General features: G+C 43.1%; 2 protein-coding genes across 2 annotated transcripts; one reads left to right on the top strand and one right to left on the bottom strand.

The window, feature by feature from the left end:
• Positions 1–67,333: 67,333 nt before the first annotated feature.
• LOC125352295 (gamma-aminobutyric acid receptor-associated protein-like 2) lies at positions 67,334–67,724 on the bottom strand. The gene has a single exon (XM_048347400.1). The coding sequence runs from the start codon at positions 67,701–67,703 to the stop codon at positions 67,353–67,355; it is 351 nt and encodes a 116-aa protein (XP_048203357.1). The 5' UTR covers positions 67,704–67,724; the 3' UTR covers positions 67,334–67,352.
• An 8,544-nt stretch (positions 67,725–76,268) lies between these two features.
• Dync1li1 (dynein cytoplasmic 1 light intermediate chain 1) lies at positions 76,269–138,098 on the top strand. The gene is made up of 13 exons (XM_048348617.1): positions 76,269–76,469; positions 76,639–76,712; positions 103,931–104,047; positions 104,715–104,945; positions 110,081–110,250; positions 116,746–116,839; positions 118,216–118,351; positions 119,453–119,564; positions 129,538–129,597; positions 129,849–129,893; positions 130,481–130,601; positions 134,479–134,628; positions 137,200–138,098. The coding sequence occupies exons 1-13, from the start codon at positions 76,324–76,326 to the stop codon at positions 137,310–137,312; spliced, it is 1,569 nt and encodes a 522-aa protein (XP_048204574.1). The 5' UTR covers positions 76,269–76,323; the 3' UTR covers positions 137,313–138,098.
• Positions 138,099–138,442: the final 344 nt, after the last annotated feature.

Genomic DNA, 138,442 nt, shown 5'->3' with positions numbered 1-138,442 from the left:
GTGTCTGGGCATGAAGTTAGAGATTTGTGAAGGCCTTTGGTGGGTTGGAAAGAAGCATGGAGGGGTCTGCAGTGAGGGCTCAGTGGGCAGAGGAGGCATCTGCGAGGTCTGTGTGTTGTCCAGCTGATCATTTCAATAGCAGACCTGACAAATGTTTGAGTCAAAACCCTACCGTGTTTGAAACAAAGTAACCTTACCATGTTAATAAAGTATTCACTTGCTTGAAAAGACAAGAAAAAAAAAGTTTCACAGACTTTCCTGCCCAGGCTGGCTTTTGTTGGGCACCGCCTATAGCTTTAAGAGGCCGTCCTAGGCCTGCCTCTTCTCCTGGCCTGGGGCCCGCATGGCTGCTAGCCCCACCTCCTGCCACGGACCCCATGCGTGCCAAGATGGGGGTGGAGGAACCCAGGGGGAGGTCCTGTGGTACATGACAACCGCCCATAGAGGAAGTCCTATGACATCACTCTTGGATGGACAGCTCATATCAGCCTATCACCGTGTCTAGTTAGCCACTCCAAATCCCTCCCCTCCCAGCTGGTCATCACTGCTATATAAACCCCACCCTGAGATTAAAGGTTGGTATCCTGAGTCCTTATTTAAACGTAAGGGGGCTGGGTGGGCGTTATTCGTGACTTACACACGTCCCCGCTTCTCACACTAGGGCATGCTCCAGCCTTTCCCCCGAGGGTCAGGAGAGAGCGGGAAGGCCGAGGGCCCTACAGCTTTGAACCAATATCCTCAGATCTCAGCCTCCTTAGCAGCTAGGATTACAGGCCTGAGCTACCAGCGCCTGGCTCAAAAAAAATTTTTTTTTATAATTTATTTGTTAATTAAACAATTTTTTTTTTTTTTTTTTGCCAGTCCTGGGGCTTGGACTCCGGGCCTGAGCACTGTCCCTGGCTTCTTCCCGCTCAAGGCTAGCACTCCGCCACTTGAGCCACAGCGCCGCTTCTGGCCGTTTTCTGTATATGTGGTGCTGGGGAATCGAACCTAGGGCCTCGTGTATCCGAGGCAGGCACTCTTGCCACTAGGCTATATCCCCAGCCCCAATTAAACAATTTTTTGACAAGGTGTTGTGCACAATGGGTACAGTTACATAGTAGGGCAGTGTGTACATTTCTTGTGATATCTTACACCCTGTTTTTCTTTCCCTTCCCTAGGTCAGGTAGACATATATGCAATACACAGTGTACTAAAAACATATACAGCAGCCACATCGCCTACGCCAAAGGAAATTCGCCTTAGGGCTTTAAATGTAATGTCGACAATAGAGTTTGCTTATGCTTGTCTTATATGAACATACATACATAGCTTTTGAGCTATTGTAATCCACTGAGAGGTCTATTTTTGACCTTTATATGTTGAGTAGTTGTTTGGTTTTAGTTACATAATGTAGGGTCGCTGACCAGCCTGTCTGAGATCAGGATGGCTACTCCTGCCGTTTTGGTAGGTGCGTTTGCTTGGAAGATCTTGCTCCATCCTTTCATACGGAGCCTGTTTTTATCCTTTGCTGTAAGATGGGTCTCTTGAAGACAACAGATGGCAACTTTTTGTTTACGGATCCACTCTGTCAGTCTGCTCCTCTTCATCGGAGAGTTTATACCATTTATATTCAAATTTATATTCCTGTTAGGCTGTTTTTCCTCTCCTTTTTTTTCTTTTCTTTAGTGAGCTGCTCTTTCTGTTGGCCTCTGGCTATTGTAGTTTCTTTCTGTTTCTGTCTGTGTGTCCTGTACAATTTCTGTTGGGTGGGGTTCCCCTCTTAGAACTCGCTGTAAGGCTGGTTTTTTATTCACATACTTCTTTAGATCCTCTTTGCTATGGAAAGATCTGGTTTTTCCCTTGAATGTGAATTCTAGTTTCACTGGATATCTAATTCTGGGTTGGCAATTGTTGACCTATAGGACTTGGATAGTGTTCTTCCACGCTCTTCGTTCATGGTAGGTTTGTGTGGAGAGGTCTGCTGTTATTCGAATCCTTTTCCCATTGTAATAAAGCTCTTTCTTCTCTTTGGCTGCATTCAAAATTTGCCCTTTATTCTTTTTTTTTTTTTTTGGCCAGCCCTAGGCCATGAACTCAGGGCCTGAGCACTGTCCCTGGCTTCTTTTTGCTCAAGGCTAGCACTCTGCCACTTGAGCCACAGCGCCACTTCTGGCCATTTTCTGCATATGTGGTGCTGAGGAATCGAACCCAGGGCTTCATGTATACAAGGCAAGCACTCTTGCCACTAGGCCATATTCCCAGCCCCATGCTCTTTATTCTTGAGATCTGAAGTCTTGAATATTATGTGCCTGGGCGAGGACTTTCTAGGGTCTGGTCTACCAGGTGTCCTATAGGCTTCGGTTAGTTGGGTGAGGTTCCTTGTGAGATTGGGGACGTTTTCTGCAATAACTCTATTGAAAATATGTTGTAGCCCTCTGCTCTGGTATTCGGCTCCTTCTTCTATTCCAATTATGCCCAGATTATATCTCTTGTCTTTGTCCACTAGCTCCTGGATTAGTCTGCCCTGGAGTTTTACCGTTTCTTGGAGTGTGGTAATTTTCTCGTCCTCATCGGCTGCATTGTCATTCAAAAGAGAGATTCGCGATTCAATATGATCAATTCTTTGTGATGTGGCTTCAAGTGTGGAGTTTATGGATGTCAGGGAGCTATTTATGGTTGCCAGATCAGCTCTGATCGTGGAAATTTCTTCCTTTAAAATCCTTTTAAATCTATTTTTTCATGCATTTCACTTCTCAGGATGTTAAGGTCTTCTTTAACGGAGGTTTGCATTGTATCCATTTTTGCTTCCATTTCTTTCTTGAGCTCCTGAAGGTCCTTCGAGAGTTCCATTCTAAACTCCTGGAATTGTTTGCTGAATTCGTTCCTGAGGTTTTCCATCATGTCTGCTATCATAGCCTCAGTTGTTTTTTATTCTCCACCTTCTCTTCAATCGTACTACTTTTTGGAGCTGGCAAGTTGGCTTGCCCTTTCATGAAATTTGTAATATTTCTTTGTGATTTGCACAACTGGAGATCTGTAGGTGGTGCCCTTGGCTTGGCTTTGTGCTGGTTCCCGCTGGTCCGTCAGTGCAGACTTGTTTGCATCCTGGCTCTAGCTATTGAACCTTACTGCCCAATGGGTGAACGTGACTGTCTTGGTTGTTGCCGGAGTGGTCATCCTCACTGCACTTGGGGGTGGGTAGGTTCTTTGTCTTTCTCTGCAGGACTGTGTCCTGCTGCTGTGTTGTGCTGACTCTAGTGTGCCCCTGATGGGGGTTTGAGGGTCGCTGATTCAGCATGGTGTGGAGACTTTTCTCTTCTTTGATTCTTTCTTCCACTGGGTACCATGGTCAGAGGAGCTCACCTCTCAGTTTGAGAATTGCTGCTGAGAGGCGGCTCACCCACCTGTGTGGATTGCTCCTGTCGGAGCAGGTGTTGCTGTTGAGGGGTGCCCTGCCCATCTGTGCCGAGTGCACCTATCAGCGTGGGCACTGCCGCTGGGGGGCCCTGCCCACCTGTGCGGAGTGCGCCTATCAGAGGGGGTGTTGCAGCCCGCTTGTGTGCTCCTGCGGGGGATTGGGCAGGAGATCCTCCTGCTGGAGGGCTAGCATACTGGCCATCGGGAGGGGGAGGGGGCATGTGCATGTGCACTCTAGTGCTTCCTTTGGGGACGTGCTGCCCCGAGTTGTTGGAGGGTGCTTGTGCCCTGTTGCGAGTCTGCTGTCGGGGGCGGGATGCATGGACCCCAGCAGGTTCAAGTGTCTGGGCATGGGTTGGTGCCCACAGACTCTGTGCCTCTGCTGTGAGGGGGGCGTGTGTTCGGGCCCAGGTGTCCCTGCTGGGCTGGTATTGCACACCAGCAAGCCTGTGACTGTTCAAAAAGTCCGCACAGACCAGGGAGCCTCAGGTGGCACTCCAATGCCTACCAGTCTCCAGGCCACTGCTGGGGAGGGGGTGGGGCTGGTGTGGCCAGGTTCGGGCTCCTCAGCTGGGGCTTTGGGGGACGCCTGTCTACAGTCTTTCCCGGTCACTTTGTTGGGCGCTGCTCCGCCTCTGCTAGCTCTTGTGTCCTCCCAGAGGCTGTAGGGTCCTAGAGCCGCCAGATATGGGGCTCCTTTGTTCCCTTGGGGTGGGGGGGGGAGGGCTGGAGCTCTCGCTTCTTTGTAGGGTTTGGGTCTCTGCTAGAGCTGGTCTCCTGTTTGGGGGGGGCAATGGGGAACTCACTGGTCCTGGATTGTGTGTGTGTCCTGTGCTGCTGTGGGCTTTCCGGGGCTGGTGTGCTGGGTGTGGCGATCGGTTGTTTGGTGGTGGCGGTCTCAGCTCTCCCTGTCCAGTTCTCCCAGTCTGTGCCACCCAGTTCCCCTGCTGTTTTCTGTTCCCGGCCATTTGGTCCCGCACCTCCAGTCCCTCGCCGCTATCTGTCTCGGTCAGTCTTCACTCCCTCTGGGGTCCGTGGAGCTCCTGCTGTCTGGACTTGCTCTCTTGGCGTGACTTTTCAGCTGTTGCTTCTCTGGTCGCTGATGGTCTGCGGTCCCGTTTACCAGCGCTGCGTCCCTTTTCCCAGCCTGGCCCTATTCAGACCGGGGTCGGCGGGGGGGGGGGGGGGGGGAGGTGCCTTGGAGATTTTCCGGCTCCATGTAGATTATAGGCTCTTCTTGTTTTGTTCTTTTTCATTTCCTGTGTTTCTCTGTTGCTTCTGGTTGTTGGGTTTGCTGGATTCTTGATGGGGTGTTGGGTGCTGGAGTTCCCAGCTCACTATTCGGTTGGAGCAAGTTGGGGTGCCTCCCTATTGTGAAGGCGCCATCTTCCCTGACTGCAATAATTTTTTTTAGCTAATTTTTTTAATATTGGGAAAGAAAAGCAAATAACATCCATTATCCAGTCTTTTCTTTTTTTCCATTGGTTGTGCGGCTTCAGTTTGGGGCCTGGGGCCTGTCCTTGAGCTCTTTTGCTCAAGGCTAATGCTTTACCACTTTAAGCCACAGCTCCACTTCTGGTTTTTGACTGGTTAGTTGGAGATAAAAGTCTCACAGGGACTTTTCCACCCAGGCTGGCTTTGAACTGTGATCCTCAGACCTCAGCCTCTAGAGTAGTGAGGATCGCGGCGTGAGCCACCAGCAAGTCAAGCCGTTTCAGTGTGCTGGATGGAATGCAGATATGAGGACTGAGCTCTCATATTCCCACTTATGTGAAATTTGAACCATATTCTGAGAAAGTGATAGCCAATCAATATAGTACACATAAAGGGAGATAGCCAATTAGCAAAATCCCCACTAACCCCACAAAAGCCTGTCTCAACCCCATGACTGTGCAGTAAAGCAATGCTTTGCTCCTCCAGCTAGCTGCACACTGTGTCTGCCTTGTGCCAGCAGCCTACAAAGCAAAATCTTTATCTTGTTCTCTTGGGTTGGTAAATTTGTTTTAAACCAGACTACAGCTCAAAAGTAAGCAAAAGAATCCACAACAATGTTCATATCCATTCAAGATTTTCTAAATCTTGTATGGTTTAAGTGTTTTGTTTCTATTAAGATTAGATATTTTAAATATATTATCTGGCTCCTAAGTATACACTGATCCCTTTATCCCCTTCTCCCCCCCAAAAGTTTCTTTTAAAAACAAAAGTCAGCCCAGGTGTCAGCTCCTCATGCTTGTAATCCTAACTACTCAGGAGGCTGAGATATGAGGATCTAGGTTCAGAGCCAGTCCTGGCAGCAAAGTCTATGAGATTCTTATCTCCAATTTGACCAAAAAGCCAGAAATGGAGCCTAGTCTTGAATGAGAAAAGTAAGGAACAGTTCCCAAGCCCTTAGTTCCAGCACTAACACAGTAACTAAATGTCTTTGTGGTCTGAATGTGTATCTTCTCATTGGAGAGGCTGGTAGGCTAAGAAAAAGCTGAACAGAAAGGAAAGCAGTAGGGCATGTCCTCCTTTCTGTTCTGTCTTCAATCCAATTATTGTCTAGACACAGAAACAAATACTCAGTGGTTCTGAGTAATTATTGCTATTGTTTATGCCACTGACTCAGTCTGGAGGGGAGGATTGGCTAATGAAGAGGCTGATGGTGTTCCTTCCTTCCCACTCAGCACAGATTGGGACAAGTACAGCTTTAGAAATATAAACAGTGATTTCAGTGTCTTCTTTAACCCAGCCCTTCATTTCTTGTCCATCCATCTGTCTGTCTTATCTATATATACCAGTACTGGGGCTTGAACTCAGGGTCCAGGCACAGTCTTTCAGCTTTTTCTTGGGGCTAGGACAGGTGCTCTACCACTTTAGCCACAGTTCCACTTCTGGCTTCTTAGTGGTTCATTGGAGATAAATGTCTCACAGACTTGTCTATCCAGGAGCCAAGATCTTTGGATCTCAGCCTCCTGAGTAGTTAGGATGATAGGTGCACTGGCCCCAGATTTGTTTTGCTTTTAATGTGTCCTGGGTGTGGGTTTCTGGTGAAGTTCATGGCTCAGGAGAGCTGGTGGAAAGGACAGTGATTGCACTGCTTTAATATCAGAGCAGCCCTCCTTCCTGATTACTTGCAACCCCAGCTTCATCTTTCTGAACCTCAATGTCCTCCACTGAAGAATAGGGGGATAATGGATTCAATTTTGTTGAGCAGACTGAAGAGCTATGTGAAGCACCTGGTCTGCGTTTAGCATCCTGTGACACAGGCAGTAATCGCCAACATCACTGAAACTAACTGAGTTGTCTTTGCTGGAGTGAGGTTACTGCAGTGGTGCTGATTTCAGGACAGAGATAATGACATTGCTATGCCCGCCTGAGTGAACATGAACCCCTGGTCTGGCTCTGAGCTCAAGTCCCAATGCCAGTGAGAGAGAGAGAGAGAGAGAGAGAGAGAGAGAGAGAGAGAGAGAGAGAGAGAGAGAGAGAGATAAGACTGGAGATACATGGTTCTAGCAAGTGAGCACCTGTCTAGCAGTAAAGTCCATGACTCTTTTTTGTTTTGTTTTGTTTTTTTTTGCCAGTCCTGGGGTTGAACTCTGGGCCTGAGCACTGTCCCTGGCTTCTTTTTTTTTTTTTGGCCAGTCCTGAGACCTGGGCTCAGGGACCGAGCACTGTCCCTGGCTTCTTTTTGCTCAAGGCTAACACTCTGCCACTTGAGCCACAGTGCCCCTTCTGGCCATTTTCTGTATGTGTGGTGCTGGGGAATTGAACCCAGGACCTCATGTATACGAGGCAAGTACTCTTGCCATTAGGCCATATCCCCAGCCCTGTCCCTGGCTTCTTTTTGCTCAAGGCTAGCACTCTATCACTTGAGCCACAGCGCCACTTCTGGCTTTTTTTCTATATATGTGGTGCTGAGGAATCGAACCCAGGGCTTTATGTATATTTGGTGAGCACTTTACCACTAGGCCATATTCCCAGCCCCATAAGACTCTTATCTCCAATTAATCACCTGAAAACTGGAAGTGGTACTGTGGCTCAAAGTGGTAGAGCACTAGCCTTGAGTGAAAAAAACCAAACAATCCTCAGGGACTATGCCCAGGCCCTGAGTTCAAGCGTACAACCACCACCACCACCACCAATAAAAAGAGTTCAAGACCTTAAGAGATACCTACCAAGAAGATACACAGATGAAAAGACGTTCCCATCTGATGTCATCAGGGAAATGCAAACAAGGCAGTAAGTGTTTCTATTGGGAACAGTGATAGCAGCGAATGCTGCCAAGGCTGCCAAGAACTCTCATTTCTTACTGGCAGGAATGCAAATTAGTACATATACATTGGAAGACAGTTTGAGAAATTTTTACAAAATAAAATATGCTATCTCTCTTTATTTGTTTATTTATTTATTTTTGTTATGGGATAGGGTCTCAATATGTAGCCCAGGTGGCCTCAGACTTGAGATCCTTCTGTCTTGGCTTCCTGAGTGCAGACATGACAGGCGTGTGCTAACCTGCTTGACTAATATGTTCTCATTAGATGATCAAGCATCTACAGTTCCTCATATTTATACAGATGAGTTGAAAACTTATGACAACACAAAAATCTATATACAAATGTTTTTAGTAGATTTATTCATCATTGCCAAAACTTGGAAGCAATCAGAGTGTCCTTCAGCAGATGAATAGATGAATAAACCATGCTAGCACAAGACATTAAAACAGTAGTTGGTGCTAAGACACAGGAGCCATGAAGCCACGGAAGAAGCCTAATGCCTGTGTATGCATGTGTGTGTGTGTCTGTGTGTGTGTGTGTCTGTGTGTGTGTGCTTGTATTGGGCCTAGTGCTGTACCATAGCCTTTTATTTTTCACTGAAGACTGGCATTCTACCCCTTGAACTATATAGCTCTACTTCTGGCTTTTTGTTGTTTAATTGGGGAAATTAGTCTCCAGGATTTGTCTGCCTAGGACTGGCTTCAAACCTCTCCAATCTTGTCTTCCTGAGGGGTTAGGATTAAAGGCCTGAGCTACTAACACTGGTCCTAATGACTTAATATTCAATAAAGGAAAGCAGTATGAAAACTTTCTTTACTGTATTATGCCAATTATATGACAATCTGGAAAAAGGAAATAGATATAGTCAAAATATCTTGGGGCCGGGGCTGGGAATATGGCCTAGTGGCAAGAGCGCTTGCCTTGTATACATGAAGCCCTGGGTTCGATTCCCCAGCACCACATATATAGAAAATGGCCAGAAGTGGCGCTGTGGCTCAAGTGGCAGAGTGCTAGCCTTGAGCAAAAAGAAGCCAGGGACAATGCTCAGGCCCTGAGTCCAAGGCCCAGGACTGGCAATAAATAAATAAATAAATAAATATGTATATATATCTTGGGGCTAGGATCAGGGTCAGGGAGGCAGAACTAGGCAGGGCAAAGAGGTTTGTTACTGGGTAAGGAGCAGTGAACTGAACTGAAATGAACTGGGTCAGAAGCTGAAGGTAGGAGAGTCCTTGAGAAGGGTATGTCTTTTTTTTTTTTTTTTTTGGCCAGTCCTGGGGCTTGAACTCAGGCCTAGGCAACGTCCCTGAGCTTTTGTGTGGTTAACCAGAGATTAGAGTTTCACTGACTTTTCTCTCCAGACTGGTTTCAAACCATAATCCACTGATCTCAGCCTCCTGCATAGCTGGGATTACAGGCGTGAGCCAGGGGCACTGGGCAGGATTTATCTTTCAAATGGGGGAAAAAGAGTATTGTCTACCGGCATGACCTTCTCTGGCATTACAGTCTCATTAGTGAAGTGCCACAGCTTACACGGTTCTGATATCCTAGGGAAAGAATTTAGGATCTAGAATTTTATTTAACTTTTTAAAATTCTATTTTTGTGTGTGGAAACTTGACCTCAGGGGCTTGCACCCCTCACTTGGTTTCTTTGCTTATAGCTAGCACTCTACAACTTGAACTACACTTCCACATCTGGCTGTGTGTGTGTGTATGTGTGTGTGTGTGTGTGAGATCAATTGGAGGTAAGAGCCTCACAGACTTTTCTGTCCTGGCTGACTTTGAACTGAGATTTTTCAGAGCTCAGCCTCTTTAGTAGCTAGGAAAAGGTGTGAGTCACAGATTCCTGGCCATAATCTTACTTATTTCAAATTTCAGTTGTAGTAAAATAGTGACACTGGGTTTGTTTTTCTTTTGGTAATAAAGCCAAATCCTGTAAAACTCTTGCCATGAATTTTTCTAGTACCACAGTTTGAACTCAGCACCATATGCTTGCTCTGCTGGCACTCTACAACTTGAGCCATGCCCCCACCTTGATTGTTACTAGTTAGTTGAGTCAGACTCTGTTTTTCTGCCTGGTCAGGTTTTGAGCTGTGATTGTCTTGATTTTAGCCTCTTGAGTAGCCAGGATTACAGATATGAGCCACTGATATCCAGCTCACCATGAATTCTTACTTCAGAACAGAATCCAAATCCAACTGTCAGTTTATAGTGTTATGCCCCAAGTCACGAGATGACCTCCAAGAACACCACCGAGAGCCAGACATTCCGAAATGCAAAAGCAAGGCTTTATTCAGGCAAGCTGCAGCTTGGGTCTCGTCCCATTCACCGAGGCAGTGGAGATAGAGAGGAGGACCCCAAGCTGAAATCTTACAGGGTTTATAAAGGCAAAAACCACAAAGCTACAGCAACCAGGTGTTTGAGCAAGATTAGGGTACGGGCATAAGTCTGATTGGCTCGGGGCTAGGGACATTCCAGGGCCGTCAGAGAGTTTCCCGGCTGTCTGGGTTATGACGAACTGCTCTGCTAGCCAAAATATTTGGTGGTCTGGGTCTGCTCACAGTGCCCGTTTATCTTGGGCTTGCATGGTTATTTCCCCGAGTTTGTGCAGGCCCAAGGTCAGTTAGCACAAAGTGGAGCCTGACTTCAAGATAGCTTTGTTCAAGAAATTTACAGTTTAGCAGTCTCAGCAGAAACAAGTCAGTTCCTGCAATTTGGGTGGGCTCCCGGTTACTCATAGTTTAAACAATCAACAAAATGGCTACTGCCTGAAAATGGAGTCATTTTGGCTTTTCAATAGTAGTTATTTTAAGTGTACATTCTTTTGATCAAGACTGCCAGGGTAGGAATCCCAGCTCCTCCAGGATTGGGTATATGAATTTTTATACTAGCTCTTTATTCTCCCTAGGTTCCAGTATCCTCATCTGATAAAACAGAGGCAGCAATGGTGATGGGTTTATAGGATTCTACTGAGGAATAAGTGTAATACTACATTAACACATCAGGGACAGTGCCTGGGATGAGGTAAGCAATCAACATGCCTCATTCGGCATGGTTTTCTCTGTCCTGTGTTGAAGTCATACTTTCGCGAATGCAGTTAAGTTTTAATTGCACAGAGAAGCCATTTAGTAAGTGTTTTGTGGGGGAAGTTTTTGACATACAGCGCGGGTGTTTTGTTTTTTTTTCCCCACAGTGCCTTCTTGGGAACTCCTCCAACCCACCACTAGGTAGCGCCTGGGTGGCTCCAGAAGAAGCCATTCCGGTGTCCCTCGCTGCCGGATGGATATACTCATGTGGTTTAATGTGCCCTAACAGGAACTTAAACTGTTTTAAAGCTCTTCTTGCTGATGTTGTGAAATCATGAGATCTCACAGAAAATCTTGATTTCCAGACTGGGCGTAAAGCGCGAGATCCGGCCAGCCGGCCAACCAGCGCGCTGCAGGCCCTGCAGCTCGGCGTCGCCCTCTGCCGGCCGCCGTCGCGCAGTGCCTGCGGCTGGGCAGCCCGTTCAGACCTGTCCCCGTTGGTGTGGATTCCGCTCTCTCTTGCAGAGAAGGTGAGATCCGAAACGTGTCCTCATGCTCAGTCAGGACCCTGATACAACTCTTGTTTCACATTCGGCTGTTTTTGGCGGATTATAGCTTAAAAGACAAATGGTAACACAGAGGGAAGGTTTCTGGGGATTTGGGGCCCCATTTAGTGACAAAATAAGGGGGGAGGGGATAGGGCGGTCACCAGGACTCCTTCGTGGAAAGTAGTCTTATTATTTGGTGAGGCTAGTTGTACACAAAAGAAGCAGGTAGAGAGTCTCCCAAGCTCAACTCTTCATTTTATAACCTGTTAGGAAAGATGAAGCAGGTGAAAGTAAAGAAAGCCAGCAGCGACTTCAGCAGATGGGGTCCCATTTTATTCATCAGTGAGGAGAAGTAGCGCCTAGCAGAGTTGGAGAAACAAGAAGTGCAGAGGCCCGGAGTGGAGTCAAACACAGAAGTCAGCCCAGGCAGCTGGCAAAAGGTTCTGCCAGGGCAAGGCATACTTCCAGATAGGTGAGAAGTTATTTTCTTTTTTAACTTCTCCAAGGCAGGTGCTTCAAGGTGGGGACTTGCAAAAGTGGTCCTGGGTGTGGAGGGTCAGGTGGACTATGAAGGCAGGGTTGGGTTGTGAGAACAATGCAGATTCTCATCCCAACCTCTGTTCATATTTTGGCATGTATTCTCTCAGCCTCTTTCTGCATACTTAGAGATGGACTTAATTCAGCACTGTTTGAGCCAAAGAACACCAGGGAGTATGGGGTGTTGGGGTCCCTGCAGTCATAAACAGCTTCCTGTACCTAATGTATAGGGACTTTAAAACAAAAAGAACAAACAAATATCATTAAGAACACCCTGAGCCGGCACACGCCTAGTTGTTCAGGAGACTGAGATCTGAGGAACACAGTTCAAAGCCAGCCTGGGCAAGAAAGTCGGTGAGACTCTGATCTCCAATGAACCACAAGAAAACTGGAAGTGGCACTGGCTCAAGTGGTAGAACACTAGCCTTGAGCTGAAGAGCTTAAGGGCAGGGCCCCAGGCCCAGAGTTCAAGTCCTACAACCTACAAACAAAACAAAACAAAAAAAACCACCCTGAGCATCTTTAAGACAAGATACTCAAAGCCAAGCACCAGTGGCTTACACCTTGTAATAGTAGTTACTCAGGAAGCTGAGGATCTTATTTCAAAGCCAGCTCAGGCAGAAAAATCCTGGAGCCTTTTTTTTTGTTTTGTTGCCAGTTTTGGGGCTTGAGCTCAGGGCTTGAGGCCTGTCCTTGAGCTTCTTTTGCTTAAGACTAGTGCTCCACCACTTGAGCCACAACACCACTTCTGGCCTTTTCTGCATAGTTTATTGGAGATAAGAGTCTCACAGATGAATGGAGACCCTCAGATCTCAGCTTCCTGAGTAACTATGTCATAGGAGTGAGCCATCAGCAGTTGGCTCCTGGAGACTTTTATCTTCCAATTAACCAGAAAAAAAGGCCAGAAGTAGAGTTTTGTCTTAAGTGATAGAGTGCCAGACTGGAGTTAGAAAGCTAAGCGATAGCTCACCAGTACAAGCACTAAATAAATAAGACACATGGTCTCTTAAACAGTGCTCAATCTGACTAATGATTGGAAAGATGGGACCAGCTCCTTGCAGCTCACTGTGCTTAGTTTTAATCTTCTGCTAGGTACTGGGACTCATACTTGTAATCCTAGCTACCTGGGAGGCTGGAATTGGGAGGATTATGGTTTGAGGTCAGCCTAAGCAGAAAAGTCCACAGGATCTCTTCTCAATGGGGAACTAGACCTGGCCTGTAAGTAAGACAAGGCCAACACCTGTTAGCCTAGCTATTAGAGGAAGCCTGAAGTAAGTAGTTAAGGCTCTAGGTGCTTGCCTGGGCCTGAAATAAGACTTCTAAATTGCAATACCCCCACCTAAATAAATAAGTAAACAGAGTATGTATGATTATTTGTGATGGGAATTGCTGGGAAAAATGTATTTCCCAGTGATTGCTGCCATGATGTTACATAATAGACAACTTCCAAATCTCCATAGTTCATAACAATAAATACTGACTTTTCCTTCACTGGCCTGTGCATCGCCTGTAGCTTAACCAAGGCTGGCCTGGGTTTCTCATTTTAGAAGCTAAGCTGAGGGGCAATGGTTGTCTGGGCCATTCTTTTTTCTTGGTAAGTGCTAGAAACCTTTGTAGGTCATGTCAACTTTCACAAATCATACAAAGCCTTTGGTCAGACCTAGCATCTCCCACCCTTGCCCACAGTCTTCAGCTCTGGCCCAGCAGTATCTGAGGAGAGCCCCTGTAGCCAGCATGCATGGGGCCAGGGAAGCAATGGAAGGAAGAATGTAATTTACAGCAAGGCCAGGGAGGACCGCCCGAAGCACAGAGGCTGGTGCTTAGTCTTAAGAACGCAATGAGAAGCCTCTTCCAATCTAACAGCGTCACCCTGCGTGTCCCAAAGCCTCTTTATGAACGTCTGTTTTCCCTCACTCTGCCATTGTATTTTATACATTTTAGAGTCTTTAAACTTTTTAATTGTTATAAAGATGATGTACAGAGGGGGTTACAGTTATGTAAATCAGATAGAGTTCATTTCTTTTTGAACAATGTCATCCCTTCCCTCACTGTCTCCCAGTTTTTCCCTCCCATTTCCACCGACAAGTTGTATAGTTCATTTTCCACATAGTGTCCAGTGAGTACCACTACTGCATTTGTTCACCCTTTGTCCCTCCATTTCTGTGCCTCCCCTTACCCTCCCAAAGACATAAACACAAGACAAAAGGAAAAGAAGGGCTGGGAATATGGCCTAGTGGTAAAGTGCTCACTTCGTATACATGAAGCCCTGAGTTCAATTCCTCAGCACCACATATATTGAAAACGGCCAAAAGTGGCACTGTGGCTCAAGTGGCAGAGTGCTAGCCTTGAGCCAAAAGAAGCCAGGGACCGTGCACAGGCCCTGAGTTCAAGGCCCAGGACTGGCCAAAAAACCCCACAACAAATAAATAAATAAATAAAGGAAAAGAAAACAATGAAAAAGAAAACTTTTCATTTTCTGGAGTTCATTTTGATAAACATTATTTTATATGATCATGCTGCATTAGACAATGCACTTTACAGTGATGAATACCCTTCACCATCTGAGACTTTACAAATGAAAACATTAAATTGCCCTGTTGGAACAATGCCTGATACACTCCCCCACCCCCGAATTGCCCAATCAACTTTATTTTATTTTGCCAGTCCTGGGGCTTGAATTCAAGGCCTGGGCACTGTCCCTGAGTCACTTTGTGCTCAAGACTAGCACTCTACCACTTGAGCCGCAGCTCTGGCCTTTTCTAAGTAGTTTATTGAAGATAAAAGTCTCACAGACTTTCTTGCGCAGGTTGGCTTCAAACTGGGATCTTCAGATCTCAGCCTCCTGAGTAGCTAGGATTACAGGCATGAGCCATTAGTGCCTGGCCAATTTTATTTATTTGTGTGTGTGTTGTGTTGGTCTGGGGACTTGAACTCAGGGCCTAGGAGCTGTCTCTAAGCTTGCTTTCTCTCTTTCTCTCTCTCTCTCTCTTTTGGTTGTGGGGCTTGAATTCAGGGCTTGGGCATTGTCCCTATGCCCTTTGTACTCCAGGCTAGCACTCTACGACTTGAGCCACAGTGCCACTTCTGGATTTTGAGTGGTTAATTAGAGATAAGAGTCTCAGGGGGGACTTTTCTCCCTGGGCAGGCTTCAAACTGTGATCCTCAGATCTCAGCCTTTGGAGTAGCTAGGATTACAGGTGTGAGCCACCAGTACCTGGCTATCCCTAAGCTTTTTTGCTAAAGGATAGTGCCCTTCTACTTGAGCCACAGCTCCACTTTCAACTTTCTTGTGGTTAGTTCTATGAGTCTCATAGAATTTCCTGCCTTGGCTGGTTTCAAAACATGATCCTCAAATCCCAGTCTCCTGAGAATAGCTAGGATTACAGGCATGAGCCAGCAGCGCCCTTTTCCTTCTCTGTTACCTTGGCCCAGGCAGGTTGATGAGTCAGAATTAGAACGAGGGAAGTGAAAGGGAATATCAAAATCGAGAGAGAAAGGATAAAAAGACAAACGACTCCAAAAGCAATACTTGCAAAACCATTTGGTGTAAACAAACTGAACAACTCATGGGGGGAGAAGGAAAGGGGGAAGGGGGAGGAGGAATGAGGGAGGAGGTAACAAATAGTACAAGAAATGTACCCATGGCCTAATGTATGAAACTGTAACCCCTCTGTACATCACTTTGACAATAAGTAATTATTTTTTAAAAAGAAAAAGTAGCAAGCAAAAGCAGAATCGAGAACAGGCACAGACAGACACGACCATGCACAGAACGAGGAACAAGATCAACATACACATCCTCCACTATGAGGACCTTCAGAAGGGGTCAAGGCGTTCCTTGACCACCTTGGCCTTAGAGAGCTCCGCTGTGTCCAGCGTCTGTCTCAGGCCAACAGACAGTGCACTTTCAGATTCAGACTGACCCACACAGATGGGCCCACAGACATACAGACGGACCCACGGAACCAGATTGGTCAACCAAGCTCAGACACTTACACCTCCGGAGGTTTCTTTTCTTTACCCTGGTGTCTTCCCCCCAAAAAGAAGGTGGTTAAGGACTCTTCCCAGCCAATGCACCGGAAATGTTTCGGGGTTTGAGGGAGGAGATTCCACATCCCTCCAAGAGCCCACCACTCAGAGACAGTCTCAAGCAAGAAGATGGATTTATTGGGAAAGCAAAAAGCGAACTGACCAGCCAGGGAGAGCCAGACTCGGGAGCTGAAACTGCGACAGTGAAAAGCAGGCTGACTAGTCAGGGACACAGTGCAGATTCGGGAGCTAACACCGTGACCCTGAGCAAATTGGGGTTTATAAAGGTAAATGCATAGCACAGATTAGGGTGTTGACGCAGGGGGTTAGGGCAAGCAACAAACAAGTTAAGCAAGCAGGGCACAGATGTAGGAGCTTGACTTAGGGGGTAGAGCAAGCAACAAACAAGCAGGCCATTTACAGAAGCAGAATTTTGGGGTCAGGTTGATCCAATCTATTCCCCCCAGCATTTCCTACCATGACTCCCTAGTCAAGATGGAGTCAGCTACAGTAGTCTCCCTACTACAATAAGAGTCTCTTGGACTTTTCTGCTCAAGCTGTCTTTGAACTGCAATCCTCAGATCTCAGCCTCATGAATAGCTAGGATTATGTGTGAGCCACCAGTGCCTGGCCCAATCAATTTTGAATGTTGAAAGAACTGAATTTTCTTTTCTTTCTCTGTGAATTACACTGATTAGTAAATATCTTGAAGTTTCCATGACTAAAAACAAAAAGTATTGTTGCCAGGCAACAATAAAAGGCAAGCATGTTTTTATGCTTTTTGGAAGGGGTAACTCTCCCTCCATGGTTTCCATGGAAAAACACCAAATATCAGGCTTAATCAAATGCTGTAAAATTGAAATTTATGCAAAGAGTCTCTTTAGTAAGCAATTACTGCTGCTAGAGGACAAGTAGGAGAAATTTTTAGATGTCGCTTGTACCACAAAGCAAGCATTAGGCCATGACATTAAATGACACAGTTAAACCTTCCTTCTGTTACTGGCTTCCTTTTGCTCAAGGCTGGTGCTCTACCACTTGAGCCACAGCACCACTTCTGGGTTTTTGTTCTCTTTTGTCAGTCATGGGGCTTGAACTCTGAGCTGGGGTGCTTTCTCTGAGTTCTTCAGCTTAAGGCTAGCACTGTGCTTGAGCCACAGTGCCACTTCCATTTATTTTTTATTTTTTTATTTTTTGGCCAGTCCTGGGCCTTGGACTCAAGGCCTGAGCACTGTCCCTGGCTTCTTTTTTTTTTTTTTTTTTGCTCAAGGCTAGCACTCTGCCACTTGAGCCACGGCGCCACTTCTGGCCGTTTTCTGTATACGTGGTGCTGGGGAATTGAACCCAGGGCCTCATGTATACAAGGCGAGCACTCTTGCCACTAGGCCATATCCCTAGCCCCACTTCCATTTTTTGTTTGTTTTTTAAGTGGTTAATTGGAGATAAAAGTCTCACAGCAATCCTCAGATCTCAGCCTCCTGAGTAGCTGGTATTACAGGCACAAGCCACTGGCACAGGCACAAGCTTGTCTGAGTCCAGCGGCGCCTGGCTTGTCTGAGTCTTTTTGTCCCTCCCTCCCTCCTTCCCTCCTTCCCTCCGTCTGTCCCTCCCTCCCTCCCCCTCCTCCTCTTCCTCCCCTTCCCCCTCCCCCTCCCCTCCCCTCCCCTCCCCCTCCCCCTCCCCCTCCTCCTCCTCTTCCACACTGGAGATTTAACTCAGCTATGCAAGAGGTCTACCACTTGAACCATTCACCCAGTTCTTTTTTTTTTTTTTTTTTTTTTTGGTTCTTCAGATAGACTCTCCCACTGTTTCCCAAGCTCTACTCTGACTAAATTCCTCCCATTTCTATCTTCTGAGTAGCTGGAACTGCAGGTATGTGCTACATGCCTGGCTTTTACCTCTTAAATTCTAAAGCCTTAGTTTCAGTCTATTTTCAAGTTGTTTGGTGCCCCCGAATCTTCCAGTAAATTTCCTTTTGAATAGGTTCTTCAAGTGCTCTTGCTTACAATGAAAAAGAATCATAAATGATAAAGCTAACTAAGCACAGAGTGTAAAACTATGTGGAACTGTGCAGGGTGCTGGTGGCTCATGCCTGTAATCCTAGCTATTCAGAAGGCTGAGACCTGAGGATTGAGATTCAAAGCCAGCCTGAGCAGAAAAGTCTGTGAGACTCTTACCTCCAATTAAGCACCAAGAAAGCTGAAAGTAGAGTTGAAAGCGCTAGCCTTGTGAGAGAAAAATAAAAGCTCAGAAACAGAATCCAGGCCCTGAGTTCAAGCCCCATGATTGGCACCAAAAAAAAAAAAAAAAAAAAAAGAGAGGATGGGGGGGCAGAGGGGAAGTGGGAGAAAAATGAGGGAGAGGTGAGAGAAAAATGAGGGAGGGGTAACAAATTTTACAAGAAATGTATTCACTACCTTATGTATGTAACTGTAACCCCTCTGGTACATCACCTTGACAATACAATAAAAAAAATTTTAAAGTTAGAACTGGTCCACTAATTTAAAAGAGGGCAGACAGCTTTTCTTGCTTCACTGAGGAATTTACAAAGCTTTTCTGGCCTGTGAAAACTATACTTTGAACTATACAGTTTCTTTTCTTGGAAAACCAGTGTCTGGCTTTCAGCCTCAAAATATTCATCTAAAAAAATCATCTCCATCTGAAATCTCCTCTCAATTGCCTTTCCCTCACTTTCTTTTATATGTTGTTGCATGAGCCCTGAAAATAGTGTGATTCAACTGAATGAAGACAGCTGTATTTCCTAATTAAAAACCTCATGAAAGAAAAATCTTTCTTCTGAGTAACATTTTTCTACAAAAATTGTTCAGTTTTTGAGTTGGGCACTGGTGGCTCACACTTGTAATTCTAGCAACTCAGGAGGCTAAAGTCTGAAGACTGAGGTTCAAAGACAGCCTGAAAAGGAAAATCCATGAGACTCTTATCTCCACTTAACCACTAGAAAACTCGAAGTGGCACTGTGGCACAAAGTGGTAGAGCACTAGCTTTGAGCAAAAGAGCTTGGGGGCAGTGCCCAGCCCTTGAGTTCAAACCTCACAACCAACAACAACAAAAGTTCAGTTTTTGGATTGTAGGGAAGGAAATGATCGCAACAAAAACCAAAATAGGCACCAAAGATTTCAGAGGATATAAAGACAACTTTCTGTCTGAGTTACCAGGCAACTGTCTCTTCAAGGATGCTGTCATTTTGATTTTACAGAATAATCAGACACCTGAATTTCTGTCCCAAGAGGTCCTAGGATAATAATGGCTTTATCTTTCTTGATTATAACACAGTATAAGCCAAAACTTCTCTCTTGCTGGAAACCCGCCTTCCTTCCTTCCTTCCTTCCTTCCTTCCTTCCTTCCTTCCTTCCTTCCTTCCTTCCTTCCTTCCTTCCTTCCCTTCTTTCCCTTCTTTTGTTCGTCCTTTCAGTCATTTTTGTTTCAAGTCTTTGAAGTAAACAGGTTTTCATTTCTTTGAGCTGTTTTTGTTAGATCCTGCTTAGAGTAGGAATGGCTGGAAGGTTGCTTTATCCATCTCTAAGCTGCTTCAGATTTTGATCTTGTGCTTATTTAGATGCTTTAGGAGCAAAAGTAAAAATTCTATATAAGCATCATCTAAAATAGCAGCAATGGAAAACTCAGCCTTCTGAAAAAAATGGTTAGTACATATAATGAAAAAAATACTAGCAGATAAAGAGCTGGGCAAAGAAAATCCATATCAAAGAATATTTTGCTCAATAGTTGGGGAAAAATTTTCGTGGTAACATAGTTGTCTGTATAGGTACTTGTGTATACAATCTCAGAATAGAATTTACTGTGGTTTGGAACTGAAATGTCCCTCAGAGGCTTAATAGTGAATGCTTGGTTGCTAGTAACTGTGTTCAGAAGTAGGAACAACTGAGAGGTGGTTGGATTGAGGACACTAACCTCACCAACATATTTATCTACTGAGGGGTTTATGGCTTCATAGGCTATTTAGAAATGGGGCCTAATGCTGGTTGCTGGTGGCTCACACCTGTAATTCTGGCTACTTAGGAGATTGAAATTTGAGGATCTGGTTCAAAGCCAGAAAGTCTGTGAGACCCTTACCTCTAGATCATAATCACCAGAAAACCTGGAAGTGAGCTGTGGCTCAAAGTAGTAGAGCACTAGCCTTGAGCAAAATGAGTTGAGGGACAGTGCCAGCCCCCCAGTTCAAGCCCCATGACCACCACCACCACCACCAACTACAAAAAGCAGGCCTAGGTGGTTAAAGTAGATTACTAGGGCCTGTATCTCTCTCTCTCTCTCTCTCTCTCTCTCTCTCTCTCTCTCTCTCTCTCTCTCTCTCTCTCTCCTTCCTTGCTGCCATAAGAAATCCTATCTCAAAACAATAGCAAAGACAGCAACGAAAAGCAAAAAAAAAAAAAAAAAGCCTTATAAATACAGCAATCCCTCACCTATCATAGGAGTTTTGTTCCATTGACCCCTGCGATAAGGTGAAAATCCGTGAAGTAGCAGCATTATATTGTTGTCCCTCGCTATAGTATGGTTCACTTCATGGTGGGTCATACGTGGAATCCTAGGTACTAAGGAGGCTGAGATCTAAGGATCGTAGAGGCTGTGGCTCAAGTGGTAAAGTGCTAGCCCTGAGCACTAAGAGGCTCAGGGACAGTACCCAGGCCCTGACTTCAAGCCTCAGGACCTGCAAAAAAAAAAAAAAATTCATTTGTTTTTGTACAGTGTCACCACTTCCCTTGCTCTCTCACAGCTTTTCCCTCCTATCCCCACCCACAAATTGAAATTTTATACTTCATTTTCAACATAGTGTTTAGTGAATACCCCTGCTGCATTCATTCACCCTTTGTATAATAGAGTTCCTGACTGTACACTGTGATAGTTACCTATAGAAAGGATGCAGAAGGGGCTAGGAATATGACCTAGTGGTAAAGTGCTTGCCTTGTATACATGAAGCCCTGGGTTCAATTCCTCAGCACAACATATATAGAAAAAGCCAGAAGCGGTGCTGTGGTTCAAGTGGTAGAATGCTAGCCTTGAGCAAAAGGAAGCCAGTGCTCAGGCCCTGAGTTCAAGCCCCAGGACTGGCAAAAAACAAAACAAAACAAGAAAGGATGCCGAAGAATGTTGGGGAACCAGGTCTATATGGTCAAGTATGGAAAAGACACAACTTAAGGAGTTGAGGGTCAAGCTTAGGCATGGGACTCCTAGTAGGGGCTCCACCCCAGAACAGTGTAACCAGCAAGCCAGGGCTGCCTGTGAGGAGTAGCCTCCAAATAACATCCACCACCAGATGTCACTAACCCAATTTTCAAACTCTAGCACATACAACCCAGTTGGCTGAGAGCGTTCAGAAACTCACCTTGGCCTTCAGAAAGCCACTGTTGTGCCAAGTCGCGAGACGACCACCAAGAAGGCCACCGAGACTCAGACATTCCGAAATGCAAAAGCAAGGCAAGGCTTTATTTAAGTGAGCTGCAACTTGGGCCTCGTCCTACCCACCGACACAGCGGAGGTTAGGAGGAAGCCCCGAGCTACGATTACACAGGGCTTATAAAGGCAAAAAACAAAGTTACAGCAATCAGGTGTTCAAGCAAGCAGATTAGGACACAGGTACAAATCTGCTTGGCTCAGGGCTCGAGGCATTCTGGGGGCAGTCAGAGTTAAGCATTCCCAGTGGTTAGAGTTCTAGACCGACTGGGCCCTAATGGGCTTGTCCTGGGTCTTCTCACAGGGCCTGCTTATCTCAGGTTCACATTGTAAAGGGGGGTTCGCATGGTAAAGTGGGACCTGACTTCAAAGTCTGGCACTTCATTTCCCCCTTTTTCTCTTTGGTACCTTGGGAGCCAGTCATGGCTCCATTCTGTCCATTTCAATGGCTTGCATGTCTAGGGGATGATACAGAGGTAAGGCATGGGCCAGTAGGGCCCAAAGTAGTAACCAAAAACAACTCTGGTCCCTTGGTTTTAAGGGGGGGCTGATGGGTGAAGATCATCCATCTTCTGTAGCTTCTTCAGGCTGACTGAGGGGCATTGATCTTACCTAGCCAGGAACCTAAAGCCTTAGTCTACTTCACCAAGAGACTGCAGGATTACTGCAAACTGAAAATTAACTTTCAGCTATACAGACTTACCATTGGCTGTATAGTGTTTAGTATCCAAATGTAAGCAACAAAATAATACATAAACTTCTCAGCTGTGCTCTAAGGGTCGGGTGGCTATACCCATATTCCTGAACAAGCCCAAAACTACCTAAAATAAGGGGGTCACCTCACTTTGGAGTGAGCTGCCAAAGTAACACCAACACTAGCCAGGGTAGAAGGCAAAAAGAAAATTATAACAATGTTCAGTTTAACTTTCTTTTCTTGAGGTGAAGGGAAAGTGGCTGAGTCGGGTGCTTGGAGACTTCCCATGTTCCACCACGGTAGTTGTCGTCCAGGGTAAAGGGGTCAGCTGGCCTGGCGTGGGAGCAATGGACCCAAGTGGCGATGCTGTCTACCTTGAGGGTGGTGGGAGTAGTCAGTAGCACCACATAGGGTCCCTTCCACCGTGGTTCTAAGGATTTGGGGTTATGCCTCCGGATGAACACGCAATCCCCTGGTCTGAATAAATGGGGGGTAGGGACAGAAGCAGAATCATATAATGCCTTAAGTTGGGGCCACATATTCTTGTGCACAAGCTGCAAATAATCAAGTTTACACAAAAATTCAGCATCATCCAAATCAGCAAGCAATTCAGTTTGAAAGCTAGGGATAATGGGCAGAGGGGTACCCGTACATTATTTCAAAAGGAGTAAAGCCAAGCTGATAGGGAGAATTTCTTACTCTAAGCAGAGCAAAAGGAAGGAGTGACACCCAGTCTGCGCCAGTCTCTAAGGCCAATTTAGTCAAGGTCTCTCTTAGAGTCTGAGTCATTCTCTCTACCTGTCCTGAACTCTGGGGTCTATAAGCACAATGCAATTTCCAATCCGTCCCCAGTGCAGCGGCTATTCCCTGACTTACTTTTGAGGCGAAGGCCGGTCCGTTGTCTGACCCAATGGTGGATGGGAAGCCATACCTGGGTAGGATTTCTTCCAGGATCTTCTTAGCCACTACATTCGCAGTCTCATGCTTTGTTGGATAGGCTTCAACCCATCCTGAAAAGGTGTCTACAAAAACTAGCAAATATTTGTATCCAAATTTTCCAGGTTTAATTTCTCTGAAATCTACTTCCCAATACACGCCTGGCCTATCCCCACGGAGGCGAGCTCCTTTAGCTCCTTTAGTAACTTGTTGATTGAGGGCATTGGTGAGCTGACAGGCCTTGCAATTTTAAACAATATCTTCAATTAGTCGATCTCCATGTCTAATTTTTACTTTGGAGTGTCGGGGCAAGTCCTGCATTCTTCGGGTTCCCATGTGAGAAGCTCGGTGGATTCTTTTAAGGATCCCTGGGGGCTGGGGATATGGCCTAGTGGCAAGAGTGCTTGCCTCGTATACATGAGGCCCTGGGTTCAATTCCTCAGCACCACGTATACAGAAAATGGGCAGAAGTGGCGCTGTGGCTCAAGTGGCAGAGTGCTAGCCTTGAGCATAAAAGAAGCCAGGGACAGTGCTCAGGCCCTGAGTTCACGGTCTAGGACTGGCAAAAAAAAAAGAAAAAAAGGATCCCTTTACCCAGCCCTTGTGGCAAGATAAGGTTCCATTCACAAGTTTTCCACCAGTCATTGTTTCCTTCTCTGTCCGAGGTTTTAGGGGCGGTGGGAATCCTCCCCATTCACTCCAAGTCTTCTTGGGAATACTGGGGTACAGGAGGCAAACCTCGTGGCCCTGGGTCTACTAGAGTCAATACTTCTGCTCTGGGCTGAAGGGCTGCTTCCTTAGCTGCCTGGTCGGCCAGATTATTCCCTCTAGTCACTGAATCAAATCCCTTCTGGTGACCCGGACAGTGCATAATGGCAATCTTTGCTGGTTCCCATAGGGCCCGGATGAGGCTTAAAATCTCCTGCTTGTTTCTAATGGTCTTTCCTTCGGCTGTCAGTAGCCCTCTCTCTTGGTAGATGGCTCCATGGATGTGTACGGTGGCAAAAGCATACCGGCTGTCTGTATAGATGTTTAGTCTCTTTCTTTTGTTAGTGCCATTAGTTCTGCTCTTTGTGCAGAAATTCCCTGGGGGAGTGCCTCCGCCCACACTATATCAGTGTCCCTAGTAACTGCTGCACCCGCATACCTTTTTCCATCCTGAATGAAGCTGCTGCCATAGGTGAACCAGGTGTGCTCGCCATGTGATAGCGGAAAATCCAGCAAGTCTGGCCGGAGGCTATGTGCTTGGGCCAGGATCTGCTCACAATCATGTAGAGGCACTTCCAGATCCAGATCCGGCAGCAGAGTTGCTGGGTTTAATGCTATGGCTACATGGAAACTGATATGTGTGGGGTTAAGTAGCAAGGTCTGGTAATGGACCATGTGGGCTTTGCTCATCCACCGGTCAGGTGGTTGTTTCAGCATCCCCTCTAGAGCATGTGGAGTGGCCACAGTCAGGTTCTGTCCCAGAGTCAACTTATCTGCATCTTTTACCAAGAGGGCTACTGTAGCTATTATTCTTAAGCACGGAGGCCACCCAGCGGCGACAGGATCCAATTTCTTTGACAAGTAGGCAACTGGTCGTTTCCAGGGCCCAATTGACTGGGTGAGCACCCCTTTTGCTATTCCTTTATTTTCAGCCACAAAAAATGTGAATGGTTTATTCACGTCAGGTAGGCCTAAGGCAGGGGCTTCCAGAAGGCTTTTCTTGATTGTCTCAAAAGCTTTTTGCATCTGCTCAGTCCAATGAAATTCTGGGAGGTTTTTGGTGGCTTCATATAGAGGCTTGGCCATCTCAGTGAACCCAGGTATCCACAGCCAGCAAAAGCCCGCTGTTCCCAGGAACTCTCTGACTTGTCTGGCTGACTTAGGCACAGGGATTTTCAGCACAGTCTCTTTATGTGCATCTGACAGCCAATGCTTGCCCTCTTTCAATATGAAGCCCAGATAGGTGACTTCAGGTTTACAAATTTGTGCCTTTTTAATGGAGGCCCTATAGCCCAAATTGCCAAGAGTCTTTAAGAGCCTAGTTTTTCCCTTTAGACAGCTATTTTTATGTGGAGCGGCTATTAATAAGTCATCAACATATTGCAATAGACTTATTCCAGTTTTTTTGGAGACTCATGTCTTCATGTAACACCTCATTAAAGATGGTAGGCGAATTCTTGAATACTTGAGGCAACCTGGTCCAGGTCAATTGACCGCTCATCCCAATTTCAGGGTCGTGCCAAGTAAATGCAAAGTAGCTTTGGATCTGTGGGGCTAAAGGCAGGCTAAAGAAAGCATCCTTTAGATCCAACACAGTATACCACACATGGCTCGGTGACAGGGAGCTCAGCAGGGTATACGGGTTTGGGACTGTTGGATGAATGTCCATTATTCTCTTGTTAACTTCTCTCAAGTCTTGCACTGGTCTGTAATCATTGCAATTAGGCTTTTTGACAGGCAACAGTGGAGTATTCCAGGCGGACTGGAGGGGCTTCAGAACTCCTAAATCTAGGAATTTTCTGATGTGAGGAGTGATCCCCATCTTTGCTTCTAGTGACATAGGGTACTGGCAAACTTTTACTGGGTCGGCCCCGGCTTTGAGTTCCACAAAGATTGGAGGACGATGTTTTGCCAGTCCCAATCCCCCAGTTTCTGCCCATGCTTGGGGAAACACTTGTAGCTACTCATTTTCTGGAGATTCAAGCATGGGATGCTTGTATAGGCTATACTCTTTTTCAAACTTGCTAGTCATTAGTACACTAACAGGCTTTTCTCTTGAGTTTGTCACAGAAGCCCCACTGCATGTGAACTGTATCTGAGCTTTCATTTTTGTTAAGAGGTCATGTCCAAGCAATGGATAGGGGCAGTCAGGGATGACTAAAAATGAGTGGGTTACCTGGCCCATTCCCAAGTCCACTGTTCTTCGAGTAGTCCATTGATAGGGTTTAGTGCCTGTCGCACCTTGGACCCATGTTTTTTTTAGTGGATATCGGCCCTCTTGGGGCTAGTAATGCTGAATTTTCTGCTCCTGTATCTACCATGAACATGACTGGATTCCCCTCCACTTTCAATGTTATCCTGGGCTCAATGAGGGGGTCTGAGCCCTGACTCCCTCAGTCATTGTCCTCAGCCAACTTTAAGGCTGCCAACAGTCTTTTCTGTTTTTGTGTTTTCTTGGCTAGCTCTAGGTAGTTTCAGATCCAATGCCCCTTCTTCTTGTAATAGGCACATTGACTCTTCCCCATTCTTGATTGGGGTTTGGGTTCCTGCTCCTTACTTAGAGAGGAGGACTGTCTAAAGTTTCCTGCCTGCACAGAGGTCCGGATTTCCCTGAGGTCCTTCTTGTATTGTGCCTGTTGACTAGCCAGACTCCTTTCCTGTTTTTGTTCTCCTGTTTCTCTCTTATTATAAACCTTTTCTGCCACTGCTACTAGATCCCTAACAGATTTTTCACCAAGCCTGTATAGAGCCTGCAATTTCCACTTTATGTCCTTTGCAGCTTGATTTACGTAGGCAAGTATAATCATCTGAGCAGATTCCTGGGCCTCAAGATCATACGGGGTGTACTGACTAAAGGCTTCCATGAGCCGCTCAAGGTATGCTGCTGGACTTTCACTTTCTCCCTGTCTGATATCATAAACTTTGGCCATATTGGTAGGTTGGCGAGCCACCGCCTTGAGACCTGCCAGCAGAGCCTGGCAATAGACAAGGAGTCGCTCCCTACCTTCAGCCGTATTGTAGTCCCATACTCGTCGGGTCTCGGGAAAATAGGTGTCAATCAAGGCAGGATTTGTGATGGGCGTTCCAGTGGGGCCGGGGATAAGTCTCCGGGCCACTTCTTGGATACGATCTCTCTCCTCAGTGGTGAAAAGGACCTGTAAAAGCAGTCTACAATCATCCCAAATGGGCTGGTGAGTGACAAGCGTGGTTTCAAGCAAGTGAATTAAATCCTGTGGTTTCTCAGAAAGGGGGGCATTTTGGGCACGCAAATTGTAAAGATCACTAGTAGCAAATGGTCAGTATTGGAATTGTTGTTGACCATCTGCATCCATAGGACCTATAGGGCGTAGGGGAAGGGCAACAGAATTATGAAGAGATGTAATTCTTTGGCGCCGGCGAGTTGACTGAGTGGGACCCTCCGGGGCAGAGGGCACAGCTGAAACATCTTCCTCAGAGTCCTCCTCTTGTAGAGTTAACTGGGGTGGGGAGTATGGAGGAGGAAGTATTTCCTCCTCCATGCTTCCTCCCTGGAGGACAGGTGGGTATAATTTCTTCTCTTCCCTCTTGATTTCTCTCTTGTCACCCCGTGTCTTTTGAGTGAATATTGGGGCGGGGTAGGAGTGGAGGAGGGAGTCTAAGAAAGGTCGAGCCCATGCTGGAGTGTCCCTGTCAACTAGTTCCCTCCAGGTGTCTATATAAGGAATCTGGTCTAAATAGCCTGAATGAGGGGCGTCGACTATGCTTTGTAAAGTCCTGATCTTAACTATGTTAAAGCTCCCCTCAGGTGGCCAATTAGCTCTCTCAAAGGTGGGCCATTCTGAGTTGCACAGAGTGATCCATCTTTCCTCCCTAAGGGTCACACCTCGGTTCTGAGCTATTTCCTTGACCTCCCTCCAGTGAGCTAGGGTCAAATCTAGGGGGCTAGATGGAGATCCCCAAGATAGAACGTTACCCATAGCTCTGATCAGATGTTTAGTTTAGAAGGCTAATAAAAAAACAAACAAACAACACAACACACAGGCCTGGGAATAAGAAAAGTTAGTTGGAGTTCTCCTAAGTTGGCCCACAAGCCTCCTCCTCCTTTTAAGCAGCAGGAGGAGACCTAAGATGGCCCACCTCCTGCAAGGGTGCAGGAGGAGTAGACCCGAGTGGACTCAGAGTCTGGAGCTCAGGTAAGAGTGGAGAGTCCCCTAGATTGGCCCACAAGCCTCCTCATGCAAGAAGCAGCAGGAGCAGGTCTGAGTTGGCCCAACCTCCTGCAAGGGTGCAGAAGGAGTGGACCCGAGTGGACTCAAGTAGTGGTGGAGAATCTGGGGCGTCCCCCAGTCTCCCACTGGATTGCTGAGTAAGTGTGTCCGCTTTGATAACCCCTTAAAGAACCCCTTTAAGAAATAAGCAAAAGCAAAACAGACAAACAGACAAACTACAGGACAAGACAAATAAACAAATGAACAGCGCTGTTTCCTTACCTTTGGAGTCTAGGGTCTTGGGGGGGTCTCTGGGGTGATCCCGGACGAGCCCCCAAGTGTTGTGCCAAGTCGCAAGACGACCACCAAGAAGACCACCGAGACTCAGACGTTCCAAAATGCAAAAGCAAGCCAAGGCTTTATTCAAGCCAGCTGCAACTCGGGCCTTGTCCTACCCACCAACACAGCGGAGGTTAGGAGGAAGCCGCGAGCTGTGATTACACAGGGCTTATAAAGGCAAAAAACAAAGTTACAACAATCAAGTGTTCAAGCAAGGAAGATTAGGACACAGGTACAAATCTGATTGGCTCAGGGCTCGAGGCATTCTAGGGGTGGTCAGAGTTAAGCATTCCCAGCGGTTAGACTTCTAGACCAACTGGGCCCTAATGGGCTTGTCCTGGGTCTGCTCACAGGGCCTGCTTATCTCAGGTTCACGTGGTAAAGTGGGGTTCGCGTGGTAAAGTGGGACCTGACTTCAAAGTCTGGCACTTCAAGGATTTGAACCCAGGACTTCATGCATGTTAGGCAAGCACTCTACCAAATGCCACATTTCTAGCCCCTGTGTACACATTTTGTTTCTTTGAGGAACTTTATAGGGCATCCGTGTATGACCTTCTTTCTCTGCTTGTATTACTTTTTCCACTTTCTCAATGGTCTTTCCTAAGAGCATTTTAATAATCTATGTACTTGAACACAAATACTCTTCTAAGAATCTCCTTTCCAACACTGCCTTGGTCCCTCATCTGATAATGAAAGGGTTAAATGCCTGCCTCAAGGTTCCTCCTAGAAGGACATCAAAGGGATCCACATCAGCAAGGAAGAAATCAAGCTATCCCTATTCGCAGACAACATGATCTTATATCTGAAGGACCCAAAAAACTCAGTCCCCAAACTCCTACACCTAATAAACCATTTTGGCAAAGTAGCAGGATACAAAATCAATCCACAAAATCAGCAGCTTTTCTGTACACCAGCAATGTACAAGCAGAAAAGGAAATTATGGAAACAATTCCATTTACAGTAGCAAAAAAAATAAATAAAGTACCTACAGATCAACCTAACCAAGGATGTGACGGACCTATTCAATGAAAACTATAAAAATCTAATAAGGGAAATCAAAGAAGACACAAGGAGATGGAAAGACCTCCCATTCTCATGGGTAGGCACAATCAATATAGTGAAAATGACCATATTGCCCAAATTGTTATACAAATTCAATGCAATCCCTATCAAAATCCCAGCTACATTCTTCACTGAAATAGAGAAAGCAATCCATAAGTTCATGTGGAACAGCAAAAGACCAAGAATAGCCAAAGCAATTCTAGGCAAAAAAAGCAGTGCAGGAGGTATTACAATACCAGACTTCAAGCTCTATTATAGAGCCATCATAACAAAAACATCCTGGTATTGGTATAAAAACAGACTGGAAGCCAATGGATTAGAATTGAAGATCCAGAAATAAAACCACACTCTTACAGTCAGCTGATATGTGACAAAAGAGCTAAAGACATATAATGGAATAAACATAGCCTCTTCAACTACTGGTGCTGGGAGAACTGGGCAGCCATATGTAGAAAACTCAAAGTAGATCCAAGCCTATCACCATGCACCAAGATCAACTCAAAATGGATCAAGGACCTCAATATCAGACCTGAATCCTTGAAACTACTGAAGGACAGAGTAGGAAAGACGCTAGAACTTATAGGCACAGGAAGGAACTTCCTGAATAAAGTCCCAGGGGCACAACGAATAGGGGAGAGACTCGACAAATGGGACTACTACAAAATAAAAAGTTTCTGCACAGCTAAGGACATAGAGACAGCCAACCATATGGGAAAGGATCTTTACCAGCACAGCAACAGACAAAGGCCTAATATCTGTCATCTACAGAGAACTCAAAAAACTAAGCCCCTCCAAGCCCAGTAAACCAATTAGGAAATGGGCAAAGGAGCTAAAGAGAGACTTCACAAGAGAAGAGATAAAAATGGCAAAGAAACATATGAGGAAATGTTCAACATCCCTGGTAGTAAAGGAAATGCAAATAAAAACAACCCTGAGATACCACCTCACTCCAGTTAGAATGGCCTGTACTCTGAACTCAGGCAACAACAAATGCTGGAGGGGATGCGGGGAAAGAGGAACCCTTCTCCATTGTTGGTGGGAGTGCAAATTAGTACAACCACTTTGGAGAACAGTATGGAGGTTTCTCAAAAAGCTCAATATAGACCTACCCTATGACCCAGCCATACCACTCCTAGGCATCTATCCTAAACAGCAGGTCCCAACATATCAAAAAGACATTTGTACTTCCATGTTTATCGCTGCACAATTCACAATAGCCAAAGTATGGAATCTACCCAGATGCCCCTCCACAGATGAATGGATCCAAAAAATATGGTACTTATACACAATGGAATACTACATAGTGATTAGGAATGGTGAAATATTGTTATTCGCAGGGAAATGGTCAGAACTTGAACAAATAATGTTGAGCGAGACAAGCCTAGAACACTGAAAACAAAGGGGCATGATCTCCTCGATATATAACTGTTAAGATGGGGTGACGGGGAGACAGTAGAGACCAGGTCTGTGAAACCATAAACTTCTTGCCAAATGGTATTTCCCACAGGATTGGGTCAGCGACCCAACATTATGTAACTAAAACCAAACAACTACTCTTCTCTCAAGTAGATGGGTAATGTGTGTACCACCATTCCCAGCTCTCTCATTCTCTCCAAATATATGTAAACATTATATAAGTATAAATATTTACATATGATATCTATATAAAGCAAATTTTATGTTAATTTAAATAATATATTAATATGATACCAACAAAATATATCACATTATAATATATATTGTATATATTAAACTCAGGACCTTATTCTTGCTCGACAGGCAATCTATAGCTGAGGCAAGCCTCTAGCTGGTTTTTGTGGGTTTTTTTCTGGTCATGGAGCTTGAATTCTGGGCCTGGGCACTGTCCCTGAGCTCTTTAGCTCAAGGCTAGTGCTCTACCACTTGAGCCACAGTGCCACTTCTGTTTTTTTGGGTGGTTAGCTGGAGATAAGAGTCTCACAGACTTTTCAGCTTCAGCTGGCTTTTCAGCTTGGGCTGGCTTTGAACCCTGATCCTTAGATCTCAGCCTCTTGGGTAGCTAGGATTATAGGCATGAGCCACTGATGCCCCTGCTGGCTTCTAGCTTGTTTTTGTACTGATTTTTTCTCTGTTTCTGGCTCTTTTGTGGTTAATTGGTAATAAGAGTCCCATAGACTTTCCTGCCTGGGTTGGCTTTGAACCACAATCCTCAGATCTCAGCTTCCTGAGTAGCTAGGATTATAAGTGTGAGCTACCAGTGCCTGGCTTTGTACTAGTTATTTTTGAGATAGGTCTTGCTTTCTGTGGAAGTGTGTACCTGAACCACAATCCACCTATTTTAGGTGTCCTATCATAGCTGGATGAGAGGTACATGCTATTATGCCCAATGAAGACTCACAGATTTTTCTTCCTGGCTTGGCCTGGAATGGCAATATTCTTTTTTTTTTTTTTTTTTGGTCAGTCCTGGGCCTTGAACTCAGGGCCTGAGCACTGTCCCTGGCTTCTTTTTGCTCAAGGCTAGCACTCTGCCACTTGAGCCACAGCGCCACTTCTGGCCATTTTTTTTTCTGTATATGTGGTGCTGGGGAATCGAACCCAGGGCCTCATGTATACAAGGCAAGCACTCTTGCCACTAGGCCATATCCCCAGCCCCTGGCAATACTCTTAATCTCAGCCTCCCACATAACCAGATAACAGGCATGTGCCGCCACACCCAGCTACAGGTTGACACTGGGTCTTGAGTCTATGCCTGGGCTGGCCTTGTTTATTTGTTTTGTTTTTGTTGCCAGTCCTGGGGCATGAACTTAGGGCCTGAGCACTATCCCTGGCTTCTTTTTGCTCAAGGCTAGCACTCTACCACTTGAGCCACAGCGCCACTTCTGGCTTTTATCTATTATATGTGGTGCTGAGGAATCGAACCCAAGGCTTCATGTATACAAGGTGAGCACTTTACCACTAGTCCATATTCCCAGCCCCGTGGGCTGGCCTTGAATTGAAGTCTCCAGATGTCAGGCTGGAATGTGACTTGGTGGTAGAGTGCTTGCCTTGCATGCATGAAGTCCCTGGGTTTAATTCCTCAGTATCACATAAACAGAAAAAGCTGGAAGTGGTGCTGTGGCTCAAGTGGTAGAGTGCTAGCCTTGAGCAAAAAAGAAGCCAGGGACATTGCCCAGGCCCTGAGTTTAAGCCCCCAGGACTGGCAAAACAAACAAACAAACAACCCCCTCCCCCAAACCTCAAAACTACTGATTTCAGACTACCAAGTACCTATTGCTAACTACACCTGGCTCCCCTTTAGTTGTTGTTGTTGGTCATGGGGCTTAAACTCAGAGCACTGTCCCTGAGCTTTTTCACTCAAGGCTAGGGCTCTACTACTTTGAGCCACAGCTCCACTTCCAGTTTTCTGGTGGTTATAAAGAGCCAGACTTTGAAGTCAGGCCCCACTTTACCACACGAACCCCACTTTACCACATGAACCTGAGATAAGCAGGCCCTGTGAGCAAACCCAGGAAAAGCTTATTAGGGCCCAGCCAGTCAAGAACTGTAACCGGTGGGAATGCATAACTTTAACTGCCCCCAGAATGCCTTGAGCCCTGTGCCTTGAGCCCTGAGCCAATCAGATTTGTACCTGTGTCCTAATCTTGCTTGCTTGAACACCTGATGGCTGTAACTTTGTTTTTTGCCTTTATAAGCCCTGTGCAAGTGCAGCTCGGGGCTTCCTCCTAACCTCGGCTGTGTCAGTGGGTAGGGCGAGGCCCGCTTGAATAAAGCCTTGCCTTGCTTTTGCATTACGGAATGTCTGAGTCTCGGTGGCCTTCTTGGTGGTCGTTTCACGACTTGGCATAACATTTGGGGTTTCGTCCGGGATAGCCCAAGAGACCCCCGAGACCCCAGACTCTGAAGGTAAGAAAACAGCGCTGTTCATTTGTCTTGTCCTGTAATTTGTCTGTCTTCTGTTTTACTTTTGCTTATTTCCTGGAAGGGTTGTCGAAGCAGATGCACTTACTCGGCAATCCTGGGGAGACTGGGGGACGCCCCAGACTCTCAACCCTTGAAGGGGGACCCCTGGAACCCTGCCTTGAACTTGGGTCCACTCTTTCTGCAACCCTGCAGGAGGTCGTGGGCCAACTTGGGAGATCTCCAACTCATAGCTTTTCTTTTTCTCAGGCCTGTGTGTTTTCCTCCTTTTGTATTGTTTTGTATTTTGTAGACTTTTGGACTGAACATCTGGTCAGAGCTATGGGTAACGTTCTATCTTGGGGACCTCCATCTAGCCCCCTAGATTTGACCCTAGCTCACTGGAGGGAGGTCAAGGAGATAGCTCAGAAGCGAGGTGTGGCCCTTAAGGAGGAAAAATGGATCACCCTGTGCAAGTCAGAATGGCCCACCCTTGAGAGAGCTAATTGGCCACCTGAGGGGAACTTTGACATAATTAAGATCAGGCCTTTACAAAGCATAATCGACGCCCCTCATTCAGGCTATTTAGACCAGATTCCTTATATAGACACCTGGAGGGAACTAGTTGACAGGGACACTCCAGCTTGGCTTTAGCCTTTCTTACAGACTCCTCCTCCACTCCTTCCCCTACCCCAATATTCACTCAAAAGACACGGGGTGACAAGAGAGAAACCAAGAGGAAAGAGAAGAAATTATACCCACCTGTCCTCCAGGGAGGAAGCATGGAGGAGGAAATGCTTCCCCCTCCCTACTCCCCACCCCAGTTAACTCTACAAGAGGAGGACTCTGAAGAAGATGTTTCAGCTGTGCCCTCTGCTCCGGAGGGTCCCACTCAGTCAACTCGCCGGCGCCAAAGAATTACATCTCTTCATAATTCTGTTGCCCTTCCCCTACGCAGATAGTCGACAACAATTCCAATACTGGCCATTTGCTACGAGTGATCTTTACAATTGGCGTGCCCAAAATGCCCCCTTTTCTGAGAAAACCCAGGATTTAATTTGCTTGCTTGAATCTATACTTTTCACTCACCAGCCCACTTGGGATGATTGTAGACTGCTTTTACAGGTCCTTTTCACCACTGAGGAGAGAGATCGTATCCAAGAAGTGGCCCGGAGACTTATCCCCAGCCCCACTGGAACACCCATCACAAATCCTGCCTTGATTGACACCTATTTTCCCGAGACCCGACCAGCATGGGACTTCAATATGGCTGAAGGTAGGGAGCGACTCCTTGTCTATTGCCAGGCTCTGCTGGCAGGTCTCAAGGCGGTGGCTCGCCGACCTACCAATATGGCCAAAGTTTATGATATCAGACAGGGAGAAAGTGAAAGTCCAGCAGCATACCTTGAGCGGCTCATGGAAGCCTTTAGTCAGTACACCCCGTATGATCTTGAGGCCCAGGAATCTGCTCAGATGATTATGTTTACCTATGTAAATCAAGCCGCAAAGGACATAAAGTGGAAATTGCAGGCTCTAGACAGGCTTGGTGAAAAATCTGTTAGGGATCTAGTAGCAGTGGCGGAAAAGGTTTATAATAAGAGAAACAGGAGAATAAAGACAGGAAAGGAAGGACAAAGAATGTGGAATCGAGCAAGAAAAGAGGAACAGAATTAAGGAAAGGAGTTTGGCTACAATTTTGGAGCAACAACAGGCACAATACAAGGACCTCAGGGAAATCCTGACCTCTGTGCAGGCAGGAAACTTTAGACAGTCCTCCTCTCCAAGTAAGGAGCAGGAGACCAAACCCCAATCAAGAGTGGGGAAGAATCAATGTGCCTATTGCAAGGAGGAGGGGCATTGGATCAAAAACTGCCCAGAGCTAGCCAAGAAAAAGGAGGAAAAACAGAAAGTAGGATCAAGAGTGTTGCCAGCCTTAGAGTTGGCTGAGGACAGTGACTGAAGGTGTAGGTGCTCAGACCCCCTCCCTGAGCCTAGGATAACATTGAAAGTAGAGGGGAATCCAGTCATGTTCATGGTAGATACAGGAGAAGAAAATTCAGTATTACTAGCCCCAAGAGGGCCGATATTCACTAAAAAAACATGGGTCCAAAGTGCTACTCGCACTAAAGTCTATAAATGGACTACTCGAAGAACAGTGGACTTGGGAGCGGGTCAGGTAACCCACTCATTTTTAGTCATCCCTGACTGCCCCTATCCATTGCTTGGACGTGACCTCTTAACAAAAATGAAAGCTCAGATACAGTTCACATGCAGTGGGGCTTCTGTGACGAACTCAAGAGAAAAGCCTGTTATTATACTAATAACTAGCAAGTTAGAAGAGGAGTATAGGTTATACCAGCATCCCTAGCCTAAGTCTCCGGAAAATGAGTGGCTACAAGCATTTCCCCAAGCATGGACAGAAACTGGGGGATTGGGACTGGCAAAACATCGTCCTCCAATCTTTGTGGAACTCAAAGCCGGGGCCGACCCAGTAAAAGTTTGCCAGTACCCTATGTCACTAGAAGCAAAGATGGGGATCACTCCTCACATCAGAAAATTCCTAGATTTAGGAGTTCTGAAGCCCCTCCAGTCCGCCTGGAATACTCCACTGTTGCCTGTCAAAAAGCCTAATTCTAATGATTACAAACCAGTGCAAGACTTGAGAGAAGTTAACAAGAGAGTAATGGACATTCATCCAACAGTCCCAAACCTGTATACCCTGTTGAGCTCCCTGTCACCGAGCCATGTGTGGTATACTGTGTTGGATCTAAAGGATGCTTTCTTTAGCCTGCCCTTAGCCCCACAGAGCCAAAGCTACTTTGCATTTACTTGGCATGATCCTGAAATCGGGATAAGCGGTCAATTGACCTGGACCAGGCTGCCTCAAGGATTTAAGAATTCGCCTACCATCTTTAATGAGGCATTACATGAAGACCTGAATGAGTATCGCTCCAAAAATACTGGAATAAGTCTATTGCAATATGTAGATGACTTATTAATAGCCGCTCCACATAAAAATAGCTGTCTAAAGGGAAAAACTAGGCTCTTAAAGACTCTTGGCAATTTGGGCTATAGGGCCTCCATTAAAAAGGCACAAATTTGTAAACCTGAAGTCACCTATCTGGGCTTCATACTGAAAGAGGGCAAGCATTGGCTGTCGGATGCACATAAAGAGACTGTGCTGAAAATCCCTGTGCCTAAGTCAGCCAGACAAGTCAGAGAGTTCCTGGGAACAGCGGGCTTTTGCTGGCTGTGGATACCTGGGTTCGCTGAGATGACCAAGCCTCTATATGAAGCCACCAAAAACCTCCCAGAATTTCATTGGACTGAGCAGATGCAAAAAGCTTTTGAGACAATCAAGAAAAGCCTTCTGGAAGCCCCTGCTTCAGGCCTACCTGATGTGAATAAACCATTCACATTGTTTGTGGCTGAAAATAAAGGAATAGCAAAAGGGGTGCTCACCCAGTCAATTGGGCCCTGGAAACGACCAGTTGCCTACTTGTCAAAGAAATTGGATCCTGTTGCTGCTGGGTGGCCTCCGTGCTTAAAAATAATAGCTGCAGTAGCAGCAGATAAGTTGACTGGGACAGAACCTGACTGTGGCCACTCCACACGCTCTAGAGTGGGTGCTAAAACAACCACCTGACCGGTTGATGAGCAATGCCCACATGGTCCATTACCAGACCTTGCTACTTAACCCCACACATATCAGTTTCCATGTAGCCATAGCATTAAACCCAGCAACTCTGCTGCCGGATCCGGATCTGGAAGTGCCTCTGCATGATTGTGAGCAGAATCTGGCCCAAGCACATAGCCTCCGGCCAGAGTTGCTGGATTTTCCGCTATCACATGGTGAGCACACCTGGTTCACCTATGGCAGCAGCTTCATTCAGGATGGAAAAAGGTATGCGGGTGGGTTGGTTACTACGGACACTGAGATAGTGTGGTTAGAGGCACTTCCCCAGGGAACTTCTGCACAAAGAGCAGAACTAGTGGCACTAACAAAAGCCTTACAGATGGGAAAAGGAAGGAGACTAAATATCTATACGGATAGCCAGTACGCTTTTGCCACCGTACATCTCCATGGAGTCATCTACCAAGAGAGGGGCTTACTGACAGCCGAAGGAAAAGCTATTAGAAACAAGCAGGAGATTTTAAGCCTCATCCGGGCCCTATGGGAACCAGCAAAATTGCCATTATGCACTGTCCGGGGCATCAAAAGGGAGTTGATTCAGTGACTAGAGGGAATAATCTGGCTGACCAGGCAACCAAGGAAGCAGCCCTCCAGCCCAGAGCAGAATTATTGACTCTAGTAGACCCAGGGCCACGAGGTTTGCCTCCTGTGCCCCAGTATTCCCAAGAAGACTTGGAATGGATAAAGAAAATTCCCATGGCCCACAAAACCCTGGACAAAGAAGGAAACAATGACTGGTGAAAAACTTGTGAAGGGAACCTTATCTTGCCACAAGGGGTGGGTAAGGGGGTCCTTAAGATAATCCACCGAGCTTCTCACATGGGAACCCGAAGAATGCAGGACTTGCCCCGACACTCCAAAGTAAAAATTAGACAAGGAGATCGACTAATTGAAGATATTGTTTAAAATTGCAAGGCCTGTCAGCTCACCAATGCCCTCAATCAACAAGTTACTAAAGGAGCTAAAGGAGCTCGCCTCCGTGGGGATAGGCCAGGCGTGTATTGGGAAGTAGATTTCAGAGAAATTAAACCTGGAAAATTTGGATACAAATATTTGCTAGTTTTTGTAGACACCTTTTCAGGATGGGTTAAAGCCTATCCAACAAAGCATGAGACTGCGAATGTAGTGGCTAAGAAGATCCTGGAAGAAATCCTACCCAGGTATGGCTTCCCATCCACCATTGGGTCAGACAACGGACCGGCCTTCGCCTCAAAAGTAAGTCAGGGAATAGCCGCTGCACTGGGGACGGATTGGAAATTGCATTGTGCTTATAGACCCCAGAGTTCAGGACAGGTAGAGAGAATGACTCAGACTCTTAAGAGAGACCTTGACTAAATTGGCCTTAGAGACTGGCGCAGACTGGGTGTCACTCCTTCCTTTTGCTCTGCTTAGAGTAAGAAATTCTCCCTATCAGCTTGGCTTTACTCCTTTTGAAATAATGTACGGGTACCCCTCTGCCCATTATCCCTAGCTTTCAAACTGAATTGCTTGCTGATTTGGATGATGCTGAATTTTTGTGTAAACTTGATTATTTGCAGCTTGTGCACAAGAATATGTGGCCCCAACTTAAGGCATTATATGATTCTGCTTCTGTCCCTACCCCCAATTTATTCAGACCAGGGGATTGCGTGTTCATCCGGAGGCATAACCCCAAATCCTTAGAACCACGGTGGAAGGGACCCTACGTGGTACTACTGACTACTCCCACCGCCCTCAAGGTAGACGGCATCGCCACTTGTGTCCCTTGCTCCCACGCCAGGCCAGCTGACCCCTTTGCCGTGGACGACGACTACCTTGATGGAACATGGGAAGTCTCCAAGCACCCGACTCAGCAGCTTCACCTTTGCCTCAAGAAAAGTAAGTTAGACTGAATATTGTTATAATTTTCTTTTTGCCTTCTTTCCTTGCTACCCTGGCTAATGTTAATGTTATTTTGGCAGCTCACTCCAAAGTGGGGTGACCCCCTTATTTTAGCAACTAGCAGGAGTCCTGTAAAGTCCCATGCAAGCAAGAAGGCATTGGTAGTTTTGGGCTTGCTCAGGAATACGGGTATAGCCACCTGACCCTTAGAGCACAGCTGAGAAGTTTATGTATTTTGTTGCTGACATTTGGATCTTAAACACTATACAGCTAATGGTAAGTCTGTATAGCTGAATGTTAATTTCCAGTTTGAAGTAATCCTGCAGTTTCTTGGTAAAGTAGACTAAGGTTTTATGTTCCTGGCTAGGTAAGGTCAACGTCCCTCAGTCAGCCTGAAGAAGCTACAGAAGATGGATGATCTTCACCCATCAGCCTCCCTTTAAAACCAAGGGACCAGAGTTGTTTTTGGTTACTACTTTGGGCCCTATTGGCCCATGCCTTATCTCTATATCATCCCCTAGACATGCAAGCCATTGAAATGGACAGAATGGAGCCATGATTGGCTCCCAAGGTACCAAAGAGAAAAGAGGGAAATGAGGAGCCTGACTTTGAAGTCTGGCCCCACTTTACCACGCGAACCCCCCTTTACGATGTGAACCTGAGATAAGCAGGCCCTGTGATCAAACCCAGGACAAACTTATTAGGGTCCAGCCAGTCGAAAACTCTAACCGCTGGGAATGCTTAACTCTAACTGCCCCCAGAATGCCTCGAGCCCTGTGCCTTGAGCCCTGAGCCAATCAGATTTGTACCTGTGTCCTAATCTTGCATGCTTGAACACCTGATTGCTGTAACTTTGTTTTTTGTTTTGCTTGAACACCTGGTGCCTGTAACTTTGTTTTTTTGCCTCTATAAGCCCTGTGCAATCGCAGCTTGCGGCTTCCTCCTAACCTCCGCTGTGTCGGTGAGTAGGACGAGGCCTGGGCTGTGGCCTGCTTGAATAAAGCCTTGCCTTGCTTTTGCATTTCGGAATGTCTGGCTCTTGGTGGTCTTCTTGGTAGTCTCCTCGCAATTTGGCATAACAGTTAATTGGAGAAAAATCTCACAGATTTTCCTTTCTTGGCTGGCTGTGAACAATGATCCTCAAATCTCAGCCTCCTGTGTTACTAGGATTACAGGTACAAGCCACCAGTGCCAGGCCCCTTTAAATATTTTTACTATGAGCCCTGAACCTAGGTGACTCTTAGAACTATATAATAGGGAAATTAGTTGAAGTGTCTGCTCTGTTTCACTCCTATTATCCTGGTTTCTGGGAAGAGTCAGATTTATATAAGGGAGATACCTCCTGGAGGCTGGGCTGGTCAGGTTTGCCTTTAGTAACTGTAGTCATTGATAGCAAGACAGAGAAGTTGGGGCTTGTTGAGCTGAGTCACCATAATGGCATCGTCACATGGGGAAAAAAAATCAGTGAACACCTACTGCTCCCTATCCTGGGCCTAGGTGTTTCATTCTTACAGAAGTAGCTTTCCTTTTTTTTGTTTTTTTTTTGTTTATTTTGCTTGTTGTGAGGCATGAGTGCTATCCGAAGCTCTTGCTGAAGGGTAGTTCTCTATCATTTTAAGCCACACACTTGTAGGTTTTTGGTGGTTAATTGGAGATAAGAGTCTCATGGACTTTCTTGATTGGGCTGGCTTTGAATTGGGATTCTCAGCCCTCTGAGTAGCTATAGTATAGCTACTATAGTATAGTATAGTATAGAGTATAGTCATGAGCCACTAGTACCTGGCTTAACTACCATTCTTGTGTGTGTGTATGTATGTGTGTGTGCACATGCCCACGCACACACCAGTACTGAGTCTTTGTTTGTTTTGTTTTTGTTTGTTTGTGTTTGTTTGTTTTGTTTGTTTGTTTTGTTTTTTCTATATATGTGGTGCTGAGGAATCAAACCCAAGGCTTCATGTATACAAGGCAAGCACTTTACCACTAGGCCACATTCCCAGCCCCTCAGTACTGAGTCTTAAATTCAGAGATTCCTACTCTCCTGTAGCATTTTTACTCAAGGCTAGCACTTGATTATATCCCCACTTCTACCTTTTTGCTAGTTACTTAGAGATAATCTCTCAGATTTATCTGCCTAATGTTGACTTCCAGCTCGGATCCTCAGATCTCAGTATCCTGAGTAGCAAGGATTACAGCTGTGAGCTACCAGTGCTTAGTGCTCTACTTTCATTTATATTTGCTAGAATAGTGCCTCCTCCTCCTCCTCCTCCTCCTCCTCCTCCTCCTCCTCCTTTTGCTAGTACTGGGGAACGAACTATAGGCCTGGGCTCTGTCCCTGAGCTTTTTTTTTGTTCAAATCTAGCATTCTACTGAAGTGCCAGACTTTGAAGTCAGGCCCCATTTTACCACGCAAACCCCACTTTACCAGGTGAACCTGAGATAAGCAGGCCCTGTGAGCAGACCCAGGACAAGCCCATTAGGGCCCAGTCGGTCTAGAACTCTAACCGCTGGGAATGCTTAACTCTGACCACCCCTAGAATGCCTCGAACCCTGAGCCAATCAGATTTGTACCTGTGTCCTAATCTTGCTTGAACACCTGATTGTTGTAACTTTGTTTTTTTTTTTTGTTTGTTTGTTTGTTTTTGGCCAGTCCTGGGCCTTGGACTCAGGGCCTGAGCACTGTCCCTGGCTTCTTCCCGCTCAAGGCTAGCACTCTGCCACTTGAGCCACAGCGCCACTTCTGGCCATTTTCTGTATATGTGGTGCTGGGGAATCGAACCTAGGGCCTCGTGTATCCGAGGCAGGCACTCTTGCCACTAGGCTATATCCCCAGCCCCTGTAACTTTGTTTTTTGCCTTTATAAGCCCTGTGTAATCACAGCTCAGGGCTTCCTCCTAACCTCTGCTGTGTCGGTGGGTAGGACGAGGCCCGAGTTGAAGCTCGCTTAAATAAAGCCTTGGCTTGCTTTTGGCATTTCGGAATGTCTGAGTCTCGGTGGTCTTCTTGGTGGTGGTTTCGCGACTTGGCACAACAGCATGAGTGCCCTGGATCAAATTCTCAACACTGAGAAAAAAAATTCCAAGATTGCTCTAGAAATAAGGCTTTTTTTGGAGCTTGAAATTGGAGGGGTGGTGGGGGGAGGGGAACTTGGTCATTATTCTAGTTCAAACTCTGTTCTAGATCAAAAACTTCTTCCATAAAATCCCAGTTAGATACTTATCTAGTGCCTGTGTAAAATACTTAGTGTTATGGGGTTAGAAATATTACTGGGTTCGAGGGAGGGGAGTCCCCGTCCCGCCAAGAGCTCACCACTCAGACAGTCTCAAGCAAAAAGATCGATTTATTGGGGAAGCAAAAAGTGAACTGACACAGCACAGACTCGGGAGCTGAAACTGAGACAGTGAAAAGTGGGCTGACTGCCCAGGGACACAGTGTAGACTCATGAGCTGCCACTATGACCCCGAGCAGTCCTCAAATTGGGGTTTATAAAGGTAAAAGTGTAGCACAGATGTAGGGGCTTGACACAGGGGTACAGCAAACAAATCAAGCATGGCACAGATGTAGGAGCTTGACTCAGGGGGTAGAGCAAATAGCAAGTTAAGCAGGCCATTTATAGGAGCAGAATTTTGGGGTCTGGTTGACCTAATAATCAAGATGAAATCAGCTCTAGTCCCCCCAACATTTCCTACCATGTTTCCCTAATCAAGATGGAATTTGATCCAGGGCACTCATGCTACATAAGCATTCTGCCACTAACCTACAACCCTACCATGTCTTGGATGAAAGTGTGAGTATGTGTGTGTGTTGTGTTTGGTATTACAGCTTGAATTTAGGACTTTGCACTTGTTACGGGATTAGAAATGTTAGGGGTTCGAGGGAGGGGATTCCCTGTCTCTCCAAGAGCCTACCACTCAGAGACAGTCTCAAGCAAAAAGATGGATTTATTGGGGAAGCAAAAAGCGAACTGACCGGCCAGGGATGCAGTACAGACTTGGGAGCTGAAACTGCGACAGTGAAAAGCTTAGCATTAAAAGAAAACAAACGAATTAGGCACTAACAATGAACACAAAAGCTGTTTCACAACTTAAGACCAAGAGATCACAAAAATTAGAAACTGGGCAAGGTCTTGGGAGCTGGGAGAATAAAAAGTGTAGTGCAATGTTCTTCCCTCTCTCCCTATTTGTCAGCATTGCTTGAATTAATGGAGCCCACAACAAGCCTGCACTCCTCTTGCTTTTCCTTATTGATTTTCTTCATCAAACTTTCCTCACAGTTAACTAGAATGTCTTATGGGCTGTCTTTGTTTCCTAAATGTAAAATTTGCAATGTAGTTATTAGTGTTAAATAGCATTAAGGTCAAAACAAAACAAACCTCTTAAACATTTAAAGTGAATTTTAAGAGGTCTCTGAGATACACATCAACTTGGTGGAAAAAAGCAATCTGTACCTTTTTTATTTCCTTAGTCACTGTAACTATAACTCCATATATTTCCTGAAAAATAAGGATTGAACACAGGGCTTTGTGCATATTAGCCAAGTGTTATACCACTACCATACATCCTTACTTCTTTTTTTTTTTTTTTGAAGGAGAATACTATGATTTGAACTCAGGGCCTTGCACTTGCTAAGCAGGTGCCTTTTGAGCAGTGACCATTTGAGCAGTGACTATGGCTCTTATTGCCCTGGTTATTATGTTTTGAGATACAGTTTTAATTTTTGCTCAAGCTAACTTGAACAACCATCTTCCTACTTATGCTTCCTGCTATAGCTGGGATAACAGGCTCTTATCATTTCACCCAACTTTTTCTTTTGAGATAAAGTCTCACTATATATATATACGTATATATATATGTATATACGTATATATATATATATATTTTTTTTTTTGCCAGTCCTGGGGCTTGAACTCAGGGCCTGGGCACTATCCCTGGCTTCTTTTTGCGCCAGCCTAGCACTCTACCACTTGAACCACAGCTCCACTTCTGGCTTTTTCTATATGTGTGATGCTGAGGAATCGAACCCAGAGCTTCATGCATGCTAGGCAAGCACTCTACCACTAAGCCATATTCCCAGCCCCCCTGACTTCTTTTTGCTCCAGGCAAGCACTCTACCACTTGAGCCACAGCGCCACTTCTGGCTTTTTCTATATATGTGGTGCTGAGGAATCGAACCCAGGACTTCATGTATGTGAGGCAAGCACTCTACCACTAGGCCATATTCCTAGCCCTTTTCTTTTTTTTGAGGGGAAGGCTAGACTGGCCTTTAAATGACATCCTCCGATTTCAGTCTCTCAAGTAGCTAGGATTGCAGGCATGAGTTACCTTCCTCCCTTCCTTCTTTCCTTTCTCTCTTCCTCAGTTCTATACTTCAGGTCTTGGAGGAGGGGCAGGAAGATTTAAGACCGAGTCTTGCTATGTAGTCTGGCTAGTGTAGACATAGGATCCTCATTCCACTACCTCCAGTTGCAGCTGAACCAATTGCAGTTTAGAACTTTTGGTTAATTTTGCTAAATGAAAAAAACATGGCTTTGCTCCAGATATGATCTTGGTTATACAGCTAAAGTGAACCAGTCTTGTAAGCAAGGAGAAGTAAATTTGAATGTAAATGAGTGAATAATTAATTAGATTAAAATTAATATATACATGTTGTCATAACTCTTCCCAAGCACCTTGAGGAATCAAAGCTTCACTATGGAAAATCAGGCCAGCAGAAGGGTGTTCCCAAGGCACAAAACAACTGGTTTGGCTGGTGCTTCCTTCTGAATCATCCACAAAATTTAAACAACACATGGGTGTGAAAAGAGCTAAATAGGCAGAAACACAGAGGGAAAGCTGCCTACTTCTACTTCCTGTTTGTCTGCAGAGCTATTTGTAGTCATTTTGAAGTAATAGACCTGTGACAGGGTCTTGCTATGTAATCAGGCTGGGCTTAAAACTTGGGATTGTCCTGCCTCTACCTCCTCATTGCTAGGATTACAAGTGAATGCTTCATATCCAGCTAGAAGAAATTTATTGGAAGGAGCAGGGTGCCAGTGGCTCATACCTATAATCTGAGCTACTAAGGAGGCTGAGATCTAAGGATCGTGGTTTGAACCCCGTCCAAACAGGAAAGTCCTGGAGACTCTTATCTCTGATAAAGTACTCTGAAAAAAAAACAAAAAAAGCAAACAGAAGTGGTACTGTAGCTCAAGTGGTAGAGTGCTATCCTGGAGCAAAAAGAGGCCTAGGGACAGTGCCCAGGCCCTAAGTTCAAGCCTTAGGGTGGGGAAAAAAAAAAAGAAAAAGAAGGAAAGGAAGACAGAAAAAGAAAAATTCTTTAAAAGACTTGCAGATATTATAGCTTAATTATGAAATCTGAAAAAGCCCTATGCTTAGGGATGGAGCACATAACATAAAAAGGCTTGTGAGTGCAAGAAGCCTTAGAACTGTGAAATGTTTTAAATTTTGGCTTTGGGGCAAGGTTATCTCCAAAAATAAGGTTTGTGAATGACATCTAAACCTCAGGGGTGTGCCAGCTTTGTTACACTTCCAGGGCATTACCTCATCCTACCAGAGAGGGAGGGGCTCATGTGCCCCATTGGGAAGTACAAGGTCACTGCTTCTGCTAGGCGTAAATTTTGGACCTGTGCAGACACAGTCACATCCTCACTCTGGATATGGGAAAGCTGGAGGCAATGGGTGCTGCCTAGGTCTCTAGATTCCAATCTTGGCAATATCCAGAAATGGCATCACCTCTTGGCGGCCTGCAACATGCCAGACATCCTGCTATGCCACCAGACACACAGCTCAGAATCATAGCCAAGTCAGTGAGGGAGTTTTTGACCCAAGTCCCATTTTAAAAATATTTAATTAAATTTTTTTATAAAGGTGATATACAGAGGAGTTACAGTTACATACATTAGGTAATAAGTCCATTTTTTTCTGGACTGTATCACCTCTCTCCTCACAGTTTTTACCACCCACCCCCACCAACACATTGCATAGTTCATTTTCAACACAGTGTCTAGTGAGTACCACTGCTGTATTTGTTTACCCTTTGTCCCTTCAATTCTGTGTCCCTCCTTTGCCCTCCCCAAAACATGTAAATGAACAAACAAGACAAAAAGAAAAAAAATAGCAACAGGGGAAAACTTCTTGTTTCCATTTCTTGGAATTTATTTCAATAAATATAATTCTGTATGATCAGATGCACAAAGGCATTGTTCCTTTGTGTTCCTCTTCTAAGAATATCCTCTGTTGGTCTCACTGTGTGTGAATGCCTAGAGTCCTATATAATTTATCATGTCCCAGTATATTTTAGATTTAGTTTCTCCATGTGAGAGACAACATGTGCCATTTGCCTCTCTGAGCTTGACTTACCTCACTTAACATTATTTGTTGTAGGTCCATCTATTTCCCTGCAAATGACATAATATTATGTGGTGCATATGGTTGTGTAAAAATTCCATTGTGTATAGTACCACTTTTTTTGATTCACTCATATATTGTAGGGTATCTGGAATGTTTCTACAACTTGGCTATTGTGGCTATTGTAAATAGTGCAGCAATGAACTTGGATGTGCTAGTGTCTTTATGGTATCCTGGTTCATGATGTTCTGGGTTCATGATGTTTTGCCCAGGAATGGTGTGGCTAGGTGGTAGGGAAGGTCTCTGCTTAGTTTTTTTTTTTTGCCAGTCCTGGGGCTTGGACTCAGGGACTGAGCACTGTCCCTGGCTTCTTTTTGCTCAAGGCTAGCACTCTATTAAGCCACAGCGCCACTTCTGGCTTTTTCTATATATGTGGTGTTGGGGAATCAAACCCAGGGCTTCATGTATGCGAGGCAAGCGTTCTACCACTAGGCCATATTCCCAGCCTGTTTAGTTTTTGAGAAACCTTCAGACTGCTGTCCAGAGTGGTTGTATTAGTTTACATTCCTACCAATAGTGCAATAGGGTTCCTTTTCCCCCTGCATTCCTGCCAGCATTTGTTTTCCAAATTCATGAATCTCAGAATTGATTTGATTTGCATTTCCTTTATGGCCAGAGATGATGAACATTTCCTCATGTATTTCCTTGATTTCTTTTCTCTTCTGAGAAGTCTCTCCTTAGCTCCTTTGGCCATTTAGTGGTTGGCTTATTAGCTTTGTAACCCAGTCCCTTTTACAGGAGGAAATCAAGTAACAGAGAGGTTACTTGACTTGTCCATTCCCAAATGGTGAATGTGAAGCAGATTAGCCCCACAGTTTGTCTGATCTCAAATTCAGGATCTTTGTTACCTTAGAGACGCCAAGAAAAACAAAGTTGTTTGCTGGTTCTCAGAGCTGCAGAAAGTGATCCATTGCCCATCACTTACATTCCATATTACTGAGCTTACTACACAGTGGCCTTTCCTTGCTGACTAATGGTTACTTTTATGTGGCAACTTGCTGGGCTAAGGGATAAAACGTTACTTCTGAGTATATCAGTGAGGCTGTTTCCTGAAAGAGATTAGTCCTTGAATCAGTCTGCAATAAAGAAAATCCACCTCACTAGTGGAGGGGGTGGGGTAAGAATTATTCCATCCCTTGAGTGTCTGAATAGAAACAAAAGGCAGAGGAAAGAATTTCTCTTTTTTCTTGAGTTGGGGCATTTATCGCCTGTAATCAGATGTCCGAAGGCCTGGCTCCAGCCTTCAGACTGAGTCACATTGCAGTTTCCCTGACAGCAGCAGCAGATAGTGAAACTTCTTGGTCACCATAATTTGTGGGCCAATTTCCATAATAAATATCCTGTCACATATGTATAATAATTCAAGCAGACAAAAGCATGTGTGTATGTATTCTATTGACTCTGTTTCTCTGGATAATCTTGACAAATAGGCCAACTGTGGTTCTAAACTATCAGTGGCAGCAGCATCTCCTGGGAGCGCCTTAGACTGGTAAAACCAGAGGCCCTACTCAGACCCACTGAGCCAGAATCAGCTCTTTCAAGCTTGAGAAGCCCTGACTGCCTTCCTCGTTGGTACATTTGTTATAGGTCTATAATAAAATACTAATTATCTTGTGGCAGATCGCAATTCTGAGAAATAGTTTTTGTTTTGTTTTGTCTTGTTTTTGCCAGTCCTGTGGCTTGAACTCAGGGCCTGATCACTGTCCCTGGCCTTTTTGCTCAAGGCTAGCACTCTACCACTTGAGCCACAGCGCCACTTCTGGCTTTTTTTTCTGTATATGTGGTGCTGAGGAATGGAACCCAAGGCTTCATTATGTGAGGCAAGCACTTTACCACTAGGCCATATTCCCAGCCCTGAGAAACAGTTTTTGTACTTTCATCAAGTGCTTGATTTTCAAAGGAATCACCATTTATCCCCACTCCTTGCCCTACTTCGAAATTTATTTTTGATTTTTCTTTTTTTTTTATTTGTGCCAGTCCTGGGGCTTAAACTCAGAGCCTGGGCACTGTCCCTGGGCTTTTTTGCTGAAGACTAGCACTCTACCACTTGAGCCACAGCTCTCCACTTCCTGCTTTTTGGTGGTTAATTGGAGATAAGAGTCTCACATACTTTCCTGCCTGGGCTGACTTCGAGCAACGATCCTCAGATCTCAGCCTCCTCAGTAGCTAGAATTACAGGCATAAGCCATCAAGCCCACCATTTTTAATTTAATTTAATTTAATTTCACCTAACCAATTCATCTATTTGTGGTCCTGGGGATTGAATTCGGGGCCTCATGCTTGCTAGGCATGCTCTGTAGTATTTCAACTACTTCTCTGATTCTTTTGCTTTTAGTTTGTCTCATGCTACTTTTGCTGTTGGCCAGCCCTTAAACCACAATTCTCCTACCTCAACCTCCCAAGTAGGCATTCAAAGTAGGGAGGAGGGCAGATGTAGAGGTGTGCAGCTGTGGAATCTCAGCTACCAGGTGGCTGAGGCAGTAGGATTCCCCTGAGCCCAGGGGCTGGAGACCAGCTTGGGCAAAACAGTAAGATTGGTTCGACACAAACAAGCAAGTAAGAAAACAAATCCCCACTTGTAGGTTACTTGCTCACAGTTGGTGCTCTACCATTTGAACCATTCCTTTAACCAACTTTTTGCTAGTTACTTGGAAATGGAATCTCACCTTCAGGGCTCAGCTTTCTTAGTAGCTAGAATTACAAGGATGAGGAGCAGGTGCTGGCTGCACAAAGAAGCATTTTAAAAGATGTTGCTGATAAGGGTTCAGGCAGTTGTCCTTACACTGCTGTAGCAGAAGGTAGTGCTAAATATGGTCACATTAAAGAAGATTAGCGCAGATTGTGGGGAGAGGATTCTCACTGGGTTAAAGGTCACTTGCTCACAAATCTCAGACAGTCCATAGGGACTGCCTCACAGTGAGAATGACAAGGCAGGAGGAAGCCCACTGTTTTAAGGGCTTCCTGTGGGGGATGAGTTCTGTTTCCTCTTCCCAATTATAGGTGAGATGAGGCTTTAGGAGATTTCTAAGGAGTATCGAAGTCAAACAACAACAAAGAAATATACCTATGAATAGGAATAAAGGAACCTTTATCTGGGAATAAGTAACAGGATTGTAGGCCAAGGCTTACACACAGGTGAGGGTGGTGTCTGGTATCTTGTGAAAACAAAGGGAAAGCTAGGGTGTGGGGCACAGAGAAATATGCATAAGTTGCTATGTGTAAGGATCTTACGGATCCCTATGTCGGGGGGTTCCGGACCCCCTTCTCCCCCAATCTTCCGGGGGAGAATGTGTCGGGCCTCTGAGAACCCTTTCCCCTTCATCTCCCGGGGAAATGCCTGAGCCACTACCAGACTGCTCTAAGCTGGAGTGGGATGCTGAAGTCCCCTTCATCGCCAGCCCCTACTGACGCAGAAAGAAGACTTCAGGGAAATGCCGCGATGGTGGGATGCATCTCAGCCCCAAGAGGGCGGGCCAGAGAAATTTATTACGATGACAAAGGCGGAAGGGGAAGGATTTGGGGTGACTGATTGGCTGACTGGGCTGCCCCTCAAGTGATCATGGGACTTCCTTTGTGGGCTGGACAACCCTATCATGGTGGCACGCACATGTTTGCCCCTCAGGGGCGGGGGGCTTCTTTTCTGGTTGAGGCCGGAAGGTGGGAGGGGCTCCCTCCCACACTGTCCCAGGGCTGGGGGAAGGGCAGCGTCTCCCTCTTGGTGCCCTTCCTCCATCAAGGCAAAAACAGTCCCCAACAGCTATGAAAGAAAGTTCACTGGTGTTCCTTGTACATGACCAGCTTTGACTGGTGAATAGAAGCAGACACTCTGTAAAACTCACCTTGAGATCATAGTTGGCACTAATGCCATTGGTTCTGAAGTGAAATCAGTCTGAAAGCTAGAGCAGACTAGCTGGGGATGCAACTTAGTGGAAGAGCATTTACTTGCCTAGCATGCTCAAGGCCCTAGGTTCTATCCCCAGCACTGGCAGAATTTAGCTGGATTGGTCCTGGAGCAGGCATCAGTGGTCTCAGTGTTTTCCCTTCTCTCTGTGGCCCCCTGGTTCCTCTATAGTGGGCAGAAACAGGAATGGACCTGAGTTTGTCAAGGAGAAGGTGAATGAGCATGGGAAAGGCTTCAGGAAGCTCCCCATTTCTGAGCAGAACAATCTTATTTTAAGTTGTGGTGCTGGTGGCTCATATCTATAATCCTTGTCTCACAGACCTTTCCTGCCCAGGCTGACTTTGAACCATGATCCTTAGATCTCAACCCCCTGCATAGCTAGGGTTACAGGGTGAGCCACTGGCACCAGGCTCTGACTTATTTTTTTTTAACTTGTATCTGAAAACTAAGTAAAAGCAGGAGATAAACTTAGCTTCCCTGCCTCCATTTTGTATTTGCCTTTGTTCTAAGCCATTTTCTCACTTTGCAATCATCTTGAGTTCCTGCAAAGACTGGACAATATCCTTATGACAAGGGGCCAAAGGATCCATAAGGAATAGCAGAGCATTGTAGGACAAGAACACTCACCCCCTGCCACCACCCAAATGGGAATAATTACCTATAGCAATGAAGTTGCATCTTGGAGCAGGACTAATCATCTCATAGGAGCCAGACTGGTCCTCTCAAGTGACCATTGGGATAACATTGTGAAACCTTTGGAGAACAAGGGCTGAGATAATGACCAATCAGGCCATATTTAACCATGCATATTTAGCCATGGGACTATTTAACCATGCATACTTCTGTTCCCTGCCCTTAATTGTCTATTTAAACCTATAGCTCCTGTCTGTATCCTCAAAGTGGTTGAAGATTAAATGAAGTGCTGTCTTCTTGTGGCATGCCTGTGCTGCATAAAAAATCTCCATTCTCTGCCCTTCACATGTCTTTTTGTTTGGACCCGACATGGGAAATTCTAAGGGTCTGAGTCTGGGATCTGAAACATCCATTTCTATTTTATTTTATTGTTCTATTTGTTTTGTTTTTACTGCTAATCCTGGGGTGTGGACTCAGGGCCTGAGCACTGTCCCTGGCTTCTTTTTGCTCAAGGTTAGTACTCTACCTCTTGAGCCACAGCTCCACTTCCGGCTTTTTTCTATATATGTGGTGCTGAAGAATCAAACCCAGGGCTTCATGTATACAAGGCGAGCACTTTACCACTAGGCCATATTCCCAGCCCCCCATTTCTATTTTATAATAAGCAAGAAATAATGGCTCAGTTAAGAAACTAGGTCAAGGCTCTTTAAGAGAGGATATGAGTTCAAGAAGTCTGCTACACTGGTGACCTCCAATGACCTGTGCCTCCTGTTCCCTGTGGGTTGAGCCTGTAACTTGCTTTAGCCACCAGAATACCAACCAATTCCAGCTCTGGCCTCTCCGGAGCCCAGAGCTGCTTTCTAAGAAGGCAGTTTAGCTAACTAGATCATGTTTGAGGGGTGGGGAAGATAGATGACAAAGATAGAGAGACGAAAAAGGAGGATTATACAGACCTTTAAGTAGGGGAAACAGGAAGGAACAGAATTTATTCTTGTGTGTGTGTGCCAGTCCTGGGGCTTGAACTCAGGATCTGGGCACTGTCTTTGAGCTTTTTTGCTCTAGCCTAGTGCTCTAGAACTCTGTGTGTGTGTGTGTGTGTGTGTGTGTGTTTGCTGGTTAATTGGAGTCTTATGGCTTTGCTACCCTGTCTGGCTTTGAACCATGATCTTCAAATCCCAGCTTCCTGGGTAGCCCTTTGATTTCAATAGAGGTTAATGGAACAGATGTGGGTTGAATAAATGATCAAAGCTTAACAGGTAACCAGTGGTGGGGGCTGTTATCCTCCTACTTGTGCTTTCCCTCATTACTGGGGATAACAGGAATGAATGACTGTACCTACTTATTGTGTTGCTCCATAGCTGTCACCATGCCCAGACATTGGTTGAGAGGTAGTCTTGTAACTTCTTTTTGCCAAGGCTGGCCTCGAATCAAGGTCCCCATCTCCATCTCTCAAGTAGCTGGAATTAAGTCATCACACTTGACAGCTTCATTATTCTAAGTGAAAGACGACTAAAGTACAGTGGTTTGGTTTTGTTTCTTAGTGTTGGTCATTTCCAGCTTTTTGGTTAATTGGAGATAAGAGACTCATGGCTTTTCTGCCTGGGCTTCAAATCATGACCCTCAGCCTCCTGAGTAGCTAGGATTACAAGTATGACACACAGGTGTCTGACTCAAAAGTACATAAATTTGAATCTTATCAAGAATAGGCAAAATAGAAGGGTGATGAGAGAAGGCAGAATAGAAGTTTCTTCTGAGGCAGCAGATTGACATGGAAGAAGCATCAGAGAACAGTCTGGGTACATACACATGTATAAATTCATTAAGCTGTTCATTCACTTAAGATTATGTACTTCATGCACATTGTTGTACTCGTTTAATCTCTCTTTTTTGTTGGTTTGGGGGGGGTGCTTAAACCCAGGGTCTGGGCACTGTTCTAAGCTCTTTTGTTCAAGTCTAGCACTCTACCATTTATAGCCACAGCACCACTTCTCATTTTCTGGGGGTTAATTGGAGATAAGTCTCACGGACTTTCCTGCCTGGCTGGCTTTGAACTGTGCTCCTCAGATCTCAGCTTCTTGAGTAGCTAGGATTATGGATGTGAGTCACCAGCACCCAGCTCACATCTCTTAAAAAATCAATTTCTCATGTTGCAGGTGTTGGGAATGGTCATTTGGATATTTATAACATCATTCACAGGCCACACAAAATGATCAATTCAGGCAGCCAATGAGAAGCATAAATGTCTCTCTCATCATGAAACAAATGATTTAGTGGTGACTTAGATGTTCTTTACTCCTGTGAGAAGTAGAAAACAGGAAGTAGTCTTTACATTTAGCTTTCTTCATCTTCCCCAGCACTGATTACCTTTCAAATTGTCAACCATTTTCTTAACCCAGTGTCAGTTGCATCAATTTATGCTGAAATCCAAGAAAGAGTTTCTGATGATATAAATATTGCCCCTGGCTGACTCAAGTGAGATGAGAGAAATACTTTTCTTTGGCAACAGGACCAAAGTCAATATGGTTCACATCCACATCACAGTCTCTTTTATTTTTGTATTAGTTAGCTATTGCAGTATTGACAATTCATTTACAAATTTAATGGTTTAAAATAATAATAGTTCTTTATTTCTAGTGGGTCTAAGGGTCAGCTGACTGGTTTTGTGGCCCTGATTGGGCATGACTGATTTCCTGGGGATATTTTCCCACAATTGGGTTTAACTGCTGAACTCAGTTGAGGGCTGGTCAGTCTCAGACTGTCTTGCTTTGATGGCTTACAATGTTTTTTTTTCCAACAGGCTAACTTGTGTTTGTTCTCATGGGTGTAGCAAAGCTTCAAGAGAGAGTAGAAATTTTGGAAGCATCTTCCCATGTTGCATCGTTTGATAGTATGTATTGACTAAAATCAAGTTCCATAGCCAAGTCCAGAGTTGAGGTGTGCGTGAAGAGATTGCCAAAGGGTGTGGGGGCCAGGCAGCTGTAATTGGGCTGTTAAAGCCATCAGTCTGCTATACTTACGGATATTGACTCCACAAAATAATATCACATCCAAGCCTTGTGCTGGTGGTTCATGTTAGTAATGCTTAGATTGTTGGGATCTGAGATTGAGGCCAGAAAAAAGTTTTAAGAGAGCCAAGTGCTAGTGGTTCACATCTATCATCCTAGCTACACAGGAAGAGGAGATCTGAAGATCATGGCTTAAAGCCAGACCGGCAGGAAAGTCTGTGAGACTCATCCCCAATTAACCCCCAGAAAACTGGAAGTGGTGCTGTGGTTCAAAATGGTAGAGTGCTAGCCTTGAGCAAAAGAGCTCAGGGATAGCACCCAGGCTCTGAGTTCAAGCCCCATGGCCAACAAAAAAGAAAAGAAAAGTTTAAGAGACCTCTCTTCTCAATGAAGAGCTGGAAGCAGTGTTGGGTGCCTGATACTCTAGCTACTGGGAAGGCTAACATAGAATGGTGCCCATGTGCACCCAGGCAAGAAGCTCAACCCTATCTCAAAAATAACAAGCAAAAATCAGGGTTGGGGGCATGGCTCATCAGTGAAGACTATCTGCTTAGTGCTGAGTTCAAACCCCAGTACCAACTAATAATCATGCCACATTTTTTTTAAAACTTTACATTTCTTATACACTTATTTCCTGATGATTCTAATTGGTTCTTTTTTGCTGCTGAGAGAAGAAACACATGCTTTTCACCATACAACTAGAACAATTTCGCTTCTCATTTCTTTTGTTTCCTGTTGTTCAGGATTTATTCCATGCTCTTTTCAAACATTCTTATAAGAGCTCAGTTTTTTTTTTTTTGCCAGTCCTGGGGCTTGAACTCAGGGCCTGAGCACTGTTCCTGGCTTCTCTTAGCTCAAGGCTAGCACTCTACCACTTGAGCCACAGCACCACTTCCAGCCTTTTCTGTTTATGTGGCACTGAGGAATCAAACCTGGGGTTTCATGCATGCTAGGCAAGCATTCTACCACTAAGCCACATTTCCAGCCCCCTCACTGGGGTTTTAATCTGAACTGCTACATTTATACACTGCAGAAATAGCTAGTATCCTGGGGCTCCTGTACTCCTTGGGAACCCCCAGTCCCATTCACCGTATGTTCTTTCTGCCAATGCAGCACATAGGAGGCAAAATTTCTAAAACTTTTCATGTCTGTTCTTAAGTCTGATGGCAGTCTTATAGCACTTATTTTATATTTTTATTGGTGGCCTATTGTTTCTTAGTCTCCTAGGAAGCTCCCAGGGGCTTCTCTTAATTCATAATGCTCTGGTGTTTGACTTTGGTATTTTGATATTTAGGTCTTTAAAAATAATGTTGTACCAGCCACTTAGAGGACATTTTTTTTTTGTAGGTAATGGCCTGTATTTAGTCATTTCTTTACTTTGGTTTCCATGTTTTCTGTTCATTGACCTCCTAATTTTTGGAATTTCCACCCTCCTGAAGTGCTTTTCAATGTTCATGTCATAGATGGTATTCTTCCACTTGAACCATGCTTCTAGCCAGCTTTTTAACTGGTTAATTGGCGATGGAGGGCTGGGAATATGGCCTAGTGGTAGAGTGCTTGGCTCTTATGCATGAAGCCCTGGGTTCAATTCTTCAGCACCACATATATAGAAAACGGCCAGAAGTGGCACTGTGGCTCAAGTGGCAGAGTGCTAGCCTTGAGCAAAAAGAAGCCAGGGACAGTGCTCAGGCTCTGAGTTCAAGGCCCACGACTGGCCAAAAAAAAAAAATTGGCAATGGGAGTCTCATGGACTTTTCTTTCTGGGCTGGCTTCAAACTTGAGTTCTCCAGTTCTCCTAAGTAGTTAGGGTTACTACTAGAAATCCTATTATGAGTCACGAGTGCCTAGCTCCAAAGATTTTTCTTTTCTTTTTCCTCCTCCTCCCCTCCCCCTCCTCTTTTTCTGTTCTGGGGCTTCGGACTCAGGTCCTGAGCACTGTCCCTGGCTTCTTTTTGCTCAAGGCTAGCACTCTACCATTTGAGCCACAGTGCCACTTCTAGCTTTTTCTATATATGTGGTGATGAGGAATCGAACCCAGGACTTCATTCTACCACTAGGCCATATTCCCAGCCCTGGGTCTTTTTTTTTTTTTTCTTGGTGTCAGTTCTAGGACTTGAAATCAGGGCCTGGGTGCTATCCCTGAGCATTTTTGTTCAAGGCTAGCGCTCTATCACTTGAGCCACAGATCCACTTCTGGATTTTCAGTAGTCAGAGATAAGAATCTGAGGGACTTTCCTGTCTGAGTTGGTTTTGAATCACAATCCTCAGATCTTTAGCCTCTTGAGTAGCTAGGATTATAGGCATGAACCATCAGTGCCTGGAAGTATTTAGTTCTTGTCTTGCAAGCATAATAAGCTTCTCAAATTTGTTTAAGGTTAATGTTTTTGTTTTTAAAAGTTTTCTTCTGGGCTGGGGATATGGCCTAGTGGCAAGAGTGCTTGCCTTGTGTACATGAGGCCCTGGGTTCGATTCCTCAGCACCACATATACAAATGGCCAGAAGTGGCGCTGTGGCTCAAGTGGCAGAGTGCTAGCCTTGAGCGGGAAGAAGCCAGGGACAGTGCTCAGGCCCTGAGTTCATGGCCTAGGACTGGCCAAAAAAAAAAAAAAGTTTTCTTCTTTCTGAGCATAATATCAAGTCCTTTGCAGGGAAATGAATGGACCTAGAACAAATCATATTAAGTGAGGTAATCCAAGCTCACAGAGACAAATAGCACAGGTTGTTTCTCAGATGTGGAAGCTAGATCTAAAATACAACTGGACTTGATAACCTATTCAGGACTCTAGGCATAAACACAGACAGACTAAAAGAAGCTACTCTTAGGAAAGGAACCCAAAGGTGTAACTCCTCTGAACATTTAAAATACTATTTATCCAAATGAATTCCTAGAAATGGAAATAGGCTTTTGTTGTTATTGTTGGTGGTGGTTGTGGTACTTGTTTTTGTTTATTTGGTTTGTCATCTTGTGGTGAGGCAGAGAGGATGAACAAATGCAGTTGTGATATTGGTAGATACTATGTGGTAGATATGTCATAGGAATGAACTATGTGACTTTTGGGCAGGGATCAGGGGGAAAGCAAAGGAAGGGTTGACATTGTTCAAAAAGAATTGTACTCTTGGCTCATACCTGTAATTTTAACTCCTCAGGAGGCTGATGTCTGAGGATCATGGTTTGGTTCAAAGCTAGTCTGGGCAGGAATGTCTAGTTCTTACCTTTAGAACTCCTGAATCTGGTCCAGCCTTGTGACTTGTGTGGGTTCATTGAATGCAGCAGAGATATTTTGCAAGTTCCAGACTCTTATCTCCAGTTAACCATCAGAAAACTGGAAGTGGTGCTGTGGCTCAAAGTGGTAGGGTGCTAGCCTTGAACAAAAGAGCTCAGGGACAACATTCAGGCTCTGAGTTCAACCCCACTGCTGACAAAAAAAAAATAGTAAACACTCTGCACAACACCTTAATAAGGATAAAATTATGTATATATTTTCCAGTCCTGGGGCTTGAACTGAGAGCTTGAGCACTGTCCCTGGCTTCTTTTTGCTCAAGGCTAGTACTCTACCCATAGTACCCATACTTGACCCATAGTGCCACTTCTGGCTTTTTCTACATATGTGGTGCTGAGGAATCGAACCCAGAGCTTGATGTATGCCATGCAAGCACTCTACCACTAGGCCCTATTCCTAGCCCTAAAATTATATTTAAAAAATTGTTTGTTTCTTGAGCTTTTTCCATTTTCTTGCTTCTTTTTCCTTTGACTTCTTTTTCATGCTTCACATATTCTTTGTATTTTTGGTATATGTACATAAGAATAAGACTATGTCAAGGTAATTGACACTGGTTTCCTCTGTTTGGTGGATGTATGATCTCTTTCTGTTTGACCACTTTCTTCACTAGGAGTTCTGTTTCTCTGAACAGAGTTTATCACTAGATTATGAGTTAGTCAAGGCCTACTCTCTGAGTGAACAAGAAAGTAGGTCTTGAGGCAATGAAGATGCCAAGATTCTAGAATAAGGAAGACTATTTGAGGAGTTCTCTCCTGACAATTTATTCAGAAAAGGTCTATGGGAGCTTGTTAGCTGTATAGTTCAATGAACCTCACTTCCCTGTGTGCATGCTCCTTCTATAGTGTGACTTTGTGGCTCTTTCATCAAAAAATGAAATCTAGTTCTCACCTCTAGAACTACTGAATCGGGTCCAGTCTGAATGCAGCAGAGATATTTTAGTATCCACCTACTCCCCTACTGTTTAGAATGTTTAGATTGTTCCCACAACAAAGCAGGGAAGACAGCCTAGCAGGTCCCTGGTGGCTCACATCTGTAATCCTACCTACTCAAAAGGCTTAGGACTGTAGTTCAAAGTCAGGCTAGAGAAAATCCTGTGAGACTCCATCTCCAAAATACCCACAAAAAAGCAAAGTTGGGGGTGTGGCTCAAGTGATAAGGCATTAACTAAACAAATTAGCTTGTGGTTCTAAATTCAAATCCAAGTTACTGCTCCCCCCCCCCCTCAAAAAAAAGTACTAATCACCATCTTGGATTCTCCAAAAATTATGCTTTTGCATTGATCTTACTATGCTCTTGCATAAGTAGCTGCATATGAGACAGTGCAGCTAATCCATGAAATCATGGGAAACAATAAAACATTGCTATTTTAGGTTGCAAAAGTCTGGAGTGGCTTGTTTTGCAGCTATAGGTAAAGAAGACTAAATTTTTTACATTTTGCTGTTGTCTAAGATGCCTGTGTTCTCCACATGTAAGGTGGGAAAGAGATCTAACTGATACAACAGAACTTAAAACTAACCTGTTGGGGCTGGGAATATGGCCTAGTGGCAAGAGTGCTTGCCTCCTACACATGAAGCTCTTGGTTCGATTCCCCAGCACCACATATATGGAAAACGGCCAGAAGGGGCGCTGTGGCTCAGGTGGCAGAGTGCTAGCCTTGAGCGGGAAGAAGCCAGGGACAGTGCTCAGGCCCTGAGTCCAAGGCCCAGGACTGGCCAAAAAAAAAACAAAAACCAAAAAATCTAACCTGTTTCCCATCATCACTCCAGCCTTATGCACCAGCCATGCCTTGAGTCTCCTGGTAAGGCTGACTATGCAAACCTGGTTCAACCCTGTTCTTCTCACTTACTAACATATCTCTGATTTTAGCATTGTCCCCACCAAGAATATTCTATTTACAAACCTCTTTCGTATCAGGAGGTGTCCAAAGAAAAAAGTTTATGAAAATGGTATCTAAATGGAAGGATTCTATGAAAATTTTCAGGACTGCATACCAACAGAACCTCTTTTTGGTTTATCTGCTCTTTCTTCTTCCTGCCTAGATTGTTAATGTAATGACTACCTTTGATTCTGAGATGACTAAGAATGCAATCTATATGACCAGTGGAACAGGATTGAGAGAAGACAGACACCCTCTGATGACTCAATGGAACTACCCTGTAAGTCTACCTACCTCCAGATTCCTTTTCTTTTTGGTCTTAGGGCTTGAATTCATGGTTAGGGTACAATCCCTGAGCTTTTGTGCTCAAGGCTAGTACTCAATCACCTTGAGCTACAGTGCCACTTCCAGTTTTCTGGTGGTTGATTGAAGGTAAGAGTCTCACAGACTTTCCTGCCTGGGCTGGCTTTGAAGTGTGATCCTCAGATCTCAGCCTCCTGAGTAACTAGGATTACAGGTATGAGCCAACAGAACCGGGGTCTAGATTTGTTATGAAAGGAATGAGCTTTTCTTCTTTAAGCTGCTGTTAATTCTCCCTACCCCCACCTATTTTGTGTTCCTGAACCTAACTGTAACCTTTATAATTTGGCTTTTACCTGTCAGCCTGGATCTTTCTCTACTGAAGCCCTCACCTGTGTGCATCCTGGCTTGTGTTTTTTGGTTTTTGTTTTTTTTTTTTGGTCCCAGTCCTGGGGCTTGAATTTGGGGCCTGAGCACTGTCCCTGGCTTCTTTTTGCTCAAGGTTAGCACTCTACCACTTGAGCCACAGCACTACTTCTGGCTTTTTTCTATTTATGTGGTGCTGAGGAATTGAACCCAGGGCTTCATGTATACAAGGTGAGCACTTTACCACTAGGCCATATTCCCAGCCCCTCTCTTCTAGTTTTTGAACATACAGAATAGTTATGTTTTTGTTTGTTTGTTTTTGTTGGTTGTGAAGCTTAAACTCAGGGCCTGGGCCCTGTCCCGAATAGCACTCTACCACTTTGAGTCGCAGCGCCACTCTGGTTTTTGAGTAATTGAGATAAAAAATTTCACGGACTTTACTGCCTGATCTGGCTTTGAACCAGGATTCTCAGTTCTTAGCCTCCTGAGTAGCTAGGATTCCAGGCATGAGCCGCTGACACCCGGTGTACAATCATAGTTTTAATGTGTTTGTCTGCTCACTCTAAATGTGTCTGCCAAATCAATGTATCGACTGTTCTGCTTTTCCACATCAGTTTCTTGTGCTTACTCTTCAAAGGGTTTTACTATCTTAGTTAGTCTGGGCTCCCCAGATGCAGATTCTGATGTAGGGAATCTTAGTTGAAGGTGATGTTATAAAAAATGGTAAAGGAGTATGAAATTGAGATGGAGGATGGAATGGACTAATGCAGCCGGTACTAATGTACTGGTTGCTGTTGTAGGCATCTGGTACCCATCTGTTGAGGACCTGTGAGTTGAGACAAAATAAGAAATTGAAGATTCCCTGCTTGAGGAAGGAAACTGGGGTATTTTAACCCCAATTTCCTTTGGTCATTGATTGAGGGTTACTAATGTGGGGGCAGGCCGCCTATGTTTCTCATCTGCCTACCCAGATGGGCCTGAACAAGGTTTCTGCAGCCAGATCCAGGATTAAGGCAAAAGTACTTAGGTGCTTACAGTGGGAAGTGATCTATATGTGGGAGTGGGGAATGTTGAGAGGCTATGAGGAGAGACCAACAATTTCTGCACAGTGTACCTTGTACCTGGGAGTCCTGATCTTCATTGTCTGATCCAGTGGAGTGGGCTTCCTCTGAAGGTTTCTTTTGGCTCGTAGGCACTCCATTAAACCTCATGGCTCTTCCAACTCTAGGAAGAAACTGTCTGTCCTATGTGTGGTCAACTAAGGGGAAAGAGTTATGCTTTCAGGTTTCCAGGAATCAGAAGAACACAGCCTCCCATCTAGCTGCACAGCTGGCTTTCTGGCCAGTGTATCTCTGTGTCATGATGTAATTTAATTTCTAAAAACAACTCAAGCTTAGACTCTGATAGACTGTAAAATCAAGCTTTCCTAGGTTCCTAGGGGAAGGGAAGTGATAGATAATTGCTGAAGACAAGTGACTTAACTTCTTTGAAATTCAGTTTCCTCTTTTGAAAACAAGGAGAATGTGGGGAGAGACCATTTCCAGGGATTCTGCAAGCTAGAGGATTCTGACTTTATGTTGGCAAGCCTGGTGTGCTACTGTACAGTCAACCAAAGTCGTTTCCAGGTCATAGATTTCCACTAGAGGAGAAATCCTATGTGACTGAATCCTAGTGCTTCCATATATCTTAAGGGGACACACAGATATCTAATGACTGGCATAAACACAGTAGGCATGTACATGGATATTTGAAGTATGGCCAACACACAGTTTATGGCATATTTAGGTGATAGAATATAATTGACATGAGAGAAATATTTCAAAGAAACTTCAACACACAGAACCATATAGTACATGTATGCTATATGGAAAATGATAGAAAAATCATGTGTGTTGAAGGATTCCAACTGGTTCTGATGTACGATTGCATTATATGTATCTGAAATTTCTTTATATATTTATAATTTTATATTTTATCTATATGCTCATAAAAGAGCACAATGGTTTATGAGTGTGTTGGGCTCCTGTTCTGCAACAGTACAGAAATAAAGCCAGAACAGCCAGTGCAGTTACAGTAAAGCAACAAAGTTTAACAAAGAGAAAGTAAAGGATGCTCATGAGTGTGAGTAGCCGGAAGGAAACAGTTTGTCTCAGGAATGGTCCTTTGTCCAAGAAGAGGGTAGGAGTGTTCCAAGACATCTGCTTTTGCTGCCCTTTCCCCTTTTCATCCTTCTCTGTTGGAATGTGATTGGTTTGTTTGAAACAGGCAAGCCCTTCTCTTGGGCGGTGGCCATAGGATGCTGGCTTGCAGGAGGGCTAGCCTGGTAATGACAAGACCCACGATACTCTCCAGATGATGGCCACTGTGAGTGGTTGGGGGTGGGAGGTGGGTGTGAGGGGTGATGTGGCTAGCCTGGACTAAACTCTCTGGCTGATATTTTCTTTCAATAAAAGCAGATAATTTTATTCCTTTTAAATCTTGTTCTATGTTTTCTATTATTACCTGAAATATGTGTCATTTTTACAAACAAAAAGAAATCAAAAGTCCTTTCTAATTTGCAGAATTAGAACAGTACATACTTGAGTGTTCATATTTGTTTGCAAGAACTATAATGTAGGCACCAGACTTCCTGGAAATCCATTTATTTATTTTAATTTTTTTGTTGGTTGTAGGGTTTAAACTCAACGTGGGTGCTACCCTGTGCTTTTTTGCTGGAAGCTAATGCTCTAGTCAGGTGCCAGTGGCTCATGCCTTTATCCTAGCTACTCAGGAGGGTAAGATCTGAGGATCACGGCTTGAAGCCAGCCTTAGAAGAAAGTCCCTGTGAGACACTTACCTCTAATAATTAACTACTCAAGGAAGCAGGAAGTGGTGTTGTGGCTCAAATGGTAGCGCACTAGCCTTGAGCACAAAGAGGCACAGGGACAGTGCCCAGGTCCTAAGTTAAAGCCCCAGGACTGGCAAAAAGAACAACAAGCTGGTGCTCTACCACTTTGAGCCACAGTACCACTTCCAGTTTTCTGGTGGCTAATTGGAGGTGAGAATCTCACAGACTTTCCTTCCAGGGCTGGCTTTGAAACGTGATCCTAGCCTTCTGAATACAGGTGTGAGCTACCAGCCCTCAGCTCCCTGAAAATCTTTAACTCACTGGATTTTATTGTCAGGCTGTCACAGGCAATAAAAGTTGCTATCTCATTGTCTACATATGATGATGGAGTCTGAGCCTTTGTTCTTCTGAGACTAGCAAATGCTACTGTCTCAGTTTTCAACTAAGTGTCAATGGTGTCATCTGCCCAGACTTGTGTGCTGACTCTACAGAGAGAGGATGACCTAATTTATTCTCAGTATAGCTGCAGGTGGGGGATGACAGAGGGCTTCAATTATTGCTATATTGCTATATTCAATAGCAATAGCTGTTTCCCCCTAATTTTACTTAAAGCCAAACAGATTATAAAACAAAAATGGCTATTTCTAAGACCATGTTGTATATGGCCTGGCTCATTTATGAAACTGAATTTCTTTGTTGCAGATGCTGGCAGTGTCTCTGCCCCCATGTCTTTTTCTCACTGGCTGAATTTCTGTGAATCTATGGAAGGAAATTCCCTGATCTTGGGGTAGGGGTTGCTCCATTTACTCCAGATATTTGGTGTATAAATATCCATCCCTCTCCCTCCCCCCCTCAGAAGACAAATTTTCAGCATGTTCAAGGCCTTAGAGGATTGAGTCCCAGTTTCCTCCAGCAGAAATCTGCTCATTAGCAAATGGCTTTCCTCCGTCCTTTCTCCCTGTCCACTCTCCTTCTGTGGTTCTGAGTAAACTGCTGGTACCCAAATCCTTTTCTCAGGGTATGTTTGTGGGGAGGGAAAGAAACTGAGGGAACCCTTTTTGTATTTGATGATGCTTTGGATCATTTGGAACCAAGGAGAATTACTCTTATATCCCAGGGCAGAATTAGGAATAATATTTTAATCATAGTAGACAGAGGCTCCTAAGCAGGAAGATGCCTTAAACCCCAGTATTTTAAAACTAAATTGAATATGTTTAGCAACAGTGAAAACCTTTGCTGCAAGTGAGCAGTGAATCATTTCCTGTTTCTCAAAGAACACATTCTGGACTCTATCTGAAAATAAAAGGCAAATCATTTCATTTCCTGAGAGGGTTGAAGACATTTCCCCCAGGCTTCAACAAAAGCTTTTACATTACTGTGCCCTAAAAATAACATCTTTACTCCTGAATGGGTTATAACAGCTGAAATGGTAGGCTATTTTCATCCACCTCCAGGAACTCTTAACTGTGAGAGGGAATTATGCAATGACATGCTATCTTCTGCCTTGGCAAAACAAATCATTGTTCTGCTGTGATGGGCTTTCAAAGTAATGCAATAGGACTTTTTGAGGATATATGCAAGGAGGGAAGAACAGGAATAAAGAGTGGGAAAAATTAAGAGAGGGTTAACACTTGGGAGGCTAAGGTAGAGAGAATCACGAATTCAAAGCCAGCCTGAGATACACAGCAACACCAGTCTCAGGAAAACAAGCAAACAAAACAAGTCCAAGACATGGTGACTTATACCTGCAATCTTAGCTACTCAGGAGGTAGAGATGGGTAGGATCAAAATGTGAGACCAACCCAGGGGAAAACATTTCTGGAAATTATTTCAACCAATAGCTGGGTATAGTGACATGTACCTGTAATCTCAGCTATTTGGGGGTATAAACAGGAAGATATGGGTGTAGGCTGGCCTAGACATAAGTGCCACACCTTGCCTTTAAAAAATAAAATAGGGGGTTGGGGATATGGCCTAGTGGTAGAATGTTTTCCTCACATACATGAAGCCCTGGGTTCGATTCCTCAACACCACATAAATAGAAAAAGCCAGAAGTGGTGCTGTGGCTCAAGTGGTAGAGTGCTAGCCTTGAGCAAAAAGAAGCCAGGGTCAGTGCTCAGGCCCTGAGTTCAAGCCCCAGGACTGGCAAAAAACCAAAAATGGTAGAGCACTAGCCTTAAGTGAAAAGGCTCAAGGACTGCATCCAGGCCCTGAGGTTAAGCCCTATGACCACCACCAACATAAAGTCCTGTATGGGCTGGGTGTCAGTGACTCATGCTTATAATCCTAGCTACTCAGAAGGCTGGGATCTGAGGATTCTAGTTAGAAGCCAGTCTAGGCAGGAAAGACCCTGAGACCCTTATCTCCAATTAACCACCAAAAAAGCCAGTAGATCTATGGCTCAAGTGGTAGAGCATTAACATTGAGCAAAAGGCTCAGCTATAGTGCCTTGTCCTTGAGTTTAAGCCCCACATTGGCACCAAAAAGAAATGTCTGGACATTAAATATTGCTTTTTTTGCTTCATGATTTTAAAGAAACTGTGCAGTGGTGGGTCACTTCTATAATCCTGGCCACTCAGTAAGCTGGGATCTGAGGATCAAGGATGAAGCCAGCCAAAGCAGGAAAGTCTGTGAAATTCTTATCTCCAATTAACCACCCAAAAGCAGGAGGTAAAGCTGTGGGTCAAGTAGTAGAGTGGTTGCTTTATAGCAACAAAGCTCAAGACAACATCAGGGTCCTGAGTTCAAGCCCCAGAATCCACACAAAACCAAAAAAGCAAACAATTTTTTCCCCTCTTAGTTTGAAGGTAACTAGACTTCCAAAAGTGTTTTTACAACACATTAAGGTTAGCTTAGATCATAATAATTAACTTTGGCTTTGAGAAGCTTTTAGGTAAGTACGAGACAGAGCATGAAAACCACTCTTCATTTTCCACAGTGTTGAGCTATGCAGCTAGAAAGCTCTAATGCTTTATAAGATCCCAGACCACTTAGCTCTTTGTGAGAGCATAGAACCCAGATCAGCTTGTCAGTAGTGAACTGCTCCAGGCAAAAATCAGAAGCAGTTTATTTCTGTCCAGTTAGAGATAACTCAGCAGAGAAAGCTCCAAATAGAGAGGACGATGCGGAAGATGCAATTAACATCTTAAGTTGGCAGACCAACACAGAGCCAGCAGAGTCTGGAGAGGCTGAGGTCAAGCCTGCCAAACTGATAAGACTTCTACTCTCTTTGATAACAATGTCTACAGAACAAGAATACCTAAGTATTATGCTGTTTTAACATGAATATTTCATTGTCTGTAGTGAAAACTGGGTGATAAAATATATACTGTAAGTTATTATATTTTAAATATTTAAAATATTCTCTCTCTCTATGTGTGTATATATATACATACATATATATATATATATATGTATATATATATATGTTTCTTGCCAGTCCTGGGACTCGAACTCAGAGAGAGCCTGGGCACTGTCCCTGAGCTTCTCTTTCCTCAAGGCTAGCACTCTACCACTTGAGCCATAGTGCTACTTCAGCTTTTTCTGTTTATGTGGTACTGAGGAATCAAATGACCCCAGGGCTTCATGCATGCTAAGCAAACACTCTACCACTAAGCCACATTTCCAGACCTTTATTTTTTTATAGTATATACATTATATTTTTGTTTAAAATAAGTTATGGCAGTACTATGGTTATGGTTTGGTTTTTTTTTTTGGCCAGTCCTGGGCCTTGGACTCAGGGCCTGAGCTCTGTCCCTGGCTTCCTTTTGCTCAAGGCTAGCACTCTGCCACTTAAGCCACAGCGCCACTTCTGGCTGTTTTCTGTATATGTGGTGCTGGGGAATCGAAACCAGGGCCTCATGTATATGAGGCAAGCTCTCTTGCCACTAGGCCATATCCCCAGCCCTGATTTTTTTTTTTTGCTTGTTTTGTTTTTTGCCAGTCCTGGGGCTAAACTCAGGGCCTGAGCACTGCCCCTGGCTTCTTTTTGCTCAAGGCTAGCACTCTGTCACTTGAGCCACAGTGCCACTTCTGGCCATTTTCTATATATGTGGTGCTGAGGAATTGAACCCAGGGCTTCATGTATATGAGACAAGCGCTCTTGCCACTAGGCCATATTCCCAGCCCAGTTATGGTTTTTTGTTGTTATTGTTGTTGTTTTGCCAGTTCTGGGGTTGAACTCAGGGTCTGGGTACTGTCCCTGGCTTCCTTTTGCTCAAGGCTAGCACTCTACCACTTGAGCCACAGCGCCAGTTCTGGCCTTTTCTGTTTATATGGTGCTGAGGAACCAAACCCAGGGCTTCATGAATGCTAGGCAAGCACCCTACCATTAAACCACATACCTAGCCCAGTTATGATTTTCTTTTTAAGTCCTTACTTTGTTTTACTTTTTGTACCACCAATTGGGCTTGAACTCAGGGAACTCAGGGCATGGATGCTGTCCTTGTGCTTTTGTGCTCAAAAAGCTAAAGCACTACCAATTAAGCCACAGCTCCACTTCAGCTTTTTGGTGGTTAATTGGAGATAAGAATTTCATAAGACTTTCCTTGCCTAGCTTTGAACGGAGATCCTCAGATTTCAGCCTCCTGAGTAGCAGCTAGGTTTACAGGTATGAGCTCCCTGTGTCTGGAAAACAGTAGTACTTGCTGAAAGCCGGGACTCAACTAGGGACCTTCAGCTCTTCAGTCTAACACTTTTTTTTTTTTTGCCTTTTTAAGAGGAAGTTTTATTGTTATTTACCTTAATAGTTTCAGAAAGAGGAACAGATTAGCTCAGTCCAACATGCTTGGCAGTTGGCAGAATCTAGTGAAGCCAAGTGTTCTGATTGCTAAGGATTTAATTTGGACGCCTTTAATACTTAGCCATCTAACACTTCAAACATAATCCAAATGCATCATCGCCTTCCTTCTCACTTAAAGACGGCACCTACCTCACTTCATTATGGAAATGTTTTCATTAAATATGATTCCCAGAGGATCAAGTTCCCTGGAGAATACAGCCATGAGGACAGTGTACAGAAAGTAAAATTCAAAATAAAACTGTATAATTTACTAATCTAAGGAAACAAAACCTTCCGATATATTAAGAAATAAATCCAGTTACAAATGCACTAAGAGGTTCATGTGAAGAAGTTCTGGTATAACTGAAAACACGAGTGGTGCACCTAGCCCAGCGCTGGCCCTCAGAAGCCAAAAGTGTTCTCTCCACTGTAGGCCACATACAAGAATCCATCTTCATCCTTTTCCTTCTTGTAAAGCTGTCCCATAGTTAGGCTGGACTGTGGGACTGTCTTATCCACAAACAGGAAGATGGCCTTCTCAGAAGGAAGCTGGATCCTTTTCCTGATGATCCACATGAACTGAACCACAGTGATGTCAGATGGAACCAAGTACTTCCACTTGTCAATGTCACTCTGAGAGCCTGAGACTTTTTCCACAATCACCGGAACGTGGTCGGGGTACTTCGCTCGGATCTTCGCGGATTCCAGGCATCTGTGTTCCAGAGAGTGGTCCTCCTTGAACATCCACTTCATGGCGGCGGCGGGGAGGGGGCAGAGCCGTGGAGTCCGGCCAACCGACCACAACAACCACGACAACGGTGGAGGCGGCAGAGACAGCGACTCCAGTCTAACACTTTCTGAACTGAGCTATTTCAGCTTCCCTCTACTTTGACAGGTTTGAAATTTCCCATAATTAAAAAGGTTTAAAGAAAGAAAAAGAAGCCAGGCAGCTGGAGCCTCAAGTCTATAATCCTAGCTGCTCAGGAGGCTGTGTCTGAGAATCTAGGTTTGAAGTTAGCTCGGGCAAGGAAAGTCCTTGAGATGCTTATCTCCAAATAACCAGCAAAAAGCTGGAAGTGGAGCTGTGGTTCAAGTGATAGAGTGACAATCTTGAGCCGAAAAAAAAAAAATAAATAAAGCTAAGGGACAGTATCCAGGCCCTGAGTTCAAGCCCAGTATAGGCAGGCTTGCGCGTGCACGTGTACACACACACACACACACACACACACACACACACACAGAGGAAATGGAATAGGTCTATATATGAATTAGCTTCTTTGGATTTATCCATGTTTGCTGAAATTGAACCCACTGACCCAAAACACCACTGGTGCCTGGGCATCTTCCCAATTTGTTGGTACCATATCTGCTATTGATTTGCTTTGTCATGCAATGACTGACTTTAAAGCCATTGCTGATTATGCTCATTACTTTGGCTTAACAAACTTATCCTTGGGCTAAAAGCAATAATAAACAAGAAAGTAAAACATGACTCTGTGTGTGTGTATGTATCCTGGGATTTGAACTCATGGCCAGAGTTTTGGCACCCGCCCCCCACCCCCCCACCCCAAAGACTAGTGTTTGATCACTTGAGTCACTGCTCCATTTCTGGCTTTTTGGTGTTTAATTGGAGACAAGACTGTCACTGAGGGCTGGGAATATGGCCTAGTGGCAAGAGTGCTTGCCTTGTATACACAAAGCCCTGGGTTCGATTCCCTAGCACCACATATACAGAAAACGGCCAGAAGTGTTTCTGTGGCTCAAGTGGCAGAGTAATAGCCTTGAGCAAAAAGAAGCCAGGGACAGTGCTCAGGCCCTGAGTTCAAGCCTCAGGAATGGCAAAAAAGACTGTCACTGACTTTCCTGCATTGGCTGTTTTTGAATGATCCTCAGATTTCAGCCTTCTAAGTAGGATTACAGGAATGAGCCACTGGCACCAGCTAACGTTGAAAATAAACACTTGGAAGGGCTGCCTTCTCTAGTAGAGTCTTTTGGAAAAGAATGCAAACAAGGATTACTTTTTTTTTCTTGGCCAGTCCTGGGCCTTGAACTCAGGGCCTGAGCACTATCCCTGGCTTCCTTTTGCTCAAGGCTATTACTCTGCCACTTGAGCCACAGCACTACTTCTATATATGTGGCCTTTTCTATATATGTGGTGCTGAGGAATCGAACCTAGAGCTTCATGTATATGAGGGAAGCACTCTTGCCACTAGGCCATATTCCCAGCCCAAGGATTACTATTTTGTCTCAAATGCCAGGGATTTTACCAAGAACACTCACACACAAAAAATACACATATTATGTAGGAGAGGACATTTAAGTTTTGAGTTCCTTTTCAACACTATTATTTGACATGTTCATAAAGTCAAACCTGAGTGGTCCTTTTTCTTTGGATTTGGCTTCTTTCAACTAACTGCCAGCATTTGGCACCGTGGGTGATGTAGTCTTATTTGAAAACCTGCAGGTGGCAGCCTGTGAGAGCTGGTACAAGAGGAGGCAGCTTGAGTGGTGGCTGTCTTGTTCCCATTTCTAAATACAGAGGGAGGCATCCCCAATAGAGAGAGGAAGTGGTTTTGTATCCCCTACCTCAGACCTACCGAAGGTTCCCCTTCTAGCCAAATTAATTTTCTGCAGAGCTCTTATGCCTTACAACTCCTGCCCCCACTTTTTTCTGATCTTGCTTTTAAGATTTTGATATTTCATATTAAAAATTGCATTAAAATCTTAATGAAGCTTAGTGGCTGAGTGTAGGAAACTCCTAATTAAGAAAAAATAAAATTATTATAGAGATGATGTATAGAGCAAACCCACTGTGGACTCCAGAAAGCTGATGGATTAAGTAGAAGATGCTGTGTAACAGAGAAGAGAAAAAAAGAGAAGTTGGGCTGGGAATGTGGCTTAGTGGTAGAGTGCTTGCTTAGTATGCAGGAGGCCCTGGGCTTGATTCCTTAGTACCACATAAACAGAAAATAAATAAAAATTAATTTTAAAAAGAGAGAAGCAGAGAAGAGAGAAACATAGCTGCTGGGAGAGGAGTTGCCTCTGTTTGGCTACTGTTCACTTTCCCACTTCCAAGATTCCAAGGTTCCCCTGAATTAGAAACAAAACAAAAAAAGCAAAACCACCTGGGGCTCATCACAATATCCCAGTAGGACCTGAGAATATATCCCCAGTGTAACACAGTACTACTAAGGAAGCTCAAAACCTTCAAGAAAAAGAAAATCTCTAGTCATACAACAAAATAGCAAAGGAGCAGAGTAAGTAGTACATTCTCATAGGATTGTTTTAAAATGGTTTAAATATTATAAAAGAGAACTCCTGATAGGCACTAGTGGCTCATGCCTGTAGGTCTATCTATTCAGGAGACTGAGATCTGAGGATCAAAGTTTGAAGACAGCAGACCTCAGTATCTCCAAATCACCATGAAAAAGCTGGAAGTGAAGCTGAGGCTCAAGTGGTAGAGTGCCAGCCTTGAGCATAAAATCTCATAGACAGTGCCAAACCTTGGGAGCAGCACGCGCACACGTGCATGCATGTGCACACACACAATCTTGAAATTTTAGAATCTTGGTGGCAGAGGTAGATTTTTTTTATACCTTCCACAAACTTCACTGATTGTCTGCTATGTTCTAGACACTAAGTGCTTGGAGGATATTCCTAAAGAGCACAAAAATGTTCAGAGCTCTGATGTCAACATATAAGTAAATTCTATGCTATATTAAGTAGATAATGAGCTGGATACCAGTGATTCACACCTAGCTACTCAGGAGGTTGAGATCTGAGGATCACAGTTCCAAGCCAGCCTGGGTAGGAAAGTCTGTGAGGAAAGTCTTATCTCTAATTAACCACCAGAAAACCGTAAGTGGTGCTGTAGCTCAAGTGGTAGAGCACTAGCTTTGAGCAAAAGTGCTCAGGAATAATGCCAGGCCCCTGAGTTCAAGCCTCACAATTGACCAAAAAATAAAACAAAATAAAATATAAAAGGGAACAAGTGCTATAAAAAACAAAAAGGTGTTAATGGTGCTGTGGCTCAAGTGGTAGAGTGCTATCCTTGAGGGGAAGTTCTCAGGAACAACACTCAGGCCCAGAGGTCAAGCTCCACAACCAACAAACAAACAAAACCCAAAAAGGTGCCTAGCAGTGGTTCAAATCTATAATCTACTTGAGAGGTAGATATTAGAGGATCATGGGTGGAATCCAGTACAGGCATAAGAGTTGTAGAGACTCCATCTCAACCAATGGTTGGGAACTGTGGAGGGCCCCTGTCATCCCAGCAACAAAGGGAAGCACAAACAGGAGGACCAAAGCCCAGGCCAGCTGGAGTATATAGTGAGACCCTATTCTGGAAATAACTAATGCAAAAAGGGACTAGGGGAGTGTCTCAAGATGGAGAGCACCTGCTTAGCAAGCATGAGGCCCAGAGGAGTGGGAGACAAGCAAGGTAAGACTTGGGAATGGGTTAAAAATTCTGGCTGCATGCCAGAGAAAACTTCAATGAGATCTGAGCAAGCACACAGCTGGAAGAGAGGGAAGATACTGTCTGGATTGCTTTCTATAAGATAAATGAAACATCTAGAATAAAGGCCTCAAAGCAGACACAAATCTAATAGGATAAACTGAAGGGGCTAGTCCAATGGAGCCAGACCCTCTATAGCTCTAAAAATCATTGCTAAGACTTCAGCTTTTACTGATTGAAATGATGAGCCATTGTAAAATTTTGAGAACAGTGACTTGTTCTAACACATTGATAAAAGATCACTTTTGATGCCATTTTGAGAAGCTTTTAAAGGTAACTCAGACAAGGGATAATAGCTCATACTATAGATGAGTGAGAAGAAGTTGGGTTGTGGATATACATTGAAGATAGACAATAGGATTGCTCATGTGGTTTGAGAGATAATAGAAGGATAGAGAATAGCAATGGCTCAGGTTTTGCTCTGAGCAACAAGAAGTTTCTGAGGAGAGTAGTAGAGTTTTTGTGGGGGAAGTTTAGACAGAAGTTTGTTTAGGGTATACTGAGTTTGAAATGCTTACTAAAAAATCCAAATGGAGATATGGAATAGCTATTCGAATCTGTTAACTTGGAGTTCCAGATGGTGCTTTGGGCTGGAGAGAGTTTAGAAGTCTTCACAGAAGTGAGCAAAGAGGGACAGGTGTTCCAGGAGCCCCACCCTCGTGGATACCAAGTCCTTCAAATAAAACAGTGTGGTATTGTTGTTTAGCTTTTGCATATCCCCCAATAGTTTTTATTTTTATTACAAAATTTTCAAAATAGGGCATTATACTGGCCTTGAACTTACTGTCTTCCTGCTTCAGCTTCCTAAATGCTGGGATTATAGGCATATACCATCATGCTAGTCCCATATACTTTGAACCATCCATCCCTAGATTATTGCTACTAGTAAAATGTAAATGCCATATAGATAGTTCCTATATTGTTTATGAAATGATGACCCACCCCCCCAAAAAAGTCTATGTGTTCAGCACAAAGACAATTCATGGCTAGTTGGCTGAAGATGTAAACTTGCAGGTACAGATCCTGTGGCTATGGTGGGCTGATTCTACATGGAATCTGAAGTAAAGAGATTAGACATCATTACTAAGAGATTGAATGTAGATAGAGAAAAGGACCAAAGCCAAGGAACAAGCTTCAGTGTCCTTCAGTATTAGCAATCAGGAAAATGAGGAATCAGCAAAGCAGATCAAGGAGCAGCCATTAGGGGAAGGGGGATCTGGTGACCTGTAAGCCACTGAAGGTCATTCAGAAGAAATCATCAACTGAATCTAGTTTGAGACAAGGGTGCAAAAGTTTCTATTGGATGGAACAACACAGTTACTGACAAGGGTAAAGCAGTATCTATAAAGTCATATGATGAAAACTTGAAGCAGGTCATATGAGCAAGGGGCAAGTGATATTTAAGATATCAAAGACAACTCTTTAAAGAGTTTTAATGTTAAGGAGAAAAACCATGTAGCAGTAATTAGTGAAGGAATGGAGTTTAAAGAAATTTTTTGGGGTGTGGGGGGCCTAGTACTATGGTTTGAACTCAGAGCCTAAAGTTTTGTAGACAAATATTCTACAACTTGAGCTTCACCCCTAGCTCTCCATTCAAGATAGATTATTATGTTTATATGCTAATGGGAATATTCTAATTGAGATTAGAAAAAAAGTTACTTAGAAAATGACAAGTGGCACTGTAGCTCAAGTGGTAGAGCGCTAGCTGGAGAGCTCAGGCCCAGAGTTCAAGCCCCATGACTGACTGGAAAAAAAAGAAAGGAAACAACAGGATAATTGTTGGAGCAATATCCTTGACAGCAGGAGATAGGATCCAGTGCATAGACTGCTTTGCTATAAGGCTTATATGGATTATACTTGATGCTTGGCAGGAAGGAAGAGTATGAAAATGCAGAAACTGGAAGCTGAGTAGATACGAGTGGGATTGGTACTAAATTATAAAGGTATAAATTATAAAAAGAGACGAATACATAGTCCAAGATTACGAATTAGAATGGCTTTGGATTTCTCAATGGCAGCATTAGAAACCAATATATGAGATGAAAACTTTTAAAAGTAAAGATCATTTGCAACTTGAGTTTTACATTTAGTGAGGGTAGATTAAATACACTTTCAAATGTACAAGGTGTTCTGGACATTTTGTTTGCTCTCTGCTTCTTTCTCTATTCTTCTTTGTCCTGAATTTGCATTAATTGTTTCACTTGGATTTTTATGCCCTTCTTCTGTTGGGTCTGGTCTAACTGCAACACTGACAGGAGGCCAGTGGGTAAGAGAGAGGTTGGTGCTGTGTTGTTTTACTGATGGCTACAGATCTTGCTGGGCCTCCCTTTCCAATGGCTGCAGCTCTCTGGGTTCTAGAAAACATACCTTCCTCTTTTTTCTTCAGGTCTATAGTTCCTGCTATTGCTAGTCTTTTAACAATGTTCCAGAAAACACTTAAGGATTTTATCTTTTTCTTGACTGGAACCAGACTGCAGCAGATCCCTAAAAATTTACGTGCTACTTTTCTCATAAAATGGTTGGGAAGAAGTTCTCCACTAAAATAAGGAGCTAAGCCCAGTGTTGGTGACTCACACCTGTAGTTCTAGGTACTCAAGAGGCTGAGATCTGAGGCTTGTGGTTCGAAGTCAGCCAGGGCAGGAAAGTCCATGAGACTCTTCTCTCTAATTCCCAGAAAACTGGAAGTGGTGCTGTGGCTCAAAGTAGTAGAGTGCCAGCCATGAGCATAAAAACTCAGGGACAGTGCCCAGGCCCAGAGTTCAAGCCCCATGACATAAACAAACAAATAAGGAAATAAGAGACAGGATTTTTGTATATAGAGCAACCAATTCAGATTAGGCCTGTCCAGAAACACTATTAAAGGTGATGAAGTTGTTAGAATGACTACTCAATTAGGAGTTTTACACAACTGTCACAAAAATCTGAGACCTAATTAGAATGAATGGCATAGATATCTAAGCAACTGAACAATAAGGCAGTCGTTAAAAAATAAAGTAGCTGTTTTGGATATAAAAAACTGGGCAAGAAAAAGTAATCATAATATGAGAAGTACAGTACCTTAATACTGACTAGTATTCATGCAACAAAATTTCCAAGGGAATGCTGAGTCCTTCCTTTTTTTTTTTTTTTTTTTTTTTAGTCTTTCCTTTTATAACTTCCTTACATAATTTCTCTATTCTTACAGAGATTTTCACAGACACTGTTTTCCATAATGGCACCTAAAGTTTTCAGGGCATTTATTTTAACATGATTTGACCTATAGTATTTGACAGAGAAGCCAAAATCTTATCAATATGCCTCTGCTGTGTGTCCTGGGTAGCTTACCTAATTTTGCTGAACTTTCAAAGGATGAGAAGAGCAAGCCACCACAAAAACTATCTGGCATATCCTAGGCATTCATAAATTACAATTTCTATCAGCCATCTTGATAGAAGAACGCTGGAAAGGGATGTTATAAAACCACAGGAATCCAACTTTGACCTCAGTTTAAAATGTGTAGGTATGTGGGTATCTGAAAGCCAGAGATAACTATAGTATACACGAAGACTCCTCAGAACAAGCCAATACTTTATGGGGTGGGAACTCTGCATATAAACAATATTGAAGGGGAAATGCTAGGGGAAGGTTTGCTTCCTTTCCTAACAAAATGAAGAATTTTAGCTGCAGGAGTTTGGCCAGATGTTAAAAGTTTGAAAGGTAAAGGAAAAAACAGTCATTAATAATTGTTTGGCACACTTAAGATTTTCTTTTTTTTTTGGCCAGGCCTGGTCCTTGGACTCAGGGCCTGAGCACTGTCCCAGGCTTCTTTTTGCTCAAGGCTAGCACTCTGCCACCTGAGCCACAGTGGCCGTTTTCTGTGTATGTGGTGCTGGGGAATCAAACCCAGGGCCTCATGTATACGAGGCAAGCTCTCTTGCCACTAGGCCATATCCCCAGCCCCACTTAAGATTTTCTGATCATAGTTCTAAGCATTTTACACAAACCTTGGCATTTATTCCTTCTTTTCTCCCCATCTTCCAGATAGAGAGGCGCCCAAGGTTACATGGCCAGAGTACTGGCAAAGCCAATCCAGCTCAGACGAACCCACCTCCAAAAATGCCTCTGCACTTCTAAGTGCGATGTTAGAGCCCAAACAGTATTTTGCTGTATATTTTCTCACTACACAACCGCATTACTCGGGTAGTTAGCCCGTGATACCTTCAGCGGCTCAATGTTAAGGAAAACGTGCCCAGGCCGGGCTGTCAGAAGAGGGGCTCAGGTGGGTACCCGGTGCCCGTGCCGGTCAGGGGCCGTGCGGAGCTGGTTAACAAGGTTGGGCTAAACTGGCGAATGGAGAGGGCCCGAGTGGGTCTTTTGAAAGCTCACGCGGAGCATCTCAGATAAAACGCTATTATCCAAAGCAAGCTCTGGGGGACGCGGCGCCACGAGTGAACAGAAAGAGACGCTCGAGCCGCAGGCTGCAGTAACCGCCCGGGTCTGCCTTGGGTGACGCAGAGGACCCGCTTTAATAATGGAGGGCCACAGTGACAGACTGGAGGATGCCGACTGTGCTGAAGGGTGGGACCCATCGCCGCTCACCTGACACAACCCGCCCGCCCCGCCGCGCCGGAGCCCGGAGGGAAGCGCTTGAACGCCGAAGCAACCGAAGCGAGGGTGCGGCGTCCCCAGCCCGCGCACGCGCAACCCTGCGGCAGACAGAGCGGCGCAGGCACTGCGGCGCATGCACGGAGGGACCTGCTGGTCCCGCCCCTACAGGCTCCGCCCCCTCCGAGCGCAGAACGACTATATCCGGGTTCCCGCCGCCGCCGCAGCCCAGCTCATTCAGTCCGGTTGGGAGTGGTGTGGTTCCCGATCAAGATGGCGGCTGTGGGGCGGGTAGGCTCATTTGGTTCCTCTCCGCCGGGACATGGCTCGGCTTACTCTGGCGGCCCACTGGCCCACGAGCTGGCGTCGGGCAGTGGCGGCCCCGCAGCGGGCGACGACGAGGACGGGCAGAACCTTTGGTAACCACCCCACCCCTCCCGGGTCCCCGTGGGTCCTCTCCGCCCGGCGGACGTGTCGGGGATCCCGCGCCCGCCGGAGCTCGCGCCGGGTCGGCAGCTGCGTGCTCGGCCGCCGTCCCCGCCGCCGCGCCCCGGTCCCGGCCTTAGCCTGCGCCTTGCTCCCTGTTAGGTCCTGCATCCTCAGCGAGGTCTCCACGCGCTCGCGCTCCAAGCTCCCGGCGGGAAAGAACGTGTTGCTGCTGGGTAAGCGCCCCCCACAACCCCCAGCCCCACCCCGAATCGCCCCGGCCAGGGTCTGGTTCTCCCATCAGCTCACTCGCTCGCTCCTCTTCCATTGTGCGGACGGCGGATCGGCCCAATCCGGCCGCGCCCCGCCTCCCGGACCTGTCGCTGACAGCTGGGTGGGGGAGAAGGGCGCCCTGCCACCCCCAGGCCGCTCCTCCCATGGATGCGGAGGGTGGCCCCGTCGGCCTTCTCTGGGAGGGACCGAATGGGTAACCCAACTGAGAGGGATTTGCAGTGGCCTCCTAGAAGACAGGCCAGTCCTTTTCTTTCATAACAGACAGTGGTCAGGGAGGCTCTTGCCGAGGGCCCCAGTGCAAATGGCATGCCATTAATATTTAATCTTTGACTGTGTAATTGACTGAGAAGCTCGAACTGAGACCTGGGTGTCCTGATAAATGTGCCTTATTTGATGCAGCGTTTTTGGGTACAGTGTGCCCCTGTTGCCGTGGCCTTTTTGACTGTCAATAATTTTGAAATTTGTAAAGGTCTGTGTGGTACACCTTTTTAGTTTAGTTCATCAGCCGATGGATACAATAAGGAGAAATGGCCGAAGGTCTGTTTTCCTTATTGTTTTGTACCTCCTCAGTACTCGGTTCTGTTATCTTTATTGACTGGGAGTGGTGGGAAGGTTTAGAAGATCTCGGTAGAAAGTTCACAGGTTTGGTTTTTTTTTTTTTTTGCAGGTTCAACTCCTGAATCATATATATGTACAGGCAAATTTTCTTTGTTTTTGCATGCAAGATATTGGGAATTTTGCTTATAAAATGCATATTTTAAAACATGACTTGGTATCTGAAGACTTTTTCTGTACATCTAAAAGCAAACACAAAGAAATGCTACTTGACAGAGTCCACAGTGATTAGATAGAAATTACTTTTTTGTGAACTGCTTCTGAAATAGAATACATATCTTTATGTTCTTTAAAGTCACTGAGAGCTAGTTGAAAAATTAGCTTTGTACCTTTCTTGTAATGTGATCAAAAGCACCTAGTGCTTGGGATTAGCCTGGATTTGAGTTAAGGCCCTGTCACAAACACTATGATCTTAAGTAAGTTTCATGCTATCTATAAACTTCAGTTTCTTCATCCTTCATAAAAATGTTGTAGAAATAATAATGTCTGCCTCCTGGGGTTTTGGGGAGGATTAAATAATTTAGCGGTTGTAAAATTAAGATGGCACAATGATTTTGTATTGGGTTTATCTTAACTAAATTAGAAAGAGGTTGTCAGAACTCTTTAAAATTTTGAATTAGTGTTTACATAACATATTGATAAGACAGAAATTAGGCTCCAAAAGCAAAAAAAAATGGAGAAAAGTTACAGAAAATGTTAATTACTAATGATATAGGCAGATTACTAAATAAAATGGACTTAAGACTCTGACCTAACTGAAATAGAGTATAGTTAACTCCAAGTTAAATAAGACTGCAGACACTGTCATTGTAAAGATAAGATTGCTCTTTTTTTTTGTCAGTGACAGTACATCTTGGTAAAAGGTGAAAGATTTATATGATCTGAAGAGAAACCAGGGTATACACCTTGGGTTAACCTTTATTTTTTATTCATAGATTAGTTTTTTTTTTATCATTTTATAAATTTCCTTTAGTTATTCTTGTGCATTGGGTATGATGGTTAGGGATCACTTTGTGGTGAAAACAACAATGACACTTTTTATTTTGTGGTGTACATTATGTGCACTGAGGTTACCCATGTTTCTTTCTTTCTTTCTTTCTCTCTTTCTTTCTTTCTTTCTTTCTTTCTTTCTTTCTTTCTTTCTTTCTCTATCTATTTATTTATTTATTCATTCATTCATTTATTTATTTATTTATTTATTTATTGCCAGTCCTGGGCCTTGGACTCAGGGCCTGAGCACTGTCCCTGGCTTCTTTTTGCTCAAGGCTAGCACTCTGCCACTTGAGCCATAGTGCCACTTCTGGCCATTTTCTATATATGTGGTGCTGGGGGATCGAACCCAGGTCTTCATGTATACAAGTCAAGCACTCTTGCCACTAGGCCATATTCCCAGCCCGTATTATTATTTTTTTAAATACTATTTTACACTGGATCAGACATAAGACTAAGTGTGCTTAGGAACCCATACTCCTTTATTCTTCCATAAATTTTCTTTTTGTGTGTGTGTGAATTGCTCAGAAGGCTCTGGCTGGTGTCAAGTTATATAAGGCTGAAATTTAATATTTTCAGTAAATTTAATACTTTCAGTACTATTGAGATTTTCATGAAGTTTCAGCTTTGGAGGAAGCTTTTCTTCCAGCTGTGGAGAAGCATATTTTTATACTGATGATACACAAATAGGTTCATTTTCTAAAATTTCTCTATAAAGATTCCTTGAGACATTTACCATCACATATTATGTCAGCATTCTGCTAGTGGTGGCAGAGGAAAGAAATAAACAGTAGGGATTGTGGTTTCCTTGTTAGGAGTTTGAGGGTTCTTGGTGGGGAGATGCTTGACCCTAATACTTGTTTCATGAATAATGGTGGTCTTTGGAACCCCATATTCAGAAAACCAAATCTGAGACTATAAGAAGGTTTATTTCCAAAAACAACCAAGTATAGGAAGGATGATACAGGACTATGTTCCAACGGTATACATATATGTGTACACATACCACAATTTAACTTAGCTTGCTGCATGACCTTACTTCCCAATGGAACAAAGAAGTGTAGTATGGGTATGAGTTTATACTCAAGGCATTTCTTTTGTACAAATCTCATTTTGTCTCCCTTTTCCCTTCATGTGATATGCGATGTGGATGGTAGCACTAATTTAGAGATGAGAAAATGAATTTTAGAGACTTAAGTGAATTTTCCAGTCATAGCCTCTGTAAGGCCCTTATGTTCTATTGCTCTGGTATGCCACAGAACATGATAAAAGTCCCTATAAGGGGGCTGGGAATATGGCCTAGTGGTAGAGTGCTTGCCTCATATACATGAAGCCCAGGGTTCAATTCTCCAGCACCACATATGTAGAAAACGGCCAGAAGTGGCGCTGTGGCTCAAGTGGCAGAGTGCTAGCCTTGAGCAAAAAGAAGCCAGGGACAGTGCTCAGGCCCTGAGTCCAAAGCCCAGGACTGGCAAAAAAAAAAAAAAAAAAAGAAGTCCCTACAAGGGAGAGTGTCAGGTATAAAACTTCTTTCTCAGTAATCTTTTTTTTTTTTTTTTTTGGTCAGTCCTGGGCCTTGGACTCAGGGCCTGAGCACTGTCCCTGGCTTCTTCCCGCTCTAGGCTAGCACTCTGCCTCTTGAGCCACAGTGCTGCTTCTGGCCGTTTTCTGTATATGTGGTGCTGGGGAATCGAACCTAGGGCTTCGTGTATCCGAGGCAGGCACTCTTGCCACTAGGCTATATCCCCAGCCCCTTTCTCAGTAATCTTTGACCAAAGTACAAGTAATTATTTTAAGGGACAGTTCCCAGAACTTGGGAGGCTGAGACAGGAGGATTGCATATTAGAGCCCAGGCTGAGCTACATAGCATAAATATGGTGCTGACATGCTTAAGCATTTGTCAAGACTTGACTACTAGTGATACAAAGAAAGGCTAAATATTAGTGTTTAAAAAGCCTTTCTCCTTTGCTCCCTCCATTCCTCCATTGAGGAAGGAACCCAAGGCCTTCGTGAATGCTAGGTGATCTTTCTTGAAAGAAAGCTCTATCATATAGAAAGTTTGTTTTTAGTACTGAATATAAGCTTCTTGTGCATGTATTTTAATAGGATCTACCTCATAAAGTATCCTTGCAAGAACCTTTGTTTAGCCTGGTCTATACAGAAAGACTGTCTCAAGAAGAAAGAAAGAAAAGAAAAGAAGGAAAGAAAGATGGAAGGAAGAAAAGAAGGAAGGGAAGGGAAGGGAGAGGAGAGAGGGAGGAGCAGGGGAAGGCTGGGTGCTAGTGGCTCATTCCTGTAATCCTAGCTACCCAAGAGACTGAGATCTGAGGAGCCAACCAGGGCAGAAAATCCTTGAGACTGCCCAAGTAACAAGCAAAAATGAAAGCTAGAAGTGGAGCTGTGGCTCAAGTGGTAAGAGTGCCAGCCTTGAGAAAAACTAAGGGAGAGTACCCTGGCCCTGAGTTTAAGCCCTTGTACTAGGGGTGGGTCAGTGTAAAGTTAGAAGTGAATACATGCTACAGTGAATTCTCTACAGTATAGTGAGGTGACAGTAATTTTAGTTTTTAAAGAGACAGGGTTTTACTATGTTGTGCAGTCTGGTCTTGAGCTTTTGGTCTCGAGAGCCTCTTCTCTTTGTTGTTTGAGTAGCTGGGACTGCAGGAAGAACTTGAAGGAGTGGAACAGTGTACCCCAAAATATGTACAACTGCAGAAAAAATGTAATAGTGTGGTGGTATACCACAGAGGCCCAAGACCATGACTGTCTAAATAATTAATAATAATGAACCTTTGTTTTTTCCATATATGTAGCAGTACAGTTTTTTTTACTACAGTTGATTATAATAGTTTTAAATTTTATTTTTGAGTTAGCATATGTTTGTAATATGAGAGAACTTCATTGTGATTTTCCATACATGCACACAGTGTACTTGAACAGTTCAGATCTTCACTGTATTTCTCTTCTTCATCTCATCTCCTTCCCATTTTTTTCAAATAGCATTTGATGGATTTCATTACTATATGTGTGTGTAATATGCTTTGATCCTCTTCATCCCATAGTATCCTCTCCTTTTCTCTTCCCCCTATATATTTTATTTTATTATTATTTCTTGTTGGTCTTGGGGCTTGAACTCTGGACCTGAGTGCTGCCCCTGAGCTTTTCAGCTCAAGGGTAGTGCTCTTCCACTTTGAGCTACAGTAGCACTTGCGGTTTTCTGGAGGTTTATTGGGTATAAGAGTCTCATGGACTCTTGCCTGGGCTGATTTTGAACCTCGATTCTCAGATCTCAGTCTCCTGAGTAGCTAGGATTACAAGCGTGAGCTATCAGCTCCTGGTCCCCTATATGTTTTAATATTTACTTTTTTTCCCCCTTGGTCCTGGGGCTTGAACTCTGGGCCTGGGTGCTGTCCCTAAGCTCCTTTTTTTGCTCAAGGCGAGTAAGTGGTCTACCCCTTGGGGAGTAGTTTGTTAGAGATAAGAGTTTCACAGATTTTCCTCCCCAGGCTGGCTTTGAACCTTGATCCTCAGATCTCAGCCTCTTACATATAAAGAAAAAACAAAGGTTCATTATTACTAATTTTTTAGTAGCTAGGATTATAGGCCCTGGGCTTTAATATCTACATTTGAGTGCAGTTTCTCTGTATCTTGATTACTTTCTCATGATTTGACAAGAAAGCTCCTAAGGAAAACAAGGATACCACCTAACATAAGCATACATCATATACTGTCTTGTAAGGATTGCTTACATATTCTTATCACCATAAAGATCAGCAGTCATAATTGTTAAGTAAGTTGCTGTAAGTTATGCAGTCAGAGACAAAATCAGGATTCAAAATTGTGCAGCCTGAATCCAGAGACAGTACTTTTACTCTGTGTGTTGGACCATTGTCCCCCCCACCAGAGAAAAATAAGATAGTACTTAGCAGTTACTAAAGAATTGTATCGGGCTGGGAATATGGCCTCGATTCCTCAGCACCACATATATAGAAAAGGCCAGTAGAGGCGCTGTGGCTCAAGTGGCAGAGTTCTAGCCTTGAGCAAAAAGAAGCAAGGGACAGTGCTCAAGTCCTGAATTCAAGCCCCAGGACTGGCAACAAAAACAAAAAACCAAAACAAAGAATTGTATCTAATATTCCTGAGTTAGGACAAAACAGCTTATCTATATGGATTAGTTGGACTCATTGTCAAATAAGATACAAATGTAATCACTGCCTCTAAGGCTAGCATTATATATAAGACAGTAATGTAACTTTCTGGTTTGCATGTAGTGTCAGTTACTAAAACTATCCCTTTAGAGTCATTTAAGCCTCTTCTTTCTCACTTGTAAATTAAAATATTAGGATTTAGTATTCTCCAAAGCTCTAGTTGGACCTGAAGTTCTGTACTTTTTTAATTTTAAATCTTGTGTTTAAATCTTTTTAAGGGAGTATTGTAAAGGTATACTGCAACTAGGTTTAAATTAATAAGGCAGTCTCTTGGTGACTGAGCTGTTCAATTATATCTAGGAAAGAAATCTACAATCTCTTCATTGTTTGTGCCCTGAGGTATTATTAACTCAGGCTCCTGTGCTTCTATCCCCCTCTACCCCCCCCAAAAAAAAAAAAGTTCTACACAATGTTGGGTATCAAGTATCGTTATATATATAGTAAAACTAGAGATCATTTCAAAGAAGTAACTTATAACTCAATGGGGAAGGCAAAGTTTTCTGTTTCCATTTGGTGCTTTTTATGTATGTAGGTATGTATGTTTGGCAGTAATAGGATTTGAACTCAACCTTGCACTTATTTGTTAGGCAAGTACTGTACTATTAGAGTACAATATATTGTTCCTTTCCCATTGTACTTTTAGTTTGTGTTAGACACAGGGTCTTGTGCCTGGGGTGATCTTAGACCTTGATTCTCCTACCTTCTTTTCCTGAATAATTGAGACCACAAGGACATGCCAGTATATGTGGCTTGTCTATGAGGTGAAGTTGCTCTAAGTTTTGCCCATTCTGGTCCATTCTGCAGTATTCCTTACACAGCCTCCTTAGCAGCTTGGATTATAGGCAGGCCATCATACTGATCTGGGGACTATTTTGTGTGTGTGTGTGTGTGTGCGCACACACATGCACTAGCCCTCAGACTTGAACTTAGGACTTGGGCACTGCCCCTGAGCTTTTGTGCTCAAGGTTAGCACTTTGTCACTTGAGCCACAAACTCCACTTCTGACTTTTTGGTGGTTATAAGAGTCTCATGTGGGGCTGGGAATATGGCCTAGTAGCAAGAGTGCTTGCCTTATATACATGAAGCCCTGGGTTCAATTCCTCAGCACCACATATATAGAAAATGGCCAGAAGTGGCGCTGTGGCTCAAGTGGCAGAGTGCTAGCCTTGAGCAAAAAGAAGCCAGGGACAGTGCTCAGGCCCTGAGTCCAAGGCCCAGGACTGGTGCCAAAAAAAAAAAAAAAAAGTCTCATGTAGGGGCTGGGAATATGGCCTAGTGGCAAGAGTGCTTGCCTTGTGTACATGAAGCCCTGGGTTTGAATCCTCAGCACCACATATATAGAAAAGGCCAGAAGTGGCACTGTGGCTCAAGTGGCAGAGTAGCCAGCCTTGAGCAAAAAGAAGCCAGGGACAGTGCTCAGGCCCTGAGTTCAAGCCCCAGGACTGGCAAAACAAAACAACAACAACAAAAAAGAGTCTCATGTACTTTCCTGCCCTGGCTGGCTTTGGGCCACGATCCTCAAATCTTAGCCTCCTGAATATCTAGGGTTGATTACAGGTGTGAGCCACCAGTGCCTGGCTAGGGGTTAATTTTTTTTTTCTCAAATTTTTATTATCAAACTGATGTACAGAGAGGTTACAGTATCATACGTTGGGCATTGGATTCATTTCTTGTACTGTTTGTTGCCTTGTCCCTCATGCCCCCCTCCCTCCCCCCCTTTCCTTCCCCCCCCAGGTGTTCAGTTCACTTACACCAAACAGTTTTGCAAGTATTGCTTTTGTAGTTATTTCTCTTTTTTTTACCCTGTGTCTCTCAAATTTGGTATTCCCTTTGAATTTCCTACTTCCAATACCAGTAAACACGGTTTCCAATATACTCAGATAAGATTACAGAGATAGTGTAGGTACAACCATAGGAAGGTGATACAAGAACATCATCAATAATAGAAACTACACATACACATAGGACGTTGAAAGTAGTTACAACTGTGATATATCACTTGTTTCCATAACATGGAGTTCATTTCACTTAGCATCATCTTATGTGTTCCTTAGGGTATAGCTATTGGGCCTTGTGATGCTCTGCTATGGCTTGCCTAAACCTGTACTAATTATTCCCAATAAGGGAGGCCATAGAGTCCATGTTTCTTTGGGTCTGGCTCACTTCACTTAGTATAACTTTTTCCAAGTCCTTCCATTTCCTTACAAATGGAACAATGTCATTCTTTCTGATAGAGGCATAAAATTCCATTGTGTATATGTACCACATTTTCCTGATCCATTCATCTATGGAGGGGCATCTGGGTTGGTTCCAGATTCTCGCTATGACAAATTGTGCTGCGATGAACATTGTTGTGCTGGTGGCATTACTGTGATTTTGTTTGTGGGCTTTTGGATAGATACCCAACAGTGAGGCTGCTGGGTCATAGGGGAGTTCTATATTTAGCCTTCTGAGGAATCTCCATACTGCTTGCCAGAGGGGCTGAACCAGTTTACATTCTAGGGGTTAATTTTTTTTAATGTTAAATAGTATTCAATTTGCTATTAGTCTTATAGTAGCTGAGTTTGATGATCATCAGAATTTGATGACTTGTGAGAAACATTTTTATTAAGTGAACTATGTTTTAGTTGAATTAGTTGATGCTAATGTATAATTGGTTATAATTGGTTATGTTTTAGTTGAATTAGTTGATACTAATATATAATTGGCTATAAAAATATGGTTCAAGGGATAGAATGATGCTAGGAATAGAATACCATATACATGATACTCATTGGTGATTTCACAAAATTCAGCATTTTGTGTTTGTTATGTATTAATAAAATATACCAAATGTGAAATGTTTTGTGAGTCAGATGACATATTGTTATCTTACAATGGTCTGGGCCAGATAATAAGGAACATAATGGTCTAACTCCTTATTTCTTTCTGTCTTGGTAGTCTCCAGTCTCAGACTACATATATGAATTGAGTGTGGCAGTATTTCAGTAAAACTTTATTTATATAAACAGATAGCAATTTTGACCTGTAACCTGAAGTTTGTGAATTCTTGGGTTTGTTTTGCTATTCTTATATTGTGGTCACCAATTTACCAGAAGTACCAGCAGAAGTACCAATTAATAGGACTTCTGGTTTGTGAGGTATGGTGTTTGATTCAGTAGGTATTGCATGGATGGTGAACACCTTTTATTTAGTTAAAGTATCTTTGTTATTCCAGATAGAAGAACAGGTTTAAGAATTAAGAGGAGCTTGTATGATTTTTTTTTCCCCCAGTGCTATGTCAAAACCAGAAAACACAGCTAGAATAATAAAAGGTGTAGACTGGCAAAATAGTATCAGCTAGTGTGAAGTCATGTGAGAGAATGTCAGCAAAAGCAATTTGAAAATGCAAAACAGGAAGGAGCCTTGAAAGTGGAAAAAGAAAACTCCAAGATTTGACTTGGTACCTTGTTACTTATAAGTGAGTGAACTTAGACTAACCTATTTTGTTTATTTGTAAAATCAGGTATTTGTAAAAATCAGTGCAGAAGCAGATTGCCTCCCAGATTACCTCTTTATTCATTTGTCAGTCAAACATTTGTTAGAATTGTGGTACACATAAAACACCTCACTGAATCATTCAAAAAACAAAACAAAAAAAAACACGAGTCTTAATCCCTTCCCTCTAGAAGCTACTCTTGTAGGGTAAAAGCTAAAGTGTCAGTATAAAGTAATGTATATGAGAGATGTGGTGGAAAAGATAATATCTGAGTAAATCTTTGTTAAGCTGGATGGGAAGAAAATTGTTAAGTGTGTGGTGGACAAAGGTCTAATACCTGTTGAGAAGGACTGAGGTACTTGAGATAGGGTAAAAGGAGGCCTGACCTGGATGCACAAGGTCTGGGAGTCAGCCCTTCCTGTCTTTACAAGCTATGGCACTGTCAGTAATTTTTTTCCTTTATATTATTATTAATTTTTTTTTGTCAGTCATGGGGCTTGAACCCAGGGTCTGGGTGCTATCCCAGAGCTCTTTTGCTCAAGGCTAGTGCTCTACCACTTAATCCACAGCACCACTTCTGGCTTTTCTGAGTAGTTTATTAGAGATAAAAGTCTCACAAACTTTTCTGCCCAGGCTGGCTTCGAACTGTAATCCTCAGATCTCAGCCTCCTGAAGAGCTAGGATGACAGGGGTGAACTACTGGCTCCTGGCATCCTTTTATACTATAACAGATTATAAATTATGTTTTGTAATGGCGGGAGGGGAAGAGTGAGTTAGCCCTAGAGCTTGAACTTAGTGCCTGGGCACTGCCCTTGAGCATTTGTGGCTTGAGCCACAGCTTCATTCTGGCTTTTTTGGTGGTTTAACTGGATATAAGAATCTTACAGACTTTCCTGCCTGGGATGGCTTTGAATTGAGATCCTCAGATCTCAGCCTCCCGAGTAGGTAGGATTACAGGTTGTTGTTGTTTTTAACGTATTATGGTACATTTCATGTAGCATGACTTTTTTTTTCCTCCACACAGATCTTTATAATTTTATCACTTCTATTGACTGAATAGTATGTATTGGTATACTGGAATTTTAAATGATTGATAAACAGGTTATTATTGTCATACCTTATTTCCCACTTACCCCATATTATCTTTGGAATAAATTCCTAGAAATGGAATTGAGCATGTCTTTCAGGGCCTTAGGGCATGGCTCAAATGTTCACACCTCAGTCATGCCAGAAATATAAATCAAATAAATTCAAAAATTGAAAAAATACTATGTCTTTTATGTATTTTGCATATATGGTTAGTTTTCTAGGAAAGTTATACCATTTTACATTTCTGCCATTAATATATGGGAAGTATTTGTTTGGTACAATTTCCAACACTATTTTTTTGCCTAGTTAGTAAATCTTAATTATAAAAGTTAAAGACTATTTAAAGAATTAAGTAGTCATTTAAATAATTTAATTATAGGATATATGCCATAATGCCATAATTGTTACTTACTAAAGAACCATGGTTCTACTAGGACTTTGACCTCTTGGAGCATAGAAACTGACAATTGGAATTATCATTTATAAGCCACAGCAAATGTTTGTTGGCTTAATCTAATTTTTTTTTTTAATTTTTTGGTCAGTCATGGGGCTTGATCTCTGGGTCTGGGAGCTGGTCCCTCAGCTCTTCAGCTCAAGGCTAGTGCTCTACCACTTGAGCCACAGTGCCACTTCTGCTTCTCTGTGATTAATTGGCCATAAGAATCTCATGGAGTTTCCTGCCCAGGCTGGCTTTGAACTGTGATCGTCATATCTCAGCCTCCTGAGTAGCTAGGATTACAGGTGTGAGCCACAGCTTCTAAATTATTTATAATTCATAGCTACTCAGTCTATGAGAGTAAGGAGAGTGAGTAAGGATAATTTTAATGTTTCAATGTGATGTGGATTGCTGAATAATTAATTCTAAAGGTAGGGCTTTGAACAACCATGGGAATGGGAACTGTTTTGTATTGCCCCTGTTACTTATATTGAGGATTCTGCTAGGAGATTTATTATGTAGTAATTTTACTATTTCACAGATAAGTGTTTTGAGCACAGGTTTAACAGCTTAGCTAGGGCTCAAAATTGGATTTGTCTTTCAGCTCTGCAGGTACTGCTTGACATTTCTGAGAGTTTGTAGTTTTGAACAGGTGTGCATAAACATTTATTTAGAATCATCAGACCTTGTAGCTGGTTAATAGCTTCTCTCTTCTTTGACTCACTAAAGTGGGGGAGAAGGTGCCCTCTGTGAGATGGGGAGCAGATAAAAGACTCCACCTTGCTGGGGCCTCCAGATAACCAATGGGAAGGCTTTGCATTGATCTAAGTCCCAAGTCAGTTCAGTTAGAGAGTTCCCATGTGGCTCTTGTCACATTTAGCTTTCAGGTGGCATAAGATATATGATTTATTTTGCATCATTCAAAGCCAAATAAAACTGTCATGTTTATGGTGGTGATATCTCATTTTTTTATTTAACAAGTGAGACCTGTGATTAGGTTGGAACTCCTGTCCTTATTATCATGATGCTGTGTACCACAATGCATCCAACATAGGCATGGACATTGAATCAAAGCTCTGCAAGAAAACAGCAGGAAGAGGAAAAAACAGAGAGAATGAAGAGACAGCATGCCTGCTTTTTACCTGTTGAGTCTCTTTATGTTGAGCCAGAGAAGGATGACAGGAAGCTGCTCCAGAAACAGGGAGGTGGCAGTGTGTTGTGGTCAGGAAGGAGCTCTGGCTGGACCCAGATCCTGATGCTTTAGCAGGTTGCTTTATCTTTCAGATAGTAAATGTTTGTAATACACTTCAAACAGTAGCATACTTTGGAAACAATGGAAATCACATTTATCATTAATGAGTACTTTAGGAGTTGCTTTTACTGTACTAATAATTTCCACATCAAGTTTTCATGTTACCGTTTTAAATCACTGCTGCTGTCATATGGAGTTTTATTTCTAGAATGTTATGTGATTAAGAAGTAATAAATGATAGTAGTCCTAAAAGCTTAATAGAAGTGGTCTGGTCTCAATGCCATCTGTTCAGAAGTTGCAGGACAAATGGTTTACTTGACTGCCCAAGTTTACACAGCTAATGATAATGCATTGCTCTGACTGGCCTTGAATTCTTCATCCTCTTGTCCTCAACTTGAAGGCTAGAATTACAGGCCTGCACAATCATGTTTGAGTAAAGATAATAAAGGACAGGCATCCTGAATTTTACCTTTTTTGTTTCTGAAGCAGTGTCTTACTGTTGTAACCCAGGCTGGCCTTGAACTTGTGATTCTCCTTTCCAGCTTCCTGACTGCTGGAATTACAGGTGCCAGTCACTGTGTCCAGCCATATATGAAGTTTTTGTTTTGTTCTGTTTTGTTGGCTTTATTTTTATTTCTTGGTGATACTAGAATTTGAATTCATGGTCTTGCACTGGCTAAGTAGGCACACTACCACCTGAACCACATGCTCGCCCCTTCTTTGCTGTAGTTATTTTTTAGTTACGCCTCAAGCTACCTAGACTAACCTAAGACCTCAGTCTTCCTGATCTTTGCCTCCAGTGTGGCTGGGATTATGGACATGAACCCATGTTAGGCAAGTTCTTTACCACTGAGCTACATTCTTAGCCCTTAGTTTCAACTTTTTTGGTTTTTGATTGGTTGAGGGGTTTTGAACTCTGAGCCTAGTCACTGTTCCTGAACTCTTTTGCTCAGGGCTAGTGCTCTACCACTTTGATCCACAGTGCCACTACAGTTTGAGTGATTAGAGATAAGAGTCTCATGGAAACTTTCCTGCCTGAGCTGGCTTCGAACCAGGATTCTCAGATCTCAGCCTCCTGAGTAGCTAGTAATATAGGCATGAACCACTGGCACCTGGCTTTAATTTTAACCTTTTTTTATCCTGTTGTTGCATGGTTGAATAGAGGCTTTTTAAAAATTTTGCTGGCAAGTAACCTAGAGCTTCATGAATGCTAGATAAGTATTCTACTACTGAGCTATTCTAACTGCTCTCCATGCTAGGCTGGCTGGCTGGATTTCTCCTTCCTCCCTCCCTCCCTCCCTCCCTCCCCTCTCTCCCTCCCCTCCCTCCCCTCCCTCCTTCCCTCCCTCCCTTCCTCCCTCCCTCCCTCCCTCCCTTCCTTCCTTTTGTCAGTCTTGGGGCTTGAACTCAGGGCTTGGGCACTGTCCCTAAGCTTTTCTGCTCAAGGTTAGTGCTCTGCCAGTTGAGCCACAGCACCACTTCTGGTTTTTATGGTGTTTAACTGGAGATAACAGTCTCACAGACTTTCCTGCCTAGGATGGCTTGGAACTGCAATCCTCAGATCTCAGCCTTCTGAGTAGCAAGAATTACAAGTATAAGCTACCTCCTCCCAGGCCCCTGATAGGCTTTCTTTTGAAGAGGTAGTACTGGGGTTTGAACTAAGGGCCTTGAACCTGGTGGATCTGCTTATTTGGCTGGTGTACCCTGTACTACTTGAGCTATGCCTTCAGTCCTAGTCACAGACCTTTGTGCCTGGGCAGGCTTCAAATTGTGATCCTCCAAATTTTAACTTCTGAGTAGCTAGGATTACAGGAGTGAGGTAACTGTGCCTGGCCATGATTGAATTTTAAATTTCTAAGCTGGGCTAAGGCAGAGTTGCCAGCTGACAACTCATTTCAAGGACTGAAAAGAAGCCTTAGTGAAGGAAGACTGTATAAGGAGTTTAGACTATTAATTAATCTGTTACTGATGAGAAGTAGCCTCTTGAGCTGTATAGTTTCTAAGTAAGGAATGATTTTATTAGGTATAATTAAAGGTCCAGGACAAGCATTGAAAGAGAGGGCATGTCGTGAAAATATAGATGGGTGGCTGTGATTAGGAGAAATGAACATTGGTAACCAAGTCTATCTGTAAGACATAATTTCTGGTTTGGGTGAGCAAGGAGGAACTATGTCTGTTAAAGAATAATAATACAATTTCCTTAATATGTAAGGTCATTATATCCTGTTTATGGTCAAGAGAACCTGCCCAAAGAACTTACTTTGAGACAAGGTCTCAGGCTGCCTCTGGGATTATGGGCACGCACCACCATGCCTGGCTAGAATGATGGAGACAGACATGGAACAGTTTGCTGGAGGAAACAAGTAATAGCATGCCTTTCTTCAGTGCACTGTCCAAAGTGTGCAGTGTGCTAGTAGAGAACAAAGGAGGGTGCTTAACCAAACTTGGCAGAGGCAGAGAAAGCTTCCTAGAGCAGAAGGGTAGCTAGCACCTGGCACTAGTACTAATTTTTTTTTTTTTTTTTGGCCAGTCCTGGGCCTTGGACTCAGGGCCTGAGCACCATCCCTGGCTTCTTCCTGCTCAAGGCTAGCACTCTGCCACCTGAGCCACAGCGCCCCTTCTGGCGGTTTTCCATATATGTGGTGCTGGGGAATCGAACCGAGAGCTTCATGTGTAGGAGGCAAGCACTCTTGCCACTAGGCCATATTCCCAGCCACTAGTACTAATTTTTTTATTTGTTTATTAATTGAACATAAATTTTTTTACAAGGTGTTGTGCAAAAAGGGTACAGTTACATAATAGGGCAGTGTGTACATTTCTTGTGATATCTTACGTCCTGTTTTTCTAACCCTTGTCTAGGTCAGGTAGACATATATACAATATACAATGTATCAAGAACATATACAGTATTAACAGACTTGGTCTCTACTGTCTCTCCGTCTCCCTTTGTTAACAGTCATATATCAGGGAGATCATGCCCCTTTGTTTTCTGTGTTCTAGGCTTGTCTCGCTCAACATTATTTGTTCAAGTTCTGACCATTTCCCTGCGAACAACAATATTTCACCATTCCTAATCGCTATGTAGTATTCCATTGTGTATAAGTACCATATTTTTTGGATCCATTCGTCTGTGGAGGGGCATCTGGGTTGTTTCCATATTTTGGCGATTGTGAATTGTGCCGCGATAAACATGGAAGTACAAATGTCTTTTTGATATCTTGGGTTTTGCTGTTTAGGGTAGATGCTTAGGAGTGGTATGGCTGGGTCATAGGGTAGGTCTATATTGAGCTTTTTGAGAAACCTCCATACTGTTTTCCAAAGTGGTTGTACTAATTTGCACTCCCACCAACAATGGAGAAGGGTTCCTCTTTCCCCACAGCCCCTCCAGCATTTGTTGTTTCCTGAGTTCAGAGTATAGGCCATTCTAACTGGGGTGAGGTGGTATCTCAGGGTTGTTTTTATTTGCATTTCCTTTACTAGCAGGGATGTTGAACATTTCCTCATGTGTTTCTTTGCCATTTTTATATCTTCTCTTGTGAAGTCTCTCTTTAGCTCTTTTGCCCATTTCCTAATTGCTTTATTGGGCTTGGAGGGGCTTAGTTTTTTGAGTTCTCTGTAGATGACAGATATCAGGCCTTTGTCTGTTGCTGTGCTGGTAAAGATCCTTTCCCATATGGTTGGCTGTCTTTCTATTTTGGTGGCTATGACCTTAGCTGTGCAGAAACTTTTTAATTTGTAGTAGTCCCATTTGTCGAGTCTTTCCCCTATTTGTTGTGCCCCTGGGACTCTATTCAGGAAGTTCCTTCCTGTGCCTATAAGTTCTAGCGTCTTTCCTATTCTGTCCTTCAGTAGTTTCAAGGATTCAGGTCTGATATTGAGGTCCTTGATCCATTTTGAATTGATCTTGGTGCATGGTGATAGCCTTGGGTCTACTTTGAGTTTTCTGCATATGGCTGCCCAGTTCTCCCAGCACCAGTAGTTGAAGAGGCTATGTTTATTCCATTGTATGTCTTTAGCTCCTTTGTCGAATATCAGTTGGCTGTAAGAGTGCGGTTTTATTTCTGGGTCTTCAATTCCAATCCATTGGTCTTCCGATCTGTTTTTATACCAATACCATGCTGTTTTTGTTATGATGGCCTTGTAGTAGAGCTTGAAGTCTGGTATTGTGATAACCTCCTGCACTGCTTTTTTTTTTTGCCTAGAATTGCTTTGGCTATTCTAGGCTTTTTGCTGTTCCATATGAATTTATGGATTGGTTTCTCTATGTCAGTGAAGAATGTGGCTGGGATTTTGATAGGTATTGCATTGAATTTGTATAACAATTTGGGCAATATGGCCATTTTCACTATATTGATTCTGCCTACCCATGAGCATGGGAGGTTTTTCCATCTCCTTGTGTCTTCTTTCATTTCCCTTATTAGATTTTTGTAGTTTTCATTGAATAGGTCCGTCACGTCCTTGGTTAAGTTGATCCCTAGGTACTTTATTCTTTTTTTAGCTACTGTAAATGGAATTGTTTCCATAATTTCCTTTTCTGTTTGAACATTGTTGGTGTACAGAAAAGCTGCTGACTTTTGTGGATTGATTTTGTATCCTGCTACTTTGCCAAATTGGTTTATTAGGTGTAGGAGTTTGGGTACTGAGTTTTTTGGGTCCTTCAGATATAAGATCATGTCGTCTGCGAATAGGGATAACTTGATTTCTTCCTTGCCGATGTGGATCCCTTTGATGTCCTCCTCTTGCCTGATTGCTATGGCTAGGGATTCCAGCACTATGTTGAACAGAAGTGGGGAGAGTGGGCATCCTTGTCTTGTTCCTGAGTTTAGGGGGAATGATTTAAGTTTCTCTCCATTTAATATGATATTAGCAGTTGGTCTGTTGTATATGGCTTTTATTGTTTTGAGGAATGTTCCATCTATTCCTGTTCTCTCCAAAGCTTTTAATAGGTATGGATGTTGTATTTTGTCAAAGGCTTTTTGGGCATTGACTGAGATAACAATGTAATTCTTAATTTTAGATCTGTTTATGTGGTGAATTACGTTGATTGATTTACGGATGTTGAACCATTCTTATGACTGAGGGATGAAGCCTACTTTGTCATGATGTATGATTTTCTTGATCAGTTTCTGGATCCTGTTAGCTAATATTTTATTGAGGAGCTTTGCGTCTGTGTTCATTAGTGATATTGGTCTGTAGTTCTCTTTTTTTGTTGGGACTTTGCCTGGTTTGGGAATGAGTATGATATTAGCTTCGTAGAATGAGTTTGGGATTTCTCCCTCTGTTTCTATTTCGCGGAAGAGTTTGAGGAGTATTGGTATTAGCTCCTCACTAAATGTTTTGTAGAATTCGTTGGTGAATCCATCTGGGCCTGGGCTTTTCTTAGTAGGGAGGTTCTTGATTAACTCCTGTATCTCACCGTAAGTTATTGGTTTATTTAGTTGATTTATTTCTTCTTGGTTCAGTTTGAGCAGTTTGTACTTCTCTAAGAATTGATCCATTTCTGTAAAATTATTGTTTTTTGCTGAGGAGAGGTTTTGGAAATAGCTCCTTATGATTGTTTGAATATCGTGTGTACTTGTTGTAATTTTTCCGGTGGAGTCCCTGATTTTATGTATATGAGTCTCTTCTCTTCTTTTTTTGTAAGTCTTGCGAGGGGTCTGTCAATTTTATTTATTTTCTCAAAGAACCAGCTTTTAGTCTTATTTATTTGTTGAATGGTCTTTCTATTTTCAATCAGATTTATCTCTTCTTTAATCTTTGTGATCTCTCCCCTCCTAGTCGTTTTAGATTCTGTCATTTCTTGTTTCTCAAGTTGTTTTAGTTTCATCGTGAGGTTATTCACCTGCTCTGCTTCCATTCTTTTAATGTGGGTGCTGAGTGCAATGATCTTGCCCATCAGTACTGCCTTAGCTGTGTCCCATAGGTTTCTTTGTGATGTGTTTTCTTTGTTATTGTGGCTTATGAATTCGTTGATTTCATCTTTAATTTGGTCTGTGGCCCAAGTGTTGGATAGCAGCGTGGGGTTTAGCCTCCAAGACTGTGTATAGCCTCTGTGGTATCCTTTGTTGTTGAGGGTTACCTTTAATCCACTCTGATCAGATTTAATACATGGGATGACGTCAATACTTTTGTATTTGCTGAGGTTCTTTGTGTGGGCTATGACGTGGTCTATTTTGGAATATGATCCATGGGCTGCTTAAAAGAAGGTGTATTGGGTCTCTGTAGGGTGGAAGGTTCTATATAGGTCTGTTAGATCCATTTGGGAAATGGTGTTATTTAGGTCCTCAGCTCCCTTACTAATCCTCTGGGTGTTGGATCTGTCTCTTGGAGAGAGAGGAGTATTAAAGTCACCCACTATGATTGTGTTTGGTTCTATCTTATTCTGTAGTTCTGTGAGAATTTGCTTGACATATGTAGGGCCTCTTTTGTTCGGTGAGTATACATTTATCACCGTGATTTCTTGATTCTGGATTTTTCCTTGTATTAATATGTAGTGTCCTTCTTTGTCTTTTTGAGTGGACTTTAATGAGAAGTCCAGCTTGTCTGAGATCAGAATGGCTACACCTGCCGTATTGGTGGGTGCATTTGCTTGGTAGATCTTGCTCCATCCTTTCATTCGAAGCCTGTTTTTGTCCCTTGCTGTAAGGTGGGTCTCTTGTAGACAGCAGATGTCAACTTTTTGTTTGCAAATCCATTCTGCCAGTCTGCTCCTCTTTATCGGGAGTTTAAGCCATTTATATTTAAAGAGATCAAGGATAAGGGAGTTTTTTCTCCTTCCATTTTCTTGTTGGGCTGTTTTTTCCTCTTTTTTTTTTTTTTTCCTTGTCTTTAGTGAGCTGGTCTTTCTGCTGGGCTTTGGCTATTGAAGTTTCTTTCTGATTCTGTCTGTGTGTCTTTTATGATCTCTGTTGGCTGGGATTCCCCTCTTAAAATCCGCTGTAGGGCTGGTTTTTTATTCATATACTCCTTTAGCTCCTCTGGTGTGGAAAGATCTGGTTTTCCCTTCGAATGTGAACTCCAGTTTTGCTAGGTATTTGATCCGAGGTTGCAAATTGTTATTCTGAAGTACTTGGATGGTGTTCTTCCACTCACTTCGAGCTTGGTAAGTTTGTGTGGATAGGTCGGATGTTATTTGTATCCTCTTCCCATTGAAAAAAGTTTCCTTCTTCGCTTTGGCTGAATTCAGAATTTGCTCTTTAATCTTGAGGTCTGTAGTCTTGAATATTATGTGCCTTGGGGTGGCTTTCCTGGGGTCTGGCCTGCCAGGTGTCCTATAGGCTTCGGTTACCTGGATGGGGTCCCCTGTGAGATTGGGGAAGTTTTCTGCAATAACTTTATTGAGAACATGATTAAGCCCTCTGTTCTGGTATTCGGCTCCTTCTTCTATTCCAATTATGCGCAGATTATATCTCTTGTCTTTGTCCATCAGTTCCTGGATTAGTCTTCCCTGAAGCTTCACCTTTTCTTGGAGTGTGGTCACATTCGAAGGGAAAACCAGATCTTTCCACACCAGAGGAGCTAAAGGAGTATATGAATAAAAAACCAGCCCTACAGCGGATTTTAAGAGGGGAATCCCAGCCAACAGAGATCGTAAGACACACAGACAGAATCAGAAAGAAACTTCAATAGCCAAAGCCCAGCAGAAAGACCAGCTCACTAAAGACAAGAAAAAAAAAAAAAGAGGAAAAACAGCCCAACAAGAAAATGGAAGGAGAAAAAACTCCCTTATCCTTGATCTCTTTAAATATAAATGGCTTAAACTCCCCGATAAAGAGGAGCAGACTGGCAGAATGGATTTGCAAACAAAAAGTTGACATCTGCTGTCTACAAGAGACCCACCTTACAGCAAGGGACAAAAACAGGCTTTGAATGAAAGGATGGAGCAAGATCTACCAAGCAAATGCACCCACCAATACGGCAGGTGTAGCCATTCTGATCTCAGACAAGCTGGACTTCTCATTAAAGTCCTCAAGCACTCTTGCCACTAGGCCATATCCCCAGCCCTCTTAGAAAGATCTTGTAAAGCAAAGTGCTCCTTCAAATTTGTTGTGGACTCTTTTCCCAGCACTGTATTAAATGATTAAAATATTCGTGGGAATAAGTCTTCACCTTTTTTTTTTTCCTCATTTCATTTGTCCCTGGGATCTAAGGGGAATCTTGAGGTAGATGGACTTGGATTCTCTTGAGAGGCTTAGATTATTGTCATAGTACCAATCTTTGTGACTTAGGGTTTTTACTTCAGTTTCCTCATCTGTAAGAAGAGATTTCATTGGAATTCCTTATAGCCTTCAAATGTTCTTATAAAATCTTATTGTTATCAGAGATTTAAAAATCATTGGATAGGGAGAAAGCTTTTTTTTTCTTTTTTGGTCAATCCTTGGGCTTGAACTCAGGGCCTAGGTGCTGTCCCTGAGCTGCTGCTTCTTCTTTTTTTTTTTTTTTTCTTTTTTGGTACTGGGGATCAAACCCAGGTTGTTGCACTTGCTAGTTAAGTGCTTTGCCACTGAACTACATCCCAGCCCCCTCCTGAGCTTCTTTTGCTCAAGACTAGCATTCTACCCAATTGAACCACAGCGCCACTTCCAGCCTTTTCTGTTTATGTGGTACCTGAGGGCTTCATGCATGCTAGGCAAGTAGTCTACCACTAAGCCACATTCCCAGCCCCTGGGAAAAATCTTAAAGTACCATGTGTAACATATTACATTTATTTGGTCATATTCTTTTTATTTTATTTTTTCCTCCCTGTTTTCAGTTTTTTTTAATCAGTACTGGGGATTGAACTTTGGGCCATGCACTTGCTCTGCAGGCACTCTTAACACTTGACAGCCCTCCCCAACCTTCATATGCAATTTGTTTTTTCAAATTTTACTTGATGTTTACTTTAAAATGGATCTACAAGATGGTGAGTACTAACAGGCATAGCTGTCATCATTTAGAATTCCACAGGAGAAAATACTGTCAATATGGAACAACAAACTTTATTCCTACTAGAATCAGGAGAATATTTACATATGGACCTGTCACTCAGAACAAGCCCTCAAGAGCAGAATGCATTAAATCAATCATTTTTCTTTTTCTTTTCAAAATATCATTGACCCTTGAAAATAAATACCATTTTTCTTCAGTGAGTCATAATACAAAAACAATTGTGTTAATACCTTCTAATGACAGAAGCTATTGTTTATTAGGAAATGTGTGCTTAAATTCATTGAATTCAGATCTTGGCTCTGTCACTCAACCCTAGCTGTGTGACTTTGGGTAAACTAGTTACCTGTTCTGAGACTCTTATCTGACAAACAGAAGATAATTATCCCCCTTCCATGTGTGACTGTGTCAGAGCTTCTGGGAGGATGCACATGGCAGGTACTCTGGAAGTGTCCCTTCCATGTATGATTGTGTCAGATCATATGGGAGGATGAACATGGCAGGCACTCTGGAAGTGTCCATTCCAGGTGTTACTGTGTCAGAGCTTCTGGGAGGATGCACATGGCAGGTACTCTGGGAATGTCCTTCTTGGTGTCTCATATGCTGGCTCTGGAAGTGGAGAGAGCTGGAAGCAACATACCACTGGTGGTCATTAACTGGTGGTCATTAACTATGGACAAGGGGTGGGGAATTACAGTCTTCAATTTTTATTATTTGGAAAGATGTTAACATTTGAAATTTCTTATTTTCTGTTTTAACTTCTTATGACCTTATTTTTCAGTACTTGAAAAGTAGGTGAAAGGACATTTGTATTTTTCATTCAAGAACTTATGAAATGAGCTGGGAATGTGGCTTAATGGTAGAGTGCTTGCCTAGCATGCATGAAGCCCTGGGTTTGATTCCTCAGTACCACATAAACAGAAAAGGCCACAAGTGGCTTTGTGGCTCAAGAGGTAGAGTGCTAGCCTTAGCAAAAAGAAGCCAGGGACAGTGCTCAGGCCCTGAGTCCAAGCCCCAGGACTGTTAAAAAAAAAATGTACTTATTACCTGACACATATAATGGTAATCCCTCTGTACATCACTTCTATAATAATAAAGCAAATTATTTAAAAAAAAGAACTTATGAAACTCAGAGTAATTTTGGGTTTAACTGAGTTGGTAGCATTTTTTATTGATTGAGATAAGGTCTGTTGGTGGCTGCTCTGTAGAAGGCTTGTTTTGTTATGGTAGAGCTAATTGTCACATCACTTAGCAAACAACACACCAATACTTGCCCTGAAGTGTGCTTTTGGGGAAAGAGAGAGACTAAGTTAAATATGTATTATATTAATGAGTTTATTGGAGAAAAACAAAACAAGGCGGAATAAGGAATACTGGGAGGTTTGTAATTTTAGTTTCTTTTTCTGTATATGATTCTGGGGATAGATCCCAGGGCCTGGTGGGAGTTAGGTGACTGTTCTACCATTGAATCTGTAATTTTTATTTTTTGGTGTTCATTCTGGGGCTTGAACTCAGGGCCTGGACCCTGTCTCTGAGCTTGTGTATTCAAGGCCAGGTAGAGCTCTGCCACTCAAGCCACAGCTCCACTTAGGCTTTTCGATAGTTTTTTTTTTTTTTTTTTGGCCAGTCCTGGGCCTTGGACTCAGGGCCTGAGCACTGTCCCTGGCTTCTTCCCACTCAAGGCTAGCACTCTGCCACTTGAGCCACAGCGCCGCTTCTGGCCGTTTTCTGTATATGTGGTGCTGGGGAATCGAACCTAGGGCCTCGTGTATCCGAGGCAGGCACTCTTGCCACTAGGCTATATCCCCAGCCCTTTTCGGTAGTTTTTTGAATTGGAGGTAAGAGTCTCATAGACTTCCCTGCCTGGGCTGGCTTTGAGCCATAACCCTTCGATCTTAGCTTTCTAAGTAGCTAGGATTACAGGTGTGAGTCCCTGGCACACGGCCTGTTTGTCCTTTGTTAGGACCCTTCTTTGAGGTCTCTGTACATACTTTCCTTACTCTCCAGAATGATTAACTCTACAAGATTTAGTGTTACCTTTTCTGCATGTTTTTTTCTGACTTCCAGCCAAAACCAGGGCTGCCTTGTGTATTTACAATGTGGTCCTAATGACAATGCCTTGTTTACTTTCTCTCTCCAATTTATGAGCTCCTTGGGACAATAACTTTAGAAGGGACAATAACTTTGTCGTCACGTTTGGTATCTAATGTTTGGCTTATTGTGGTAAATTATTGCAGTGGTTCTCAAATTGTGGTTCCCAGACCAGCAGTATTAGCATCATTGGAATCATGCAGTTTCTAAATTCCTACTCTGTCTAGCCTTATTGAATTGGAAACTCAAGAATTGGAAATGAGGAGTCTGAGGGTATTTTTGTTTTTCCTCTCTCTCTCTCTCTCTCTCTCTCTCCCTCTCTCCCTCCCTCCCTGCCTCCTGCCTTCTTTCTCTCTCTTTCTCTCTTTTTTTGGTGCCAGTTCTGAGGCTTGAACTTGGGGCTTGGGAGTGGTACTTTAGATGAGCCCTCCTCCCCAGTCCCGGGGCTTGAACTCAGGACTTGGGCACTGTCCCTGAGCTTCTTTTGCTCAAGGCTAGCACTCTACCATTTGGACCACAGCAGCACTTCCAGCTTTTTCTGTTTATGTGGTACTAAGGAATGCAACCCAGGGCTTCATGCATGCTGGGAAAGCATTCTGCCACTAAGCCACATTTCCAGATCCACTTCCAGTTTGGGCAGTTAATTGGAGATAAGACTTTCACAGACTTTCCTGCCCAGGCTGGCTTCAAGATTGAGATCCTCAGATCTCAGCTTCTTGAGTAGCTGGGATTACAAGTGTGAGCCACTGGTTCCTAGCAACCATCTCAAGTTTTGAACAGGTGATTCTGATACATGCTTGAAAACTATTAACTAGTCTAGTAATGTGAAAATGAATGATAAAATTTACTGAGAGAGGGGCTGGGAATATGGCCTAGTGGCAAGAGTACTTGTCTTGTGTACATGAAGCCCTGGATTCGATTCCTTGGCACCACACATATATAGAAAAGGCCAGAAGTGGCGCTGTGGCTCAAGTGGCAGAGTGCTAGCCTTGAACAGAAAAGAAGCCAGGGACAGTGCTCAAGCCCTGAGTTAAAGCTCCAGGACTGGCAAAAACAAACAAACAAACAAACAAAAAAAACTGAGAGAAGTAAACGCTGCTCCAGATAAGTAAGTGGTGGGAAAGAATCCTTGTGGTATTCAGTCCTTAGAAAAAGGAAACTAATCTAATGATGACTTTGAGAACTTAAACTAGTGAACAAATGTAGAGAAGACTGACAATATTTTTGATGTCTTAAATTCAGGCCCCAAATCTGTCCTGTGTGTATTTACTTAAACCTTTAGTTAGAAATTAAATAAACTGGGGCTGGGGATATGGCCTAGTGGCAAGAGTGCTTACCTCGTATACATGAGGCCCTGGGTTCGAATCCCTAGCACCACGTATACAGAAAATAGCCAGAAGTGGTGCTGTGGGTCAAGTGGCAGAGTGCTAGCCTTGAGCAAGAAGAAGCCAGGGACAGTGCTCAGGCCCTGAGTCCAAGCCCCAGGACTGGCCAAAAAAAAAAAAAAAAAATTAAATAAACTCTCCAGCAGCTAGTGGTTCATGCTTGTAATCTTAGCTTCAGAGGAAGCTGAGATCAGAGATTCTAGGGTCAAGCCACACCCAGGCGGAAAAGTCTGTGAGACTCTATACTTAATTACAGCAAAAAGCCAGACTGAGGAGTGGCACAAATGATAAGAGTGCCAGCTGAACCAGCAAGTTGAGTAAGTGCAAGGCCCTATGTTCAAGGCCTGATAGCAGCCCCAGCAAAAATTTTTAAAAATGAAATACAAACTTTTTTTTTTGTCATGGGGCTTGAACTCAGGTCTGGGGTACTGAGCTCTTCAGCTCTAGGCTAGCGCTCTACCACTTGAGCCACAATGCTACTGCCAGTTTTCTAGTGGTTAATTGGAGATAAAAGTCTCATGAACTTTCTTGCCCAGGCTGGCTTTGGACTGTGATCCTCAGATCTCAGCCTCCTGAGTAGCTAGGATTACAGGCATGAGCCACTGGTGCCCAGCAAAGATACAAACTTTTCATTTAAAAAATCACACAAGGGCTAGGAATATGGCCTAGTGGCAAGAGTGCTTGCCTCGTATACATGAAACCCTGGGTTTGATTCCTTAGCACCACATATATAGAAAAGGCTAGAAATGGCGCCTGTGGCTCAAGTGGCAGAGTGCTAGCCTTGAGCAAAATAGAAGCCAGGGACAGTGCTCAGTCCCTGAGTCCAAGCCCCAGGACTGGGAAAGAAAAATCACACAAACTGTCAGAAATGAATTCTCAGTGATCATTTCTGTTTTGGTTTTTTGTTTGTTTGTTTTGTTTTGTTTTTTTTTGGCCAGTCCTGGGGCTTGGACTCTGGGCCTGAGCACTGGCCCTGGCTTCTTTTTGCTCAAGGCTAGCACTCTGCCACCTGAGCCACAGCGCCACTTCTGGCCATTTTCTGTATATGTGGTGCTGGGGATTCGAACCCAGGGCCTCATGTATACGAGGCAAGCTCTCTTGCCACTAGGCCATATCCCCAGCCCCCTCAGTGATCATTTCTAGGTGATATTATATCTTTAGTTCTTTTTCTTAAACCTGAGATATATATGACTAAAAGATATTTAAATGTTAATATATAAAATATAGTATATGTATAAGTATATGTTTTACAAGTACATTTATTTATTCAGAAATGTTCACATTTAAGTAATTTGAAATATTAAACAAGTAGAAATGAACTCACTTGAATTTTTTAGCTCCTACAAATAATACTTTTTTTTCAAATTCACAAATAAAATACATATGTTTTGCGTAACGTATTTTGAACTGTGTATAAACTATGGGATTGTTTAATCAAGCTAGTACCTTTTCACTTTTAACATTAAAGTGAAAAGTAAACATCTTGTAATCTAAAGCTGGAGGATCATGTAGAGGCCATCTTGGGCTTCATAGTGAGATTCTAATCACAGGAAAAAGAAAAAAAGTGGAAATTAAAGAAATAAGATAAATCTTGAGCGACAGGAATGTATTTTTACATGACTTATGTTTGTAGTTGCTTCTGTATTTCTTCCCCCTTTTTTAACTTATTTGTATTTGAAAATGCTACAGTTATATAAGTTAGGCAAAGAGCACATTTCCCCTTAGACATGTCACCCCTTCTCTTGCTCTCTCCCAGTTTTTCCCTCCTTTCCCTTTTCTTGCCCAGTCCTCCTATCCCCAACTTTATCCCCTCTTTTCTGCTATATATTTCTTGTGTCTTGACAGTTTTGGTGAGTGTCACAATTCCCTGATCTGATCAGTCTTGATGTACCTGCCATTCAGAGTCTCAACTAAGATGGGCATCGTGGCATACTGTGTAATCCTAGCAATAAGGAGGCTGATGAAGGATCATGAACAAGGACAGACAGAGCTACGTAGTGAGACCCCTGTCTCGGAAAAACAAAACAGTCTTCATCTGAGATTCCCCAGACTGAAAACCAAGAGAGTGTCTTGAACATACGGCCTTGTACTTGCTCAACTTTCTTGTTCGGCTGGCACTCTATGACTTGTGCCATTTCTCAGCCTGGGATGGCATACTTGTGTATGAAGCTATGGTATTCTTTTTCTCCCCACCCCCTGAAAATTACTCATACTGGAGGTATTTGTACCAATTAGAGCAGGACTTAGCAAGAAAAGCTGTGGCACTGGGAGAATCTGAGTGGCGATGGAGTCTACATCATCTATTCTGCAGCTCCCTGGTTATCTGTACTCAAATTACCTTTTTTGTTGTTGTTGTTGTTTGTAGGGCTTGATCTCTGGGCCCGAATGCTGTCCCTGAGCTCTTCAGCTCAAGGCTAGCACTCTACCACTTGAGCCACATTGCTATTTCCGGTTTTCTGGAGGTTAATTGGAGATAAGAATCCCACACTTTCCAGCCCGGGCTGGCTTTGAACAATGATCTTCAGATCTCAGCCTCCTGAGTAGCTAGGATTATAGATAGGCATGAGCCACCAGTGCCCATCTCAAATTACCTTTTTTGTTGACTAGTTCCAGCTGAACTTTTCAAATGGTGCCAAAAAGCACTGTTAAATCCGTTTGACAAGAAAAAATTACCCTTTTTTTAAATGTATCTAGGTGAAGATGGAGCTGGAAAAACAAGCTTAATAAGAAAAATTCAGGGAATAGAGGAATACAAGAAAGGAAGAGGATTGGAATATTTGTACTTCAATGTGCACGATGAAGATAGGGATGGTAAGTGCCACTTATTTGTATTCTAAGTTTCATGAAGTTTGTTCTGAAGGGCTCTATTGCTCAATTCTGACTTTCTTAGTGAGTCATTATTAAGAGCTCTTCGATGTCATGGTAAATGTATAGTTATGTTTAGGTATATTTTATTGATTTAGGGTTGGCATTTATATAGTGATTTTAAAGCACTTTATGGAATTCTGGCATGCTATTACTAGTCTTCTTGACATCCTTAAAGAATTTCAGTTCTTAAATACATTCTCCTTCAGCTAGTCATTGTTTTCCTAAGTCCCATTTTACCTTTCTGATAGTAATGTAATCTGTTCCCCAGCTGTTTTAAGCCATTTTTTTCTTCTGTAGAACACTAGCCTCCTAGTTTCTTGAGTATGCATGGCTCTGTCTGCTGATGGTAAAAGAAAAAAAAAATCATGTTATTTAATCTCTTGGCTTTGGATTAAGAAATAGGAACTAAAGGTTATTTGTGCTTTGATTGGTCACTAAATCATTTTAGGTCTTTACTAAACTGGTGGATGTCACTCTAAATAGTTGAACTCTTATCAAAACTAGCAGATACCTCCTATGGAGAGGCTCTAATGAAATATACTGAGTTGTTAGTGGGATGATGAAATGACTTAATACTCTTGCCTTGGTGGATTTCTTTTGTCTGTTGTAGATCAAACAAGATGTAATGTATGGATCTTAGATGGAGACCTATATCACAAAGGGCTCCTTAAATTTTCACTGGATGCCATTTCTCTAAAAGACACTCTGGTTATGCTGGTCGTTGATATGTCAAAGCCGTGGACTGCTTTGGATTCTTTACAGAAATGGGCAAGTGTTGTGAGAGAACATGTTGACAAGTTGAAAATTCCTCCTGAAGAGATGAAAGAAATGGAACAAAAGTGTGAGTAGACATACTAATTAATGTAGGTGTCGTGTACCAAATACTTAGCTGACTAAGAATCACTTGGAACTCCTTACTATGAATATGGTTTAATGAAGGAAACATAGTGTGACTACTGTTTTGGAATTTAGTTTGAGTGATAATGCTAGGTTTTAATATAAATTTAAGTTGGAAATTGTGTGTGTGTGTAAGCTTTTATGCAGGCATTGTCTCTTACAAAAAGCTGTGTGTGTTAATTTTGAAAAACAGATTTTATGGGCCAAAAAATTTTGTATCTTTTTCAGTTGCTTGTTTTCAGCAATTTCTTGGTTAGTAATCACATCAACTTTGTCAAAATGTTAACATAGATAAAACAAAGTTATGCCGAGTTTACTATTTACAAGTACAGTGTATATGTGTTTACATATGTTTCCTTTTGAGTCAGGGTCTCTGTACCCCCTTAGCTAGCCTTGAACTTGGCATTCCTGCTGGCTGTACCTTTCAAGTGCTTGGGATTACAAGCCACTATACCCATTACTATCTGCTTGCTACTTTGTACTTGCTCATGTGAATTGGATATTTTCATAGAACTTAAGAAAATGATTACTGGGTCATTTCTAACAGATTGTAAATCAATAACATTTTTAAACTTCACCCAGAGCTCTTCACTTTCCAGAGTTTTACTCTGCATAAGAAAATACTTAAAGGCTTTGTCATTGTTAGCTAGGATTTTTACATAAGGAACCAGTAAAAACTTACAAGATTATGTTCTAAGTCACTGGAAATGTCTAATTTTTTTTTCTGACACAATTTTATTCTGCAACTCAGACTGGCTTCAAACTTGAAAGACTAGCCTCAGCATTCTGAGGGCTGGGGTTATGCTCAGTTATTTCTAAACACTTTTAATCTGTAGTTTTCCTTCTATAGTAACCATGGATTTAGGGTTATTCTTTTGTTTTCACTCCCCAGTGCTTCTGAGCCTAAGTTTATACTAAAACATTGATTTATGACCTCCATCTCTGCAGCATAGCACTATCAGTACAGCTGAGAAACTGGGAACTTGTCAGAAACACACTCCAGTTGAAAACTTTTTTTCCCCCAGTTGAAAACTTTTAGCCAGGGTAGTGGTATAGACCTGTAATCCCAGTCCTCTGGAGTCTAAGGCAAGAGGATAGGGAATTCCAGGACTACATAGCAATACCTGTTTGGAGGTAGTAAGGAGAGGAAGCCAGAGTAGTTCACGGAAGATTGTGGTTCCAGTCCATCCTAGGCAGAAAAGCTTGCCAGATCCCTTTCTCAATTCATAGCTGAGCGCAGTAGCAGGCATTTGTCATCTTAAACTGTGTGAAAGGCTGAGATTAGGAGGACCACAGTTCCAGGCAAGTCTGCACAAAAAACGTCCATGAAACTCCATCTTAACAGAAGGAAGCTAGACACTGTATCTTGAGCCTTTTTGTCCAAGCAGTGACTGAAAGCCTAAAATTAACACAGCTCAGTCATGCCTGGGCAGGATTTGAGACTCTGTTGGGCTGGACACCAGTGGCTCACGCCTGTAATTTTAGCTACTCAGGAGGCTGAGATCTGAGGATTGAGTTTTAGAGCCAGCCCAGGCAGACAAATATATCCAAGTAATTCTTATCTCCAACTAACAGCAAAAATCCAATGGCTAAAATGGTAGGAGTTGCTAGCAGTGAGCAAAAAAAGCTAAGTGAGAACAGAATGCCCCGAGTTAAAGCTTCATTGTCACCAAAAAGAAAAGAGAATAACAAACTAACAAAACAAAACAAAAACCAGCTGTTGAAGGTAGAGCTAGTAACCTGACTTAATGAACAGTGTCACAAAAAAGAAAAGAGGGCTGGGATGTAGCTGAGTGGCAAAGTACTTGCCTAGCAAGTGCAATGTCCTGGGTTTGATCCTCAGTACCAAAAAAATAAAAACAAAAAAAATATACAGTTAACCCCCCCCCCAAAAAAAAAGCTGAAGAGAAAGAGAATAATGACAACAACAAAAACTAACAACAACAAAAACAGCTTTTGAAGGTAGAACTAGTAATGTGACAATAAATTTATTGGATGGTTCTGGTACATACTAAAATTTGAGAGCCACTGTTAGATTTAGCTTTAATTATTTGTTTTTATTATAAAGGTAATACACAGAGGGGTTACAGTTATATAAGATGAGGTAATCAGTACATTTCTTTTTGGACAGTGTCACCCTTTCCCTACCACTGTTAAATTTCAAACTCTGACTTTCATAAAAGGTAGCCACCAGTCTGTGTTCTGGAGGACTTATACTCAACTACCCAGGACTCCATCTTCCTTCACCCAATATAAGTTCACAAATTTTCCTTCACAAGTCAGTATTTATAAGCCAAAAAGGATCTGGTCTATCATTACTTTAAAAAAAAAAGTACCTTTCTCCCCAATTTTGTAAGTAGTAAACATATACATATTAATATACATAAAATATTCTTTAGTATATCTTTCCTGGTAAAGTTGGTGTTATATTGTATTTTGGTTTTTTATTCTCTCTCTCTCTCCCCCCCTCCCCCCTCCCCCCTTCCTCCCTCCCTCCCTCCCTCCCTCCTTCCCTCCCATCTTTCCCTTCTCTTACCTCCCCCTCTCCTTCCACCCCACTATAGTATTATTTTCCTATTAAATATTCTCTGTAAACTTGAAATTTATATAACATTTTCTCATATTCTATTTTAATCCTACGCAGTGGGTATTTTGTTTCCTGAATTGTTGTTTTGCTCTTAAATATGAAAAACACTGTTATATGGAAATTCCCATTGTATCCTTGAAAATTCTTGAAAAGGTAATTATTCAGTCATAGTGCACACTATTAAAGCTCTTGTTACTAGGGACTGGGAATATGGCCTAGTGGCAAGAGTGCTTGCCTCCTAAAGCTCTTGTTACATTTATGCCTACTTTTTTTTTTTTTTTTTTTTTGGTGGAATGCGTCTCAAAATCTTTAATAGGGAAAGTGACTTATATAGAAGTGATGGCGGGAAAGAAAGGGGGCTGGCCAAAGGGCCAGTCATAGGCTAAAGACCATGTCCATCAGGTGATGTCATGAAACTTCCTTTGTGGGTGGGACAACCCCATCATGGTGGCACGCACGTGTTCGCCCCTCAGGGGTGGGGGGCTTCTTTTCCGGTTGAGGCCGGAAGGTGGGAGGGGCTCCCTCCCACACTGTCCCAGGGCTGGGGGAAGGACAGTGTCTCTCGCTCTTGGCACCCTTCCCCCACGAAGGCCAAAACAGTCCCCAACATCTCCCCCTTTTTGTTTTTTAAATGAGCAGGGGATGCTGTAAACACATGGCATATGTGGGCATAAGGCAAATGCTGACATAAGATCTGTGGGGCCCCTTCCACAAAACTGGGGTGAGGGGTAGGTAAGGGTCCATCCGTCTGGCTTTGTCCAGAAGTCGGAATCCTCAGCTGGTTTCTGCCAAGTGCAGGAAGGTGCAGACATCAGCCCTCTTTTGGTGGTGAAGTAGAAGTAGGCTGGAGCTCTGGCATCCCTAGTAGCTGGTAACTTAAACATAAGTGATTAGTAAAACATTCTTTTATATAAACATTGAAGCCAAGGTGCTAAACCTTTGCGCTTACTTTAAAAAAAAACTTTTCTATCATAAAACATTGGGGTTGAGTGTCAGTACCCTCAGCTCCTATTTTCTTTCCAACGGGACTCCCCAAGTCTAGCAGCATGGGGAGAGGAAAGGAAGAAGCACGGTGCAAAATTCCTTTAGTTTTTTTCTGTGACGCTGTAGGCAGTATTGCCACGGCAAAACATTGAGCCATGAGATGCTCAAGAAAGAATCTAGAAAGCAAACAAGGAAAGGAAGCTTGGTTGCCTCCTACCGTATGCAGTCCTACTTTCCATATTTCCATGGAAGAGCAGAAGTCTAGCATGGTCCTCCTTTTCCTGGAGAGAACAAGAAGAAAACATTTCTCCAGAGCGGGTGCTCTGGGTTTAATTTTCCAATCTGGAAAAACACATATACAGAACTCCATCCCACACTGATTCAGGATGATTTAAAAATTCTTGATAATTAACGTAAGCATAACTATCCTTAATTAATCCTGGGGAATACCCCCCCTTTTGTTTTTTTAAAATTATGACACTGGCGGCCACCAGGCAGGGAGTATGGGTGGAGGTCTCTTCTTCTGTAGCTACTTCCTGCTCTCAAGGGGGCGACATGTCATAATCAAGGGCCCCTCAGCCTGGGACCGTCCAGTGTGGCTGGCAAAAGTTCCCATCATTACCACGAGAATGGTCACTGGGGCCAGAGAGTGCTATGGTTTCCTCTGGCCCCTCCTGCATCTTGGGCATACCCAGAAGTTTCCAAGGCTGGTGCCTCCAGGGTTCAGGTCTGTGTTAGGGTGATGGCTATGAACGGCAAATTCCCAGGTGGTGATCTCAACAAGAGATTTTATTCTGTCAAAAGAGACTTTTGAAAAGGTCAGGCAAAGTATTGACATGTTCTCAGAGCTGGTTGGCATGAATGATGTAGAACACACCCTGGGCATAGGCCAGGAAAAGTTCCTTTTGGAGCATAAACCCAATTGTAAAGTGAACAGGTAAGGAGAAATGACTGAAAGATATACCTACTTTTTTTCAAATGATTATTTTGACAAGTCACAAGTGACTTGTAATAGTTTTATCAGCATTGGTAATGTCTCTTATAACTTTTACCAATGTTAAGGAATTAATATGGCTCCAAGATTGAACCTAGGTAAAAAGAGATGTGAATAAAGGACTTAGAGAAAGGAAGCTAATATTAGAAAGTAGCACTGTATTCTAAATTGTAGGATTTTTTTTTTTCTTCTGTCCTTGCAGTGCCTTTCCTGTGTAGATGGTAGAGGACCAGAGCCAAAGTGTGCTTTGCCCAAAGTCATTCCCACAGGTTAAACTAGCACTACAAGAACCCTACTCTTTGAAGCTGTCAGTACAGTATTGAGCCTCACTGTTATTAATGTGTGCCCACTGTTCATGTGCTCCCTTGAAACATTTCTCAAAAACCTCTTGTTTCTTCTCTTACTTAAGGCTAAGCATAAGTTCTGATGATGCATGTATTTAGATTATGGCAAAAAAAAAAAAAGCTACTTGCTGAAATAAATGGTTTCTAAATCTGTTTCCTTTGATTTTCAGTGATTAGGGACTTTCAAGAATACGTAGAACCAGGAGAAGACTTTCCAGCTTCTCCTCAGAGAAGAAACACTGCAGCACAGGAGGACAGAGGCGACAGTATCGTTTTACCTCTGGGTGCGGACACACTTACACATAACCTGGGCATTCCGGTACTAGTAGTTTGCACCAAGGTTAGTTTGCTTCCTGGAGATATTCACCAAGGAAGAACAGTTGTTTTTGTTTTTATGGGATTTTTGTTGGAGTTACATGAGTTTTCTTAGATAACATTTCTTTTTTAGACAGAATCTTGGTGTATAGCCTATGCTAGTCTTGAACTTGCTGCCATCTCCTGCCTCAGCCTCCCCAAGAGCTGGGATAATTGTTTTTAATTTTTAAAAAAATTATAGAAATATGAATGATACTCAAATGTTGCTTTGTCATTTTTTTCCTACCCTGTCCTTCATAGTTGTTTATTTTACCTATATACTGCCCTACAATTACTTAAGTTGCTTCTGTCTGTAGAAGGTAAGTTTAGAGATGAGCTGTTGGAGCTCTTTCGGTTCTGATCCCTGTACCCTAACTAATCCTGATGCAATAGCTGTCAGGTTTTAGAGAAGGAACTTGGGTTCTGAGTTCTTAAGCTGCCCTGGTGCCACTTAGCCAAACCACTGTATTCGATGCTGCTGCTAGTACGTCTAGCCTTATTACTGCCCTTTTGAATTTTGCCAGTCCAGATTGCATGTGTCTGAATGTTTTAAGTACAGCTTTGCTCTTATCCTACTATGCCTTTCATCCATGGTGATCAAAGGGTTTTCTTTTTTTAATTAATTAATTTTTATTAACATTAAGTAGTTGTTCAAAAGAGTTTCAATCTAACATATCAGTTTGTAAGTATAATGCATCTTTTTTTGTTTATTTGTTTTATTTTTGTTGCCAGTCCTGGGGCGTGGACTCAGGGTCTGAATACTGTCCCTGGCTTTTTTTTGCTCAAGGCTAGCACTCTGCCACTTGAGCCACAGCACCACTTCTGGCCATTTTCTATATATGTGGTGCTGGGGAATCGAACCCAGGGCTTCATGTATACGAGTCAAGCATTCTTGCCACTAGGCCATATTCCCAGCCCCCAAAGGGCTGTTTTCTGTTGTCTGACATCCTACTTGCTCAGAAGATTCCTTTTTGAAAAGAGGATGAATCTTCTTAGTCTTGCCTTGGCCAGCAGCTTTTTGTGAAAAAAATTTTTTTTGGACAGGATCTCACTCTAGCCATAGCTGGGCCCTTCACTCAACACTCTTAAAATTCCTGCCTTAGCATCCTAAGTGGTTAGATTACAGATATTCACCACCACCACATCTGACAAAGCTTTTATGGTATGAATCCTAGTTTCTTTGAAACAAAATGTTATTTTGAATACTCTGGGACTGAATTTCATTTTTGTAATATAGTTAAACTAAATTGTGTAATCATTTTAGTAAAAACAGATGAAATGATAATTTGTATACAATACTTTTCAACATTACATTTTACCATATTAATTCCTTAGTATCAGAAAATTATGTATTTAAAATAAAATGGAATCTAGGACGCCTTATTTGTTAGGCAGGAGTTTCACAGTTGAGCCATATCTCCAGCCCTGGTTTTCATTGGTTACTTTTGAGATAGAGTCTTACTTCCTGATTGAGCACACTTTAACCTTCATTTGTCTACTTTAGGCTTCCTTTTTTTCACTAGAATGACAAGCAAGTGTCAAGGCATCCAATTTCTCTCCATTATGATGGAGTTTGTGGAGCTTTACTGTCCAGACTGGCCCAGAACAAAGCTCCTCCCAATCTTACCATCCCCTGTAGTTTAGGATGACAGGTGCATGCCATGTGCCCAGCAGTGAATCTCTCAACTTTTCTGCCCAGACTGGCCTTAAACTGTAATCAGCCATTTCTCAGACTCCAAAGTAACTAAGATGACAGGTATGAGCCACTGTTTTGTTTTTCCATGGTACAGGACCCAACTCAGGACTCTTGCATGCTAGGTACGTATACTACCATTGAGTTACAACCCCAAGATAAAATAGACATTTTTTTTTTTGGTGGTACTGGATTTTGAATTCAGGACCTTGTACTTGGTCTGCTTCTTGCTTGCTCAGTTGGCTGATGTTCTGCCACTTTAGCCATGTTTCCAGTCCTGCTTTTTGTTTGTTATGAAATTCACTTAAGTATTCTGCAGCACTTATTAAGTTATATGTATTTATTAAGGATTTATTTGTTTATTGAAAGATGCTGATTGGATCATTATTATCAAAATTCTGTTAACTTGGGGCTGGGAATGTAGCTTAGTGGTAGAGTGCTTACCCAGCATGCATGAAGCCCTGGGTTCCATTCCTTAGCACCACGTAAACAGAAAAGGCCAGAAGTGGTGCTGTGGCTCAAGTGGTAGAGTGCTAGCTTTGAGCAGAAAGAAGCCAGGGACATTGCTCAGGCTCTGAGTTCAAGCCCCAGGACTGGCAAAAAAAATTCTGTTAACTTGCTGGGCATGGTTATACATTCCTCTATAATTACGGAATTGGGAGGTAGAGGCAAGGAGTTCTCCAGTTTGAGGCCAATCTGAGCTACCTAGCAAGATCCTGTCTTAAAAAAAAAAAGGCTTAGTTCTCACATTGTATGTTTTGTATTATATTTTGTAATAAAATCACATTTTCTTCAAAAATAATTCACAGAGACTGAGTGCTGGTGGCTCATGCCTATAATCCTAACTACTAGGAGGCTGAGATCTTTTAAGATCTTGGTTTGAAGCCGGCCAGCCAGGAATGTCCTTTAGACTGTTAGCTTCAGTTAAGTACCAGCCCAACCCATCCCCCCTACCCTCCAAAGAAAAAGTCAGAAGTGGATTTTTTGCTTAAGTGATAGACCAGTAGCCTTGAGCACAAAAGCTCAGGGATAGCTCCCAGGCCCTAAATTCAAGCCCCAGGACCAGCACAAAAAATAAAATAAAAATTCACAGAGTTAGACACTGGTGGCTCACACCTATAATCCTATTTACTTGGGATGTTGAGATTAGGAGAACTGGTTCAAGGCTAGCCCATGCATACACAAGAGACCATTTCTAAGAGACTAATAGCTGGAGGTGGTGAAGTGCAACTGACATCCTAGCTATGGGGGTGCTGAGATTGGGAGGATAGCAGTTCCCTGCGAATCCAGGCAGAAGAGCCTACAAGACTGGTTTGGTTAGTGAGAGAAAAATAGAATTGCTGCTCAAGTACATGCCCAGGTTGGAAGTGGGACTATCTAAAAAATAAGCAGTGCAAAAAAAGGAAGGAATGGAGCTAGAGGACTAGTTCAGCAGGAGGGTGCCTGAAAATTCATATAACAAGTTCATCTTTCCTGTTGGTCTCAAGCACTATGTTTCTGTTTTTGTTGTTTGTTTCTTTGTGTATGTTAAGCTGGTACTCTGCCAACTGAGTAGCCCTGCTTCCCCCGGCCCCCTTTGCGGGGCGTCCCCCCATCCCTCACTTAAGGCTGGTGCTCACTACTTGAACAATACTGGGGCTTTATCTCAGGACCTCGTGTTCTTGCTTGGCCTTTTTGCTCAAGGCTGGAAAACTGTCACTTGAGCCATGCCTCCCAGTTTCCAGCCCTGCTTTTGTTGGTTACTTGGAGATAGAGTCTACCAAACTTTTCTGCCTGTCCTCAAGCCATGATCCTCTAGATCTCAGCTACCCAAGTAGCTAGGGTTAGAGGAATAAGCACTAGTACCTGCTTGTAATTACTGTTTATAAGCCACGGGATACTTAAAATATCAGAGTGTAAACCCTTTTGTAATTTTTTTTATACTGGCAGTTGAAGTGAGGCCATATCCTTTGCCATTATTTTATTGTATGTATGTATGTATGTATGTATGTATGTATGTATGTATGTATGTATGTATGTATGTCGGGCTTGAACTTGGCCTAGATGCTGTCCCTGAGCACTTCAGCTGAAGGCTAGTGCTCTACTACTTGAGCCACAGCACCACTTCCAGTTTTCTGTTGGTTAATTGAAGATAAGAGTATCATGAATTTGCCTGCCCGGGCTGGCTGTGAACCATGATCCTCATATCTCAGCCTCCTATTAAGGTGTGAGCCATCGGCGCCTGTTTTTATTTTGTTTGTTTAATCAGTCTGGGGCTTGAACTCAGGGCCTGGGCACAGTCCCTGAGCTTCTGTCACTCAAGATTAGTACTTTACCACTTGAGCCGTAGTGCCCCTTCTGGCTCTTTCTGTTTGTGTGGTACTGAGGGCTTCGTGCATGCTAGGCAAGCACTCTGACACTAAGCTACACTCCCAGCCCTATTTTCTATTTATTTATTTATTGATTGATTGATTGCCAGTTCTGGGGCTTGAACTCAGAGCCTGAGCACTGTTCCTGGCTTCTTTTTGCTCAAGGCTAGCACTCTAACTCTTGGGCTCACTGTGCCCCTCCTGGCCTTTTCTGTTTATGTGGTACTGAAGAATCGAACCCAGGGCTTTGTGCATGCTAGGCAAGTATCTACCATTAAGCCACATTCCCAGTCCTTCCTGTTTTTCAAATGGAGACTAATGCAATCCATTGTAATACCCTTGTTTTCCTTTTTTTGTTGTTTTGTTTTGTTGGTCTTAGGGCTTGAAATCTGGGCTTGGGTGCTGTCCCTGAGCTCTTCAGCTTAAGACTAGCCCTCTACTACTGGAACCACAGCTCCACTTTTGGTTTTCTCGTGGTTAATTGGAGATAAGAGTCTCATGGCCTTTCCTGTCCAGGCTGGCTTTGAACTGCGATCCTCAGATCTCAGCCTTCTGAGTAGCTAGGATTACAGGTGTGAGCCCACCAGCACCTGTCTTGTGATACCTTTTTAAAATAACAATATCTTAAAGCTCCACTGGAATCCTTGTGTGTGGCTTGTTTTTTGTTTGGCAAAGAGCTAGTTGTTGACATTTCTGCGTTTGAGACCATAGCCTATTTTATAAAAAGCAGTCTTGTTTTTGAAAAGAAAAAAGTAAAGTTTAAAGGGATATAAAACTTATAAAATGTTCAAGCCAGAAGATCCCACTCACTGTTTTTCATAAAATCTTAAGACTAATCTGTAGATATACATTAGTTTATGAGCTTTTAAAATATGTCCAGGGACAAGAGACTATGTGTTCCCTAACAGGTAAAATGTGGTGGATAACTCAATCAGTTTAAGAGTGGAAATGGAAATTCAGACAGACTTAAGTTTCTTGCTTTAAGTACAGATCCTATGATTAGAGCTAACTTTTCTTTGGGAAGGTGGGGAGTGTTGAGAAGGTGAGGAAACAGATCAAGTCCAGGGCCTTGTACATACTAGGCAAACATTCTGCTATTGAGGTGTATTTCTGGGTTTAGTTAAACTGTAATTAACTAGACGGTCATGCTTCACAAAGAGTCAAACCAAAGTATCTTTAATAATTAAAAATAGTATTCTTAGTATTCTATAAAATGTGCAAAGAAGTGTTTGTCATGACATCATTATAAGCCTGTTTTTTTTTTTTGTTTTTGTTTTTGTTTTTTGCCAGTCCTGGGCCTTCGACTCAGGGCCTGAGCACTGTCCCTGGCTTCTCTTTGCTCAAGGCTAGCACTCTGCCACTTGAGTCACAGCGCCACTTCTGGCCATTTTCTGTATATGTGGTGCTGGGGAATCGAACCCAGGGCTTCAAGTACACGAGGCAAGCGCTCTTGCCACTAGGCCATATCCCCAGCCCCATATAAGCCTGTTTTAAGACTAGTGTGTGGCATAAGTGGTAGAGGGCTTGCTACCAGGCCCTAATAAATTCACTCCACAGGACCACCAGAATGAGACTGTTGATATCTGTGTAACAAAAAAGTTACCCAACGACTATCATCCCAAACTAATACTAGATACAATGAGCATTCCTAAGGATATTTCATGTTTCACACCTTCAATTTTAAAGTTTGGTGATGGGGCTGGGAATGTGGTTTAGTGGTACAGTGCTTTCCTAGCATGCATGAAGCACTGAGTTTGGTTCCTCAGTACCACCTAACAGAAAAAGCCAGAAATGGTGCTATGGCTCAAGTGGTACAGTGCAGGGACAGTGCCCAGGCCCTGAGGTCAAACCCCAGGACTGGCAAAAAAAATGTGGTGAAATTATTTGGATATCATGATGTTTGAATGTGACTTATATTTTTCTTAACTGTCTCATTAACTGTGCAGGTGGCATTTCACATACAGTCTCATTTTGATACAGGGAGACTAGTGAGAGCAAGAGAAGTTGCAGGAAAGAGAACCAGGTGGTAAGGATCCAAATAGCAGCAGAGAGGACGGTAAGGGGAGACTACAGGATGTGCTGGTGTGTTTTACAGAACTGGACTAGAGTTTAGACTTAAAAACGATTTTGTTAGGGTGTAGTTAGTTGAGTATCAACTAAGTTATTTGACTTAAGTTTTGGGGCTGGAGGTGTGGCTTAGCATTAGAATGGCTGCCTAGTGAGTGTGAGGCCCAAGTTCAAATTCTAGTTCTTCCAAAAAACTAAGACTTGTCTTTCAACCAGAAGTGTCAGTTGATGTTCCAGGTTCTTCTGCTTGATCATCATAACATAGCAGTAGCTTTGTGACACCCATTTAAAATGGAACTGTGTAAATTATTGTATTTAATTTTGGTTATTTTAAGATAATGTAACAGTATTTTTAATTCTTTTAACTCAACAGTGTGATGCCATTAGTATACTGGAGAAAGAACATGACTACAGAGATGAACATTTTGACTTTATCCAGTCACATATCCGGAAGTTTTGTTTACAGTGTATCCTTTTCATGCACTTATTTTGGTTTCGATCTGGTTTGCTTTTTAAAGTAAAGGAATTCTAGTGGTCTATAGAAATTCTGTCCCTAGTTGAAAATTTCATTTTAGCCCCTAACTCATTTATATTTGGCTATTTTGAGATATTATTAACGGAAAATAAGGTTTTACTGCTTACTGAGTAGGAGAGGGTAAAGGGTGTGTAGGACTTTGATGGGACACAGAATGGGGGAGAATGAATTAATGGGCCCATATAGGGCAGGTTTTAACAGTGCGGATAATACCTGTACTGGGCGCAAAGTTTTTTTTGTTTTTTTTTTTTTGCTAGTCCTGGGCCTTGAACTCAGGGCCTGAGCACTGTCCCTGGCTTTTTTTTGCTCAAGGCTAGCACTCTGCCACTTGAGCCACAGCGCCACTTCTGGCCATTTTCTGTATATGTGGTGCTGGGGAATTGAACACAGGGCTTCATGTATATGAGGCAAGCACTCTCGCCACTAGGCCATGTTCCCAGTCCCCTGGGCGCAAAGTTTTAATTGAAATTAATTTAAATTTTTTTAAAGATAAGATCTCCTGTGTAGCCAAGGCTGGCCTTGTACTCAGAATCCTGCTTCAGCCTCCCTAGTGCTGGTATTATAGTGGTGAATCACCAAATCTTATGGGATGGTATTCTCTAGAGCTGTGTCTTGGAAGATCATAAGGACCACTCTGACATCCACATGTGCTGTCATGTTAGTGCCTAGTAGTCACTGAGTTTACTCTTGTTTATAGCATTAATAAAACCTCTAACTTCTTACATTCAGTCATGTAAGAGCTAGTTTACCTTAGTGCCTTTGTAAGCATTTTATACTGTTGAAATTCTTGATAACTAAGTAATTCTTGATAACTCTATTTCCTTGAAAGCTTATTTTTTATTTTATTTTTTGTTAGTTGTAAGGCTTGAACTCTGGGCACTGTCCCTGAGCTCTTCAGCTCAAGGCTAGTGCTCTACCACTTGAGCCACAGTGCTACTTCTGTTTTCTGATGGTTCATTGGAGATAGAGTGTCATAGACTTTCCTGCTTGGGCTGGCTTTGAACCGTGATCCTCAGATCTCAGCCTCCTGATTACAGGTATAAGCCACTAGTGCCTGGCTGAAGGCTTTTTGTTTTGTTTTGTGTTTTTGAGTAGGTAGTGGGCTTGGACTCTGGGCCTGGGCATTGTCCCTGAGCTCTTCAGCTCAAGGCTAGTGCTCTACCACTTGAGCTACAGTGCCAATTCCCAAAAGCTTGCTTTTTAAACTATTTGTACATATATAGATGTAAAAGTTAAACTAAAAACACGTGGTTCTATGAGACCTCTTTGTGGAATATGTCCAAAGTTTTCTTTAACAGTTTTATTCAGATGGTGCAGCACTTATTTACACTTCAGTAAAAGAAAACAAAAATATAGACTTAGTGTATAAATACATTGTTCAAAAACTCTACGGATTTCCCTATAAGATTCCTGCTGTTGTTGTGGAAAAGGATGCAGTATTTATGTAAGTGTGCTTTTCTGCCTATTTGTCATGTATTACTGAGATCATGAATTACTATGTTCTAGTTTTGGGGGTTTGGTTTCATTTATTTATTTACTTTTCGTGCTGATCCTGGGCTTGAACTCAGGGTCTGGGCATTATCTCTGAGCTTTTTTGTTCAAGGCAAGAACTCTACCACTTGTGGCAGCTTCATTTCTGTCTTTGCGGAGAATGGGGGATGGTTAATTGGAGATCAGAGTTTTATAGACTTTCTTGCTTGGGTTGGCCTTTGTGATCCTTAGATCTCAGCCTCCTGAGTAGCTAGGATTACAGGTGTGAGTTGCCAGCACCCGGCTCAATTTGTTTGATGAGTATGTAAACACCCATTTTTAGATTGCTTATAGCCTGCTTCAATGTGTTTATCATTCCTTTTTTTAGTTTTCCTGCTGGTCTTTCCAAAGGTTTTTGCTATTTAGGCTAAATTTTCTATTGACTGTATTAATACATCTATTTATACTTCAATTAATTATTCTAAAATTTTCCTTAGGGCTGGGGATATGGCCTAGTGGCAAGAGTGCCTGCCTCATATACATGAGGCCCTGGGTTCGATTCCCCAGCACCACATATACAGAAAATGACCAGAAGTGGTGCTGTGGCTCAAGTGGCAGAGTGCTAGCCTTGAGCAAAAAGAAACCAGGGACAGTGCCCAGGCCCTGAGTCCAAGCCCCAGGACTGGCCAAAAAAAAAATAATAAAAATAAAATAAAATAAAATTTTCCTTAGGGGCTGGAGACATAGCTCATTTACTACTGAATTGTCTAACCTGCATGAAGTCCTGAGTTTAATGCCCCTAGCACTGCAAAAAGAAAATTACTTAAATAAAATGGAGAGGTAGTAGTTACTGCCCTCCTCTCAGGAGAACAAAAAAAAAAAAACAACCCCAAACCTATAATGACATTTAAAGATCAAGACTATTAATCATTTAAAGTAGAAATTACTGAAATAAAAATTGAACATAATAAAAAGTTAATTCATTTTTCACAGTTGGTCAGATTGACTTTATTAAAATGTTTCCTTTTACATGGTCATGGATTGATATAAAATGATGATGTACATTTCTTTTCAGTCCAGCAGGATGGGATAATGATAAGAAAATAGGAATATTACATGAGAATTTTCAAACACTAAAAGTAGAAGATAATTTTGAAGACATCATAACTAAACCACCTGTTCGAAAGGTAACAACTTTAGTAAATAATCTCACTATTTAGACTTTAATCTAAGGGTAGTCCAAAATACTAAACTTTATAGGACTTCTTAATGTACAGTAAGGATTTGTTTCAGCAAACTTCAGATTAGCAAACCTTAGTCTTTGGCATATTTATATTAGAAACATTATTGCTAAATCCATATTCTAATATAGTACTTTGGAGGTCCCAGGTTGACATAAAAGAATATGTGGGTCTTGAACAGTGTAAAAAGTTAGAAGCTGTGAACTTCCCAGTTTACACTTCAGCCAAGAGCCAAGAAGTCATTACTAGGATAATTTTTTTTTAATTAAATTTTATTGACAAGGTGTTGTGCAAAAGAGGTACAATTACATAATAAGGCAGTGAGTACATTTCTTGTGATATCTTACACCCTTGTTTTCTTTCCCTTCCTTAGATCAGGTAGGCATATATACAATATCCAGTGTACCAAAATCATATACAGTAACCACATAGGGTACGCCAAAGGAAATTCACCTAGAACTTCAAATGTAACATCAGCAATAGACTCCTCCTGTGTACCTTCTCTTGGAGTTGTTTTTGCTTATCCTCATCTTATATGATCATGTGTACATAGCTGTTGAGCTATTGTGATCCACTAGTAGGTCTATTCTAGACCTTTTTATGTCTAGTAGTTGTTTGGTTTTAGATACATAATGTAAAGTCGCCAACCCAAACATATGGGAATACCATTTGAAAAGAAGTTTGTTGTTTTGCAGACCTGGTCTCTACTGTCCCCCCACCCCCCACCCTAACAGTCATATATCAAGGAAACCATGCCCCTTTGTTCTCTGTGTTCTAGGCTTGTCTCGCTCAACATTATTTGTTCAAGTTCTGACCATTTCCCTGTGAATACCAATATTTTATCATTTCTAATCGCTATGTAATATTCCATTGTGTATAGGTACCACATTTTTTGGATACATTCATCTGTAGTGGGGCATCTGGGTCGTTTCCATATTTTGGCTGTTGTGAATTGTGCAGTGATAAACATGGATGTGCAGATGTCTTTTTGATATCCTGAGACCTGTTCAGGATAGATGCCTAGGAGTGGTTTGGCTGGGTCATAGGGTATGTCTATGCTGAGCTTTTTGAGGAACTTCCATACTGTTCTCCAAAGTGGTTGTACTAATTTGCACTCCCACCAACATTGAAGAAAGGGTTACTCTTGCCCCGCATCCCCTCCAGCATTTGTTGTTGGCTGAGTTCAGAGTAGGCCATTCTAATTGGAGTGAGGTGGTATGTCAGAGTTGTTATTATTTGCATTTCCTTTACTGCCATGGATGTTGAGCATTTCCTCATATGTTTCTTTGCCATTTTTATCTCTTCTCCTGTGAAGTCTCTTTTTAGCTCCTTTGCCCATTTAATAATTGGTTTACTGGGTTTAGAGGGGGTTAGTTTTTTGAGGTCTCTGTAGATGATGGATATTAGGCCTTTGTTGTTGTGCTGGTGAAGATCCTTTCCCATATGGTTGGCTGTCTTTCTAGTTTGGTGGCTATGTCTTTAGCTATGCAGAAACTTTTTATTTTGTAGTAGTCCCATTTGTTGAGACTCTCCCCTATATGTTGTGCCCCTGGGACTATGTTCAGGAAGTTCCTACCTATGCCTATGAATTCTAGTGTCTCTCCTACTCTGTCCTTAAGTAGTTTTAAGGATTCAGGTCTGATGTTGAGGTCTAGGATAATTTCTTAGTACAAGCTACCCTTTGAGGCAGACTGTAGATCATTTCCATTTATTAGTTACCTACATCATGCTACAACTATTGAAGTGCGTCCATTTTTAGTCTTGGCTCCAGAAGGTAGTCTTCTTGCATATATGTCCTGATTTCATGTTAAGCACTGTAGTGCGCTATAGCTATAGATGTTTCTGAAAACTTGTATAAAAATATTTACATGTAATATATCCCACTTACTTTTTGTTTAGAAATATTTCAGGAAAACTAACTTTACCCAACATATATTAAGAACTTAAGAATTCAGACACCACGTAAAGCATCTGTTGTCTGTTGTAGGTTATTAGTGAGCTCCAGTGAAAATTCATCTGCCATATTATTTGATTTGAATATCTATTGAAAGAAATGCACACATAAAAAATACCCACAAAGAGGCCTTATTTTTTTTTAATTTAATTAATTTATTTATTGAACACAATTTTTTTTGACAAGGTGTTGTACAAAAAGGGTACAGTTACATAGTAGGGCAGTGTGTACATTTCTTGTGATATCTTACGCCCTGTTTTTCTTTCCTTTCTCTAGGTCAGGTAGACATATATACAATGTATCAAGAACATATACAGTAGCCATGTGACCAGGCCCAAGAAAATTCGCCTAGGGCTTTAAATGTAATGTCGATATTAGACAATATGTCGGTTGTACTAAGTGGTTGTACTAATTTGCACTCCCACCAACAATGGAGAAGGGTTCCTCTTTCCCCACACCCCCTCCAGCATTGGTTGGCTGAGTTCAGAGTATAGGCCATTCTAACTGGGGTGAGGTGGTATCTCAGGGTTTTTATTTGCGTTTCCTTTACTACCAGGAATGTTGAACATTTCCTCATGTGTTTCTTTGCCATTTTTATATCTTCTCTTGTGAAGTCTCTCTTTAGCTCTTTTGCCCATTTCCTAATTGCTTTATTGGGCTTGGAGGGGCTTAGTTTTTTGAGTTCACTGTAAGTTATTGGTTTATTTAGTTGATTTATTTCTTCTTGGTTCAGTTTGGGCAGTTTGTACTTCTCTAAGAATTGATCCATTTCTGTAATATTATTGTTTTTTAATGAATAGAGGTTCTGGAAATAGCTCCTTATGATTGTTTGAATATCGTGTGTACTTGTAATTTTTCCAGTGGAGTCCCTGATTTTACGTATATGAGTCTTTTCTCTTTTTTGTAAGTCTTGCGAGGGGTCTGTCAATTTTATTTATTTTCTCAAAGAACCAGCTTTTAGTCTTATTTATTTGTTGAATGGTCTTTATATTTTCAATCAGATTTATCTCTTCTTTAATCTTTGTGATCTCCTAGTCATTTTAGATTCGGTCATTTCTTTTTTTTTCAAATTCTTGTTATCAAACTGATGTACAGAGCGGGTAGATTCGGTCATTTCTTGTTTCTCCAGTTCTTTTAGTTTCATCGTGAGGTCATTCACCTTCTCTGCTTCCATTCTTTTAATGTGAGTGCTGAGGGCAATGATCTTGCCCCTCAGTACTGCCTTAGCTGTGTCCCATAGGTTTCTTTGTGATGTGTTTTCTTTGTCATTGTGGCTTATGAATTCGTTGATTTCATCTTTAATTTGGTCTGTGGCCCAAGTGTTGGATAACAGTGTGGGGTTTAGCCTCCAAGAATGTGTATAGCCTCTGTGGTAACTGTTGTTATTGAGGGTTACCTTTAATCCACTGTGATCAGATATAATACATGGGATGACGTCAATACTTTTGTATTTGCTGAGGTTATTTGTGTGGGCTATGACATGGTCTCTTTTGGAGTATGATCCATGGGCTGCTGAGAAGAAGGTGTATTGGAAGTCTCTGTAAGGTGGAAAATTCTGTATAGATCTGTCAGATCTATTTGGGATATGGTGTTACTTAGGTCCTCAGCTCCCTTGCTGATCCTCTGGGTGTTGGATCTGTCTCTTGGAGAGAGTGGGGTATTAAAGTCTCCCACTATGATTGTGTTTGGTTCTATCTTATTCTGTAGTTCTGTGAGAATTTGCTTGACATATGTAGGGCTTCTTTTGTTCGGTGAGTATACATTTATCACCGTGATTTCTTGATTCTGGATTTTTCCTTGTATTAATATGTAGTGTCCTTCTTTGTCTTTTTGAGTGGACTTTAATGAGAAGTCCAGCTTGTCTGAGATCAGAATGGCTACACCTGCCGTATTGGTGGGTGCATTTGCTTGGTAGATCTTGCTCCATCCTTTCATTCGAAGCCTGTTTTTGTCCCTTGCTGTAAGGTGGGTCTCTTGTAGACAGCAGATGTCAACTTTTTGTTTGCGAATCCATTCTGCCAGTCTGCTCCTCTTTATCGGGGAGTTTAAGCCATTTATATTTAAAGAGATCAAGGATAAGGGTGTTTTTTCTCCTTCCATTTTCTTGTTGGGCTGTTTTTTCCTCTTTTTTTTTTCTTGTCTTTAGTGAGCTGGTCTTTCTGCTGGGCTTTGGCTATTGAAGTTTCTTTCTGATTCTGTCTTGTGTGTCTTTTATGATCTCTGTTGGGTGGGGTTCCCCTCTTAATATTCGCTGTAGGGCTGGTTTTTTATTCACATACTCCTTTAGCTCCTCTTTGGTGTGGAAAGATCTGGTTTTCCCTTCGAATGTGAACTCCAATTTCGCTGGTTATTTGATCCGAGGTTGTAAATTGTTATTCTGAAGTACTTGGATGGTGTTCTTCCACTCACTTCGAGCTTGGTAAGTTTGTGTGGATAAGTCGGATGTTATTCGAATCCTCTTCCCATTGAAAAAAGTTTCCTTCTTCGCTTTGGCTGAATTCAGAATTTGCTCTTTAATCTTGAGGTCTGTAGTCTTGAATATTATGTGCCTTGGGGTGGCTTTCCTGGGGTCTGGCCTGCCAGGTGTCCTATAGGCTTCGGTTACCTGGATGGGGTCCCCTGTGAGATTGGGGAAGTTTTCTGCAATAACTTTATTGAGAACATGATTAAGCCCTCTGTTCTGGTATTCGGCTCCTTCTTCTATTCCAATTATACGCAGATTATATCTCTTGTCTTTGTCCATTAGTTCCTGGATTAGTCTTCCCTGAAGCTTCACCTTTTCTTGGAGTGTGGTCATTTTGTGGTTGTTGTCAGCTGCTTCATCGTCCAGGCGAGAGATTCTGGATTCTATATGGTCCACTCTTTGTGTTATGGTTTCAATTGCGGAGTTTATGGATGTCAGAGAGCTATTTATGGTTGTCATATCAGCTCTGATCGTGGAGATTTCTTCCTTTAAAGAGTTGTATTTTAAATCTATTTTTTCATGCATTTCCATTCTCAGGATGTGGAGATTTTCTTTAAAGGCAGCTTGCATTGTATCCATTTTTGCTTCCATTTCTTTAAAGCAGGCTTGCATTGTATCCATTTTTGCTTCCATTTCTTTCTTGGTTTCCTGGGTGTCCTTCCAGATTTCCGCTCTAAACTCCTGGAATTGTTTTCTGATTTCATTTCTGACGCTTTCGATCATTCCTGTTAACATGGCCTCATTTGCTTTTTTAGTCTCCATCTCCTCTTCAGTCGTGCTGCTTTTTGGAGCTGGCGAGTTGGCTTGCCCTTTGATGAACTGAGTTATGTTTATTTGTGATTTGCGCATCTGGAGATCCGTGAATGGCTTCTCAGGTTTGGTTTGTAGCTCTTTCCTCCCTCCTGTGTAGGCGTGTCTACGGCAGCAGGTGCTGCCTCTGTGGCCCCGCCCACCAGTGCAGGGTACGCCTACCAGAGCGGGCGCTGTCGCTGGGGGCCCCTGCCCTCCTGTGCGCTGTGCGTTCGCTACAACAGGCACTTTAGCGGGATATGCCTCCCAGAGAGAGCCCTGGGTTGTTGGGTTGTGCTTGCGCCCTCCCGCGAGTCCGTTGGGGGAGGCGGTATGTGTGGGGCCCAGTGGGATCGACTGTCCAGGTGTGGCTTGGCACCCTCAGACCTCGCCTCCACTGCGAGGGGGGGGGCGTGATCAGGCTCAGGTGACTCTGCTGGGCTGGTATTGCCCACCAGCACCTGTGATTTTAGTTGTAAGAGTCTGCGAGGTCCAGGCGCCTCGGGTGGGGCTTGCACAGCCGGCCGTCTCCCGGCCCCTGTTGGGAAGGGGACGGGGCCGGTTCTGCCAGTTCAGGAACTTGGGGCTGCTCTGCCCTTCCCCTGCTAAACTGACTTCCCAGCGCCTGATGGGAGCTTCCCGCCTGATTTGGGGGTTCTTTGTTCCCTTGGGGGTGGGGAGGGGGCGGGAGGGAGATCTAGCTTCTTTGTCGGGCTTGGGTCTCTGATAGCTGGTCTCCCGTTGGGGGAGGGGCTAATGGGGGACTCACTTTTGCTGCTTTGTGTGTGTGTGTGTCCCGCGCAGCCATTGGCCCTTCAGGGGTTGGCGAAGTGTCGTGGTGGCTTCCCCGGTTCCCTCTTTCTGCCGCGCTGGGTTCCCTTGTCCGAACCCGGTGTGGACCCGAACTTCTCGTCGCTGCCGGTGTGTGTCTTGGTCCACACCCTGCCTTGTGTCCGTGGGGTCTCCCGCTATCTGAATTCTGTGCTCCTGGCAGCCTGTCTGCTGATCGCCGGGTTCCCCTTTCCCAGCCTGACCCTGTTTGGGCCAGGGTCCGCTGGTGGGGGGATGGTGCCCTGGAGAATCTCCGGCTCCGTGTAGGTTTTCGGTTCTTCTTTTTTGCTCCTTTTTGTTTTCCTGCGTTTCTCCACTGCTTCTGGCTGCTGGTTTTGCTGGGTTCTTGATGGGGTGTTAGGTGTTGGAGTTCCCAGCTCGCTATTCAGTTGGAGCGAGTCGGGGTGCCTCCCTATTCTTTCAGCGCCATCTTTCTCTCCCAGTCCTCAGTTCTTGACGACGGCGGCCTCCACCGCGGCCGCAGCCTCCTCGGCGCTTGCCGCCCCGGCCAAGCACCTGGCCGACAAGAAGGTGAAGTTCGGCAGCCTGGGCGCCTTGGCGTCCCCCGTGGGTGTCCTGGGCGCGGGAGCCGACCCCAGCGATCCCCTAGGCCTGTACAAAGAGGGGGGCGCGGGCTGCTCGCCAGATGGCCCTAGCCTGAGTGGCTGCAGCAGCTTCTCCTCACCCACCGCCGGCCGCTCACCCGCCGACCACCGCCTATATCTTGTCTTTGTCCATTAGTTCCTGGATTAGTCTGCCCTGAAGCTTCACCGTTTCTTGGAGTGTGGTAGTTTTCTGGTGGTTGTTGGCTGCTTCATCGTCAAAGCAAGACATTCTGGATTCCAAATGGTCAATTCTTTGTGCTGTGGATTCAGTAGCGGAGTTTATGGATGACAGAGAGCTATGTATGGTTGTCAGATCAGCTCTGATCATGGAAATTTCTTCCTTTAAAGAGTTGTATTTTAAATCTATTTTTTTCATGCATTTCACTTCTCAGGATGTTAAGGTCTTCTTTAACGGAGGTTTGCATTGTATCCATTTTTGCTTCCATTTCTTTCTTGGCTTCCTGGATGTCCTTCAAGACTTCCACTCTAAACTCCTGGAATTGTTTTCTGATTTCGTTTCTGACGCTTTCCATCATTTCTGTTAACATGCCTCATTTGCTTTTTTATTCTCCATCTCCTCTTCAGTCGTGCTGCTTTCTGGAGCTGGTGAGTTGGCTTGCCCTTAGATGAACTGTGTTATATTTCTTTGTGATTTTCGCATCTGGAGATCTGTGGGTGGCTTCCCTGCTTTGGTTTTGTGCTGGTCTGTCAGTGGGAGCCTTGTGTCCTGTTGTCCTGGCTCTGGGTTTGGGTTTGGCTGTTGCACCTTGCTTCCCAATGGGTGAGCGTGACCTTCTTGGTTGTTGCTGAGGTGGTCAGTCTCCCTGCACTTGGGGCCAGTAGGTTCTGTGTCTTTCTCTGCGGGACAGTGTCCTGCCGCTGTGCTGTGCTGACCCTAGCGTGCCCCTGTTGGGGGTTTGGTGGTCACTGATTCAGCGTGGCGTGGAGGCTTATCTCTTCTTTGGTTCTTTTTTCCCCTCTGTATCTTGGTCAGAGGAGCTCACCTCTCAGGCAGTTCGCCTTCCTGTGTGTACCGCTCCGGGGCTGGTGTTGTTGAGGGGCAGCCTACCCACTTGTGCGAAATGCGCCAAACTGAGTGGGCACAGGCCGATGGAGAGCTCTGCCCTCCTGTGTAGGCGCGCCTACCAGAGCGGGCACTGTCGCCGGGGGCCTCGCCCACCTGTGCGCTGTGCGCCCACTACAATGGGCGATGCCGCTGTGGCCCCGTCCACCTGAGCTGGGTACACCTACCAGAGCGAGCCCCAGGTTGTTGGGTTGTGCTTGCGCCCTCCCATGAGTCCGCTGTGGGGGGTGGTATGTGTGGGGCCCAGTGGGATCAACTGTCCAGGCACGGGTTAGCGCCCTCAGACTGCGCCTCCGCTGCGAGGCGGGCGTGATCAGGCCCAGATGTCCCTGCTGTGCTGGTATTGCCCACCAGCGCCTGTGATTTTAGTTGTAAAAGTCCGCAAGGTCCAGGCGCCTTGGGTGGGGCTTGCACTGCCGGCCGTCCCCCGGCCCCTGTTGGGAAGGGGTAGGGCCGATTTGGCCAGTTCAGGCTCCTGGGCGGCCTTGGGGCTGCTCCGCCCTTCCCCTGCTAAACTCCTGTGACTTCCCAGCACCTGATGGGAGCTTTCTGCCTGATTTGGGGGTTCTTTGTTCCCTCAGGGTAGGGAGGGGGAGGGAGGGAGATCTAGCTTCTTAGTAGGGTTTGGGCCTCTGATAGCTGCTCTCCCGTTGGGGGAGGGGTAATGGGGGACTCACTGGTCCTGGATTGTGTGTTTGTCCCATGCCACAGTTGGTCATTCAGGGGTGGAGTTCCGTGGTGGCGTCCCCGGCTCTCCCCTTCTGCACCGCTGGGTTCCCCAGCCGCTTAAGTCCGTTCCCGGTGTGGACCCGAACTTCTCGTCGCCGCCGTGTGTCTTGGTCCGCACTCTCCCTCATGTCGGTGGAGTCCTGCTGTCTGGACTCTGTGCTCCCAGCAGTCAGTCTGCCGATCACCGGGTCCCCTTTTCCAGCCTGGCCCTGTTTGGGCCAGGGTCGGCTGGTGGGGGGAGGGTGCCCCGTAGATTCTCCGGCTCCATGTAGGCTTTCAGTTCTTCTTTTTTGCTCCTTTTTGTTTTCCTGCGTTTCTCCACTGCTTCTGGCTGCTGGTTTTGCTGGGTTCTTGATGGGGTGTTAGGTGCTGGAGTTCCCATCTCGCTATTCAGTTGGAGCGAGTCGGGGTGCCTCCCTACTGTGGCGGCGCCATCTTCCTCCCTCTCCCACAAAGAGGCCTTCTTTTACCAACAAAATTATGCTTTCTTTAAGCTGCCTTCTCATTTTTCACAAATATTTGTTGAGAACTATGTCAGGCACCATTTAGGATCAGGGAGTGAGTAAGAAGAATGTTAGGGCTAGGGATGTACCACGACGTTAAACCCCAGCACTGCAAAAAGAAAAAAAGGAGAATGTTAAAGGTAGAGGGATGTGAAAGTGTTCATGTCCTGTTGTGGGAGTACGTGGAGAACACTCAGCAGGAAAGAGCTGTGAGGAGAGTGGCCACAGGAGGAGACTGATGTAAGATCTTGAGGGGCTTCATCATTGGCCTACAGTAAGGATTTTGCATTTCATTTTGAGTGAGGTAGAAAGTGAGTTAGAGTGGAGGAGTCATGTAATCTAACTTCATGTCTTGGGAAGAAAATTGAGGGTGTTAAACAGACTAGATCTAAGCAAGAAACTTGGCAGATCTTTTCCTAATTCCTAAGCTGATAGAAGAACTTCTTATTTCAGAAAAGTTATATTTATTCAACTGAGATATTCCTAGCCTTTATAAAACATCCAACTGGGGTGAGGCCCTTATAAAACACTTAACTGAGGCCTGGTTCAACAGTAGAGTATCTGCCTAGTAAGCTTGAGGCCCTGAGTTCAAACCCTAGTACCACCAAAAAAGAAAATGCTAACAATAAGAATCAAAGAAAACAGCCAAATATTGTTTAGCAAATTATACAGATGTAAAATTAAATAAAATGAAAAACTTTACCTCAGTCACACTGGCCACATTTCAGGTGTTCATTATCCACTGGTGTCTGTTAACTAGTGGGGTAAGCTACATGGAGGTTGGCCATGTATGTCATTGCAGGTAGTTGTTGCATAGCTCGTTCATGTGCCTGAAATACCAGTGTGGGTGAGGTTCTTCCTCTTGAACTAGTTTTTAATAACTCTAAATCAGAGAGAGATGTTACTAATAGTGTTTGCAAAATACATTAAACTTGCTCATTAATGCATTGTTCATTTCAGTTTGTACATGAGAAGGAAATTATGGCAGAAGATGACCAAGTGTTTCTTATGAAGTTACAGGTATGCATTTATATCAGAAGTAGATTTACTATGGCTGAATTGATTATGTAAAAATTATTTGCCTTATAACTCATCTATAAGTTTTTTATACTTTTGAAATTCTTGATAAACTATTATATCTTTTTGAAGATTGTTTTTTAACTGATGTACATACATATAAGTACAAAAGTTGGGGTACTTTTCTTTTTTTTAAAAAACATATTCAATTAATGTCTAAACTAGGATTCTCTTTATTTTTCTTTCATTTCCAGTCCCTTTTAGCAAAGCAACCACCAACTACAGCTGGAAGGCCTGTGGTCAGTATTATACATTTTAACAAAATTATTAAAACTAAGTACATACTGTTTTACTTTTCTTAATCATATGTCTCTCATATGGATATGCTTCAGTATAAACTAGAATTAAGCATTCTTCTGGGATTATGAGACTTTTCAAAGAAAGTATACTCCTTTCTAGAAGATTTGAATCGTTTGAGGATCTATTTTATAATGTTTATCATGTGTCAGTCACTATGCTAAGCTGTATATGTGTGTGCTGTTACAAATTCTCACTAGATCCTTACGCAGGAGTTCCTGTAGCCCCACTCGGTGGCTTGGCAGCAATTACACTTGTAGGATACAAGTTCAGATTCCAGCTCAGATCCGACTCCAGGCTTCTGCCTACAGCCAGAGCTAGTTCTTTATACTCTTTTTCCACCAAAGGAAAACTTGGTATTTCAAATATGATGGGTCTTTAATAATGAGACAAGATGGCTGGCATTTCGTCAGTGGTGTCTGTATAGCCAGTAGGAGATGTGGGGGATAGTGGCAAAGTAAATTTTTTTCGTACGTAAAGTGCAAGGTTTGAGGTTTTAATATTGGAATGTTTCTGGTTTTCCACCTAGGATGCATCACCAAGAGTCCCTGGTGGCTCCCCTCGAACACCAAATAGATCTGTGTCATCCAATGTTGCCAGTGTGTCACCTATCCCTGCTGGCTCAAAGAAAATCGATCCAAACATGAAAGGTATAGCTCCCATTCTTGGAGAAAACAACCCAGTACATTTTGTAATAAAAATGAAATCTATGTAGAATCCTACCTAAATAGAACTATTGTCCTTTTTGTGCAGTTTCTTCTAAGCTTTGTCTCAGTAGACACAGTCTCATAGTGAATCAGTGGTAGGCCATCATACCGTCTTCTTCATTCATCACTATGTCCATGGTGGAAATTTTGTTCTGTTTATCATTTTCCTATGATAAGCCATTGGAGAAACTAGTTTTATACTGTAATCAGCAGTTTATAATTAATATAAGACTATATGTGTAATTGCCTTAAGTATGATTAGTAGGCAGAAGAATTTGTACATTTATGCCTGTTGATTTCATTCAAATGGGTTATTCACTTTTACAGGTCATCACTATCTAGTATTATAGTTTGTGCACTTTGTTTAAAACCTTTTTTTAAAAATTTTTTATTGAGTGAGACAAGCGAAGAACAGAGACACAAACAGCATATGGTCTCCCTGATATGCAGGTGTTAGAATTAAAATGCAAAGAGGGGCTGGGAATATGGCCTAGTGGCAAGAGTGCTTGTGTCATATACATGAGGCCCTGGGTTCGATTCCTCAGCACCACATATACAGAAAATGGCCAGAAGTGGCGCTGTGGCTCAAGTGGCAGAGTGCTAGCCTTGAGCAAAAAAGAAGCCAGGGACAGTGCTCAGGCCCCGAGTTCACGGCCTAGGACTGGCCAAAAAAACAAACTAAAATGCAAAGAGATAGAACAAAGTAAACAGGTCAGATAGCAAAATACAGTTAAAAAAAAGACACAGAATAAGTGGCTGGAAAGTGTGTGAAAATAATAATATAGCAGAGGGGACCAATAGCTACATTGGTCACTGATGAAAATGAACTAAGCAACTCATGGTAGGAATGGGAAGGAAAGAATAAGTGAAAGAGGGAACAGATATTACTAAACAAAAGGAAAGTAATATACATATCACCCAAAATGGAGGAAATGATTTTATTGTTCATAGTTCATAGACTTCATAAGATATGTAGAGTAGAATGATAATTGTCATCATTGTGAAAGTTAAAATGTGTACAGTGAAATATACGTTGTAACTTAAACCCAATAAAAATTTTTATTTTATTTTATTGTAAAGGTGATGTACAGAGGGGTTACAGTTACATGAGTAAGGTAATGAGTACATTTCGTGTCCAGCATTGTTAGCTCTATTTTTTATTTTGTTTCCTTGAGACAGCATCTGGCTATATAACTTGGGCTGTCCTTTTTTTGTATGCTCACTATGTACCCTTAGCTGGCCTCAAAATCTCCATCTTTTTTCTCAGCCTCCCAAGTGCTGGGATTACAAGTGTGTGCCACTGCACCCAGCTGTTACAGTTTTATCACAATTTAATTAGCATTCTTTCAATACTTAGAGTGTTTTCCTTATTATTTCCCTTCTGTAAATTGTTTATTGCCATCTTTTGCCTCTTAGACCTCTTGAAACATTATTTTATACAGGTTTTCGTTTAGGACTAGGTAAATTTTAAAATGCTTGAGGGAACAGTTTCTTTTTTCTTTTTTTGGCCAGTCCTGGGCCTTGGACTCAGGGCCTGAGCACTGTCCCTGGCTTCTTCCCGCTCAAGGCTAGCACTCTGCCACTTGAGCCACAGCGCCGCTTCTGGCCGTTTTCTGTATATGTGGTGCTGGGGAATCGAACCTAGGGCCTCGTGTATCCGAGGCAGGCTTGCCACTAGGCTATATCCCCAGCCCTGAGGGAACAGTTTCTTACAGTTGGAAGATTTAGTCTCCTTTCCCCTCCTCCCTCTGTGTGTGTGTGTGTGTGTGTGTGCGTGCGTGTGTGCGTGTGTGCGTGCGTGTGTGCGTGTGTGTGCGTGCGTGCGTGTGTGTGTGTGTGTGTGTGTGTGTGTGTGTGTGTGCGCGCGCACCAGTTTGAGGTTTTGAATGCAGGGCCTGTCCATAAGCTTTTTTGCTCCAGGCTAGTGCTCTGTCACTTGAGCCATAGCTCCCTTTCTGACTTTTTTTTTTTTGGCCAGTCCTGGGCCTTGGACTCAGGGCCTGAGCACCGTCCCTGGCTTCTTCCGGCTCAAGGCTAGCACTCTGCCACCTGAGCCACAGCGCCCCTTCTGGCCGTTTCCATATATGTGGTGCTGGGGAATCCAACCGAGAGCTTCATGTGTAGGAGGCAAGCATTCTTGCCACTAGGCCATATTCCCAGCCCCCCTTTCTGACTTTTTGGAAATAAGAGTTTCATGGACTTAACTGCCTGGGTTGGCTTCAAACTATGATCTTCAGATCTCAATCTCTTGAGTAGCTAGGATTGTGATTGTAAGCCACTTGGATTAAAATTCTGATTTAAAAAAAAATTAAAAGTTTGCCCATTATTTTGATTGAGTACAGCAGACCCTTAGTAGGTGTGGCTTTAGGGTTCCTAGGATGCCACTACAGAGGATGAACCATGCATGCTCAGGTTGCATAAAGTTTAGCACAGTACCATGGATGTTTGTTTCATTTTCTCCCATATACCACCCAACTTTCACTAAAGACATGCCTCTTTTCAACAGATCTAAAAATTTAACTTCACTTAAATTATGAACATTCATTTTTACTTTGCTTTGGGGACATCATTGCTTTTGGGGAGGCAGATTTTTCTTTTTTCTTTCTTTGTCAGTCCTGGGACTTGAACTCAGGGCTGGGCACTGTCCCTGAGCTGCTTTTGCTGGGCCTTGGACTCAGGGCCTGAGCACTGTTCCTGGCTTCTTTCTGTTCAAGGCTAGCACTCTACCACTTGCGCCACAGCATCACTTCTGGCTTTTTCTGCTTATATGGTACTGAGGAATTGAACCCAGGGCCTCATGGTAGGCAAACACTCTACTTCTAAGCCACATTTGCAGCCCCAGAAGCAGATTCTTACAAAATAACAGGTAGGGAAACACTTAGCAGATCACACAATTGATTTAAACAGAGAACTCAGAACAAACTGAGAACTTTTTCCACATCAGTTGGCCTGACCTGTGTTAATTCATACATAAGATTTATTTTTTTGTTTTTAAATTTTTCAATTCTTTGTAGAAATCACTGGTATTGGAAACTAGCTAGGAAACTGAGCACTTAGCAATAGTGTATTGATTAGGAGAAGAAAATTCTGCTCAGCTTTCAAACCAACAAGATCTCTTCACCTATTTCCTTTGGCGTATGCCACGTTGGCTACTGTATATGTTTTTGTTACACTGTGTATTGTATATATGTCTACCTGATCTAGGGCAGGGAAAAAAAAGCAGGGTGTAAGATATCACAGGAAATGTACACACTGCCCTATTATGTAACTGTACTCCGTTTGCACAAACATCTTGTCAAAAAAATTTAATTAATAAATAAATTTTTTAAAAAAGATCTCTTCACCTTCCATTTCTTTATTCCTTCAGTTCTCTGAATTGTTTTCCATATCATTAGGCAAGGTTGTTTTGTACTGTCTTTCTTAAACATTAGAACTCGATTTTTGATCCCTTAAACCAAGTTATAGGGTAATTGTGATTTGATTAAATAAAACTGTAAATGGAAAACATATTTGTGGGTTCTTGATGGTGCTCTAGTTTTTGTCCATTAGAGGATTAAAAAAAGTCTTTTTATTTGTTATCTATTTTGACCATGCTTGCTCAAAATTGCATATAATAACTGAATAATGTGGGCTTACTGTAGATTAGCAAGTGTGAATAGTTTACTGAGCCTCAAAGATGAGACTACACTTTGGGGAAAACAGCTATTAAATTTCAAATCTGTTACTCTTTTCCTATGTGTGATCATTGTTATTACAGCAAAATTATTACAAACAACCTAATAGTTGGATTAACACGGTTTTTTGTTTTGTTTGTTGATAGCTGGAGCTACCAGTGAGGGTGTTCTGGCGAACTTCTTCAATAGCCTGCTGAGTAAAAAGACTGGCTCTCCTGGGGGCCCTGGCGTTGGTGGCAGCAGCCCTGGGGCTGGAGGTGGAAGCAGCGCTCTACCACCATCTGCCAAAAAGTCAGGTATGTTAACCTGAAACAAGTCATTTTTCTATAAACGAGCTTTATTTATTTTATTGTTAGTGTAAAAGTTATATACACAAGGGTTACAGTTATGTAAGTCAGGTAAAGAGTACATTTCTTTTTGAACAATATCACCCTTCCCTCGCTAAGCAGTTTTATTGAGGTAAACTTTGTACTATGAAATATATTTATTAAAAATGTACAATTGGGGGCTGGGAATGTGGCTTAGCAATATAGTGCTTGCCTAGCATGCATGAAGCCCTGGGTTCAATTCCTCAGCACCACATACACAGAAAAAGCTGGAAGTGACACTGTGGCTCAAGTGGTAGAGTGCTAGCCTTAAGCAAAAAGAAGCCAGGGACAGTGCTGAGGCCCTGAGCTCAAGCCCCAGGACTGGCAAAAACAAATAAATGATGTACAGTTTAATGGTTTAGTACCAAGTTGTAGAAACCATCTCCATAATCTAATTTCAGGAGATCTGCCTTTTTTCTAGTCTACCAAATCCTAGGCAATTGCTAATCACCAAATCTGTCTATGGACTTGCCTATCTAGACATTTCATGTAAATGCAGTCATACAGTGTATCTTATTTAATGTGTTTTCATGTTGGATCATGTTTCAGCACTTCATTTCTTCTTATTTCTAAGTAATAATCCATTGTGCAGATAAGACATATTTTGTCTATTCATTGGTTGGTGGACAGTTTGGTTATTTCCATATTTTGGCTGTTAGGGGAAAAAATGCTCCTATGAACATTCATTTTGTGTGAACTTTAGTTTTTCTTCTTCTTTTTTTTTTTTTGTTTTGTTTTGTTGTTGTTATAGGGCTTGAATTAAGGGTCTGGACACTGTCCCTGAGCTTTTTTTGCTCAAGGCCAGCTCTACTTCCAGTTTTCTGGTGGTTAGTTGGAGGTAAGAAAGTCTCACTGTCTTTCTTACTAAGGCTGGCTTCAAACTGCAATCCTCAGATCTCAGCTTTCTGAGTAGCTAGGATTATAGGCGAGTGCCACCAGCACCCAGCTGAACTTTGTTTTCTTTCCACTAAATAAAGAATTGCTGGGTCACTGTAACTACGTTTAAATTTTTAAATAAATGCCAGAAACTTTTTCAAAATATTGTATTTTAGCCGGGCGCTGGTGGCTCACAGCTGTAATCCTAGCTACTCAGGAAGCTGAAGTTTGAGGATTGCTTTCAAAGCCAGCCCAGGCAGGAAAGGCCATGAGACTCTTATCTCTGATTAATCACCAGGAAACCGGAAGTGGCGCTGTGGCTCAAGCAGTAGAACACACTAGCCTCGAGCACATAAAGATTACATGAAAGTTGAGGGCAAGTAGTTCACCACACCTTTAGTCCTAGCTATTCAGGAGACTGAGACTTGGAGGATCGCAATTCAAAGCCAGCCTAGGCAGAAAAGTCCTCACAGTTCTGTCACCAAAACAACCAACAAAATGCCGAACTGGAAGCCTGGCCCAAGTAGTCAAACAGTAGCTGTGAGCAAAGCCAAGCAAGCTAGAGAACCGGAGTTCAAGAACCAATACTGGCAACAAAAGGGAGAGAAAGAGGGATTAAATGATTTTGGTTTTGTTTTCTAAGGGGCAGTACTCATTTCAAGTTAGGACCTGGTGCTTGCAAGTCAAGTGTCTTATCAGTCATGTTTTGCTTTAATCATTTTTCAGGTAGGGTCTTCACAAGTTTTTGCTCAGTACCAGCCTTGAACTTCAATCCTCCTACTTGCGCTTCTTATGTAGCTAGGATTTTCAGTGTGAACCATACATTTGATTTCTTTGGTGAGATAGAGTCTCCGTTTTTTTACTTGGACTGGCCTGGATCCATGACCCTTCTCTTTTTTACCTCCTGAGTAGGTAGGGTTACACCCATGCACCATCACACTTGACTGATAGTTTTACCTCTATTTGGTAACAAGGCTCCTCAATTTAAGATGAGGGAATTTTTCATGTGTGGGCCAGTACTGGGGTCTAAACTCAGAGCATCATGCCTTGCTTTGTCTTTTTCACTCAAGGCTGATGCTTTACCATCTGAGTGATACCTCTACTTCTAGCATTTTGGTAGTTAATTCAAGATAAGAATCTCACAGACTTTTATGGCCAGGCTGTCTTTGAACAGCAATCCTCAGATCTCAACCTCCTGAATAGGTGGTGAGTTACTAGTGTCTGACTTTATGTGTTGTTTTTTTTTTTTTTTTGCCAGTCCTGGGCCTTGGACTCAGGGCCTGAGCACTGTCCCTGGCTTCTTCCCGCTCAAGGCTAGCACTCTGCCACTTGAGCCACAGCGCCGCTTCTGGCCGTTTTCTGTATATGTGGTGCTGGGGAATCGAACCTAGGGCCTCGTGTATCCGAGGCAGGCACTCTTGCCGCTAGGCTATATCCCCAGCCCTAGTGTCTGACTTTAAAATGAGGATTGAGGATGTTTATATAACTTAGTATGCTAGAAAACGTTAATGAATGCATTGGCAGTTTATAGAGGGAGAGACAGACATTGGTGAAAGGGACACTATATATATATATATATATGTGTGTGTGTGTGTATATGTTTCTTCTTTTCCTCCATTGTAGGTCAGAAGCCTGTCTTATCAGACGTTCATGCAGAACTAGACAGAATTACACGGAAACCAGTCCCAGTTTCTCCTACAACACCCACATCTCCTACAGAAGGAGAAGCTTCTTGAAGATACCAAATAAAGCCATGTACTCAGTTTTCTGGGATAATGTAAACTTGCCTCTGCCTTTTCTTTAAAGGTGGAATTAGGGAGCTGGAGTGCTTTACAGACAATTAAGTTTATGTCTGATTTTTTTTTTTTGTGGCTACCCATTTTTGTAAAAGGAGCTATACAAAGAAACCTTATTCTACATTGTGTGGAATTATTATTTGCATTGCCATTTTGCATAAGGAAGCAATTTGGGATTTTGAAAATGTTGGAATTTATAGACCTGAAATAGAACCATGTAATCATATTCTAAAGGTTATAGAAACCATACACAAGGGTTTGGGGAAGGGCAGAAAATATAGTTTGGGCATATGACTGACTTGAAAGTCCAAACTTGTTTTAGTTAAGATTATTAAAATTGTTTTAAAAATAATTGTGTGTTTTGCTGAAACAGAAAACATGATCAATTGTCACACCAACATAAATAAACACACACACATAGGGGAAATACTAAGAAAAGTATCAGATAGTGTGTGACAAATTAGTCATTGTCTTAATCAGTGAGGAATCATCAAAATATGATTTAGGATTATTGGCCAACACGTTTCTTTTAACTGCAAAAGAAAGAAAGCACACTGCCTAAATGTGTAAAAGAAAAATGCAGAGGTTATAAAAATGTAAAGAGATAACAGTCTTTGGATTTGTTTATACATATATATATCTATATATATGGCTCTGCCTTAATATACTCCTTTTTTGTTTGTGACTTTCAACTGTAATCAGTTAATAAAGTATTTATTCTCTGCATTCAGGTTCAAATAACTTGTTGCATTTCCTTACATTTGAATTTGTCAGCTAAGAAGATAGTAATTTGAAATGTTTGATTTAATGGAGCCTCTTAGCCCTGATTGTTCTCTGAGACAAATGAGTATGTGAGACTCGGTTCTGTAAATTTCATAATTTGGGCATTATTGATCAACATCCCCGAAGGCATGTCTCCAACTACAGAATCTCATCATATCAGCATTTCCGGCCATACCTAGAATAGTGCTTCATGAGCTTGGTGGATGCACTAACACGGCTCCTCTAATAGATTGTTACTAGTTCCACCATTTAGAACATTCAGAAGAACGTGTTGATCTACTCATTAA

Source organism: Perognathus longimembris, chromosome 6 (genome assembly GCF_023159225.1).
Source record: "Perognathus longimembris pacificus isolate PPM17 chromosome 6, ASM2315922v1, whole genome shotgun sequence".
In the NCBI taxonomy this organism is placed as follows: Eukaryota; Metazoa; Chordata; class Mammalia; order Rodentia; family Heteromyidae; genus Perognathus; species Perognathus longimembris.
Note: the sequence above shows the minus strand (reverse complement) of the source record. Positions and strands in the feature narration are given on the sequence as shown.

Bases quoted from the DNA above. Each gene is read 5' to 3' on its own strand.
- LOC125352295 (XM_048347400.1), bottom strand. From the start codon at position 67,703: ATGAAGTGGATGTTCAAGGAGGACCACTCTCTGGAACACAGATGCCTG.
- Dync1li1 (XM_048348617.1), top strand. From the start codon at position 76,324: ATGGCGGCTGTGGGGCGGGTAGGCTCATTTGGTTCCTCTCCGCCGGGA. The intron at 116,840-118,215 runs GTATCCTTTTCA...AGTTTTATTCAG, and splicing joins CCGGAAGTTTTGTTTACAGT to ATGGTGCAGCACTTATTTAC. The intron at 129,894-130,480 runs GTCAGTATTATA...TTTTCCACCTAG, and splicing joins CTACAGCTGGAAGGCCTGTG to GATGCATCACCAAGAGTCCC.